The following is a 144,179-nucleotide window of genomic DNA, read 5'->3' as shown; positions in this document are numbered from 1 at the left end:
CAGCTGGTTGCATCACAATGTTGTTTAATTTAATGGAAGTGATCATCATTCTGTATAGCATATGATGTGTTTGAATAGCCTTATATAAAGATATTCCTAAAAACTTATGAGCAATCTGGTTTCACCAGAGTGTGTTCCTCAGTGAAGGAATCTTACAGAGATTCTGTCAGAGCAGTAGTGACATGTTTGGTGTTTTGTATGAAGAAACCCTAAATGGCTTCCTGCAAGATGAGTTCAACACAGTGTTATTTCATTTTAAGAAAATGATAGTCATTCTGTTTGGCATAAACTGAAATATTAGAAAAGCCTTATATCAAGAGGTTCCTAATTAGCTACCAGCAATCTGGCTTCACAATAGTGTTCTTTCATTGAATGGATGTAATAGATACTTTGTAGTGAAATGTATGATAAGTCTCTTATGAAAAGGTTCCTAAACAGCTGCCTGCAATCTGGCTTCAGCACATTATATCATTGTCTCAAAGTGATATTCATTCAGTATGTCTTATATGGAAACGCTTGAAATGGTGAACATGAAGAAGTTTCTAAATATATACAAGCAAGATTGTTTCTCCACAGTTTTCTTTCAGTGACTGAATGTTACGTATAGTCTGTCACGACTATTGTAAAATGTTTGATGAGTCTTATGTAAAAACGTTCCTAGATAGCTATCTGTGAGCTCTATTTAGCACAGTGTTCTTTCATTGTAGGAAAATGATACCCATTCATTATGGCATATACTGAAATGTGAGAAATGTCTCCAATACAAATGTTCCTAATAATAGCTTCAAGATGCTTTCACCACAGAGTTCTTTCAGTGAAACAATATTGCAGATATTCTGTGACACTTGTAGTGAAGTGTTAGTTAAAACTTACTTGCAAGCTGGATTCAGCACAGTGTTTCTTTCATTGTTTGAAACTCATATTCAATCAGAACAGCAAATATTGAAATGGTTATAATGACTAATATGAAGAGGATCCTTAATGGCTGCAAGTAAGATGGTTTCACCACAGTTTTCTCTCAGTGAACAAATGCTATATATATTCTGTCCCGCATGCAATGAAATGTTTGTTAAGTCTTATATGAACATGTTCCTAAACAGCTACCCGCAAACTGGGCTTAGAACAGTGTTCTCACACTGTTAGTAATTGATAGGTCATCTGTAGGGCATATGCTGAAATGTTTGAAATGTCTTATGTGAATATGCCCCTAAACAGCTGTAAGCACATTTGTTTCACCAGAGTTCCTTTAGTGTCTGAATCTTATGGATATTTTTCAAGTCTGTAGTGTAATTTTTTAAGTATTTTATGAAGTTCTTCCTAAACAGATACTAGGAAACAAGGGTTCAGCTCATCCTTCTTTCCTTGAGTGAATATTAAAATCATTCTGTCATGACCATAGCGCAATATTTGTTAAGACTTATAAAAAGATATTTCTAAAAGACAACTTTCCAGCTGGGTTCTTAACATTGTTCTTTCATTTTATGGAAGTGATAACCATTCTGGATGGAATACACTGAAATGTTTGAAAAGACTTGTATGAAGATACTCCTAAATAGCTACAAGCAATCTGGTTACACCACAGTGTTCTTTCATTTAATAAACTTTATATATAGTCTCCTAAGGCTGTAGTGAAATGTTTTATATCATATATGAAAATGTTCCTACAGCTACCTGCAAGCTGGGATCAGCACACTGACTTTTCATTGTAATAAAGTGATAGTTACTTTGTATGGCATACACTGAAATGTCAGAAAAGACTTATATGAGTCTATTTCTAAAGAGATACAAGCAAGCTGGTTTCACAATAGTGATCTTTCATTGAATTAATGTAATAGATATTCTGTCGCACATGTTGTGAAATGTTCAATAAATCTTACATGAAAATGTTACTATAAGTCTACCTGAAAGCTGAGTTAAGTACAATGTTTTTTCATTTTAAGAAAGTATAGCTGTTCTCTATGGCTCATACTGAAATGCTAGAAAAGACTTACATGAAGATGTTCCTTAAAAGCTACAAGGAAGTTGCTTTCACCACAGCATTCTTTCAATGTGTGAATGTTATAGATATTCCATCATGCCCGTAGTGAAATGTTTGATAGGACTTATTTGAAGATTCCCCTAAACAGCTGCAAGCAAGGTGTTTTCACCACAGTGTTCATTCAGAAAATGAATGTTATACGTATTCTGTCATGCCTCAAGAGAACTATTTGATGTCTTATGTGAGAGTGTTCCTGAACAGCTACAAGCAAGCTTTTTCAACATAGTGTGGTTTCCTTGAATGAATGTTATGGATATCATGTTGCGGCTGTAGAGAAACGTTTGATAAGACATAAATGAAATGCTCATAAAGAGCCACTGGTTTCATCAGAACGTTCTTTCTGGATATGGGAGTGATAGCCATTCTGTAGGCATAATGAAGTGTTTGAAGAGCCTTATACGAAGACATTCCCAAGGCGCCAGAAGTAATCTGGCTTCACCACAGTGTTCTTTCAGTGAACGAGTGTTATAGCTAGTCTGTCATGCCTGTAGTGAAATGTTTAATAAGTCTTATATGAAGAGGTTTCAAACAGCCGCCAGCAAGCCGGGTTTAGCACAGTGTCCTTTAACTGTAAGTAAGTGAGAGCCATTCTGTATGGCATATACTTAAATGTTAGAGAGGTCTTATATGAAGATGTTCCTAAATAGAATCCAACAAGATGTGTTCAGGACAGAATAATTTCATCATAAGATAGTGACAGCCGTTTAGTATGGCATATACTGAAATGCTGAAAAGGACTGAAATGAAGATCTTCCTTAACAGTAAAACCAAGCCACTTTCACCATAGTGTTCTTTCATTGAATGGATGTAATAGATATTCTGTCATGCCTGTAGTTAAATGTTCAATAGGTCTTACATAAAAATACTCCTAATAATCTACCTGAAAGCTATGAAACACAACCTTCTTTCCTTGTAAGAAGGGTATGGCCATGCTGTATGCCACATACTGAAATGCTTGAAAAGCTTTATACGAAGATGTTCCTCAACAGTTACAAGAAAACTGCTTTCATCCCTGTGTTCGTTCAATGAGTGAATGTTTAGAGATTCTGTCATTCCTGCAAAGGAATGTTTAATAAGTCTTACATGAAGATGTTTCTAAACAGCTACAAGGAAATTTTTTTAAATATAGTGTTATTACATTGAATAAACATTAAAGACATCCTGTCATGACTGTAGGCAAATGTCTGATGAGACTTGAGCAAGATATTAATAAACAATTACTTGCAAGCTGGGTTCATCACAGTATTCTTTCCTGGCTATGGAGATGATAGCCATTCTGTATGGCATAAAGTGGTATGTTTGAAGAGCCTTTGATTTATATTCTTAAACAGCTAACAAGCAAGATGGTTTCTTCACAGTGTTCTTTCAGTGAATGAATGTTCTAGATATTGTCACATCTGTGGTGAAATATTTGATATATGATGTTCCTAAACAGCTACCTATAAACTGGATTCAGCATGTGTTCTTTCATTTTGTGAAAATGATAGTCGCTCTGTGTGGAATATACTTAAGTATTTGAAGTGTATTATGTGCAGATGTTCCTAAACAGTGAAAAGAAGATGGTTTTTGCATAATTTTCTTTCAGATAACAAATGTTATAGACATTGTCACATCTGTAGTCAAATGTTTGATATGATTTATGTGAAAATATCCCTAAACAGCTACCTGTTGGCTTGATTAAGCACAATGCTCTTTCATTGTAAGAAAGTGATAGCTGTTCCATGTGGCATATACTGAAATGTTTGAAATGTCATCTGTGAAGATGTTCCTTAAGAGCTACTTGCTAGGTGTTTTCAAGACAATGTTCTTTCAGTGAATGAATGTTGTAGATAGTCTATCACACCCGTAGTGAAATGCTGGATAAGTTTTATGAAGATGTCCCTAAGTAGCTACAAGCAAAATGGTTTCACAACAGTGTTCTTACAGACATTGAAGGTTATAGATATTCTGTCATGCCTGTAGTGAAATGTTTGATAAGACTTGCATGAACACTTACATGAAGATGTTTCTAAACAGCCACAAGCAAGCTTTTTCAACACAGTATTTCATTGAATGAATGTAATAATTATCACATTGTGGCTGCAGAGAAACGTTTGATAAGACACACACAAAATGTTCATAAATAGCATGTGCCAGCTGGTTGCATCACAATGTTGTTTAATTTAATGGAAGTGATCATCATTCTGTATAGCATATGATGTGTTTGAATAGCCTTATATAAAGATATTCCTAAACACTTATGAGCAATCTGGTTTCACCAGAGTGTGTTCCTCAGTGAAGGAATCTTACAGAGATTCTGTCAGAGCAGTAGTGACATGTTTGGTGTTTTGTATGAAGAAACCCTAAATGGCTTCCTGCAAGATGAGTTCAACACAGTGTTATTTCATTTTAAGAAAATGATAGTCATTCTGTTTGGCATAAACTGAAATATTAGAAAAGCCTTATATCAAGAGGTTCCTAATTAGCTACCAGCAATCTGGCTTCACAATAGTGTTCTTTCATTGAATGGATGTAATAGATACTTTGTAGTGAAATGTATGATAAGTCTCTTATGAAAAGGTTCCTAAACAGCTGCCTGCAATCTGGCTTCAGCACATTATATCATTGTCTCAAAGTGATATTCATTCAGTATGTCTTATATGGAAACGCTTGAAATGGTGAACATGAAGAAGTTTCTAAATATGTACAAGCAAGATTGTTTCTCCACAGTTTTCTTTCAGTGACTGAATGTTATGTATAGTCTGTCACGACTATTGTAAAATGTTTGATGAGTCTTATGTAAAAACGTTCCTAGATAGCTATCTGTGAGCTCTATTTAGCACAGTGTTCTTTCATTGTAGGAAAATGATACCCATTCATTATGGCATATACTGAAATGTGAGAAATGTCTCCAATACAAATGTTCCTAATAATAGCTTCAAGATGCTTTCACCACAGAGTTCTTTCAGTGAAACAATATTGCAGATATTCTGTGACACTTGTAGTGAAGTGTTAGTTAAAACTTACTTGCAAGCTGGATTCAGCACAGTGTTTCTTTCATTGTTTGAAACTCATATTCAATCAGAACAGCAAATATTGAAATGGTTATAATGACTAATATGAAGAGGATCCTTAATGGCTGCAAGTAAGATGGTTTCACCACAGTTTTCTCTCAGTGAACAAATGCTATATATATTCTGTCCCGCATGCAATGAAATGTTTGTTAAGTCTTATATGAACATGTTCCTAAACAGCTACCCGCAAACTGGGCTTAGAACAGTGTTCTCACACTGTTAGTAATTGATAGGTCATCTGTAGGGCATATGCTGAAATGTTTGAAATGTCTTATGTGAATATGCCCCTAAACAGCTGTAAGCACATTTGTTTCACCAGAGTTCCTTTAGTGTCTGAATCTTATGGATATTTTTCAAGTCTGTAGTGTAATTTTTTAAGTATTTTATGAAGTTCTTCCTAAACAGATACTAGGAAACAAGGGTTCAGCTCATCCTTCTTTCCTTGAGTGAATATTAAAATCATTCTGTCATGACCATAGCGCAATATTTGTTAAGACTTATAAAAAGATATTTCTAAAAGACAACTTTCCAGCTGGGTTCTTAACATTGTTCTTTCATTTTATGGAAGTGATAACCATTCTGGATGGAATACACTGAAATGTTTGAAAAGACTTGTATGAAGATACTCCTAAATAGCTACAAGCAATCTGGTTACACCACAGTGTTCTTTCATTTAATAAACTTTATATATAGTCTCCTAAGGCTGTAGTGAAATGTTTTATATCATATATGAAAATGTTCCTACAGCTACCTGCAAGCTGGGATCAGCACACTGACTTTTCATTGTAATAAAGTGATAGTTACTTTGTATGGCATACACTGAAATGTCAGAAAAGACTTATATGAGTCTATTTCTAAAGAGATACAAGCAAGCTGGTTTCACAATAGTGATCTTTCATTGAATTAATGTAATAGATATTCTGTCGCACATGTTGTGAAATGTTCAATAAATCTTACATGAAAATGTTACTATAAGTCTACCTGAAAGCTGAGTTAAGTACAATGTTTTTTCATTTTAAGAAAGTATAGCTGTTCTCTATGGCTCATACTGAAATGCTAGAAAAGACTTACATGAAGATGTTCCTTAAAAGCTACAAGGAAGTTGGTTTCACCACAGCATTCTTTCAATGTGTGAATGTTATAGATATTCCATCATGCCCGTAGTGAAATGTTTGATAGGACTTATTTGAAGATTCCCCTAAACAGCTGCAAGCAAGGTGTTTTCACCACAGTGTTCATTCAGAAAATGAATGTTATACGTATTCTGTCATGCCTCAAGAGAACTATTTGATGTCTTATGTGAGAGTGTTCCTGAACAGCTACAAGCAAGCTTTTTCAACATAGTGTGGTTTCCTTGAATGAATGTTACGGATATCATGTTGCGGCTGTAGAGAAACGTTTGATAAGACATAAATGAAATGCTCATAAAGAGCCACTGGTTTCATCAGAACGTTCTTTCTGGATATGGAAGTGATAGCCATTCTGTAGGCATAATGAAGTGTTTGAAGAGCCTTATACGAAGACATTCCCAAGGCGCCAGAAGTAATCTGGCTTCACCACAGTGTTCTTTCAGTGAACGAGTGTTATAGCTAGTCTGTCATGCCTGTAGTGAAATGTTTAATAAGTCTTATATGAAGAGGTTTCAAACAGCCGCCAGCAAGCCGGGTTTAGCACAGTGTCCTTTAACTGTAAGTAAGTGAGAGCCATTCTGTATGGCATATACTTAAATGTTAGAGAGGTCTTATATGAAGATGTTCCTAAATAGAATCCAACAAGATGTGTTCAGGACAGAATAATTTCATCATAAGATAGTGACAGCCGTTTAGTATGGCATATACTGAAATGCTGAAAAGGACTGAAATGAAGATCTTCCTTAACAGTAAAACCAAGCCACTTTCACCATAGTGTTCTTTCATTGAATGGATGTAATAGATATTCTGTCATGCCTGTAGTTAAATGTTCAATAGGTCTTACATAAAAATACTCCTAATAATCTACCTGAAAGCTATGAAACACAACCTTCTTTCCTTGTAAGAAGGGTATGGCCATGCTGTATGCCACATACTGAAATGCTTGAAAAGCTTTATACGAAGATGTTCCTCAACAGTTACAAGAAAACTGCTTTCATCCCTGTGTTCGTTCAATGAGTGAATGTTTAGAGATTCTGTCATTCCTGCAAAGGAATGTTTAATAAGTCTTACATGAAGATGTTTCTAAACAGCTACAAGGAAATTTTTTTAAATATAGTGTTATTACATTGAATAAACATTAAAGACATCCTGTCATGACTGTAGGCAAATGTCTGATGAGACTTGAGCAAGATATTAATAAACAATTACTTGCAAGCTGGGTTCATCACAGTATTCTTTCCTGGCTATGGAGATGATAGCCATTCTGTATGGCATAAAGTGGTATGTTTGAAGAGCCTTTGATTTATATTCTTAAACAGCTAACAAGCAAGATGGTTTCTTCACAGTGTTCTTTCAGTGAATGAATGTTCTAGATATTGTCACATCTGTGGTGAAATATTTGATATATGATGTTCCTAAACAGCTACCTATAAACTGGATTCAGCATGTGTTCTTTCATTTTGTGAAAATGATAGTCGCTCTGTGTGGAATATACTTAAGTATTTGAAGTGTATTATGTGCAGATGTTCCTAAACAGTGAAAAGAAGATGGTTTTTGCATAATTTTCTTTCAGATAACAAATGTTATAGACATTGTCACATCTGTAGTCAAATGTTTGATATGATTTATGTGAAAATATCCCTAAACAGCTACCTGTTGGCTTGATTAAGCACAATGCTCTTTCATTGTAAGAAAGTGATAGCTGTTCCATGTGGCATATACTGAAATGTTTGAAATGTCATCTGTGAAGATGTTCCTTAAGAGCTACTTGCTAGGTGTTTTCAAGACAATGTTCTTTCAGTGAATGAATGTTGTAGATAGTCTATCACACCCGTAGTGAAATGCTGGATAAGTTTTATGAAGATGTCCCTAAGTAGCTACAAGCAAAATGGTTTCACAACAGTGTTCTTACAGACATTGAAGGTTATAGATATTCTGTCATGCCTGTAGTGAAATGTTTGATAAGACTTGCATGAACACTTACATGAAGATGTTTCTAAACAGCCACAAGCAAGCTTTTTCAACACAGTATTTCATTGAATGAATGTAATAATTATCACATTGTGGCTGCAGAGAAACGTTTGATAAGACACACACAAAATGTTCATAAATAGCATGTGCCAGCTGGTTGCATCACAATGTTGTTTAATTTAATGGAAGTGATCATCATTCTGTATAGCATATGATGTGTTTGAATAGCCTTATATAAAGATATTCCTAAACACTTATGAGCAATCTGGTTTCACCAGAGTGTGTTCCTCAGTGAAGGAATCTTACAGAGATTCTGTCAGAGCAGTAGTGACATGTTTGGTGTTTTGTATGAAGAAACCCTAAATGGCTTCCTGCAAGATGAGTTCAACACAGTGTTATTTCATTTTAAGAAAATGATAGTCATTCTGTTTGGCATAAACTGAAATATTAGAAAAGCCTTATATCAAGAGGTTCCTAATTAGCTACCAGCAATCTGGCTTCACAATAGTGTTCTTTCATTGAATGGATGTAATAGATACTTTGTAGTGAAATGTATGATAAGTCTCTTATGAAAAGGTTCCTAAACAGCTGCCTGCAATCTGGCTTCAGCACATTATATCATTGTCTCAAAGTGATATTCATTCAGTATGTCTTATATGGAAACGCTTGAAATGGTGAACATGAAGAAGTTTCTAAATATGTACAAGCAAGATTGTTTCTCCACAGTTTTCTTTCAGTGACTGAATGTTATGTATAGTCTGTCACGACTATTGTAAAATGTTTGATGAGTCTTATGTAAAAACGTTCCTAGATAGCTATCTGTGAGCTCTATTTAGCACAGTGTTCTTTCATTGTAGGAAAATGATACCCATTCATTATGGCATATACTGAAATGTGAGAAATGTCTCCAATACAAATGTTCCTAATAATAGCTTCAAGATGCTTTCACCACAGAGTTCTTTCAGTGAAACAATATTGCAGATATTCTGTGACACTTGTAGTGAAGTGTTAGTTAAAACTTACTTGCAAGCTGGATTCAGCACAGTGTTTCTTTCATTGTTTGAAACTCATATTCAATCAGAACAGCAAATATTGAAATGGTTATAATGACTAATATGAAGAGGATCCTTAATGGCTGCAAGTAAGATGGTTTCACCACAGTTTTCTCTCAGTGAACAAATGCTATATATATTCTGTCCCGCATGCAATGAAATGTTTGTTAAGTCTTATATGAACATGTTCCTAAACAGCTACCCGCAAACTGGGCTTAGAACAGTGTTCTCACACTGTTAGTAATTGATAGGTCATCTGTAGGGCATATGCTGAAATGTTTGAAATGTCTTATGTGAATATGCCCCTAAACAGCTGTAAGCACATTTGTTTCACCAGAGTTCCTTTAGTGTCTGAATCTTATGGATATTTTTCAAGTCTGTAGTGTAATTTTTTAAGTATTTTATGAAGTTCTTCCTAAACAGATACTAGGAAACAAGGGTTCAGCTCATCCTTCTTTCCTTGAGTGAATATTAAAATCATTCTGTCATGACCATAGCGCAATATTTGTTAAGACTTATAAAAAGATATTTCTAAAAGACAACTTTCCAGCTGGGTTCTTAACATTGTTCTTTCATTTTATGGAAGTGATAACCATTCTGGATGGAATACACTGAAATGTTTGAAAAGACTTGTATGAAGATACTCCTAAATAGCTACAAGCAATCTGGTTACACCACAGTGTTCTTTCATTTAATAAACTTTATATATAGTCTCCTAAGGCTGTAGTGAAATGTTTTATATCATATATGAAAATGTTCCTACAGCTACCTGCAAGCTGGGATCAGCACACTGACTTTTCATTGTAATAAAGTGATAGTTACTTTGTATGGCATACACTGAAATGTCAGAAAAGACTTATATGAGTCTATTTCTAAAGAGATACAAGCAAGCTGGTTTCACAATAGTGATCTTTCATTGAATTAATGTAATAGATATTCTGTCGCACATGTTGTGAAATGTTCAATAAATCTTACATGAAAATGTTACTATAAGTCTACCTGAAAGCTGAGTTAAGTACAATGTTTTTTCATTTTAAGAAAGTATAGCTGTTCTCTATGGCTCATACTGAAATGCTAGAAAAGACTTACATGAAGATGTTCCTTAAAAGCTACAAGGAAGTTGCTTTCACCACAGCATTCTTTCAATGTGTGAATGTTATAGATATTCCATCATGCCCGTAGTGAAATGTTTGATAGGACTTATTTGAAGATTCCCCTAAAGAGCTGCAAGCAAGGTGTTTTCACCACAGTGTTCATTCAGAAAATGAATGTTATACGTATTCTGTCATGCCTCAAGAGAACTATTTGATGTCTTATGTGAGAGTGTTCCTGAACAGCTACAAGCAAGCTTTTTCAACATAGTGTGGTTTCCTTGAATGAATGTTATGGATATCATGTTGCGGCTGTAGAGAAACGTTTGATAAGACATAAATGAAATGCTCATAAAGAGCCACTGGTTTCATCAGAACGTTCTTTCTGGATATGGGAGTGATAGCCATTCTGTAGGCATAATGAAGTGTTTGAAGAGCCTTATACGAAGACATTCCCAAGGCGCCAGAAGTAATCTGGCTTCACCACAGTGTTCTTTCAGTGAACGAGTGTTATAGCTAGTCTGTCATGCCTGTAGTGAAATGTTTAATAAGTCTTATATGAAGAGGTTTCAAACAGCCGCCAGCAAGCCGGGTTTAGCACAGTGTCCTTTAACTGTAAGTAAGTGAGAGCCATTCTGTATGGCATATACTTAAATGTTAGAGAGGTCTTATATGAAGATGTTCCTAAATAGAATCCAACAAGATGTGTTCAGGACAGAATAATTTCATCATAAGATAGTGACAGCCGTTTAGTATGGCATATACTGAAATGCTGAAAAGGACTGAAATGAAGATCTTCCTTAACAGTAAAACCAAGCCACTTTCACCATAGTGTTCTTTCATTGAATGGATGTAATAGATATTCTGTCATGCCTGTAGTTAAATGTTCAATAGGTCTTACATAAAAATACTCCTAATAATCTACCTGAAAGCTATTAAACACAACCTTCTTTCCTTGTAAGAAGGGTATGGCCATGCTGTATGCCACATACTGAAATGCTTGAAAAGCTTTATACGAAGATGTTCCTCAACAGTTACAAGAAAACTGCTTTCATCCCTGTGTTCGTTCAATGAGTGAATGTTTAGAGATTCTGTCATTCCTGCAAAGGAATGTTTAATAAGTCTTACATGAAGATGTTTCTAAACAGCTACAAGGAAATTTTTTTAAATATAGTGTTATTACATTGAATAAACATTAAAGACATCCTGTCATGACTGTAGGCAAATGTCTGATGAGACTTGAGCAAGATATTAATAAACAATTACTTGCAAGCTGGGTTCATCACAGTATTCTTTCCTGGCTATGGAGATGATAGCCATTCTGTATGGCATAAAGTGGTATGTTTGAAGAGCCTTTGATTTATATTCTTAAACAGCTAACAAGCAAGATGGTTTCTTCACAGTGTTCTTTCAGTGAATGAATGTTCTAGATATTGTCACATCTGTGGTGAAATATTTGATATATGATGTTCCTAAACAGCTACCTATAAACTGGATTCAGCATGTGTTCTTTCATTTTGTGAAAATGATAGTCGCTCTGTGTGGAATATACTTAAGTATTTGAAGTGTATTATGTGCAGATGTTCCTAAACAGTGAAAAGAAGATGGTTTTTGCATAATTTTCTTTCAGATAACAAATGTTATAGACATTGTCACATCTGTAGTCAAATGTTTGATATGATTTATGTGAAAATATCCCTAAACAGCTACCTGTTGGCTTGATTAAGCACAATGCTCTTTCATTGTAAGAAAGTGATAGCTGTTCCATGTGGCATATACTGAAGTGTTTGAAATGTCATCTGTGAAGATGTTCCTTAAGAGCTACTTGCTAGGTGTTTTCAAGACAATGTTCTTTCAGTGAATGAATGTTGTAGATAGTCTATCACACCCGTAGTGAAATGCTGGATAAGTTTTATGAAGATGTCCCTAAGTAGCTACAAGCAAAATGGTTTCACAACAGTGTTCTTACAGACATTGAAGGTTATAGATATTCTGTCATGCCTGTAGTGAAATGTTTGATAAGACTTGCATGAACACTTACATGAAGATGTTTCTAAACAGCCACAAGCAAGCTTTTTCAACACAGTATTTCATTGAATGAATGTAATAATTATCACATTGTGGCTGCAGAGAAACGTTTGATAAGACACACACAAAATGTTCATAAATAGCATGTGCCAGCTGGTTGCATCACAATGTTGTTTAATTTAATGGAAGTGATCATCATTCTGTATAGCATATGATGTGTTTGAATAGCCTTATATAAAGATATTCCTAAAAACTTATGAGCAATCTGGTTTCACCAGAGTGTGTTCCTCAGTGAAGGAATCTTACAGAGATTCTGTCAGAGCAGTAGTGACATGTTTGGTGTTTTGTATGAAGAAACCCTAAATGGCTTCCTGCAAGATGAGTTCAACACAGTGTTATTTCATTTTAAGAAAATGATAGTCATTCTGTTTGGCATAAACTGAAATATTAGAAAAGCCTTATATCAAGAGGTTCCTAATTAGCTACCAGCAATCTGGCTTCACAATAGTGTTCTTTCATTGAATGGATGTAATAGATACTTTGTAGTGAAATGTATGATAAGTCTCTTATGAAAAGGTTCCTAAACAGCTGCCTGCAATCTGGCTTCAGCACATTATATCATTGTCTCAAAGTGATATTCATTCAGTATGTCTTATATGGAAACGCTTGAAATGGTGAACATGAAGAAGTTTCTAAATATGTACAAGCAAGATTGTTTCTCCACAGTTTTCTTTCAGTGACTGAATGTTATGTATAGTCTGTCACGACTATTGTAAAATGTTTGATGAGTCTTATGTAAAAACGTTCCTAGATAGCTATCTGTGAGCTCTATTTAGCACAGTGTTCTTTCATTGTAGGAAAATGATACCCATTCATTATGGCATATACTGAAATGTGAGAAATGTCTCCAATACAAATGTTCCTAATAATAGCTTCAAGATGCTTTCACCACAGAGTTCTTTCAGTGAAACAATATTGCAGATATTCTGTGACACTTGTAGTGAAGTGTTAGTTAAAACTTACTTGCAAGCTGGATTCAGCACAGTGTTTCTTTCATTGTTTGAAACTCATATTCAATCAGAACAGCAAATATTGAAATGGTTATAATGACTAATATGAAGAGGATCCTTAATGGCTGCAAGTAAGATGGTTTCACCACAGTTTTCTCTCAGTGAACAAATGCTATATATATTCTGTCCCGCATGCAATGAAATGTTTGTTAAGTCTTATATGAACATGTTCCTAAACAGCTACCCGCAAACTGGGCTTAGAACAGTGTTCTCACACTGTTAGTAATTGATAGGTCATCTGTAGGGCATATGCTGAAATGTTTGAAATGTCTTATGTGAATATGCCCCTGAACAGCTGTAAGCACATTTGTTTCACCAGAGTTCCTTTAGTGTCTGAATCTTATGGATATTTTTCAAGTCTGTAGTGTAATTTTTTAAGTATTTTATGAAGTTCTTCCTAAACAGATACTAGGAAACAAGGGTTCAGCTCATCCTTCTTTCCTTGAGTGAATATTAAAATCATTCTGTCATGACCATAGCGCAATATTTGTTAAGACTTATAAAAAGATATTTCTAAAAGACAACTTTCCAGCTGGGTTCTTAACATTGTTCTTTCATTTTATGGAAGTGATAACCATTCTGGATGGAATACACTGAAATGTTTGAAAAGACTTGTATGAAGATACTCCTAAATAGCTACAAGCAATCTGGTTACACCACAGTGTTCTTTCATTTAATAAACTTTATATATAGTCTCCTAAGGCTGTAGTGAAATGTTTTATATCATATATGAAAATGTTCCTACAGCTACCTGCAAGCTGGGATCAGCACACTGACTTTTCATTGTAATAAAGTGATAGTTACTTTGTATGGCATACACTGAAATGTCAGAAAAGACTTATATGAGTCTATTTCTAAAGAGATACAAGCAAGCTGGTTTCACAATAGTGATCTTTCATTGAATTAATGTAATAGATATTCTGTCGCACATGTTGTGAAATGTTCAATAAATCTTACATGAAAATGTTACTATAAGTCTACCTGAAAGCTGAGTTAAGTACAATGTTTTTTCATTTTAAGAAAGTATAGCTGTTCTCTATGGCTCATACTGAAATGCTAGAAAAGACTTACATGAAGATGTTCCTTAAAAGCTACAAGGAAGTTGCTTTCACCACAGCATTCTTTCAATGTGTGAATGTTATAGATATTCCATCATGCCCGTAGTGAAATGTTTGATAGGACTTATTTGAAGATTCCCCTAAAGAGCTGCAAGCAAGGTGTTTTCACCACAGTGTTCATTCAGAAAATGAATGTTATACGTATTCTGTCATGCCTCAAGAGAACTATTTGATGTCTTATGTGAGAGTGTTCCTGAACAGCTACAAGCAAGCTTTTTCAACATAGTGTGGTTTCCTTGAATGAATGTTATGGATATCATGTTGCGGCTGTAGAGAAACGTTTGATAAGACATAAATGAAATGCTCATAAAGAGCCACTGGTTTCATCAGAACGTTCTTTCTGGATATGGAAGTGATAGCCATTCTGTAGGCATAATGAAGTGTTTGAAGAGCCTTATACGAAGACATTCCCAAGGCGCCAGAAGTAATCTGGCTTCACCACAGTGTTCTTTCAGTGAACGAGTGTTATAGCTAGTCTGTCATGCCTGTAGTGAAATGTTTAATAAGTCTTATATGAAGAGGTTTCAAACAGCCGCCAGCAAGCCGGGTTTAGCACAGTGTCCTTTAACTGTAAGTAAGTGAGAGCCATTCTGTATGGCATATACTTAAATGTTAGAGAGGTCTTATATGAAGATGTTCCTAAATAGAATCCAACAAGATGTGTTCAGGACAGAATAATTTCATCATAAGATAGTGACAGCCGTTTAGTATGGCATATACTGAAATGCTGAAAAGGACTGAAATGAAGATCTTCCTTAACAGTAAAACCAAGCCACTTTCACCATAGTGTTCTTTCATTGAATGGATGTAATAGATATTCTGTCATGCCTGTAGTTAAATGTTCAATAGGTCTTACATAAAAATACTCCTAATAATCTACCTGAAAGCTATTAAACACAACCTTCTTTCCTTGTAAGAAGGGTATGGCCATGCTGTATGCCACATACTGAAATGCTTGAAAAGCTTTATACGAAGATGTTCCTCAACAGTTACAAGAAAACTGCTTTCATCCCTGTGTTCGTTCAATGAGTGAATGTTTAGAGATTCTGTCATTCCTGCAAAGGAATGTTTAATAAGTCTTACATGAAGATGTTTCTAAACAGCTACAAGGAAATTTTTTTAAATATAGTGTTATTACATTGAATAAACATTAAAGACATCCTGTCATGACTGTAGGCAAATGTCTGATGAGACTTGAGCAAGATATTAATAAACAATTACTTGCAAGCTGGGTTCATCACAGTATTCTTTCCTGGCTATGGAGATGATAGCCATTCTGTATGGCATAAAGTGGTATGTTTGAAGAGCCTTTGATTTATATTCTTAAACAGCTAACAAGCAAGATGGTTTCTTCACAGTGTTCTTTCAGTGAATGAATGTTCTAGATATTGTCACATCTGTGGTGAAATATTTGATATATGATGTTCCTAAACAGCTACCTATAAACTGGATTCAGCATGTGTTCTTTCATTTTGTGAAAATGATAGTCGCTCTGTGTGGAATATACTTAAGTATTTGAAGTGTATTATGTGCAGATGTTCCTAAACAGTGAAAAGAAGATGGTTTTTGCATAATTTTCTTTCAGATAACAAATGTTATAGACATTGTCACATCTGTAGTCAAATGTTTGATATGATTTATGTGAAAATATCCCTAAACAGCTACCTGTTGGCTTGATTAAGCACAATGCTCTTTCATTGTAAGAAAGTGATAGCTGTTCCATGTGGCATATACTGAAATGTTTGAAATGTCATCTGTGAAGATGTTCCTTAAGAGCTACTTGCTAGGTGTTTTCAAGACAATGTTCTTTCAGTGAATGAATGTTGTAGATAGTCTATCACACCCGTAGTGAAATGCTGGATAAGTTTTATGAAGATGTCCCTAAGTAGCTACAAGCAAAATGGTTTCACAACAGTGTTCTTACAGACATTGAAGGTTATAGATATTCTGTCATGCCTGTAGTGAAATGTTTGATAAGACTTGCATGAACACTTACATGAAGATGTTTCTAAACAGCCACAAGCAAGCTTTTTCAACACAGTATTTCATTGAATGAATGTAATAATTATCACATTGTGGCTGCAGAGAAACGTTTGATAAGACACACACAAAATGTTCATAAATAGCATGTGCCAGCTGGTTGCATCACAATGTTGTTTAATTTAATGGAAGTGATCATCATTCTGTATAGCATATGATGTGTTTGAATAGCCTTATATAAAGATATTCCTAAACACTTATGAGCAATCTGGTTTCACCAGAGTGTGTTCCTCAGTGAAGGAATCTTACAGAGATTCTGTCAGAGCAGTAGTGACATGTTTGGTGTTTTGTATGAAGAAACCCTAAATGGCTTCCTGCAAGATGAGTTCAACACAGTGTTATTTCATTTTAAGAAAATGATAGTCATTCTGTTTGGCATAAACTGAAATATTAGAAAAGCCTTATATCAAGAGGTTCCTAATTAGCTACCAGCAATCTGGCTTCACAATAGTGTTCTTTCATTGAATGGATGTAATAGATACTTTGTAGTGAAATGTATGATAAGTCTCTTATGAAAAGGTTCCTAAACAGCTGCCTGCAATCTGGCTTCAGCACATTATATCATTGTCTCAAAGTGATATTCATTCAGTATGTCTTATATGGAAACGCTTGAAATGGTGAACATGAAGAAGTTTCTAAATATGTACAAGCAAGATTGTTTCTCCACAGTTTTCTTTCAGTGACTGAATGTTATGTATAGTCTGTCACGACTATTGTAAAATGTTTGATGAGTCTTATGTAAAAACGTTCCTAGATAGCTATCTGTGAGCTCTATTTAGCACAGTGTTCTTTCATTGTAGGAAAATGATACCCATTCATTATGGCATATACTGAAATGTGAGAAATGTCTCCAATACAAATGTTCCTAATAATAGCTTCAAGATGCTTTCACCACAGAGTTCTTTCAGTGAAACAATATTGCAGATATTCTGTGACACTTGTAGTGAAGTGTTAGTTAAAACTTACTTGCAAGCTGGATTCAGCACAGTGTTTCTTTCATTGTTTGAAACTCATATTCAATCAGAACAGCAAATATTGAAATGGTTATAATGACTAATATGAAGAGGATCCTTAATGGCTGCAAGTAAGATGGTTTCACCACAGTTTTCTCTCAGTGAACAAATGCTATATATATTCTGTCCCGCATGCAATGAAATGTTTGTTAAGTCTTATATGAACATGTTCCTAAACAGCTACCCGCAAACTGGGCTTAGAACAGTGTTCTCACACTGTTAGTAATTGATAGGTCATCTGTAGGGCATATGCTGAAATGTTTGAAATGTCTTATGTGAATATGCCCCTAAACAGCTGTAAGCACATTTGTTTCACCAGAGTTCCTTTAGTGTCTGAATCTTATGGATATTTTTCAAGTCTGTAGTGTAATTTTTTAAGTATTTTATGAAGTTCTTCCTAAACAGATACTAGGAAACAAGGGTTCAGCTCATCCTTCTTTCCTTGAGTGAATATTAAAATCATTCTGTCATGACCATAGCGCAATATTTGTTAAGACTTATAAAAAGATATTTCTAAAAGACAACTTTCCAGCTGGGTTCTTAACATTGTTCTTTCATTTTATGGAAGTGATAACCATTCTGGATGGAATACACTGAAATGTTTGAAAAGACTTGTATGAAGATACTCCTAAATAGCTACAAGCAATCTGGTTACACCACAGTGTTCTTTCATTTAATAAACTTTATATATAGTCTCCTAAGGCTGTAGTGAAATGTTTTATATCATATATGAAAATGTTCCTACAGCTACCTGCAAGCTGGGATCAGCACACTGACTTTTCATTGTAATAAAGTGATAGTTACTTTGTATGGCATACACTGAAATGTCAGAAAAGACTTATATGAGTCTATTTCTAAAGAGATACAAGCAAGCTGGTTTCACAATAGTGATCTTTCATTGAATTAATGTAATAGATATTCTGTCGCACATGTTGTGAAATGTTCAATAAATCTTACATGAAAATGTTACTATAAGTCTACCTGAAAGCTGAGTTAAGTACAATGTTTTTTCATTTTAAGAAAGTATAGCTGTTCTCTATGGCTCATACTGAAATGCTAGAAAAGACTTACATGAAGATGTTCCTTAAAAGCTACAAGGAAGTTGCTTTCACCACAGCATTCTTTCAATGTGTGAATGTTATAGATATTCCATCATGCCCGTAGTGAAATGTTTGATAGGACTTATTTGAAGATTCCCCTAAAGAGCTGCAAGCAAGGTGTTTTCACCACAGTGTTCATTCAGAAAATGAATGTTATACGTATTCTGTCATGCCTCAAGAGAACTATTTGATGTCTTATGTGAGAGTGTTCCTGAACAGCTACAAGCAAGCTTTTTCAACATAGTGTGGTTTCCTTGAATGAATGTTATGGATATCATGTTGCGGCTGTAGAGAAACGTTTGATAAGACATAAATGAAATGCTCATAAAGAGCCACTGGTTTCATCAGAACGTTCTTTCTGGATATGGAAGTGATAGCCATTCTGTAGGCATAATGAAGTGTTTGAAGAGCCTTATACGAAGACATTCCCAAGGCGCCAGAAGTAATCTGGCTTCACCACAGTGTTCTTTCAGTGAACGAGTGTTATAGCTAGTCTGTCATGCCTGTAGTGAAATGTTTAATAAGTCTTATATGAAGAGGTTTCAAACAGCCGCCAGCAAGCCGGGTTTAGCACAGTGTCCTTTAACTGTAAGGAAGTGAGAGCCATTCTGTATGGCATATACTTAAATGTTAGAGAGGTCTTATATGAAGATGTTCCTAAATAGAATCCAACAAGATGTGTTCAGGACAGAATAATTTCATCATAAGATAGTGACAGCCGTTTAGTATGGCATATACTGAAATGCTGAAAAGGACTGAAATGAAGATCTTCCTTAACAGTAAAACCAAGCCACTTTCACCATAGTGTTCTTTCATTGAATGGATGTAATAGATATTCTGTCATGCCTGTAGTTAAATGTTCAATAGGTCTTACATAAAAATACTCCTAATAATCTACCTGAAAGCTATGAAACACAACCTTCTTTCCTTGTAAGAAGGGTATGGCCATGCTGTATGCCACATACTGAAATGCTTGAAAAGCTTTATACGAAGATGTTCCTCAACAGTTACAAGAAAACTGCTTTCATCCCTGTGTTCGTTCAATGAGTGAATGTTTAGAGATTCTGTCATTCCTGCAAAGGAATGTTTAATAAGTCTTACATGAAGATGTTTCTAAACAGCTACAAGGAAATTTTTTTAAATATAGTGTTATTACATTGAATAAACATTAAAGACATCCTGTCATGACTGTAGGCAAATGTCTGATGAGACTTGAGCAAGATATTAATAAACAATTACTTGCAAGCTGGGTTCATCACAGTATTCTTTCCTGGCTATGGAGATGATAGCCATTCTGTATGGCATAAAGTGGTATGTTTGAAGAGCCTTTGATTTATATTCTTAAACAGCTAACAAGCAAGATGGTTTCTTCACAGTGTTCTTTCAGTGAATGAATGTTCTAGATATTGTCACATCTGTGGTGAAATATTTGATATATGATGTTCCTAAACAGCTACCTATAAACTGGATTCAGCATGTGTTCTTTCATTTTGTGAAAATGATAGTCGCTCTGTGTGGAATATACTTAAGTATTTGAAGTGTATTATGTGCAGATGTTCCTAAACAGTGAAAAGAAGATGGTTTTTGCATAATTTTCTTTCAGATAACAAATGTTATAGACATTGTCACATCTGTAGTCAAATGTTTGATATGATTTATGTGAAAATATCCCTAAACAGCTACCTGTTGGCTTGATTAAGCACAATGCTCTTTCATTGTAAGAAAGTGATAGCTGTTCCATGTGGCATATACTGAAATGTTTGAAATGTCATCTGTGAAGATGTTCCTTAAGAGCTACTTGCTAGGTGTTTTCAAGACAATGTTCTTTCAGTGAATGAATGTTGTAGATAGTCTATCACACCCGTAGTGAAATGCTGGATAAGTTTTATGAAGATGTCCCTAAGTAGCTACAAGCAAAATGGTTTCACAACAGTGTTCTTACAGACATTGAAGGTTATAGATATTCTGTCATGCCTGTAGTGAAATGTTTGATAAGACTTGCATGAACACTTACATGAAGATGTTTCTAAACAGCCACAAGCAAGCTTTTTCAACACAGTATTTCATTGAATGAATGTAATAATTATCACATTGTGGCTGCAGAGAAACGTTTGATAAGACACACACAAAATGTTCATAAATAGCATGTGCCAGCTGGTTGCATCACAATGTTGTTTAATTTAATGGAAGTGATCATCATTCTGTATAGCATATGATGTGTTTGAATAGCCTTATATAAAGATATTCCTAAACACTTATGAGCAATCTGGTTTCACCAGAGTGTGTTCCTCAGTGAAGGAATCTTACAGAGATTCTGTCAGAGCAGTAGTGACATGTTTGGTGTTTTGTATGAAGAAACCCTAAATGGCTTCCTGCAAGATGAGTTCAACACAGTGTTATTTCATTTTAAGAAAATGATAGTCATTCTGTTTGGCATAAACTGAAATATTAGAAAAGCCTTATATCAAGAGGTTCCTAATTAGCTACCAGCAATCTGGCTTCACAATAGTGTTCTTTCATTGAATGGATGTAATAGATACTTTGTAGTGAAATGTATGATAAGTCTCTTATGAAAAGGTTCCTAAACAGCTGCCTGCAATCTGGCTTCAGCACATTATATCATTGTCTCAAAGTGATATTCATTCAGTATGTCTTATATGGAAACGCTTGAAATGGTGAACATGAAGAAGTTTCTAAATATGTACAAGCAAGATTGTTTCTCCACAGTTTTCTTTCAGTGACTGAATGTTACGTATAGTCTGTCACGACTATTGTAAAATGTTTGATGAGTCTTATGTAAAAACGTTCCTAGATAGCTATCTGTGAGCTCTATTTAGCACAGTGTTCTTTCATTGTAGGAAAATGATACCCATTCATTATGGCATATACTGAAATGTGAGAAATGTCTCCAATACAAATGTTCCTAATAATAGCTTCAAGATGCTTTCACCACAGAGTTCTTTCAGTGAAACAATATTGCAGATATTCTGTGACACTTGTAGTGAAGTGTTAGTTAAAACTTACTTGCAAGCTGGATTCAGCACAGTGTTTCTTTCATTGTTTGAAACTCATATTCAATCAGAACAGCAAATATTGAAATGGTTATAATGACTAATATGAAGAGGATCCTTAATGGCTGCAAGTAAGATGGTTTCACCACAGTTTTCTCTCAGTGAACAAATGCTATATATATTCTGTCCCGCATGCAATGAAATGTTTGTTAAGTCTTATATGAACATGTTCCTAAACAGCTACCCGCAAACTGGGCTTAGAACAGTGTTCTCACACTGTTAGTAATTGATAGGTCATCTGTAAGGCATATGCTGAAATGTTTGAAATGTCTTATGTGAATATGCCCCTGAACAGCTGTAAGCACATTTGTTTCACCAGAGTTCCTTTAGTGTCTGAATCTTATGGATATTTTTCAAGTCTGTAGTGTAATTTTTTAAGTATTTTATGAAGTTCTTCCTAAACAGATACTAGGAAACAAGGGTTCAGCTCATCCTTCTTTCCTTGAGTGAATATTAAAATCATTCTGTCATGACCATAGCGCAATATTTGTTAAGACTTATAAAAAGATATTTCTAAAAGACAACTTTCCAGCTGGGTTCTTAACATTGTTCTTTCATTTTATGGAAGTGATAACCATTCTGGATGGAATACACTGAAATGTTTGAAAAGACTTGTATGAAGATACTCCTAAATAGCTACAAGCAATCTGGTTACACCACAGTGTTCTTTCATTTAATAAACTTTATATATAGTCTCCTAAGGCTGTAGTGAAATGTTTTATATCATATATGAAAATGTTCCTACAGCTACCTGCAAGCTGGGATCAGCACACTGACTTTTCATTGTAATAAAGTGATAGTTACTTTGTATGGCATACACTGAAATGTCAGAAAAGACTTATATGAGTCTATTTCTAAAGAGATACAAGCAAGCTGGTTTCACAATAGTGATCTTTCATTGAATTAATGTAATAGATATTCTGTCGCACATGTTGTGAAATGTTCAATAAATCTTACATGAAAATGTTACTATAAGTCTACCTGAAAGCTGAGTTAAGTACAATGTTTTTTCATTTTAAGAAAGTATAGCTGTTCTCTATGGCTCATACTGAAATGCTAGAAAAGACTTACATGAAGATGTTCCTTAAAAGCTACAAGGAAGTTGCTTTCACCACAGCATTCTTTCAATGTGTGAATGTTATAGATATTCCATCATGCCCGTAGTGAAATGTTTGATAGGACTTATTTGAAGATTCCCCTAAACAGCTGCAAGCAAGGTGTTTTCACCACAGTGTTCATTCAGAAAATGAATGTTATACGTATTCTGTCATGCCTCAAGAGAACTATTTGATGTCTTATGTGAGAGTGTTCCTGAACAGCTACAAGCAAGCTTTTTCAACATAGTGTGGTTTCCTTGAATGAATGTTATGGATATCATGTTGCGGCTGTAGAGAAACGTTTGATAAGACATAAATGAAATGCTCATAAAGAGCCACTGGTTTCATCAGAACGTTCTTTCTGGATATGGAAGTGATAGCCATTCTGTAGGCATAATGAAGTGTTTGAAGAGCCTTATACGAAGACATTCCCAAGGCGCCAGAAGTAATCTGGCTTCACCACAGTGTTCTTTCAGTGAACGAGTGTTATAGCTAGTCTGTCATGCCTGTAGTGAAATGTTTAATAAGTCTTATATGAAGAGGTTTCAAACAGCCGCCAGCAAGCCGGGTTTAGCACAGTGTCCTTTAACTGTAAGGAAGTGAGAGCCATTCTGTATGGCATATACTTAAATGTTAGAGAGGTCTTATATGAAGATGTTCCTAAATAGAATCCAACAAGATGTGTTCAGGACAGAATAATTTCATCATAAGATAGTGACAGCCGTTTAGTATGGCATATACTGAAATGCTGAAAAGGACTGAAATGAAGATCTTCCTTAACAGTAAAACCAAGCCACTTTCACCATAGTGTTCTTTCATTGAATGGATGTAATAGATATTCTGTCATGCCTGTAGTTAAATGTTCAATAGGTCTTACATAAAAATACTCCTAATAATCTACCTGAAAGCTATGAAACACAACCTTCTTTCCTTGTAAGAAGGGTATGGCCATGCTGTATGCCACATACTGAAATGCTTGAAAAGCTTTATACGAAGATGTTCCTCAACAGTTACAAGAAAACTGCTTTCATCCCTGTGTTCGTTCAATGAGTGAATGTTTAGAGATTCTGTCATTCCTGCAAAGGAATGTTTAATAAGTCTTACATGAAGATGTTTCTAAACAGCTACAAGGAAATTTTTTTAAATATAGTGTTATTACATTGAATAAACATTAAAGACATCCTGTCATGACTGTAGGCAAATGTCTGATGAGACTTGAGCAAGATATTAATAAACAATTACTTGCAAGCTGGGTTCATCACAGTATTCTTTCCTGGCTATGGAGATGATAGCCATTCTGTATGGCATAAAGTGGTATGTTTGAAGAGCCTTTGATTTATATTCTTAAACAGCTAACAAGCAAGATGGTTTCTTCACAGTGTTCTTTCAGTGAATGAATGTTCTAGATATTGTCACATCTGTGGTGAAATATTTGATATATGATGTTCCTAAACAGCTACCTATAAACTGGATTCAGCATGTGTTCTTTCATTTTGTGAAAATGATAGTCGCTCTGTGTGGAATATACTTAAGTATTTGAAGTGTATTATGTGCAGATGTTCCTAAACAGTGAAAAGAAGATGGTTTTTGCATAATTTTCTTTCAGATAACAAATGTTATAGACATTGTCACATCTGTAGTCAAATGTTTGATATGATTTATGTGAAAATATCCCTAAACAGCTACCTGTTGGCTTGATTAAGCACAATGCTCTTTCATTGTAAGAAAGTGATAGCTGTTCCATGTGGCATATACTGAAATGTTTGAAATGTCATCTGTGAAGATGTTCCTTAAGAGCTACTTGCTAGGTGTTTTCAAGACAATGTTCTTTCAGTGAATGAATGTTGTAGATAGTCTATCACACCCGTAGTGAAATGCTGGATAAGTTTTATGAAGATGTCCCTAAGTAGCTACAAGCAAAATGGTTTCACAACAGTGTTCTTACAGACATTGAAGGTTATAGATATTCTGTCATGCCTGTAGTGAAATGTTTGATAAGACTTGCATGAACACTTACATGAAGATGTTTCTAAACAGCCACAAGCAAGCTTTTTCAACACAGTATTTCATTGAATGAATGTAATAATTATCACATTGTGGCTGCAGAGAAACGTTTGATAAGACACACACAAAATGTTCATAAATAGCATGTGCCAGCTGGTTGCATCACAATGTTGTTTAATTTAATGGAAGTGATCATCATTCTGTATAGCATATGATGTGTTTGAATAGCCTTATATAAAGATATTCCTAAACACTTATGAGCAATCTGGTTTCACCAGAGTGTGTTCCTCAGTGAAGGAATCTTACAGAGATTCTGTCAGAGCAGTAGTGACATGTTTGGTGTTTTGTATGAAGAAACCCTAAATGGCTTCCTGCAAGATGAGTTCAACACAGTGTTATTTCATTTTAAGAAAATGATAGTCATTCTGTTTGGCATAAACTGAAATATTAGAAAAGCCTTATATCAAGAGGTTCCTAATTAGCTACCAGCAATCTGGCTTCACAATAGTGTTCTTTCATTGAATGGATGTAATAGATACTTTGTAGTGAAATGTATGATAAGTCTCTTATGAAAAGGTTCCTAAACAGCTGCCTGCAATCTGGCTTCAGCACATTATATCATTGTCTCAAAGTGATATTCATTCAGTATGTCTTATATGGAAACGCTTGAAATGGTGAACATGAAGAAGTTTCTAAATATGTACAAGCAAGATTGTTTCTCCACAGTTTTCTTTCAGTGACTGAATGTTATGTATAGTCTGTCACGACTATTGTAAAATGTTTGATGAGTCTTATGTAAAAACGTTCCTAGATAGCTATCTGTGAGCTCTATTTAGCACAGTGTTCTTTCATTGTAGGAAAATGATACCCATTCATTATGGCATATACTGAAATGTGAGAAATGTCTCCAATACAAATGTTCCTAATAATAGCTTCAAGATGCTTTCACCACAGAGTTCTTTCAGTGAAACAATATTGCAGATATTCTGTGACACTTGTAGTGAAGTGTTAGTTAAAACTTACTTGCAAGCTGGATTCAGCACAGTGTTTCTTTCATTGTTTGAAACTCATATTCAATCAGAACAGCAAATATTGAAATGGTTATAATGACTAATATGAAGAGGATCCTTAATGGCTGCAAGTAAGATGGTTTCACCACAGTTTTCTCTCAGTGAACAAATGCTATATATATTCTGTCCCGCATGCAATGAAATGTTTGTTAAGTCTTATATGAACATGTTCCTAAACAGCTACCCACAAACTGGGCTTAGAACAGTGTTCTCACACTGTTAGTAATTGATAGGTCATCTGTAGGGCATATGCTGAAATGTTTGAAATGTCTTATGTGAATATGCCCCTGAACAGCTGTAAGCACATTTGTTTCACCAGAGTTCCTTTAGTGTCTGAATCTTATGGATATTTTTCAAGTCTGTAGTGTAATTTTTTAAGTATTTTATGAAGTTCTTCCTAAACAGATACTAGGAAACAAGGGTTCAGCTCATCCTTCTTTCCTTGAGTGAATATTAAAATCATTCTGTCATGACCATAGCGCAATATTTGTTAAGACTTATAAAAAGATATTTCTAAAAGACAACTTTCCAGCTGGGTTCTTAACATTGTTCTTTCATTTTATGGAAGTGATAACCATTCTGGATGGAATACACTGAAATGTTTGAAAAGACTTGTATGAAGATACTCCTAAATAGCTACAAGCAATCTGGTTACACCACAGTGTTCTTTCATTTAATAAACTTTATATATAGTCTCCTAAGGCTGTAGTGAAATGTTTTATATCATATATGAAAATGTTCCTACAGCTACCTGCAAGCTGGGATCAGCACACTGACTTTTCATTGTAATAAAGTGATAGTTACTTTGTATGGCATACACTGAAATGTCAGAAAAGACTTATATGAGTCTATTTCTAAAGAGATACAAGCAAGCTGGTTTCACAATAGTGATCTTTCATTGAATTAATGTAATAGATATTCTGTCGCACATGTTGTGAAATGTTCAATAAATCTTACATGAAAATGTTACTATAAGTCTACCTGAAAGCTGAGTTAAGTACAATGTTTTTTCATTTTAAGAAAGTATAGCTGTTCTCTATGGCTCATACTGAAATGCTAGAAAAGACTTACATGAAGATGTTCCTTAAAAGCTACAAGGAAGTTGCTTTCACCACAGCATTCTTTCAATGTGTGAATGTTATAGATATTCCATCATGCCCGTAGTGAAATGTTTGATAGGACTTATTTGAAGATTCCCCTAAAGAGCTGCAAGCAAGGTGTTTTCACCACAGTGTTCATTCAGAAAATGAATGTTATACGTATTCTGTCATGCCTCAAGAGAACTATTTGATGTCTTATGTGAGAGTGTTCCTGAACAGCTACAAGCAAGCTTTTTCAACATAGTGTGGTTTCCTTGAATGAATGTTATGGATATCATGTTGCGGCTGTAGAGAAACGTTTGATAAGACATAAATGAAATGCTCATAAAGAGCCACTGGTTTCATCAGAACGTTCTTTCTGGATATGGAAGTGATAGCCATTCTGTAGGCATAATGAAGTGTTTGAAGAGCCTTATACGAAGACATTCCCAAGGCGCCAGAAGTAATCTGGCTTCACCACAGTGTTCTTTCAGTGAACGAGTGTTATAGCTAGTCTGTCATGCCTGTAGTGAAATGTTTAATAAGTCTTATATGAAGAGGTTTCAAACAGCCGCCAGCAAGCCGGGTTTAGCACAGTGTCCTTTAACTGTAAGGAAGTGAGAGCCATTCTGTATGGCATATACTTAAATGTTAGAGAGGTCTTATATGAAGATGTTCCTAAATAGAATCCAACAAGATGTGTTCAGGACAGAATAATTTCATCATAAGATAGTGACAGCCGTTTAGTATGGCATATACTGAAATGCTGAAAAGGACTGAAATGAAGATCTTCCTTAACAGTAAAACCAAGCCACTTTCACCATAGTGTTCTTTCATTGAATGGATGTAATAGATATTCTGTCATGCCTGTAGTTAAATGTTCAATAGGTCTTACATAAAAATACTCCTAATAATCTACCTGAAAGCTATGAAACACAACCTTCTTTCCTTGTAAGAAGGGTATGGCCATGCTGTATGCCACATACTGAAATGCTTGAAAAGCTTTATACGAAGATGTTCCTCAACAGTTACAAGAAAACTGCTTTCATCCCTGTGTTCGTTCAATGAGTGAATGTTTAGAGATTCTGTCATTCCTGCAAAGGAATGTTTAATAAGTCTTACATGAAGATGTTTCTAAACAGCTACAAGGAAATTTTTTTAAATATAGTGTTATTACATTGAATAAACATTAAAGACATCCTGTCATGACTGTAGGCAAATGTCTGATGAGACTTGAGCAAGATATTAATAAACAATTACTTGCAAGCTGGGTTCATCACAGTATTCTTTCCTGGCTATGGAGATGATAGCCATTCTGTATGGCATAAAGTGGTATGTTTGAAGAGCCTTTGATTTATATTCTTAAACAGCTAACAAGCAAGATGGTTTCTTCACAGTGTTCTTTCAGTGAATGAATGTTCTAGATATTGTCACATCTGTGGTGAAATATTTGATATATGATGTTCCTAAACAGCTACCTATAAACTGGATTCAGCATGTGTTCTTTCATTTTGTGAAAATGATAGTCGCTCTGTGTGGAATATACTTAAGTATTTGAAGTGTATTATGTGCAGATGTTCCTAAACAGTGAAAAGAAGATGGTTTTTGCATAATTTTCTTTCAGATAACAAATGTTATAGACATTGTCACATCTGTAGTCAAATGTTTGATATGATTTATGTGAAAATATCCCTAAACAGCTACCTGTTGGCTTGATTAAGCACAATGCTCTTTCATTGTAAGAAAGTGATAGCTGTTCCATGTGGCATATACTGAAATGTTTGAAATGTCATCTGTGAAGATGTTCCTTAAGAGCTACTTGCTAGGTGTTTTCAAGACAATGTTCTTTCAGTGAATGAATGTTGTAGATAGTCTATCACACCCGTAGTGAAATGCTGGATAAGTTTTATGAAGATGTCCCTAAGTAGCTACAAGCAAAATGGTTTCACAACAGTGTTCTTACAGACATTGAAGGTTATAGATATTCTGTCATGCCTGTAGTGAAATGTTTGATAAGACTTGCATGAACACTTACATGAAGATGTTTCTAAACAGCCACAAGCAAGCTTTTTCAACACAGTATTTCATTGAATGAATGTAATAATTATCACATTGTGGCTGCAGAGAAACGTTTGATAAGACACACACAAAATGTTCATAAATAGCATGTGCCAGCTGGTTGCATCACAATGTTGTTTAATTTAATGGAAGTGATCATCATTCTGTATAGCATATGATGTGTTTGAATAGCCTTATATAAAGATATTCCTAAACACTTATGAGCAATCTGGTTTCACCAGAGTGTGTTCCTCAGTGAAGGAATCTTACAGAGATTCTGTCAGAGCAGTAGTGACATGTTTGGTGTTTTGTATGAAGAAACCCTAAATGGCTTCCTGCAAGATGAGTTCAACACAGTGTTATTTCATTTTAAGAAAATGATAGTCATTCTGTTTGGCATAAACTGAAATATTAGAAAAGCCTTATATCAAGAGGTTCCTAATTAGCTACCAGCAATCTGGCTTCACAATAGTGTTCTTTCATTGAATGGATGTAATAGATACTTTGTAGTGAAATGTATGATAAGTCTCTTATGAAAAGGTTCCTAAACAGCTGCCTGCAATCTGGCTTCAGCACATTATATCATTGTCTCAAAGTGATATTCATTCAGTATGTCTTATATGGAAACGCTTGAAATGGTGAACATGAAGAAGTTTCTAAATATGTACAAGCAAGATTGTTTCTCCACAGTTTTCTTTCAGTGACTGAATGTTACGTATAGTCTGTCACGACTATTGTAAAATGTTTGATGAGTCTTATGTAAAAACGTTCCTAGATAGCTATCTGTGAGCTCTATTTAGCACAGTGTTCTTTCATTGTAGGAAAATGATACCCATTCATTATGGCATATACTGAAATGTGAGAAATGTCTCCAATACAAATGTTCCTAATAATAGCTTCAAGATGCTTTCACCACAGAGTTCTTTCAGTGAAACAATATTGCAGATATTCTGTGACACTTGTAGTGAAGTGTTAGTTAAAACTTACTTGCAAGCTGGATTCAGCACAGTGTTTCTTTCATTGTTTGAAACTCATATTCAATCAGAACAGCAAATATTGAAATGGTTATAATGACTAATATGAAGAGGATCCTTAATGGCTGCAAGTAAGATGGTTTCACCACAGTTTTCTCTCAGTGAACAAATGCTATATATATTCTGTCCCGCATGCAATGAAATGTTTGTTAAGTCTTATATGAACATGTTCCTAAACAGCTACCCGCAAACTGGGCTTAGAACAGTGTTCTCACACTGTTAGTAATTGATAGGTCATCTGTAGGGCATATGCTGAAATGTTTGAAATGTCTTATGTGAATATGCCCCTAAACAGCTGTAAGCACATTTGTTTCACCAGAGTTCCTTTAGTGTCTGAATCTTATGGATATTTTTCAAGTCTGTAGTGTAATTTTTTAAGTATTTTATGAAGTTCTTCCTAAACAGATACTAGGAAACAAGGGTTCAGCTCATCCTTCTTTCCTTGAGTGAATATTAAAATCATTCTGTCATGACCATAGCGCAATATTTGTTAAGACTTATAAAAAGATATTTCTAAAAGACAACTTTCCAGCTGGGTTCTTAACATTGTTCTTTCATTTTATGGAAGTGATAACCATTCTGGATGGAATACACTGAAATGTTTGAAAAGACTTGTATGAAGATACTCCTAAATAGCTACAAGCAATCTGGTTACACCACAGTGTTCTTTCATTTAATAAACTTTATATATAGTCTCCTAAGGCTGTAGTGAAATGTTTTATATCATATATGAAAATGTTCCTACAGCTACCTGCAAGCTGGGATCAGCACACTGACTTTTCATTGTAATAAAGTGATAGTTACTTTGTATGGCATACACTGAAATGTCAGAAAAGACTTATATGAGTCTATTTCTAAAGAGATACAAGCAAGCTGGTTTCACAATAGTGATCTTTCATTGAATTAATGTAATAGATATTCTGTCGCACATGTTGTGAAATGTTCAATAAATCTTACATGAAAATGTTACTATAAGTCTACCTGAAAGCTGAGTTAAGTACAATGTTTTTTCATTTTAAGAAAGTATAGCTGTTCTCTATGGCTCATACTGAAATGCTAGAAAAGACTTACATGAAGATGTTCCTTAAAAGCTACAAGGAAGTTGCTTTCACCACAGCATTCTTTCAATGTGTGAATGTTATAGATATTCCATCATGCCCGTAGTGAAATGTTTGATAGGACTTATTTGAAGATTCCCCTAAACAGCTGCAAGCAAGGTGTTTTCACCACAGTGTTCATTCAGAAAATGAATGTTATACGTATTCTGTCATGCCTCAAGAGAACTATTTGATGTCTTATGTGAGAGTGTTCCTGAACAGCTACAAGCAAGCTTTTTCAACATAGTGTGGTTTCCTTGAATGAATGTTATGGATATCATGTTGCGGCTGTAGAGAAACGTTTGATAAGACATAAATGAAATGCTCATAAAGAGCCACTGGTTTCATCAGAACGTTCTTTCTGGATATGGAAGTGATAGCCATTCTGTAGGCATAATGAAGTGTTTGAAGAGCCTTATACGAAGACATTCCCAAGGCGCCAGAAGTAATCTGGCTTCACCACAGTGTTCTTTCAGTGAACGAGTGTTATAGCTAGTCTGTCATGCCTGTAGTGAAATGTTTAATAAGTCTTATATGAAGAGGTTTCAAACAGCCGCCAGCAAGCCGGGTTTAGCACAGTGTCCTTTAACTGTAAGTAAGTGAGAGCCATTCTGTATGGCATATACTTAAATGTTAGAGAGGTCTTATATGAAGATGTTCCTAAATAGAATCCAACAAGATGTGTTCAGGACAGAATAATTTCATCATAAGATAGTGACAGCCGTTTAGTATGGCATATACTGAAATGCTGAAAAGGACTGAAATGAAGATCTTCCTTAACAGTAAAACCAAGCCACTTTCACCATAGTGTTCTTTCATTGAATGGATGTAATAGATATTCTGTCATGCCTGTAGTTAAATGTTCAATAGGTCTTACATAAAAATACTCCTAATAATCTACCTGAAAGCTATGAAACACAACCTTCTTTCCTTGTAAGAAGGGTATGGCCATGCTGTATGCCACATACTGAAATGCTTGAAAAGCTTTATACGAAGATGTTCCTCAACAGTTACAAGAAAACTGCTTTCATCCCTGTGTTCGTTCAATGAGTGAATGTTTAGAGATTCTGTCATTCCTGCAAAGGAATGTTTAATAAGTCTTACATGAAGATGTTTCTAAACAGCTACAAGGAAATTTTTTTAAATATAGTGTTATTACATTGAATAAACATTAAAGACATCCTGTCATGACTGTAGGCAAATGTCTGATAAGACTTGAGCAAAATATTAATAAACAATTACTTGCAAGCTGGGTTCATCACAGTATTCTTTCCTGGCTATGGAGATGATAGCCATTCTGTATGGCATAAAGTGATATGTTTGAAGAGCCTTTGATTTATATTCTTAAACAGCTAACAAGCAAGATGGTTTCTTCACAGTGTTCTTTCAGTGAATGAATGTTCTAGATATTGTCACATCTGTGGTGAAATATTTGATATATGATGTTCCTAAACAGCTACCTATAAACTGGATTCAGCATGTGTTCTTTCATTTTGTGAAAATGATAGTCGCTCTGTGTGGAATATACTTAAGTATTTGAAGTGTATTATGTGCAGATGTTCCTAAACAGTGAAAAGAAGATGGTTTTTGCATAATTTTCTTTCAGATAACAAATGTTATAGACATTGTCACATCTGTAGTCAAATGTTTGATATGATTTATGTGAAAATATCCCTAAACAGCTACCTGTTGGCTTGATTAAGCACAATGCTGTTTCATTGTAAGAAAGTGATAGCTGTTCCATGTGGCATATACTGAAATGTTTGAAATGTCATCTGTGAAGATGTTCCTTAAGAGCTACTTGCTGGGTGTTTTCAAGACAATGTTCTTTCAGTGAATGGATGTTGTAGATAGTCTATCACACCCGTAGTGAAATGCTGGATAAGTTTTATGAAGATGTCCCTAAGTAGCTACAAGCAAAATGGTTTCACAACAGTGTTCTTACAGACATTGAAGGTTATAGATATTCTGTCATGCCTGTAGTGAAATGTTTGATAAGACTTGCATGAACACTTACATGAAGATGTTTCTAAACAGCCACAAGCAAGCTTTTTCAACACAGTATTTCATTGAATGAATGTAATAATTATCACATTGTGGCTGCAGAGAAACGTTTGATAAGACACACACAAAATGTTCATAAATAGCATGTGCCAGCTGGTTGCATCACAATGTTGTTTAATTTAATGGAAGTGATCATCATTCTGTATAGCATATGATGTGTTTGAATAGCCTTATATAAAGATATTCCTAAAAACTTATGAGCAATCTGGTTTCACCAGAGTGTGTTCCTCAGTGAAGGAATCTTACAGAGATTCTGTCAGAGCAGTAGTGACATGTTTGGTGTTTTGTATGAAGAAACCCTAAATGGCTTCCTGCAAGATGAGTTCAACACAGTGTTATTTCATTTTAAGAAAATGATAGTCATTCTGTTTGGCATAAACTGAAATATTAGAAAAGCCTTATATCAAGAGGTTCCTAATTAGCTACCAGCAATCTGGCTTCACAATAGTGTTCTTTCATTGAATGGATGTAATAGATACTTTGTAGTGAAATGTATGATAAGTCTCTTATGAAAAGGTTCCTAAACAGCTGCCTGCAATCTGGCTTCAGCACATTATATCATTGTCTCAAAGTGATATTCATTCAGTATGTCTTATATGGAAACGCTTGAAATGGTGAACATGAAGAAGTTTCTAAATATATACAAGCAAGATTGTTTCTCCACAGTTTTCTTTCAGTGACTGAATGTTACGTATAGTCTGTCACGACTATTGTAAAATGTTTGATGAGTCTTATGTAAAAACGTTCCTAGATAGCTATCTGTGAGCTCTATTTAGCACAGTGTTCTTTCATTGTAGGAAAATGATACCCATTCATTATGGCATATACTGAAATGTGAGAAATGTCTCCAATACAAATGTTCCTAATAATAGCTTCAAGATGCTTTCACCACAGAGTTCTTTCAGTGAAACAATATTGCAGATATTCTGTGACACTTGTAGTGAAGTGTTAGTTAAAACTTACTTGCAAGCTGGATTCAGCACAGTGTTTCTTTCATTGTTTGAAACTCATATTCAATCAGAACAGCAAATATTGAAATGGTTATAATGACTAATATGAAGAGGATCCTTAATGGCTGCAAGTAAGATGGTTTCACCACAGTTTTCTCTCAGTGAACAAATGCTATATATATTCTGTCCCGCATGCAATGAAATGTTTGTTAAGTCTTATATGAACATGTTCCTAAACAGCTACCCGCAAACTGGGCTTAGAACAGTGTTCTCACACTGTTAGTAATTGATAGGTCATCTGTAGGGCATATGCTGAAATGTTTGAAATGTCTTATGTGAATATGCCCCTAAACAGCTGTAAGCACATTTGTTTCACCAGAGTTCCTTTAGTGTCTGAATCTTATGGATATTTTTCAAGTCTGTAGTGTAATTTTTTAAGTATTTTATGAAGTTCTTCCTAAACAGATACTAGGAAACAAGGGTTCAGCTCATCCTTCTTTCCTTGAGTGAATATTAAAATCATTCTGTCATGACCATAGCGCAATATTTGTTAAGACTTATAAAAAGATATTTCTAAAAGACAACTTTCCAGCTGGGTTCTTAACATTGTTCTTTCATTTTATGGAAGTGATAACCATTCTGGATGGAATACACTGAAATGTTTGAAAAGACTTGTATGAAGATACTCCTAAATAGCTACAAGCAATCTGGTTACACCACAGTGTTCTTTCATTTAATAAACTTTATATATAGTCTCCTATAGCTGTAGTGAAATGTTTTATATCATATATGAAAATGTTCCTACAGCTACCTGCAAGCTGGGATCAGCACACTGACTTTTCATTGTAATAAAGTGATAGTTACTTTGTATGGCATACACTGAAATGTCAGAAAAGACTTATATGAGTGTATTTCTAAAGAGATACAAGCAAGCTGGTTTCACAATAGTGATCTTTCATTGAATTAATGTAATAGATATTCTGTCGCACATGTTGTGAAATGTTCAATAAATCTTACATGAAAATGTTACTATAAGTCTACCTGAAAGCTGAGTTAAGTACAATGTTTTTTCATTTTAAGAAAGTATAGCTGTTCTCTATGGCTCATACTGAAATGCTAGAAAAGACTTACATGAAGATGTTCCTTAAAAGCTACAAGGAAGTTGGTTTCACCACAGCATTCTTTCAAAGAGTGAATGTTATAGATATTCCATCATGCCCGTAGTGAAATGTTTGATAGGACTTATTTGAAGATTCCCCTAAAGAGCTGCAAGCAAGGTGTTTTCACCACAGTGTTCATTCAGAAAATGAATGTTATACGTATTCTGTCATGCCTCAAGAGAACTATTTGATGTCTTATGTGAGAGTGTTCCTGAACAGCTACAAGCAAGCTTTTTCAACATAGTGTGGTTTCCTTGAATGAATGTTATGGATATCATGTTGCGGCTGTAGAGAAACGTTTGATAAGACATAAATGAAATGCTCATAAAGAGCCACTGGTTTCATCAGAACGTTCTTTCTGGATATGGAAGTGATAGCCATTCTGTAGGCATAATGAAGTGTTTGAAGAGCCTTATACGAAGACATTCCCAAGGCGCCAGAAGTAATCTGGCTTCACCACAGTGTTCTTTCAGTGAACGAGTGTTATAGCTAGTCTGTCATGCCTGTAGTGAAATGTTTAATAAGTCTTATATGAAGAGGTTTCAAACAGCCGCCAGCAAGCCGGGTTTAGCACAGTGTCCTTTAACTGTAAGTAAGTGAGAGCCATTCTGTATGGCATATACTTAAATGTTAGAGAGGTCTTATATGAAGATGTTCCTAAATAGAATCCAACAAGATGTGTTCAGGACAGAATAATTTCATCATAAGATAGTGACAGCCGTTTAGTATGGCATATACTGAAATGCTGAAAAGGACTGAAATGAAGATCTTCCTTAACAGTAAAACCAAGCCACTTTCACCATAGTGTTCTTTCATTGAATGGATGTAATAGATATTCTGTCATGCCTGTAGTTAAATGTTCAATAGGTCTTACATAAAAATACTCCTAATAATCTACCTGAAAGCTATTAAACACAACCTTCTTTCCTTGTAAGAAGGGTATGGCCATGCTGTATGCCACATACTGAAATGCTTGAAAAGCTTTATACGAAGATGTTCCTCAACAGTTACAAGAAAACTGCTTTCATCCCTGTGTTCGTTCAATGAGTGAATGTTTAGAGATTCTGTCATTCCTGCAAAGGAATGTTTAATAAGTCTTACATGAAGATGTTTCTAAACAGCTACAAGGAAATTTTTTTAAATATAGTGTTATTACATTGAATAAACATTAAAGACATCCTGTCATGACTGTAGGCAAATGTCTGATAAGACTTGAGCAAAATATTAATAAACAATTACTTGCAAGCTGGGTTCATCACAGTATTCTTTCCTGGCTATGGAGATGATAGCCATTCTGTATGGCATAAAGTGATATGTTTGAAGAGCCTTTGATTTATATTCTTAAACAGCTAACAAGCAAGATGGTTTCTTCACAGTGTTCTTTCAGTGAATGAATGTTCTAGATATTGTCACATCTGTGGTGAAATATTTGATATATGATGTTCCTAAACAGCTACCTATAAACTGGATTCAGCATGTGTTCTTTCATTTTGTGAAAATGATAGTCGCTCTGTGTGGAATATACTTAAGTATTTGAAGTGTATTATGTGCAGATGTTCCTAAACAGTGAAAAGAAGATGGTTTTTGCATAATTTTCTTTCAGATAACAAATGTTATAGACATTGTCACATCTGTAGTCAAATGTTTGATATGATTTATGTGAAAATATCCCTAAACAGCTACCTGTTGGCTTGATTAAGCACAATGCTCTTTCATTGTAAGAAAGTGATAGCTGTTCCATGTGGCATATACTGAAATGTTTGAAATGTCATCTGTGAAGATGTTCCTTAAGAGCTACTTGCTGGGTGTTTTCAAGACAATGTTCTTTCAGTGAATGGATGTTGTAGATAGTCTATCACACCCGTAGTGAAATGCTGGATAAGTTTTATGAAGATGTCCCTAAGTAGCTACAAGCAAAATGGTTTCACAACAGTGTTCTTACAGACATTGAAGGTTATAGATATTCTGTCATGCCTGTAGTGAAATGTTTGATAAGACTTGCATGAACACTTACATGAAGATGTTTCTAAACAGCCACAAGCAAGCTTTTTCAACACAGTATTTCATTGAATGAATGTAATAATTATCACATTGTGGCTGCAGAGAAACGTTTGATAAGACACACACAAAATGTTCATAAATAGCATGTGCCAGCTGGTTGCATCACAATGTTGTTTAATTTAATGGAAGTGATCATCATTCTGTATAGCATATGATGTGTTTGAATAGCCTTATATAAAGATATTCCTAAAAACTTATGAGCAATCTGGTTTCACCAGAGTGTGTTCCTCAGTGAAGGAATCTTACAGAGATTCTGTCAGAGCAGTAGTGACATGTTTGGTGTTTTGTATGAAGAAACCCTAAATGGCTTCCTGCAAGATGAGTTCAACACAGTGTTATTTCATTTTAAGAAAATGATAGTCATTCTGTTTGGCATAAACTGAAATATTAGAAAAGCCTTATATCAAGAGGTTCCTAATTAGCTACCAGCAATCTGGCTTCACAATAGTGTTCTTTCATTGAATGGATGTAATAGATACTTTGTAGTGAAATGTATGATAAGTCTCTTATGAAAAGGTTCCTAAACAGCTGCCTGCAATCTGGCTTCAGCACATTATATCATTGTCTCAAAGTGATATTCATTCAGTATGTCTTATATGGAAACGCTTGAAATGGTGAACATGAAGAAGTTTCTAAATATATACAAGCAAGATTGTTTCTCCACAGTTTTCTTTCAGTGACTGAATGTTACGTATAGTCTGTCACGACTATTGTAAAATGTTTGATGAGTCTTATGTAAAAACGTTCCTAGATAGCTATCTGTGAGCTCTATTTAGCACAGTGTTCTTTCATTGTAGGAAAATGATACCCATTCATTATGGCATATACTGAAATGTGAGAAATGTCTCCAATACAAATGTTCCTAATAATAGCTTCAAGATGCTTTCACCACAGAGTTCTTTCAGTGAAACAATATTGCAGATATTCTGTGACACTTGTAGTGAAGTGTTAGTTAAAACTTACTTGCAAGCTGGATTCAGCACAGTGTTTCTTTCATTGTTTGAAACTCATATTCAATCAGAACAGCAAATATTGAAATGGTTATAATGACTAATATGAAGAGGATCCTTAATGGCTGCAAGTAAGATGGTTTCACCACAGTTTTCTCTCAGTGAACAAATGCTATATATATTCTGTCCCGCATGCAATGAAATGTTTGTTAAGTCTTATATGAACATGTTCCTAAACAGCTACCCGCAAACTGGGCTTAGAACAGTGTTCTCACACTGTTAGTAATTGATAGGTCATCTGTAGGGCATATGCTGAAATGTTTGAAATGTCTTATGTGAATATGCCCCTAAACAGCTGTAAGCACATTTGTTTCACCAGAGTTCCTTTAGTGTCTGAATCTTATGGATATTTTTCAAGTCTGTAGTGTAATTTTTTAAGTATTTTATGAAGTTCTTCCTAAACAGATACTAGGAAACAAGGGTTCAGCTCATCCTTCTTTCCTTGAGTGAATATTAAAATCATTCTGTCATGACCATAGCGCAATATTTGTTAAGACTTATAAAAAGATATTTCTAAAAGACAACTTTCCAGCTGGGTTCTTAACATTGTTCTTTCATTTTATGGAAGTGATAACCATTCTGGATGGAATACACTGAAATGTTTGAAAAGACTTGTATGAAGATACTCCTAAATAGCTACAAGCAATCTGGTTACACCACAGTGTTCTTTCATTTAATAAACTTTATCTATAGTCTCCTAAGGCTGTAGTGAAATGTTTTATATCATATATGAAAATGTTCCTACAGCTACCTGCAAGCTGGGATCAGCACACTGACTTTTCATTGTAATAAAGTGATAGTTACTTTGTATGGCATACACTGAAATGTCAGAAAAGACTTATATGAGTGTATTTCTAAAGAGATACAAGCAAGCTGGTTTCACAATAGTGATCTTTCATTGAATTAATGTAATAGATATTCTGTCGCACATGTTGTGAAATGTTCAATAAATCTTACATGAAAATGTTACTATAAGTCTACCTGAAAGCTGAGTTAAGTACAATGTTTTTTCATTTTAAGAAAGTATAGCTGTTCTCTATGGCTCATACTGAAATGCTAGAAAAGACTTACATGAAGATGTTCCTTAAAAGCTACAAGGAAGTTGGTTTCACCACAGCATTCTTTCAATGAGTGAATGTTATAGATATTCCATCATGCCCGTAGTGAAATGTTTGATAGGACTTATTTGAAGATTCCCCTAAAGAGCTGCAAGCAAGGTGTTTTCACCACAGTGTTCATTCAGAAAATGAATGTTATACGTATTCTGTCATGCCTCAAGAGAACTATTTGATGTCTTATGTGAGAGTGTTCCTGAACAGCTACAAGCAAGCTTTTTCAACATAGTGTGGTTTCCTTGAATGAATGTTATGGATATCATGTTGCGGCTGTAGAGAAACGTTTGATAAGACATAAATGAAATGCTCATAAAGAGCCACTGGTTTCATCAGAACGTTCTTTCTGGATATGGAAGTGATAGCCATTCTGTAGGCATAATGAAGTGTTTGAAGAGCCTTATACGAAGACATTCCCAAGGCGCCAGAAGTAATCTGGCTTCACCACAGTGTTCTTTCAGTGAACGAGTGTTATAGCTAGTCTGTCATGCCTGTAGTGAAATGTTTAATAAGTCTTATATGAAGAGGTTTCAAACAGCCGCCAGCAAGCCGGGTTTAGCACAGTGTCCTTTAACTGTAAGTAAGTGAGAGCCATTCTGTATGGCATATACTTAAATGTTAGAGAGGTCTTATATGAAGATGTTCCTAAATAGAATCCAACAAGATGTGTTCAGGACAGAATAATTTCATCATAAGATAGTGACAGCCGTTTAGTATGGCATATACTGAAATGCTGAAAAGGACTGAAATGAAGATCTTCCTTAACAGTAAAACCAAGCCACTTTCACCATAGTGTTCTTTCATTGAATGGATGTAATAGATATTCTGTCATGCCTGTAGTTAAATGTTCAATAGGTCTTACATAAAAATACTCCTAATAATCTACCTGAAAGCTATTAAACACAAACTTCTTTCCTTGTAAGAAGGGTATGGCCATGCTGTATGCCACATACTGAAATGCTTGAAAAGCTTTATACGAAGATGTTCCTCAACAGTTACAAGAAAACTGCTTTCATCCCTGTGTTCGTTCAATGAGTGAATGTTTAGAGATTCTGTCATTCCTGCAAAGGAATGTTTAATAAGTCTTACATGAAGATGTTTCTAAACAGCTACAAGGAAATTTTTTTAAATATAGTGTTATTACATTGAATAAACATTAAAGACATCCTGTCATGACTGTAGGCAAATGTCTGATAAGACTTGAGCAAAATATTAATAAACAATTACTTGCAAGCTGGGTTCATCACAGTATTCTTTCCTGGCTATGGAGATGATAGCCATTCTGTATGGCATAAAGTGATATGTTTGAAGAGCCTTTGATTTATATTCTTAAACAGCTAACAAGCAAGATGGTTTCTTCACAGTGTTCTTTCAGTGAATGAATGTTCTAGATATTGTCACATCTGTGGTGAAATATTTGATATATGATGTTCCTAAACAGCTACCCATAAACTGGATTCAGCATGTGTTCTTTCATTTTGTGAAAATGATAGTCGCTCTGTGTGGAATATACTTAAGTATTTGAAGTGTATTATGTGCAGATGTTCCTAAACAGTGAAAAGAAGATGGTTTTTGCATAATTTTCTTTCAGATAACAAATGTTATAGACATTGTCACATCTGTAGTCAAATGTTTGATATGATTTATGTGAAAATATCCCTAAACAGCTACCTGTTGGCTTGATTAAGCACAATGCTGTTTCATTGTAAGAAAGTGATAGCTGTTCCATGTGGCATATACTGAAATGTTTGAAATGTCATCTGTGAAGATGTTCCTTAAGAGCTACTTGCTGGGTGTTTTCAAGACAATGTTCTTTCAGTGAATGGATGTTGTAGATAGTCTATCACACCCGTAGTGAAATGCTGGATAAGTTTTATGAAGATGTCCCTAAGTAGCTACAAGCAAAATGGTTTCACAACAGTGTTCTTACAGACATTGAAGGTTATAGATATTCTGTCATGCCTGTAGTGAAATGTTTGATAAGACTTGCATGAACACTTACATGAAGATGTTTCTAAACAGCCACAAGCAAGCTTTTTCAACACAGTATTTCATTGAATGAATGTAATAATTATCACATTGTGGCTGCAGAGAAACGTTTGATAAGACACACACAAAATGTTCATAAATAGCATGTGCCAGCTGGTTGCATCACAATGTTGTTTAATTTAATGGAAGTGATCATCATTCTGTATAGCATATGATGTGTTTGAATAGCCTTATATAAAGATATTCCTAAAAACTTATGAGCAATCTGGTTTCACCAGAGTGTGTTCCTCAGTGAAGGAATCTTACAGAGATTCTGTCAGAGCAGTAGTGACATGTTTGGTGTTTTGTATGAAGAAACCCTAAATGGCTTCCTGCAAGATGAGTTCAACACAGTGTTATTTCATTTTAAGAAAATGATAGTCATTCTGTTTGGCATAAACTGAAATATTAGAAAAGCCTTATATCAAGAGGTTCCTAATTAGCTACCAGCAATCTGGCTTCACAATAGTGTTCTTTCATTGAATGGATGTAATAGATACTTTGTAGTGAAATGTATGATAAGTCTCTTATGAAAAGGTTCCTAAACAGCTGCCTGCAATCTGGCTTCAGCACATTATATCATTGTCTCAAAGTGATATTCATTCAGTATGTCTTATATGGAAACGCTTGAAATGGTGAACATGAAGAAGTTTCTAAATATATACAAGCAAGATTGTTTCTCCACAGTTTTCTTTCAGTGACTGAATGTTACGTATAGTCTGTCACGACTATTGTAAAATGTTTGATGAGTCTTATGTAAAAACGTTCCTAGATAGCTATCTGTGAGCTCTATTTAGCACAGTGTTCTTTCATTGTAGGAAAATGATACCCATTCATTATGGCATATACTGAAATGTGAGAAATGTCTCCAATACAAATGTTCCTAATAATAGCTTCAAGATGCTTTCACCACAGAGTTCTTTCAGTGAAACAATATTGCAGATATTCTGTGACACTTGTAGTGAAGTGTTAGTTAAAACTTACTTGCAAGCTGGATTCAGCACAGTGTTTCTTTCATTGTTTGAAACTCATATTCAATCAGAACAGCAAATATTGAAATGGTTATAATGACTAATATGAAGAGGATCCTTAATGGCTGCAAGTAAGATGGTTTCACCACAGTTTTCTCTCAGTGAACAAATGCTATATATATTCTGTCCCGCATGCAATGAAATGTTTGTTAAGTCTTATATGAACATGTTCCTAAACAGCTACCCGCAAACTGGGCTTAGAACAGTGTTCTCACACTGTTAGTAATTGATAGGTCATCTGTAGGGCATATGCTGAAATGTTTGAAATGTCTTATGTGAATATGCCCCTAAACAGCTGTAAGCACATTTGTTTCACCAGAGTTCCTTTAGTGTCTGAATCTTATGGATATTTTTCAAGTCTGTAGTGTAATTTTTTAAGTATTTTATGAAGTTCTTCCTAAACAGATACTAGGAAACAAGGGTTCAGCTCATCCTTCTTTCCTTGAGTGAATATTAAAATCATTCTGTCATGACCATAGCGCAATATTTGTTAAGACTTATAAAAAGATATTTCTAAAAGACAACTTTCCAGCTGGGTTCTTAACATTGTTCTTTCATTTTATGGAAGTGATAACCATTCTGGATGGAATACACTGAAATGTTTGAAAAGACTTGTATGAAGATACTCCTAAATAGCTACAAGCAATCTGGTTACACCACAGTGTTCTTTCATTTAATAAACTTTATCTATAGTCTCCTAAGGCTGTAGTGAAATGTTTTATATCATATATGAAAATGTTCCTACAGCTACCTGCAAGCTGGGATCAGCACACTGACTTTTCATTGTAATAAAGTGATAGTTACTTTGTATGGCATACACTGAAATGTCAGAAAAGACTTATATGAGTGTATTTCTAAAGAGATACAAGCAAGCTGGTTTCACAATAGTGATCTTTCATTGAATTAATGTAATAGATATTCTGTCGCACATGTTGTGAAATGTTCAATAAATCTTACATGAAAATGTTACTATAAGTCTACCTGAAAGCTGAGTTAAGTACAATGTTTTTTCATTTTAAGAAAGTATAGCTGTTCTCTATGGCTCATACTGAAATGCTAGAAAAGACTTACATGAAGATGTTCCTTAAAAGCTACAAGGAAGTTGGTTTCACCACAGCATTCTTTCAATGAGTGAATGTTATAGATATTCCATCATGCCCGTAGTGAAATGTTTGATAGGACTTATTTGAAGATTCCCCTAAAGAGCTGCAAGCAAGGTGTTTTCACCACAGTGTTCATTCAGAAAATGAATGTTATACGTATTCTGTCATGCCTCAAGAGAACTATTTGATGTCTTATGTGAGAGTGTTCCTGAACAGCTACAAGCAAGCTTTTTCAACATAGTGTGGTTTCCTTGAATGAATGTTATGGATATCATGTTGCGGCTGTAGAGAAACGTTTGATAAGACATAAATGAAATGCTCATAAAGAGCCACTGGTTTCATCAGAACGTTCTTTCTGGATATGGAAGTGATAGCCATTCTGTAGGCATAATGAAGTGTTTGAAGAGCCTTATACGAAGACATTCCCAAGGCGCCAGAAGTAATCTGGCTTCACCACAGTGTTCTTTCAGTGAACGAGTGTTATAGCTAGTCTGTCATGCCTGTAGTGAAATGTTTAATAAGTCTTATATGAAGAGGTTTCAAACAGCCGCCAGCAAGCCGGGTTTAGCACAGTGTCCTTTAACTGTAAGTAAGTGAGAGCCATTCTGTATGGCATATACTTAAATGTTAGAGAGGTCTTATATGAAGATGTTCCTAAATAGAATCCAACAAGATGTGTTCAGGACAGAATAATTTCATCATAAGATAGTGACAGCCGTTTAGTATGGCATATACTGAAATGCTGAAAAGGACTGAAATGAAGATCTTCCTTAACAGTAAAACCAAGCCACTTTCACCATAGTGTTCTTTCATTGAATGGATGTAATAGATATTCTGTCATGCCTGTAGTTAAATGTTCAATAGGTCTTACATAAAAATACTCCTAATAATCTACCTGAAAGCTATTAAACACAAACTTCTTTCCTTGTAAGAAGGGTATGGCCATGCTGTATGCCACATACTGAAATGCTTGAAAAGCTTTATACGAAGATGTTCCTCAACAGTTACAAGAAAACTGCTTTCATCCCTGTGTTCGTTCAATGAGTGAATGTTTAGAGATTCTGTCATTCCTGCAAAGGAATGTTTAATAAGTCTTACATGAAGATGTTTCTAAACAGCTACAAGGAAATTTTTTTAAATATAGTGTTATTACATTGAATAAACATTAAAGACATCCTGTCATGACTGTAGGCAAATGTCTGATAAGACTTGAGCAAAATATTAATAAACAATTACTTGCAAGCTGGGTTCATCACAGTATTCTTTCCTGGCTATGGAGATGATAGCCATTCTGTATGGCATAAAGTGATATGTTTGAAGAGCCTTTGATTTATATTCTTAAACAGCTAACAAGCAAGATGGTTTCTTCACAGTGTTCTTTCAGTGAATGAATGTTCTAGATATTGTCACATCTGTGGTGAAATATTTGATATATGATGTTCCTAAACAGCTACCCATAAACTGGATTCAGCATGTGTTCTTTCATTTTGTGAAAATGATAGTCGCTCTGTGTGGAATATACTTAAGTATTTGAAGTGTATTATGTGCAGATGTTCCTAAACAGTGAAAAGAAGATGGTTTTTGCATAATTTTCTTTCAGATAACAAATGTTATAGACATTGTCACATCTGTAGTCAAATGTTTGATATGATTTATGTGAAAATATCCCTAAACAGCTACCTGTTGGCTTGATTAAGCACAATGCTGTTTCATTGTAAGAAAGTGATAGCTGTTCCATGTGGCATATACTGAAATGTTTGAAATGTCATCTGTGAAGATGTTCCTTAAGAGCTACTTGCTGGGTGTTTTCAAGACAATGTTCTTTCAGTGAATGGATGTTGTAGATAGTCTATCACACCCGTAGTGAAATGCTGGATAAGTTTTATGAAGATGTCCCTAAGTAGCTACAAGCAAAATGGTTTCACAACAGTGTTCTTACAGACATTGAAGGTTATAGATATTCTGTCATGCCTGTAGTGAAATGTTTGATAAGACTTGCATGAACACTTACATGAAGATGTTTCTAAACAGCCACAAGCAAGCTTTTTCAACACAGTATTTCATTGAATGAATGTAATAATTATCACATTGTGGCTGCAGAGAAACGTTTGATAAGACACACACAAAATGTTCATAAATAGCATGTGCCAGCTGGTTGCATCACAATGTTGTTTAATTTAATGGAAGTGATCATCATTCTGTATAGCATATGATGTGTTTGAATAGCCTTATATAAAGATATTCCTAAAAACTTATGAGCAATCTGGTTTCACCAGAGTGTGTTCCTCAGTGAAGGAATCTTACAGAGATTCTGTCAGAGCAGTAGTGACATGTTTGGTGTTTTGTATGAAGAAACCCTAAATGGCTTCCTGCAAGATGAGTTCAACACAGTGTTATTTCATTTTAAGAAAATGATAGTCATTCTGTTTGGCATAAACTGAAATATTAGAAAAGCCTTATATCAAGAGGTTCCTAATTAGCTACCAGCAATCTGGCTTCACAATAGTGTTCTTTCATTGAATGGATGTAATAGATACTTTGTAGTGAAATGTATGATAAGTCTCTTATGAAAAGGTTCCTAAACAGCTGCCTGCAATCTGGCTTCAGCACATTATATCATTGTCTCAAAGTGATATTCATTCAGTATGTCTTATATGGAAACGCTTGAAATGGTGAACATGAAGAAGTTTCTAAATATATACAAGCAAGATTGTTTCTCCACAGTTTTCTTTCAGTGACTGAATGTTACGTATAGTCTGTCACGACTATTGTAAAATGTTTGATGAGTCTTATGTAAAAACGTTCCTAGATAGCTATCTGTGAGCTCTATTTAGCACAGTGTTCTTTCATTGTAGGAAAATGATACCCATTCATTATGGCATATACTGAAATGTGAGAAATGTCTCCAATACAAATGTTCCTAATAATAGCTTCAAGATGCTTTCACCACAGAGTTCTTTCAGTGAAACAATATTGCAGATATTCTGTGACACTTGTAGTGAAGTGTTAGTTAAAACTTACTTGCAAGCTGGATTCAGCACAGTGTTTCTTTCATTGTTTGAAACTCATATTCAATCAGAACAGCAAATATTGAAATGGTTATAATGACTAATATGAAGAGGATCCTTAATGGCTGCAAGTAAGATGGTTTCACCACAGTTTTCTCTCAGTGAACAAATGCTATATATATTCTGTCCCGCATGCAATGAAATGTTTGTTAAGTCTTATATGAACATGTTCCTAAACAGCTACCCGCAAACTGGGCTTAGAACAGTGTTCTCACACTGTTAGTAATTGATAGGTCATCTGTAGGGCATATGCTGAAATGTTTGAAATGTCTTATGTGAATATGCCCCTAAACAGCTGTAAGCACATTTGTTTCACCAGAGTTCCTTTAGTGTCTGAATCTTATGGATATTTTTCAAGTCTGTAGTGTAATTTTTTAAGTATTTTATGAAGTTCTTCCTAAACAGATACTAGGAAACAAGGGTTCAGCTCATCCTTCTTTCCTTGAGTGAATATTAAAATCATTCTGTCATGACCATAGCGCAATATTTGTTAAGACTTATAAAAAGATATTTCTAAAAGACAACTTTCCAGCTGGGTTCTTAACATTGTTCTTTCATTTTATGGAAGTGATAACCATTCTGGATGGAATACACTGAAATGTTTGAAAAGACTTGTATGAAGATACTCCTAAATAGCTACAAGCAATCTGGTTACACCACAGTGTTCTTTCATTTAATAAACTTTATCTATAGTCTCCTAAGGCTGTAGTGAAATGTTTTATATCATATATGAAAATGTTCCTACAGCTACCTGCAAGCTGGGATCAGCACACTGACTTTTCATTGTAATAAAGTGATAGTTACTTTGTATGGCATACACTGAAATGTCAGAAAAGACTTATATGAGTCTATTTCTAAAGAGATACAAGCAAGCTGGTTTCACAATAGTGATCTTTCATTGAATTAATGTAATAGATATTCTGTCGCACATGTTGTGAAATGTTCAATAAATCTTACATGAAAATGTTACTATAAGTCTACCTGAAAGCTGAGTTAAGTACAATGTTTTTTCATTTTAAGAAAGTATAGCTGTTCTCTATGGCTCATACTGAAATGCTAGAAAAGACTTACATGAAGATGTTCCTTAAAAGCTACAAGGAAGTTGGTTTCACCACAGCATTCTTTCAATGAGTGAATGTTATAGATATTCCATCATGCCCGTAGTGAAATGTTTGATAGGACTTATTTGAAGATTCCCCTAAAGAGCTGCAAGCAAGGTGTTTTCACCACAGTGTTCATTCAGAAAATGAATGTTATACGTATTCTGTCATGCCTCAAGAGAACTATTTGATGTCTTATGTGAGAGTGTTCCTGAACAGCTACAAGCAAGCTTTTTCAACATAGTGTGGTTTCCTTGAATGAATGTTATGGATATCATGTTGCGGCTGTAGAGAAACGTTTGATAAGACATAAATGAAATGCTCATAAAGAGCCACTGGTTTCATCAGAACGTTCTTTCTGGATATGGAAGTGATAGCCATTCTGTAGGCATAATGAAGTGTTTGAAGAGCCTTATACGAAGACATTCCCAAGGCGCCAGAAGTAATCTGGCTTCACCACAGTGTTCTTTCAGTGAACGAGTGTTATAGCTAGTCTGTCATGCCTGTAGTGAAATGTTTAATAAGTCTTATATGAAGAGGTTTCAAACAGCCGCCAGCAAGCCGGGTTTAGCACAGTGTCCTTTAACTGTAAGTAAGTGAGAGCCATTCTGTATGGCATATACTTAAATGTTAGAGAGGTCTTATATGAAGATGTTCCTAAATAGAATCCAACAAGATGTGTTCAGGACAGAATAATTTCATCATAAGATAGTGACAGCCGTTTAGTATGGCATATACTGAAATGCTGAAAAGGACTGAAATGAAGATCTTCCTTAACAGTAAAACCAAGCCACTTTCACCATAGTGTTCTTTCATTGAATGGATGTAATAGATATTCTGTCATGCCTGTAGTTAAATGTTCAATAGGTCTTACATAAAAATACTCCTAATAATCTACCTGAAAGCTATTAAACACAAACTTCTTTCCTTGTAAGAAGGGTATGGCCATGCTGTATGCCACATACTGAAATGCTTGAAAAGCTTTATACGAAGATGTTCCTCAACAGTTACAAGAAAACTGCTTTCATCCCTGTGTTCGTTCAATGAGTGAATGTTTAGAGATTCTGTCATTCCTGCAAAGGAATGTTTAATAAGTCTTACATGAAGATGTTTCTAAACAGCTACAAGGAAATTTTTTTAAATATAGTGTTATTACATTGAATAAACATTAAAGACATCCTGTCATGACTGTAGGCAAATGTCTGATAAGACTTGAGCAAGATATTAATAAACAATTACTTGCAAGCTGGGTTCATCACAGTATTCTTTCCTGGCTATGGAGATGATAGCCATTCTGTATGGCATAAAGTGATATGTTTGAAGAGCCTTTGATTTATATTCTTAAACAGCTAACAAGCAAGATGGTTTCTTCACAGTGTTCTTTCAGTGAATGAATGTTCTAGATATTGTCACATCTGTGGTGAAATATTTGATATATGATGTTCCTAAACAGCTACCCATAAACTGGATTCAGCATGTGTTCTTTCATTTTGTGAAAATGATAGTCGCTCTGTGTGGAATATACTTAAGTATTTGAAGTGTATTATGTGCAGATGTTCCTAAACAGTGAAAAGAAGATGGTTTTTGCATAATTTTCTTTCAGATAACAAATGTTATAGACATTGTCACATCTGTAGTCAAATGTTTGATATGATTTATGTGAAAATATCCCTAAACAGCTACCTGTTGGCTTGATTAAGCACAATGCTGTTTCATTGTAAGAAAGTGATAGCTGTTCCATGTGGCATATACTGAAATGTTTGAAATGTCATCTGTGAAGATGTTCCTTAAGAGCTACTTGCTGGGTGTTTTCAAGACAATGTTCTTTCAGTGAATGGATGTTGTAGATAGTCTATCACACCCGTAGTGAAATGCTGGATAAGTTTTATGAAGATGTCCCTAAGTAGCTACAAGCAAAATGGTTTCACAACAGTGTTCTTACAGACATTGAAGGTTATAGATATTCTGTCATGCCTGTAGTGAAATGTTTGATAAGACTTGCATGAACACTTACATGAAGATGTTTCTAAACAGCCACAAGCAAGCTTTTTCAACACAGTATTTCATTGAATGAATGTAATAATTATCACATTGTGGCTGCAGAGAAACGTTTGATAAGACACACACAAAATGTTCATAAATAGCATGTGCCAGCTGGTTGCATCACAATGTTGTTTAATTTAATGGAAGTGATCATCATTCTGTATAGCATATGATGTGTTTGAATAGCCTTATATAAAGATATTCCTAAAAACTTATGAGCAATCTGGTTTCACCAGAGTGTGTTCCTCAGTGAAGGAATCTTACAGAGATTCTGTCAGAGCAGTAGTGACATGTTTGGTGTTTTGTATGAAGAAACCCTAAATGGCTTCCTGCAAGATGAGTTCAACACAGTGTTATTTCATTTTAAGAAAATGATAGTCATTCTGTTTGGCATAAACTGAAATATTAGAAAAGCCTTATATCAAGAGGTTCCTAATTAGCTACCAGCAATCTGGCTTCACAATAGTGTTCTTTCATTGAATGGATGTAATAGATACTTTGTAGTGAAATGTATGATAAGTCTCTTATGAAAAGGTTCCTAAACAGCTGCCTGCAATCTGGCTTCAGCACATTATATCATTGTCTCAAAGTGATATTCATTCAGTATGTCTTATATGGAAACGCTTGAAATGGTGAACATGAAGAAGTTTCTAAATATATACAAGCAAGATTGTTTCTCCACAGTTTTCTTTCAGTGACTGAATGTTACGTATAGTCTGTCACGACTATTGTAAAATGTTTGATGAGTCTTATGTAAAAACGTTCCTAGATAGCTATCTGTGAGCTCTATTTAGCACAGTGTTCTTTCATTGTAGGAAAATGATACCCATTCATTATGGCATATACTGAAATGTGAGAAATGTCTCCAATACAAATGTTCCTAATAATAGCTTCAAGATGCTTTCACCACAGAGTTCTTTCAGTGAAACAATATTGCAGATATTCTGTGACACTTGTAGTGAAGTGTTAGTTAAAACTTACTTGCAAGCTGGATTCAGCACAGTGTTTCTTTCATTGTTTGAAACTCATATTCAATCAGAACAGCAAATATTGAAATGGTTATAATGACTAATATGAAGAGGATCCTTAATGGCTGCAAGTAAGATGGTTTCACCACAGTTTTCTCTCAGTGAACAAATGCTATATATATTCTGTCCCGCATGCAATGAAATGTTTGTTAAGTCTTATATGAACATGTTCCTAAACAGCTACCCGCAAACTGGGCTTAGAACAGTGTTCTCACACTGTTAGTAATTGATAGGTCATCTGTAGGGCATATGCTGAAATGTTTGAAATGTCTTATGTGAATATGCCCCTAAACAGCTGTAAGCACATTTGTTTCACCAGAGTTCCTTTAGTGTCTGAATCTTATGGATATTTTTCAAGTCTGTAGTGTAATTTTTTAAGTATTTTATGAAGTTCTTCCTAAACAGATACTAGGAAACAAGGGTTCAGCTCATCCTTCTTTCCTTGAGTGAATATTAAAATCATTCTGTCATGACCATAGCGCAATATTTGTTAAGACTTATAAAAAGATATTTCTAAAAGACAACTTTCCAGCTGGGTTCTTAACATTGTTCTTTCATTTTATGGAAGTGATAACCATTCTGGATGGAATACACTGAAATGTTTGAAAAGACTTGTATGAAGATACTCCTAAATAGCTACAAGCAATCTGGTTACACCACAGTGTTCTTTCATTTAATAAACTTTATCTATAGTCTCCTAAGGCTGTAGTGAAATGTTTTATATCATATATGAAAATGTTCCTACAGCTACCTGCAAGCTGGGATCAGCACACTGACTTTTCATTGTAATAAAGTGATAGTTACTTTGTATGGCATACACTGAAATGTCAGAAAAGACTTATATGAGTGTATTTCTAAAGAGATACAAGCAAGCTGGTTTCACAATAGTGATCTTTCATTGAATTAATGTAATAGATATTCTGTCGCACATGTTGTGAAATGTTCAATAAATCTTACATGAAAATGTTACTATAAGTCTACCTGAAAGCTGAGTTAAGTACAATGTTTTTTCATTTTAAGAAAGTATAGCTGTTCTCTATGGCTCATACTGAAATGCTAGAAAAGACTTACATGAAGATGTTCCTTAAAAGCTACAAGGAAGTTGGTTTCACCACAGCATTCTTTCAATGAGTGAATGTTATAGATATTCCATCATGCCCGTAGTGAAATGTTTGATAGGACTTATTTGAAGATTCCCCTAAAGAGCTGCAAGCAAGGTGTTTTCACCACAGTGTTCATTCAGAAAATGAATGTTATACGTATTCTGTCATGCCTCAAGAGAACTATTTGATGTCTTATGTGAGAGTGTTCCTGAACAGCTACAAGCAAGCTTTTTCAACATAGTGTGGTTTCCTTGAATGAATGTTATGGATATCATGTTGCGGCTGTAGAGAAACGTTTGATAAGACATAAATGAAATGCTCATAAAGAGCCACTGGTTTCATCAGAACGTTCTTTCTGGATATGGAAGTGATAGCCATTCTGTAGGCATAATGAAGTGTTTGAAGAGCCTTATACGAAGACATTCCCAAGGCGCCAGAAGTAATCTGGCTTCACCACAGTGTTCTTTCAGTGAACGAGTGTTATAGCTAGTCTGTCATGCCTGTAGTGAAATGTTTAATAAGTCTTATATGAAGAGGTTTCAAACAGCCGCCAGCAAGCCGGGTTTAGCACAGTGTCCTTTAACTGTAAGTAAGTGAGAGCCATTCTGTATGGCATATACTTAAATGTTAGAGAGGTCTTATATGAAGATGTTCCTAAATAGAATCCAACAAGATGTGTTCAGGACAGAATAATTTCATCATAAGATAGTGACAGCCGTTTAGTATGGCATATACTGAAATGCTGAAAAGGACTGAAATGAAGATCTTCCTTAACAGTAAAACCAAGCCACTTTCACCATAGTGTTCTTTCATTGAATGGATGTAATAGATATTCTGTCATGCCTGTAGTTAAATGTTCAATAGGTCTTACATAAAAATACTCCTAATAATCTACCTGAAAGCTATTAAACACAAACTTCTTTCCTTGTAAGAAGGGTATGGCCATGCTGTATGCCACATACTGAAATGCTTGAAAAGCTTTATACGAAGATGTTCCTCAACAGTTACAAGAAAACTGCTTTCATCCCTGTGTTCGTTCAATGAGTGAATGTTTAGAGATTCTGTCATTCCTGCAAAGGAATGTTTAATAAGTCTTACATGAAGATGTTTCTAAACAGCTACAAGGAAATTTTTTTAAATATAGTGTTATTACATTGAATAAACATTAAAGACATCCTGTCATGACTGTAGGCAAATGTCTGATAAGACTTGAGCAAGATATTAATAAACAATTACTTGCAAGCTGGGTTCATCACAGTATTCTTTCCTGGCTATGGAGATGATAGCCATTCTGTATGGCATAAAGTGATATGTTTGAAGAGCCTTTGATTTATATTCTTAAACAGCTAACAAGCAAGATGGTTTCTTCACAGTGTTCTTTCAGTGAATGAATGTTCTAGATATTGTCACATCTGTGGTGAAATATTTGATATATGATGTTCCTAAACAGCTACCTATAAACTGGATTCAGCATGTGTTCTTTCATTTTGTGAAAATGATAGTCGCTCTGTGTGGAATATACTTAAGTATTTGAAGTGTATTATGTGCAGATGTTCCTAAACAGTGAAAAGAAGATGGTTTTTGCATAATTTTCTTTCAGATAACAAATGTTATAGACATTGTCACATCTGTAGTCAAATGTTTGATATGATTTATGTGAAAATATCCCTAAACAGCTACCTGTTGGCTTGATTAAGCACAATGCTCTTTCATTGTAAGAAAGTGATAGCTGTTCCATGTGGCATATACTGAAATGTTTGAAATGTCATCTGTGAAGATGTTCCTTAAGAGCTACTTGCTGGGTGTTTTCAAGACAATGTTCTTTCAGTGAATGGATGTTGTAGATAGTCTATCACACCCGTAGTGAAATGCTGGATAAGTTTTATGAAGATGTCCCTAAGTAGCTACAAGCAAAATGGTTTCACAACAGTGTTCTTACAGACATTGAAGGTTATAGATATTCTGTCATGCCTGTAGTGAAATGTTTGATAAGACTTGCATGAACACTTACATGAAGATGTTTCTAAACAGCCACAAGCAAGCTTTTTCAACACAGTATTTCATTGAATGAATGTAATAATTATCACATTGTGGCTGCAGAGAAACGTTTGATAAGACACACACAAAATGTTCATAAATAGCATGTGCCAGCTGGTTGCATCACAATGTTGTTTAATTTAATGGAAGTGATCATCATTCTGTATAGCATATGATGTGTTTGAATAGCCTTATATAAAGATATTCCTAAAAACTTATGAGCAATCTGGTTTCACCAGAGTGTGTTCCTCAGTGAAGGAATCTTACAGAGATTCTGTCAGAGCAGTAGTGACATGTTTGGTGTTTTGTATGAAGAAACCCTAAATGGCTTCCTGCAAGATGAGTTCAACACAGTGTTATTTCATTTTAAGAAAATGATAGTCATTCTGTTTGGCATAAACTGAAATATTAGAAAAGCCTTATATCAAGAGGTTCCTAATTAGCTACCAGCAATCTGGCTTCACAATAGTGTTCTTTCATTGAATGGATGTAATAGATACTTTGTAGTGAAATGTATGATAAGTCTCTTATGAAAAGGTTCCTAAACAGCTGCCTGCAATCTGGCTTCAGCACATTATATCATTGTCTCAAAGTGATATTCATTCAGTATGTCTTATATGGAAACGCTTGAAATGGTGAACATGAAGAAGTTTCTAAATATATACAAGCAAGATTGTTTCTCCACAGTTTTCTTTCAGTGACTGAATGTTACGTATAGTCTGTCACGACTATTGTAAAATGTTTGATGAGTCTTATGTAAAAACGTTCCTAGATAGCTATCTGTGAGCTCTATTTAGCACAGTGTTCTTTCATTGTAGGAAAATGATACCCATTCATTATGGCATATACTGAAATGTGAGAAATGTCTCCAATACAAATGTTCCTAATAATAGCTTCAAGATGCTTTCACCACAGAGTTCTTTCAGTGAAACAATATTGCAGATATTCTGTGACACTTGTAGTGAAGTGTTAGTTAAAACTTACTTGCAAGCTGGATTCAGCACAGTGTTTCTTTCATTGTTTGAAACTCATATTCAATCAGAACAGCAAATATTGAAATGGTTATAATGACTAATATGAAGAGGATCCTTAATGGCTGCAAGTAAGATGGTTTCACCACAGTTTTCTCTCAGTGAACAAATGCTATATATATTCTGTCCCGCATGCAATGAAATGTTTGTTAAGTCTTATATGAACATGTTCCTAAACAGCTACCCGCAAACTGGGCTTAGAACAGTGTTCTCACACTGTTAGTAATTGATAGGTCATCTGTAGGGCATATGCTGAAATGTTTGAAATGTCTTATGTGAATATGCCCCTAAACAGCTGTAAGCACATTTGTTTCACCAGAGTTCCTTTAGTGTCTGAATCTTATGGATATTTTTCAAGTCTGTAGTGTAATTTTTTAAGTATTTTATGAAGTTCTTCCTAAACAGATACTAGGAAACAAGGGTTCAGCTCATCCTTCTTTCCTTGAGTGAATATTAAAATCATTCTGTCATGACCATAGCGCAATATTTGTTAAGACTTATAAAAAGATATTTCTAAAAGACAACTTTCCAGCTGGGTTCTTAACATTGTTCTTTCATTTTATGGAAGTGATAACCATTCTGGATGGAATACACTGAAATGTTTGAAAAGACTTGTATGAAGATACTCCTAAATAGCTACAAGCAATCTGGTTACACCACAGTGTTCTTTCATTTAATAAACTTTATCTATAGTCTCCTAAGGCTGTAGTGAAATGTTTTATATCATATATGAAAATGTTCCTACAGCTACCTGCAAGCTGGGATCAGCACACTGACTTTTCATTGTAATAAAGTGATAGTTACTTTGTATGGCATACACTGAAATGTCAGAAAAGACTTATATGAGTGTATTTCTAAAGAGATACAAGCAAGCTGGTTTCACAATAGTGATCTTTCATTGAATTAATGTAATAGATATTCTGTCGCACATGTTGTGAAATGTTCAATAAATCTTACATGAAAATGTTACTATAAGTCTACCTGAAAGCTGAGTTAAGTACAATGTTTTTTCATTTTAAGAAAGTATAGCTGTTCTCTATGGCTCATACTGAAATGCTAGAAAAGACTTACATGAAGATGTTCCTTAAAAGCTACAAGGAAGTTGGTTTCACCACAGCATTCTTTCAATGAGTGAATGTTATAGATATTCCATCATGCCCGTAGTGAAATGTTTGATAGGACTTATTTGAAGATTCCCCTAAAGAGCTGCAAGCAAGGTGTTTTCACCACAGTGTTCATTCAGAAAATGAATGTTATACGTATTCTGTCATGCCTCAAGAGAACTATTTGATGTCTTATGTGAGAGTGTTCCTGAACAGCTACAAGCAAGCTTTTTCAACATAGTGTGGTTTCCTTGAATGAATGTTATGGATATCATGTTGCGGCTGTAGAGAAACGTTTGATAAGACATAAATGAAATGCTCATAAAGAGCCACTGGTTTCATCAGAACGTTCTTTCTGGATATGGAAGTGATAGCCATTCTGTAGGCATAATGAAGTGTTTGAAGAGCCTTATACGAAGACATTCCCAAGGCGCCAGAAGTAATCTGGCTTCACCACAGTGTTCTTTCAGTGAACGAGTGTTATAGCTAGTCTGTCATGCCTGTAGTGAAATGTTTAATAAGTCTTATATGAAGAGGTTTCAAACAGCCGCCAGCAAGCCGGGTTTAGCACAGTGTCCTTTAACTGTAAGTAAGTGAGAGCCATTCTGTATGGCATATACTTAAATGTTAGAGAGGTCTTATATGAAGATGTTCCTAAATAGAATCCAACAAGATGTGTTCAGGACAGAATAATTTCATCATAAGATAGTGACAGCCGTTTAGTATGGCATATACTGAAATGCTGAAAAGGACTGAAATGAAGATCTTCCTTAACAGTAAAACCAAGCCACTTTCACCATAGTGTTCTTTCATTGAATGGATGTAATAGATATTCTGTCATGCCTGTAGTAAAATGTTCAATAGGTCTTACATAAAAATACTCCTAATAATCTACCTGAAAGCTATTAAACACAAACTTCTTTCCTTGTAAGAAGGGTATGGCCATGCTGTATGCCACATACTGAAATGCTTGAAAAGCTTTATACGAAGATGTTCCTCAACAGTTACAAGAAAACTGCTTTCATCCCTGTGTTCGTTCAATGAGTGAATGTTTAGAGATTCTGTCATTCCTGCAAAGGAATGTTTAATAAGTCTTACATGAAGATGTTTCTAAACAGCTACAAGGAAATTTTTTTAAATATAGTGTTATTACATTGAATAAACATTAAAGACATCCTGTCATGACTGTAGGCAAATGTCTGATAAGACTTGAGCAAGATATTAATAAACAATTACTTGCAAGCTGGGTTCATCACAGTATTCTTTCCTGGCTATGGAGATGATAGCCATTCTGTATGGCATAAAGTGATATGTTTGAAGAGCCTTTGATTTATATTCTTAAACAGCTAACAAGCAAGATGGTTTCTTCACAGTGTTCTTTCAGTGAATGAATGTTCTAGATATTGTCACATCTGTGGTGAAATATTTGATATATGATGTTCCTAAACAGCTACCCATAAACTGGATTCAGCATGTGTTCTTTCATTTTGTGAAAATGATAGTCGCTCTGTGTGGAATATACTTAAGTATTTGAAGTGTATTATGTGCAGATGTTCCTAAACAGTGAAAAGAAGATGGTTTTTGCATAATTTTCTTTCAGATAACAAATGTTATAGACATTGTCACATCTGTAGTCAAATGTTTGATATGATTTATGTGAAAATATCCCTAAACAGCTACCTGTTGGCTTGATTAAGCACAATGCTCTTTCATTGTAAGAAAGTGATAGCTGTTCCATGTGGCATATACTGAAATGTTTGAAATGTCATCTGTGAAGATGTTCCTTAAGAGCTACTTGCTGGGTGTTTTCAAGACAATGTTCTTTCAGTGAATGGATGTTGTAGATAGTCTATCACACCCGTAGTGAAATGCTGGATAAGTTTTATGAAGATGTCCCTAAGTAGCTACAAGCAAAATGGTTTCACAACAGTGTTCTTACAGACATTGAAGGTTATAGATATTCTGTCATGCCTGTAGTGAAATGTTTGATAAGACTTGCATGAACACTTACATGAAGATGTTTCTAAACAGCCACAAGCAAGCTTTTTCAACACAGTATTTCATTGAATGAATGTAATAATTATCACATTGTGGCTGCAGAGAAACGTTTGATAAGACACACACAAAATGTTCATAAATAGCATGTGCCAGCTGGTTGCATCACAATGTTGTTTAATTTAATGGAAGTGATCATCATTCTGTATAGCATATGATGTGTTTGAATAGCCTTATATAAAGATATTCCTAAAAACTTATGAGCAATCTGGTTTCACCAGAGTGTGTTCCTCAGTGAAGGAATCTTACAGAGATTCTGTCAGAGCAGTAGTGACATGTTTGGTGTTTTGTATGAAGAAACCCTAAATGGCTTCCTGCAAGATGAGTTCAACACAGTGTTATTTCATTTTAAGAAAATGATAGTCATTCTGTTTGGCATAAACTGAAATATTAGAAAAGCCTTATATCAAGAGGTTCCTAATTAGCTACCAGCAATCTGGCTTCACAATAGTGTTCTTTCATTGAATGGATGTAATAGATACTTTGTAGTGAAATGTATGATAAGTCTCTTATGAAAAGGTTCCTAAACAGCTGCCTGCAATCTGGCTTCAGCACATTATATCATTGTCTCAAAGTGATATTCATTCAGTATGTCTTATATGGAAACGCTTGAAATGGTGAACATGAAGAAGTTTCTAAATATATACAAGCAAGATTGTTTCTCCACAGTTTTCTTTCAGTGACTGAATGTTACGTATAGTCTGTCACGACTATTGTAAAATGTTTGATGAGTCTTATGTAAAAACGTTCCTAGATAGCTATCTGTGAGCTCTATTTAGCACAGTGTTCTTTCATTGTAGGAAAATGATACCCATTCATTATGGCATATACTGAAATGTGAGAAATGTCTCCAATACAAATGTTCCTAATAATAGCTTCAAGATGCTTTCACCACAGAGTTCTTTCAGTGAAACAATATTGCAGATATTCTGTGACACTTGTAGTGAAGTGTTAGTTAAAACTTACTTGCAAGCTGGATTCAGCACAGTGTTTCTTTCATTGTTTGAAACTCATATTCAATCAGAACAGCAAATATTGAAATGGTTATAATGACTAATATGAAGAGGATCCTTAATGGCTGCAAGTAAGATGGTTTCACCACAGTTTTCTCTCAGTGAACAAATGCTATATATATTCTGTCCCGCATGCAATGAAATGTTTGTTAAGTCTTATATGAACATGTTCCTAAACAGCTACCCGCAAACTGGGCTTAGAACAGTGTTCTCACACTGTTAGTAATTGATAGGTCATCTGTAGGGCATATGCTGAAATGTTTGAAATGTCTTATGTGAATATGCCCCTAAACAGCTGTAAGCACATTTGTTTCACCAGAGTTCCTTTAGTGTCTGAATCTTATGGATATTTTTCAAGTCTGTAGTGTAATTTTTTAAGTATTTTATGAAGTTCTTCCTAAACAGATACTAGGAAACAAGGGTTCAGCTCATCCTTCTTTCCTTGAGTGAATATTAAAATCATTCTGTCATGACCATAGCGCAATATTTGTTAAGACTTATAAAAAGATATTTCTAAAAGACAACTTTCCAGCTGGGTTCTTAACATTGTTCTTTCATTTTATGGAAGTGATAACCATTCTGGATGGAATACACTGAAATGTTTGAAAAGACTTGTATGAAGATACTCCTAAATAGCTACAAGCAATCTGGTTACACCACAGTGTTCTTTCATTTAATAAACTTTATATATAGTCTCCTAAGGCTGTAGTGAAATGTTTTATATCATATATGAAAATGTTCCTACAGCTACCTGCAAGCTGGGATCAGCACACTGACTTTTCATTGTAATAAAGTGATAGTTACTTTGTATGGCATACACTGAAATGTCAGAAAAGACTTATATGAGTGTATTTCTAAAGAGATACAAGCAAGCTGGTTTCACAATAGTGATCTTTCATTGAATTAATGTAATAGATATTCTGTCGCACATGTTGTGAAATGTTCAATAAATCTTACATGAAAATGTTACTATAAGTCTACCTGAAAGCTGAGTTAAGTACAATGTTTTTTCATTTTAAGAAAGTATAGCTGTTCTCTATGGCTCATACTGAAATGCTAGAAAAGACTTACATGAAGATGTTCCTTAAAAGCTACAAGGAAGTTGGTTTCACCACAGCATTCTTTCAATGAGTGAATGTTATAGATATTCCATCATGCCCGTAGTGAAATGTTTGATAGGACTTATTTGAAGATTCCCCTAAAGAGCTGCAAGCAAGGTGTTTTCACCACAGTGTTCATTCAGAAAATGAATGTTATACGTATTCTGTCATGCCTCAAGAGAACTATTTGATGTCTTATGTGAGAGTGTTCCTGAACAGCTACAAGCAAGCTTTTTCAACATAGTGTGGTTTCCTTGAATGAATGTTATGGATATCATGTTGCGGCTGTAGAGAAACGTTTGATAAGACATAAATGAAATGCTCATAAAGAGCCACTGGTTTCATCAGAACGTTCTTTCTGGATATGGAAGTGATAGCCATTCTGTAGGCATAATGAAGTGTTTGAAGAGCCTTATACGAAGACATTCCCAAGGCGCCAGAAGTAATCTGGCTTCACCACAGTGTTCTTTCAGTGAACGAGTGTTATAGCTAGTCTGTCATGCCTGTAGTGAAATGTTTAATAAGTCTTATATGAAGAGGTTTCAAACAGCCGCCAGCAAGCCGGGTTTAGCACAGTGTCCTTTAACTGTAAGTAAGTGAGAGCCATTCTGTATGGCATATACTTAAATGTTAGAGAGGTCTTATATGAAGATGTTCCTAAATAGAATCCAACAAGATGTGTTCAGGACAGAATAATTTCATCATAAGATAGTGACAGCCGTTTAGTATGGCATATACTGAAATGCTGAAAAGGACTGAAATGAAGATCTTCCTTAACAGTAAAACCAAGCCACTTTCACCATAGTGTTCTTTCATTGAATGGATGTAATAGATATTCTGTCATGCCTGTAGTAAAATGTTCAATAGGTCTTACATAAAAATACTCCTAATAATCTACCTGAAAGCTATTAAACACAAACTTCTTTCCTTGTAAGAAGGGTATGGCCATGCTGTATGCCACATACTGAAATGCTTGAAAAGCTTTATACGAAGATGTTCCTCAACAGTTACAAGAAAACTGCTTTCATCCCTGTGTTCGTTCAATGAGTGAATGTTTAGAGATTCTGTCATTCCTGCAAAGGAATGTTTAATAAGTCTTACATGAAGATGTTTCTAAACAGCTACAAGGAAATTTTTTTAAATATAGTGTTATTACATTGAATAAACATTAAAGACATCCTGTCATGACTGTAGGCAAATGTCTGATAAGACTTGAGCAAGATATTAATAAACAATTACTTGCAAGCTGGGTTCATCACAGTATTCTTTCCTGGCTATGGAGATGATAGCCATTCTGTATGGCATAAAGTGATATGTTTGAAGAGCCTTTGATTTATATTCTTAAACAGCTAACAAGCAAGATGGTTTCTTCACAGTGTTCTTTCAGTGAATGAATGTTCTAGATATTGTCACATCTGTGGTGAAATATTTGATATATGATGTTCCTAAACAGCTACCCATAAACTGGATTCAGCATGTGTTCTTTCATTTTGTGAAAATGATAGTCGCTCTGTGTGGAATATACTTAAGTATTTGAAGTGTATTATGTGCAGATGTTCCTAAACAGTGAAAAGAAGATGGTTTTTGCATAATTTTCTTTCAGATAACAAATGTTATAGACATTGTCACATCTGTAGTCAAATGTTTGATATGATTTATGTGAAAATATCCCTAAACAGCTACCTGTTGGCTTGATTAAGCACAATGCTCTTTCATTGTAAGAAAGTGATAGCTGTTCCATGTGGCATATACTGAAATGTTTGAAATGTCATCTGTGAAGATGTTCCTTAAGAGCTACTTGCTGGGTGTTTTCAAGACAATGTTCTTTCAGTGAATGGATGTTGTAGATAGTCTATCACACCCGTAGTGAAATGCTGGATAAGTTTTATGAAGATGTCCCTAAGTAGCTACAAGCAAAATGGTTTCACAACAGTGTTCTTACAGACATTGAAGGTTATAGATATTCTGTCATGCCTGTAGTGAAATGTTTGATAAGACTTGCATGAACACTTACATGAAGATGTTTCTAAACAGCCACAAGCAAGCTTTTTCAACACAGTATTTCATTGAATGAATGTAATAATTATCACATTGTGGCTGCAGAGAAACGTTTGATAAGACACACACAAAATGTTCATAAATAGCATGTGCCAGCTGGTTGCATCACAATGTTGTTTAATTTAATGGAAGTGATCATCATTCTGTATAGCATATGATGTGTTTGAATAGCCTTATATAAAGATATTCCTAAAAACTTATGAGCAATCTGGTTTCACCAGAGTGTGTTCCTCAGTGAAGGAATCTTACAGAGATTCTGTCAGAGCAGTAGTGACATGTTTGGTGTTTTGTATGAAGAAACCCTAAATGGCTTCCTGCAAGATGAGTTCAACACAGTGTTATTTCATTTTAAGAAAATGATAGTCATTCTGTTTGGCATAAACTGAAATATTAGAAAAGCCTTATATCAAGAGGTTCCTAATTAGCTACCAGCAATCTGGCTTCACAATAGTGTTCTTTCATTGAATGGATGTAATAGATACTTTGTAGTGAAATGTATGATAAGTCTCTTATGAAAAGGTTCCTAAACAGCTGCCTGCAATCTGGCTTCAGCACATTATATCATTGTCTCAAAGTGATATTCATTCAGTATGTCTTATATGGAAACGCTTGAAATGGTGAACATGAAGAAGTTTCTAAATATATACAAGCAAGATTGTTTCTCCACAGTTTTCTTTCAGTGACTGAATGTTACGTATAGTCTGTCACGACTATTGTAAAATGTTTGATGAGTCTTATGTAAAAACGTTCCTAGATAGCTATCTGTGAGCTCTATTTAGCACAGTGTTCTTTCATTGTAGGAAAATGATACCCATTCATTATGGCATATACTGAAATGTGAGAAATGTCTCCAATACAAATGTTCCTAATAATAGCTTCAAGATGCTTTCACCACAGAGTTCTTTCAGTGAAACAATATTGCAGATATTCTGTGACACTTGTAGTGAAGTGTTAGTTAAAACTTACTTGCAAGCTGGATTCAGCACAGTGTTTCTTTCATTGTTTGAAACTCATATTCAATCAGAACAGCAAATATTGAAATGGTTATAATGACTAATATGAAGAGGATCCTTAATGGCTGCAAGTAAGATGGTTTCACCACAGTTTTCTCTCAGTGAACAAATGCTATATATATTCTGTCCCGCATGCAATGAAATGTTTGTTAAGTCTTATATGAACATGTTCCTAAACAGCTACCCGCAAACTGGGCTTAGAACAGTGTTCTCACACTGTTAGTAATTGATAGGTCATCTGTAGGGCATATGCTGAAATGTTTGAAATGTCTTATGTGAATATGCCCCTAAACAGCTGTAAGCACATTTGTTTCACCAGAGTTCCTTTAGTGTCTGAATCTTATGGATATTTTTCAAGTCTGTAGTGTAATTTTTTAAGTATTTTATGAAGTTCTTCCTAAACAGATACTAGGAAACAAGGGTTCAGCTCATCCTTCTTTCCTTGAGTGAATATTAAAATCATTCTGTCATGACCATAGCGCAATATTTGTTAAGACTTATAAAAAGATATTTCTAAAAGACAACTTTCCAGCTGGGTTCTTAACATTGTTCTTTCATTTTATGGAAGTGATAACCATTCTGGATGGAATACACTGAAATGTTTGAAAAGACTTGTATGAAGATACTCCTAAATAGCTACAAGCAATCTGGTTACACCACAGTGTTCTTTCATTTAATAAACTTTATATATAGTCTCCTAAGGCTGTAGTGAAATGTTTTATATCATATATGAAAATGTTCCTACAGCTACCTGCAAGCTGGGATCAGCACACTGACTTTTCATTGTAATAAAGTGATAGTTACTTTGTATGGCATACACTGAAATGTCAGAAAAGACTTATATGAGTGTATTTCTAAAGAGATACAAGCAAGCTGGTTTCACAATAGTGATCTTTCATTGAATTAATGTAATAGATATTCTGTCGCACATGTTGTGAAATGTTCAATAAATCTTACATGAAAATGTTACTATAAGTCTACCTGAAAGCTGAGTTAAGTACAATGTTTTTTCATTTTAAGAAAGTATAGCTGTTCTCTATGGCTCATACTGAAATGCTAGAAAAGACTTACATGAAGATGTTCCTTAAAAGCTACAAGGAAGTTGGTTTCACCACAGCATTCTTTCAATGAGTGAATGTTATAGATATTCCATCATGCCCGTAGTGAAATGTTTGATAGGACTTATTTGAAGATTCCCCTAAAGAGCTGCAAGCAAGGTGTTTTCACCACAGTGTTCATTCAGAAAATGAATGTTATACGTATTCTGTCATGCCTCAAGAGAACTATTTGATGTCTTATGTGAGAGTGTTCCTGAACAGCTACAAGCAAGCTTTTTCAACATAGTGTGGTTTCCTTGAATGAATGTTATGGATATCATGTTGCGGCTGTAGAGAAACGTTTGATAAGACATAAATGAAATGCTCATAAAGAGCCACTGGTTTCATCAGAACGTTCTTTCTGGATATGGAAGTGATAGCCATTCTGTAGGCATAATGAAGTGTTTGAAGAGCCTTATACGAAGACATTCCCAAGGCGCCAGAAGTAATCTGGCTTCACCACAGTGTTCTTTCAGTGAACGAGTGTTATAGCTAGTCTGTCATGCCTGTAGTGAAATGTTTAATAAGTCTTATATGAAGAGGTTTCAAACAGCCGCCAGCAAGCCGGGTTTAGCACAGTGTCCTTTAACTGTAAGTAAGTGAGAGCCATTCTGTATGGCATATACTTAAATGTTAGAGAGGTCTTATATGAAGATGTTCCTAAATAGAATCCAACAAGATGTGTTCAGGACAGAATAATTTCATCATAAGATAGTGACAGCCGTTTAGTATGGCATATACTGAAATGCTGAAAAGGACTGAAATGAAGATCTTCCTTAACAGTAAAACCAAGCCACTTTCACCATAGTGTTCTTTCATTGAATGGATGTAATAGATATTCTGTCATGCCTGTAGTAAAATGTTCAATAGGTCTTACATAAAAATACTCCTAATAATCTACCTGAAAGCTATTAAACACAAACTTCTTTCCTTGTAAGAAGGGTATGGCCATGCTGTATGCCACATACTGAAATGCTTGAAAAGCTTTATACGAAGATGTTCCTCAACAGTTACAAGAAAACTGCTTTCATCCCTGTGTTCGTTCAATGAGTGAATGTTTAGAGATTCTGTCATTCCTGCAAAGGAATGTTTAATAAGTCTTACATGAAGATGTTTCTAAACAGCTACAAGGAAATTTTTTTAAATATAGTGTTATTACATTGAATAAACATTAAAGACATCCTGTCATGACTGTAGGCAAATGTCTGATAAGACTTGAGCAAGATATTAATAAACAATTACTTGCAAGCTGGGTTCATCACAGTATTCTTTCCTGGCTATGGAGATGATAGCCATTCTGTATGGCATAAAGTGATATGTTTGAAGAGCCTTTGATTTATATTCTTAAACAGCTAACAAGCAAGATGGTTTCTTCACAGTGTTCTTTCAGTGAATGAATGTTCTAGATATTGTCACATCTGTGGTGAAATATTTGATATATGATGTTCCTAAACAGCTACCCATAAACTGGATTCAGCATGTGTTCTTTCATTTTGTGAAAATGATAGTCGCTCTGTGTGGAATATACTTAAGTATTTGAGGTGTATTATGTGCAGATGTTCCTAAACAGTGAAAAGAAGATGGTTTTTGCATAATTTTCTTTCAGATAACAAATGTTATAGACATTGTCACATCTGTAGTCAAATGTTTGATATGATTTATGTGAAAATATCCCTAAACAGCTACCTGTTGGCTTGATTAAGCACAATGCTCTTTCATTGTAAGAAAGTGATAGCTGTTCCATGTGGCATATACTGAAATGTTTGAAATGTCATCTGTGAAGATGTTCCTTAAGAGCTACTTGCTGGGTGTTTTCAAGACAATGTTCTTTCAGTGAATGGATGTTGTAGATAGTCTATCACACCCGTAGTGAAATGCTGGATAAGTTTTATGAAGATGTCCCTAAGTAGCTACAAGCAAAATGGTTTCACAACAGTGTTCTTACAGACATTGAAGGTTATAGATATTCTGTCATGCCTGTAGTGAAATGTTTGATAAGACTTGCATGAACACTTACATGAAGATGTTTCTAAACAGCCACAAGCAAGCTTTTTCAACACAGTATTTCATTGAATGAATGTAATAATTATCACATTGTGGCTGCAGAGAAACGTTTGATAAGACACACACAAAATGTTCATAAATAGCATGTGCCAGCTGGTTGCATCACAATGTTGTTTAATTTAATGGAAGTGATCATCATTCTGTATAGCATATGATGTGTTTGAATAGCCTTATATAAAGATATTCCTAAAAACTTATGAGCAATCTGGTTTCACCAGAGTGTGTTCCTCAGTGAAGGAATCTTACAGAGATTCTGTCAGAGCAGTAGTGACATGTTTGGTGTTTTGTATGAAGAAACCCTAAATGGCTTCCTGCAAGATGAGTTCAACACAGTGTTATTTCATTTTAAGAAAATGATAGTCATTCTGTTTGGCATAAACTGAAATATTAGAAAAGCCTTATATCAAGAGGTTCCTAATTAGCTACCAGCAATCTGGCTTCACAATAGTGTTCTTTCATTGAATGGATGTAATAGATACTTTGTAGTGAAATGTATGATAAGTCTCTTATGAAAAGGTTCCTAAACAGCTGCCTGCAATCTGGCTTCAGCACATTATATCATTGTCTCAAAGTGATATTCATTCAGTATGTCTTATATGGAAACGCTTGAAATGGTGAACATGAAGAAGTTTCTAAATATATACAAGCAAGATTGTTTCTCCACAGTTTTCTTTCAGTGACTGAATGTTACGTATAGTCTGTCACGACTATTGTAAAATGTTTGATGAGTCTTATGTAAAAACGTTCCTAGATAGCTATCTGTGAGCTCTATTTAGCACAGTGTTCTTTCATTGTAGGAAAATGATACCCATTCATTATGGCATATACTGAAATGTGAGAAATGTCTCCAATACAAATGTTCCTAATAATAGCTTCAAGATGCTTTCACCACAGAGTTCTTTCAGTGAAACAATATTGCAGATATTCTGTGACACTTGTAGTGAAGTGTTAGTTAAAACTTACTTGCAAGCTGGATTCAGCACAGTGTTTCTTTCATTGTTTGAAACTCATATTCAATCAGAACAGCAAATATTGAAATGGTTATAATGACTAATATGAAGAGGATCCTTAATGGCTGCAAGTAAGATGGTTTCACCACAGTTTTCTCTCAGTGAACAAATGCTATATATATTCTGTCCCGCATGCAATGAAATGTTTGTTAAGTCTTATATGAACATGTTCCTAAACAGCTACCCGCAAACTGGGCTTAGAACAGTGTTCTCACACTGTTAGTAATTGATAGGTCATCTGTAGGGCATATGCTGAAATGTTTGAAATGTCTTATGTGAATATGCCCCTAAACAGCTGTAAGCACATTTGTTTCACCAGAGTTCCTTTAGTGTCTGAATCTTATGGATATTTTTCAAGTCTGTAGTGTAATTTTTTAAGTATTTTATGAAGTTCTTCCTAAACAGATACTAGGAAACAAGGGTTCAGCTCATCCTTCTTTCCTTGAGTGAATATTAAAATCATTCTGTCATGACCATAGCGCAATATTTGTTAAGACTTATAAAAAGATATTTCTAAAAGACAACTTTCCAGCTGGGTTCTTAACATTGTTCTTTCATTTTATGGAAGTGATAACCATTCTGGATGGAATACACTGAAATGTTTGAAAAGACTTGTATGAAGATACTCCTAAATAGCTACAAGCAATCTGGTTACACCACAGTGTTCTTTCATTTAATAAACTTTATCTATAGTCTCCTAAGGCTGTAGTGAAATGTTTTATATCATATATGAAAATGTTCCTACAGCTACCTGCAAGCTGGGATCAGCACACTGACTTTTCATTGTAATAAAGTGATAGTTACTTTGTATGGCATACACTGAAATGTCAGAAAAGACTTATATGAGTGTATTTCTAAAGAGATACAAGCAAGCTGGTTTCACAATAGTGATCTTTCATTGAATTAATGTAATAGATATTCTGTCGCACATGTTGTGAAATGTTCAATAAATCTTACATGAAAATGTTACTATAAGTCTACCTGAAAGCTGAGTTAAGTACAATGTTTTTTCATTTTAAGAAAGTATAGCTGTTCTCTATGGCTCATACTGAAATGCTAGAAAAGACTTACATGAAGATGTTCCTTAAAAGCTACAAGGAAGTTGGTTTCACCACAGCATTCTTTCAATGAGTGAATGTTATAGATATTCCATCATGCCCGTAGTGAAATGTTTGATAGGACTTATTTGAAGATTCCCCTAAAGAGCTGCAAGCAAGGTGTTTTCACCACAGTGTTCATTCAGAAAATGAATGTTATACGTATTCTGTCATGCCTCAAGAGAACTATTTGATGTCTTATGTGAGAGTGTTCCTGAACAGCTACAAGCAAGCTTTTTCAACATAGTGTGGTTTCCTTGAATGAATGTTATGGATATCATGTTGCGGCTGTAGAGAAACGTTTGATAAGACATAAATGAAATGCTCATAAAGAGCCACTGGTTTCATCAGAACGTTCTTTCTGGATATGGAAGTGATAGCCATTCTGTAGGCATAATGAAGTGTTTGAAGAGCCTTATACGAAGACATTCCCAAGGCGCCAGAAGTAATCTGGCTTCACCACAGTGTTCTTTCAGTGAACGAGTGTTATAGCTAGTCTGTCATGCCTGTAGTGAAATGTTTAATAAGTCTTATATGAAGAGGTTTCAAACAGCCGCCAGCAAGCCGGGTTTAGCACAGTGTCCTTTAACTGTAAGTAAGTGAGAGCCATTCTGTATGGCATATACTTAAATGTTAGAGAGGTCTTATATGAAGATGTTCCTAAATAGAATCCAACAAGATGTGTTCAGGACAGAATAATTTCATCATAAGATAGTGACAGCCGTTTAGTATGGCATATACTGAAATGCTGAAAAGGACTGAAATGAAGATCTTCCTTAACAGTAAAACCAAGCCACTTTCACCATAGTGTTCTTTCATTGAATGGATGTAATAGATATTCTGTCATGCCTGTAGTAAAATGTTCAATAGGTCTTACATAAAAATACTCCTAATAATCTACCTGAAAGCTATTAAACACAAACTTCTTTCCTTGTAAGAAGGGTATGGCCATGCTGTATGCCACATACTGAAATGCTTGAAAAGCTTTATACGAAGATGTTCCTCAACAGTTACAAGAAAACTGCTTTCATCCCTGTGTTCGTTCAATGAGTGAATGTTTAGAGATTCTGTCATTCCTGCAAAGGAATGTTTAATAAGTCTTACATGAAGATGTTTCTAAACAGCTACAAGGAAATTTTTTTAAATATAGTGTTATTACATTGAATAAACATTAAAGACATCCTGTCATGACTGTAGGCAAATGTCTGATAAGACTTGAGCAAGATATTAATAAACAATTACTTGCAAGCTGGGTTCATCACAGTATTCTTTCCTGGCTATGGAGATGATAGCCATTCTGTATGGCATAAAGTGATATGTTTGAAGAGCCTTTGATTTATATTCTTAAACAGCTAACAAGCAAGATGGTTTCTTCACAGTGTTCTTTCAGTGAATGAATGTTCTAGATATTGTCACATCTGTGGTGAAATATTTGATATATGATGTTCCTAAACAGCTACCCATAAACTGGATTCAGCATGTGTTCTTTCATTTTGTGAAAATGATAGTCGCTCTGTGTGGAATATACTTAAGTATTTGAAGTGTATTATGTGCAGATGTTCCTAAACAGTGAAAAGAAGATGGTTTTTGCATAATTTTCTTTCAGATAACAAATGTTATAGACATTGTCACATCTGTAGTCAAATGTTTGATATGATTTATGTGAAAATATCCCTAAACAGCTACCTGTTGGCTTGATTAAGCACAATGCTCTTTCATTGTAAGAAAGTGATAGCTGTTCCATGTGGCATATACTGAAATGTTTGAAATGTCATCTGTGAAGATGTTCCTTAAGAGCTACTTGCTGGGTGTTTTCAAGACAATGTTCTTTCAGTGAATGGATGTTGTAGATAGTCTATCACACCCGTAGTGAAATGCTGGATAAGTTTTATGAAGATGTCCCTAAGTAGCTACAAGCAAAATGGTTTCACAACAGTGTTCTTACAGACATTGAAGGTTATAGATATTCTGTCATGCCTGTAGTGAAATGTTTGATAAGACTTGCATGAACACTTACATGAAGATGTTTCTAAACAGCCACAAGCAAGCTTTTTCAACACAGTATTTCATTGAATGAATGTAATAATTATCACATTGTGGCTGCAGAGAAACGTTTGATAAGACACACACAAAATGTTCATAAATAGCATGTGCCAGCTGGTTGCATCACAATGTTGTTTAATTTAATGGAAGTGATCATCATTCTGTATAGCATATGATGTGTTTGAATAGCCTTATATAAAGATATTCCTAAAAACTTATGAGCAATCTGGTTTCACCAGAGTGTGTTCCTCAGTGAAGGAATCTTACAGAGATTCTGTCAGAGCAGTAGTGACATGTTTGGTGTTTTGTATGAAGAAACCCTAAATGGCTTCCTGCAAGATGAGTTCAACACAGTGTTATTTCATTTTAAGAAAATGATAGTCATTCTGTTTGGCATAAACTGAAATATTAGAAAAGCCTTATATCAAGAGGTTCCTAATTAGCTACCAGCAATCTGGCTTCACAATAGTGTTCTTTCATTGAATGGATGTAATAGATACTTTGTAGTGAAATGTATGATAAGTCTCTTATGAAAAGGTTCCTAAACAGCTGCCTGCAATCTGGCTTCAGCACATTATATCATTGTCTCAAAGTGATATTCATTCAGTATGTCTTATATGGAAACGCTTGAAATGGTGAACATGAAGAAGTTTCTAAATATATACAAGCAAGATTGTTTCTCCACAGTTTTCTTTCAGTGACTGAATGTTACGTATAGTCTGTCACGACTATTGTAAAATGTTTGATGAGTCTTATGTAAAAACGTTCCTAGATAGCTATCTGTGAGCTCTATTTAGCACAGTGTTCTTTCATTGTAGGAAAATGATACCCATTCATTATGGCATATACTGAAATGTGAGAAATGTCTCCAATACAAATGTTCCTAATAATAGCTTCAAGATGCTTTCACCACAGAGTTCTTTCAGTGAAACAATATTGCAGATATTCTGTGACACTTGTAGTGAAGTGTTAGTTAAAACTTACTTGCAAGCTGGATTCAGCACAGTGTTTCTTTCATTGTTTGAAACTCATATTCAATCAGAACAGCAAATATTGAAATGGTTATAATGACTAATATGAAGAGGATCCTTAATGGCTGCAAGTAAGATGGTTTCACCACAGTTTTCTCTCAGTGAACAAATGCTATATATATTCTGTCCCGCATGCAATGAAATGTTTGTTAAGTCTTATATGAACATGTTCCTAAACAGCTACCCGCAAACTGGGCTTAGAACAGTGTTCTCACACTGTTAGTAATTGATAGGTCATCTGTAGGGCATATGCTGAAATGTTTGAAATGTCTTATGTGAATATGCCCCTAAACAGCTGTAAGCACATTTGTTTCACCAGAGTTCCTTTAGTGTCTGAATCTTATGGATATTTTTCAAGTCTGTAGTGTAATTTTTTAAGTATTTTATGAAGTTCTTCCTAAACAGATACTAGGAAACAAGGGTTCAGCTCATCCTTCTTTCCTTGAGTGAATATTAAAATCATTCTGTCATGACCATAGCGCAATATTTGTTAAGACTTATAAAAAGATATTTCTAAAAGACAACTTTCCAGCTGGGTTCTTAACATTGTTCTTTCATTTTATGGAAGTGATAACCATTCTGGATGGAATACACTGAAATGTTTGAAAAGACTTGTATGAAGATACTCCTAAATAGCTACAAGCAATCTGGTTACACCACAGTGTTCTTTCATTTAATAAACTTTATATATAGTCTCCTATGGCTGTAGTGAAATGTTTTATATCATATATGAAAATGTTCCTACAGCTACCTGCAAGCTGGGATCAGCACACTGACTTTTCATTGTAATAAAGTGATAGTTACTTTGTATGGCATACACTGAAATGTCAGAAAAGACTTATATGAGTGTATTTCTAAAGAGATACAAGCAAGCTGGTTTCACAATAGTGATCTTTCATTGAATTAATGTAATAGATATTCTGTCGCACATGTTGTGAAATGTTCAATAAATCTTACATGAAAATGTTACTATAAGTCTACCTGAAAGCTGAGTTAAGTACAATGTTTTTTCATTTTAAGAAAGTATAGCTGTTCTCTATGGCTCATACTGAAATGCTAGAAAAGACTTACATGAAGATGTTCCTTAAAAGCTACAAGGAAGTTGGTTTCACCACAGCATTCTTTCAATGAGTGAATGTTATAGATATTCCATCATGCCCGTAGTGAAATGTTTGATAGGACTTATTTGAAGATTCCCCTAAAGAGCTGCAAGCAAGGTGTTTTCACCACAGTGTTCATTCAGAAAATGAATGTTATACGTATTCTGTCATGCCTCAAGAGAACTATTTGATGTCTTATGTGAGAGTGTTCCTGAACAGCTACAAGCAAGCTTTTTCAACATAGTGTGGTTTCCTTGAATGAATGTTATGGATATCATGTTGCGGCTGTAGAGAAACGTTTGATAAGACATAAATGAAATGCTCATAAAGAGCCACTGGTTTCATCAGAACGTTCTTTCTGGATATGGAAGTGATAGCCATTCTGTAGGCATAATGAAGTGTTTGAAGAGCCTTATACGAAGACATTCCCAAGGCGCCAGAAGTAATCTGGCTTCACCACAGTGTTCTTTCAGTGAACGAGTGTTATAGCTAGTCTGTCATGCCTGTAGTGAAATGTTTAATAAGTCTTATATGAAGAGGTTTCAAACAGCCGCCAGCAAGCCGGGTTTAGCACAGTGTCCTTTAACTGTAAGTAAGTGAGAGCCATTCTGTATGGCATATACTTAAATGTTAGAGAGGTCTTATATGAAGATGTTCCTAAATAGAATCCAACAAGATGTGTTCAGGACAGAATAATTTCATCATAAGATAGTGACAGCCGTTTAGTATGGCATATACTGAAATGCTGAAAAGGACTGAAATGAAGATCTTCCTTAACAGTAAAACCAAGCCACTTTCACCATAGTGTTCTTTCATTGAATGGATGTAATAGATATTCTGTCATGCCTGTAGTTAAATGTTCAATAGGTCTTACATAAAAATACTCCTAATAATCTACCTGAAAGCTATTAAACACAAACTTCTTTCCTTGTAAGAAGGGTATGGCCATGCTGTATGCCACATACTGAAATGCTTGAAAAGCTTTATACGAAGATGTTCCTCAACAGTTACAAGAAAACTGCTTTCATCCCTGTGTTCGTTCAATGAGTGAATGTTTAGAGATTCTGTCATTCCTGCAAAGGAATGTTTAATAAGTCTTACATGAAGATGTTTCTAAACAGCTACAAGGAAATTTTTTTAAATATAGTGTTATTACATTGAATAAACATTAAAGACATCCTGTCATGACTGTAGGCAAATGTCTGATAAGACTTGAGCAAGATATTAATAAACAATTACTTGCAAGCTGGGTTCATCACAGTATTCTTTCCTGGCTATGGAGATGATAGCCATTCTGTATGGCATAAAGTGATATGTTTGAAGAGCCTTTGATTTATATTCTTAAACAGCTAACAAGCAAGATGGTTTCTTCACAGTGTTCTTTCAGTGAATGAATGTTCTAGATATTGTCACATCTGTGGTGAAATATTTGATATATGATGTTCCTAAACAGCTACCTATAAACTGGATTCAGCATGTGTTCTTTCATTTTGTGAAAATGATAGTTGCTCTGTGTGGAATATACTTAAGTATTTGAAGTGTATTATGTGCAGATGTTCCTAAACAGTGAAAAGAAGATGGTTTTTGCATAATTTTCTTTCAGATAACAAATGTTATAGACATTGTCACATCTGTAGTCAAATGTTTGATATGATTTATGTGAAAATATCCCTAAACAGCTACCTGTTGGCTTGATTAAGCACAATGCTCTTTCATTGTAAGAAAGTGATAGCTGTTCCATGTGGCATATACTGAAATGTTTGAAATGTCATCTGTGAAGATGTTCCTTAAGAGCTACTTGCTGGGTGTTTTCAAGACAATGTTCTTTCAGTGAATGGATGTTGTAGATAGTCTATCACACCCGTAGTGAAATGCTGGATAAGTTTTATGAAGATGTCCCTAAGTAGCTACAAGCAAAATGGTTTCACAACAGTGTTCTTACAGACATTGAAGGTTATAGATATTCTGTCATGCCTGTAGTGAAATGTTTGATAAGACTTGCATGAACACTTACATGAAGATGTTTCTAAACAGCCACAAGCAAGCTTTTTCAACACAGTATTTCATTGAATGAATGTAATAATTATCACATTGTGGCTGCAGAGAAACGTTTGATAAGACACACACAAAATGTTCATAAATAGCATGTGCCAGCTGGTTGCATCACAATGTTGTTTAATTTAATGGAAGTGATCATCATTCTGTATAGCATATGATGTGTTTGAATAGCCTTATATAAAGATATTCCTAAAAACTTATGAGCAATCTGGTTTCACCAGAGTGTGTTCCTCAGTGAAGGAATCTTACAGAGATTCTGTCAGAGCAGTAGTGACATGTTTGGTGTTTTGTATGAAGAAACCCTAAATGGCTTCCTGCAAGATGAGTTCAACACAGTGTTATTTCATTTTAAGAAAATGATAGTCATTCTGTTTGGCATAAACTGAAATATTAGAAAAGCCTTATATCAAGAGGTTCCTAATTAGCTACCAGCAATCTGGCTTCACAATAGTGTTCTTTCATTGAATGGATGTAATAGATACTTTGTAGTGAAATGTATGATAAGTCTCTTATGAAAAGGTTCCTAAACAGCTGCCTGCAATCTGGCTTCAGCACATTATATCATTGTCTCAAAGTGATATTCATTCAGTATGTCTTATATGGAAACGCTTGAAATGGTGAACATGAAGAAGTTTCTAAATATATACAAGCAAGATTGTTTCTCCACAGTTTTCTTTCAGTGACTGAATGTTACGTATAGTCTGTCACGACTATTGTAAAATGTTTGATGAGTCTTATGTAAAAACGTTCCTAGATAGCTATCTGTGAGCTCTATTTAGCACAGTGTTCTTTCATTGTAGGAAAATGATACCCATTCATTATGGCATATACTGAAATGTGAGAAATGTCTCCAATACAAATGTTCCTAATAATAGCTTCAAGATGCTTTCACCACAGAGTTCTTTCAGTGAAACAATATTGCAGATATTCTGTGACACTTGTAGTGAAGTGTTAGTTAAAACTTACTTGCAAGCTGGATTCAGCACAGTGTTTCTTTCATTGTTTGAAACTCATATTCAATCAGAACAGCAAATATTGAAATGGTTATAATGACTAATATGAAGAGGATCCTTAATGGCTGCAAGTAAGATGGTTTCACCACAGTTTTCTCTCAGTGAACAAATGCTATATATATTCTGTCCCGCATGCAATGAAATGTTTGTTAAGTCTTATATGAACATGTTCCTAAACAGCTACCCGCAAACTGGGCTTAGAACAGTGTTCTCACACTGTTAGTAATTGATAGGTCATCTGTAGGGCATATGCTGAAATGTTTGAAATGTCTTATGTGAATATGCCCCTAAACAGCTGTAAGCACATTTGTTTCACCAGAGTTCCTTTAGTGTCTGAATCTTATGGATATTTTTCAAGTCTGTAGTGTAATTTTTTAAGTATTTTATGAAGTTCTTCCTAAACAGATACTAGGAAACAAGGGTTCAGCTCATCCTTCTTTCCTTGAGTGAATATTAAAATCATTCTGTCATGACCATAGCGCAATATTTGTTAAGACTTATAAAAAGATATTTCTAAAAGACAACTTTCCAGCTGGGTTCTTAACATTGTTCTTTCATTTTATGGAAGTGATAACCATTCTGGATGGAATACACTGAAATGTTTGAAAAGACTTGTATGAAGACACTCCTAAATAGCTACAAGCAATCTGGTTACACCACAGTGTTCTTTCATTTAATAAACTTTATATATAGTCTCCTATGGCTGTAGTGAAATGTTTTATATCATATATGAAAATGTTCCTACAGCTACCTGCAAGCTGGGATCAGCACACTGACTTTTCATTGTAATAAAGTGATAGTTACTTTGTATGGCATACACTGAAATGTCAGAAAAGACTTATATGAGTCTATTTCTAAAGAGATACAAGCAAGCTGGTTTCACAATAGTGATCTTTCATTGAATTAATGTAATAGATATTCTGTCGCACATGTTGTGAAATGTTCAATAAATCTTACATGAAAATGTTACTATAAGTCTACCTGAAAGCTGAGTTAAGTACAATGTTTTTTCATTTTAAGAAAGTATAGCTGTTCTCTATGGCTCATACTGAAATGCTAGAAAAGACTTACATGAAGATGTTCCTTAAAAGCTACAAGGAAGTTGGTTTCACCACAGCATTCTTTCAATGAGTGAATGTTATAGATATTCCATCATGCCCGTAGTGAAATGTTTGATAGGACTTATTTGAAGATTCCCCTAAAGAGCTGCAAGCAAGGTGTTTTCACCACAGTGTTCATTCAGAAAATGAATGTTATACGTATTCTGTCATGCCTCAAGAGAACTATTTGATGTCTTATGTGAGAGTGTTCCTGAACAGCTACAAGCAAGCTTTTTCAACATAGTGTGGTTTCCTTGAATGAATGTTATGGATATCATGTTGCGGCTGTAGAGAAACGTTTGATAAGACATAAATGAAATGCTCATAAAGAGCCACTGGTTTCATCAGAACGTTCTTTCTGGATATGGAAGTGATAGCCATTCTGTAGGCATAATGAAGTGTTTGAAGAGCCTTATACGAAGACATTCCCAAGGCGCCAGAAGTAATCTGGCTTCACCACAGTGTTCTTTCAGTGAACGAGTGTTATAGCTAGTCTGTCATGCCTGTAGTGAAATGTTTAATAAGTCTTATATGAAGAGGTTTCAAACAGCCGCCAGCAAGCCGGGTTTAGCACAGTGTCCTTTAACTGTAAGTAAGTGAGAGCCATTCTGTATGGCATATACTTAAATGTTAGAGAGGTCTTATATGAAGATGTTCCTAAATAGAATCCAACAAGATGTGTTCAGGACAGAATAATTTCATCATAAGATAGTGACAGCCGTTTAGTATGGCATATACTGAAATGCTGAAAAGGACTGAAATGAAGATCTTCCTTAACAGTAAAACCAAGCCACTTTCACCATAGTGTTCTTTCATTGAATGGATGTAATAGATATTCTGTCATGCCTGTAGTTAAATGTTCAATAGGTCTTACATAAAAATACTCCTAATAATCTACCTGAAAGCTATTAAACACAAACTTCTTTCCTTGTAAGAAGGGTATGGCCATGCTGTATGCCATATACTGAAATGCTTGAAAAGCTTTATACGAAGATGTTCCTCAACAGTTACAAGAAAACTGCTTTCATCCCTGTGTTCGTTCAATGAGTGAATGTTTAGAGATTCTGTCATTCCTGCAAAGGAATGTTTAATAAGTCTTACATGAAGATGTTTCTAAACAGCTACAAGGAAATTTTTTTAAATATAGTGTTATTACATTGAATAAACATTAAAGACATCCTGTCATGACTGTAGGCAAATGTCTGATAAGACTTGAGCAAGATATTAATAAACAATTACTTGCAAGCTGGGTTCATCACAGTATTCTTTCCTGGCTATGGAGATGATAGCCATTCTGTATGGCATAAAGTGATATGTTTGAAGAGCCTTTGATTTATATTCTTAAACAGCTAACAAGCAAGATGGTTTCTTCACAGTGTTCTTTCAGTGAATGAATGTTCTAGATATTGTCACATCTGTGGTGAAATATTTGATATATGATGTTCCTAAACAGCTACCCATAAACTGGATTCAGCATGTGTTCTTTCATTTTGTGAAAATGATAGTCGCTCTGTGTGGAATATACTTAAGTATTTGAAGTGTATTATGTGCAGATGTTCCTAAACAGTGAAAAGAAGATGGTTTTTGCATAATTTTCTTTCAGATAACAAATGTTATAGACATTGTCACATCTGTAGTCAAATGTTTGATATGATTTATGTGAAAATATCCCTAAACAGCTACCTGTTGGCTTGATTAAGCACAATGCTCTTTCATTGTAAGAAAGTGATAGCTGTTCCATGTGGCATATACTGAAATGTTTGAAATGTCATCTGTGAAGATGTTCCTTAAGAGCTACTTGCTGGGTGTTTTCAAGACAATGTTCTTTCAGTGAATGGATGTTGTAGATAGTCTATCACACCCGTAGTGAAATGCTGGATAAGTTTTATGAAGATGTCCCTAAGTAGCTACAAGCAAAATGGTTTCACAACAGTGTTCTTACAGACATTGAAGGTTATAGATATTCTGTCATGCCTGTAGTGAAATGTTTGATAAGACTTGCATGAACACTTACATGAAGATGTTTCTAAACAGCCACAAGCAAGCTTTTTCAACACAGTATTTCATTGAATGAATGTAATAATTATCACATTGTGGCTGCAGAGAAACGTTTGATAAGACACACACAAAATGTTCATAAATAGCATGTGCCAGCTGGTTGCATCACAATGTTGTTTAATTTAATGGAAGTGATCATCATTCTGTATAGCATATGATGTGTTTGAATAGCCTTATATAAAGATATTCCTAAAAACTTATGAGCAATCTGGTTTCACCAGAGTGTGTTCCTCAGTGAAGGAATCTTACAGAGATTCTGTCAGAGCAGTAGTGACATGTTTGGTGTTTTGTATGAAGAAACCCTAAATGGCTTCCTGCAAGATGAGTTCAACACAGTGTTATTTCATTTTAAGAAAATGATAGTCATTCTGTTTGGCATAAACTGAAATATTAGAAAAGCCTTATATCAAGAGGTTCCTAATTAGCTACCAGCAATCTGGCTTCACAATAGTGTTCTTTCATTGAATGGATGTAATAGATACTTTGTAGTGAAATGTATGATAAGTCTCTTATGAAAAGGTTCCTAAACAGCTGCCTGCAATCTGGCTTCAGCACATTATATCATTGTCTCAAAGTGATATTCATTCAGTATGTCTTATATGGAAACGCTTGAAATGGTGAACATGAAGAAGTTTCTAAATATATACAAGCAAGATTGTTTCTCCACAGTTTTCTTTCAGTGACTGAATGTTACGTATAGTCTGTCACGACTATTGTAAAATGTTTGATGAGTCTTATGTAAAAACGTTCCTAGATAGCTATCTGTGAGCTCTATTTAGCACAGTGTTCTTTCATTGTAGGAAAATGATACCCATTCATTATGGCATATACTGAAATGTGAGAAATGTCTCCAATACAAATGTTCCTAATAATAGCTTCAAGATGCTTTCACCACAGAGTTCTTTCAGTGAAACAATATTGCAGATATTCTGTGACACTTGTAGTGAAGTGTTAGTTAAAACTTACTTGCAAGCTGGATTCAGCACAGTGTTTCTTTCATTGTTTGAAACTCATATTCAATCAGAACAGCAAATATTGAAATGGTTATAATGACTAATATGAAGAGGATCCTTAATGGCTGCAAGTAAGATGGTTTCACCACAGTTTTCTCTCAGTGAACAAATGCTATATATATTCTGTCCCGCATGCAATGAAATGTTTGTTAAGTCTTATATGAACATGTTCCTAAACAGCTACCCGCAAACTGGGCTTAGAACAGTGTTCTCACACTGTTAGTAATTGATAGGTCATCTGTAGGGCATATGCTGAAATGTTTGAAATGTCTTATGTGAATATGCCCCTAAACAGCTGTAAGCACATTTGTTTCACCAGAGTTCCTTTAGTGTCTGAATCTTATGGATATTTTTCAAGTCTGTAGTGTAATTTTTTAAGTATTTTATGAAGTTCTTCCTAAACAGATACTAGGAAACAAGGGTTCAGCTCATCCTTCTTTCCTTGAGTGAATATTAAAATCATTCTGTCATGACCATAGCGCAATATTTGTTAAGACTTATAAAAAGATATTTCTAAAAGACAACTTTCCAGCTGGGTTCTTAACATTGTTCTTTCATTTTATGGAAGTGATAACCATTCTGGATGGAATACACTGAAATGTTTGAAAAGACTTGTATGAAGATACTCCTAAATAGCTACAAGCAATCTGGTTACACCACAGTGTTCTTTCATTTAATAAACTTTATATATAGTCTCCTATGGCTGTAGTGAAATGTTTTATATCATATATGAAAATGTTCCTACAGCTACCTGCAAGCTGGGATCAGCACACTGACTTTTCATTGTAATAAAGTGATAGTTACTTTGTATGGCATACACTGAAATGTCAGAAAAGACTTATATGAGTCTATTTCTAAAGAGATACAAGCAAGCTGGTTTCACAATAGTGATCTTTCATTGAATTAATGTAATAGATATTCTGTCGCACATGTTGTGAAATGTTCAATAAATCTTACATGAAAATGTTACTATAAGTCTACCTGAAAGCTGAGTTAAGTACAATGTTTTTTCATTTTAAGAAAGTATAGCTGTTCTCTATGGCTCATACTGAAATGCTAGAAAAGACTTACATGAAGATGTTCCTTAAAAGCTACAAGGAAGTTGGTTTCACCACAGCATTCTTTCAATGAGTGAATGTTATAGATATTCCATCATGCCCGTAGTGAAATGTTTGATAGGACTTATTTGAAGATTCCCCTAAAGAGCTGCAAGCAAGGTGTTTTCACCACAGCGTTCATTCAGAAAATGAATGTTATACGTATTCTGTCATGCCTCAAGAGAACTATTTGATGTCTTATGTGAGAGTGTTCCTGAACAGCTACAAGCAAGCTTTTTCAACATAGTGTGGTTTCCTTGAATGAATGTTATGGATATCATGTTGCGGCTGTAGAGAAACGTTTGATAAGACATAAATGAAATGCTCATAAAGAGCCACTGGTTTCATCAGAACGTTCTTTCTGGATATGGAAGTGATAGCCATTCTGTAGGCATAATGAAGTGTTTGAAGAGCCTTATACGAAGACATTCCCAAGGCGCCAGAAGTAATCTGGCTTCACCACAGTGTTCTTTCAGTGAACGAGTGTTATAGCTAGTCTGTCATGCCTGTAGTGAAATGTTTAATAAGTCTTATATGAAGAGGTTTCAAACAGCCGCCAGCAAGCCGGGTTTAGCACAGTGTCCTTTAACTGTAAGTAAGTGAGAGCCATTCTGTATGGCATATACTTAAATGTTAGAGAGGTCTTATATGAAGATGTTCCTAAATAGAATCCAACAAGATGTGTTCAGGACAGAATAATTTCATCATAAGATAGTGACAGCCGTTTAGTATGGCATATACTGAAATGCTGAAAAGGACTGAAATGAAGATCTTCCTTAACAGTAAAACCAAGCCACTTTCACCATAGTGTTCTTTCATTGAATGGATGTAATAGATATTCTGTCATGCCTGTAGTTAAATGTTCAATAGGTCTTACATAAAAATACTCCTAATAATCTACCTGAAAGCTATTAAACACAAACTTCTTTCCTTGTAAGAAGGGTATGGCCATGCTGTATGCCACATACTGAAATGCTTGAAAAGCTTTATACGAAGATGTTCCTCAACAGTTACAAGAAAACTGCTTTCATCCCTGTGTTCGTTCAATGAGTGAATGTTTAGAGATTCTGTCATTCCTGCAAAGGAATGTTTAATAAGTCTTACATGAAGATGTTTCTAAACAGCTACAAGGAAATTTTTTTAAATATAGTGTTATTACATTGAATAAACATTAAAGACATCCTGTCATGACTGTAGGCAAATGTCTGATAAGACTTGAGCAAGATATTAATAAACAATTACTTGCAAGCTGGGTTCATCACAGTATTCTTTCCTGGCTATGGAGATGATAGCCATTCTGTATGGCATAAAGTGATATGTTTGAAGAGCCTTTGATTTATATTCTTAAACAGCTAACAAGCAAGATGGTTTCTTCACAGTGTTCTTTCAGTGAATGAATGTTCTAGATATTGTCACATCTGTGGTGAAATATTTGATATATGATGTTCCTAAACAGCTACCCATAAACTGGATTCAGCATGTGTTCTTTCATTTTGTGAAAATGATAGTCGCTCTGTGTGGAATATACTTAAGTATTTGAAGTGTATTATGTGCAGATGTTCCTAAACAGTGAAAAGAAGATGGTTTTTGCATAATTTTCTTTCAGATAACAAATGTTATAGACATTGTCACATCTGTAGTCAAATGTTTGATATGATTTATGTGAAAATATCCCTAAACAGCTACCTGTTGGCTTGATTAAGCACAATGCTCTTTCATTGTAAGAAAGTGATAGCTGTTCCATGTGGCATATACTGAAATGTTTGAAATGTCATCTGTGAAGATGTTCCTTAAGAGCTACTTGCTGGGTGTTTTCAAGACAATGTTCTTTCAGTGAATGGATGTTGTAGATAGTCTATCACACCCGTAGTGAAATGCTGGATAAGTTTTATGAAGATGTCCCTAAGTAGCTACAAGCAAAATGGTTTCACAACAGTGTTCTTACAGACATTGAAGGTTATAGATATTCTGTCATGCCTGTAGTGAAATGTTTGATAAGACTTGCATGAACACTTACATGAAGATGTTTCTAAACAGCCACAAGCAAGCTTTTTCAACACAGTATTTCATTGAATGAATGTAATAATTATCACATTGTGGCTGCAGAGAAACGTTTGATAAGACACACACAAAATGTTCATAAATAGCATGTGCCAGCTGGTTGCATCACAATGTTGTTTAATTTAATGGAAGTGATCATCATTCTGTATAGCATATGATGTGTTTGAATAGCCTTATATAAAGATATTCCTAAAAACTTATGAGCAATCTGGTTTCACCAGAGTGTGTTCCTCAGTGAAGGAATCTTACAGAGATTCTGTCAGAGCAGTAGTGACATGTTTGGTGTTTTGTATGAAGAAACCCTAAATGGCTTCCTGCAAGATGAGTTCAACACAGTGTTATTTCATTTTAAGAAAATGATAGTCATTCTGTTTGGCATAAACTGAAATATTAGAAAAGCCTTATATCAAGAGGTTCCTAATTAGCTACCAGCAATCTGGCTTCACAATAGTGTTCTTTCATTGAATGGATGTAATAGATACTTTGTAGTGAAATGTATGATAAGTCTCTTATGAAAAGGTTCCTAAACAGCTGCCTGCAATCTGGCTTCAGCACATTATATCATTGTCTCAAAGTGATATTCATTCAGTATGTCTTATATGGAAACGCTTGAAATGGTGAACATGAAGAAGTTTCTAAATATGTACAAGCAAGATTGTTTCTCCACAGTTTTCTTTCAGTGACTGAATGTTATGTATAGTCTGTCACGACTATTGTAAAATGTTTGATGAGTCTTATGTAAAAACGTTCCTAGATAGCTATCTGTGAGCTCTATTTAGCACAGTGTTCTTTCATTGTAGGAAAATGATACCCATTCATTATGGCATATACTGAAATGTGAGAAATGTCTCCAATACAAATGTTCCTAATAATAGCTTCAAGATGCTTTCACCACAGAGTTCTTTCAGTGAAACAATATTGCAGATATTCTGTGACACTTGTAGTGAAGTGTTAGTTAAAACTTACTTGCAAGCTGGATTCAGCACAGTGTTTCTTTCATTGTTTGAAACTCATATTCAATCAGAACAGCAAATATTGAAATGGTTATAATGACTAATATGAAGAGGATCCTTAATGGCTGCAAGTAAGATGGTTTCACCACAGTTTTCTCTCAGTGAACAAATGCTATATATATTCTGTCCCGCATGCAATGAAATGTTTGTTAAGTCTTATATGAACATGTTCCTAAACAGCTACCCGCAAACTGGGCTTAGAACAGTGTTCTCACACTGTTAGTAATTGATAGGTCATCTGTAGGGCATATGCTGAAATGTTTGAAATGTCTTATGTGAATATGCCCCTAAACAGCTGTAAGCACATTTGTTTCACCAGAGTTCCTTTAGTGTCTGAATCTTATGGATATTTTTCAAGTCTGTAGTGTAATTTTTTAAGTATTTTATGAAGTTCTTCCTAAACAGATACTAGGAAACAAGGGTTCAGCTCATCCTTCTTTCCTTGAGTGAATATTAAAATCATTCTGTCATGACCATAGCGCAATATTTGTTAAGACTTATAAAAAGATATTTCTAAAAGACAACTTTCCAGCTGGGTTCTTAACATTGTTCTTTCATTTTATGGAAGTGATAACCATTCTGGATGGAATACACTGAAATGTTTGAAAAGACTTGTATGAAGATACTCCTAAATAGCTACAAGCAATCTGGTTACACCACAGTGTTCTTTCATTTAATAAACTTTATATATAGTCTCCTATGGCTGTAGTGAAATGTTTTATATCATATATGAAAATGTTCCTACAGCTACCTGCAAGCTGGGATCAGCACACTGACTTTTCATTGTAATAAAGTGATAGTTACTTTGTATGGCATACACTGAAATGTCAGAAAAGACTTATATGAGTCTATTTCTAAAGAGATACAAGCAAGCTGGTTTCACAATAGTGATCTTTCATTGAATTAATGTAATAGATATTCTGTCGCACATGTTGTGAAATGTTCAATAAATCTTACATGAAAATGTTACTATAAGTCTACCTGAAAGCTGAGTTAAGTACAATGTTTTTTCATTTTAAGAAAGTATAGCTGTTCTCTATGGCTCATACTGAAATGCTAGAAAAGACTTACATGAAGATGTTCCTTAAAAGCTACAAGGAAGTTGGTTTCACCACAGCATTCTTTCAATGAGTGAATGTTATAGATATTCCATCATGCCCGTAGTGAAATGTTTGATAGGACTTATTTGAAGATTCCCCTAAAGAGCTGCAAGCAAGGTGTTTTCACCACAGCGTTCATTCAGAAAATGAATGTTATACGTATTCTGTCATGCCTCAAGAGAACTATTTGATGTCTTATGTGAGAGTGTTCCTGAACAGCTACAAGCAAGCTTTTTCAACATAGTGTGGTTTCCTTGAATGAATGTTATGGATATCATGTTGCGGCTGTAGAGAAACGTTTGATAAGACATAAATGAAATGCTCATAAAGAGCCACTGGTTTCATCAGAACGTTCTTTCTGGATATGGAAGTGATAGCCATTCTGTAGGCATAATGAAGTGTTTGAAGAGCCTTATACGAAGACATTCCCAAGGCGCCAGAAGTAATCTGGCTTCACCACAGTGTTCTTTCAGTGAACGAGTGTTATAGCTAGTCTGTCATGCCTGTAGTGAAATGTTTAATAAGTCTTATATGAAGAGGTTTCAAACAGCCGCCAGCAAGCCGGGTTTAGCACAGTGTCCTTTAACTGTAAGTAAGTGAGAGCCATTCTGTATGGCATATACTTAAATGTTAGAGAGGTCTTATATGAAGATGTTCCTAAATAGAATCCAACAAGATGTGTTCAGGACAGAATAATTTCATCATAAGATAGTGACAGCCGTTTAGTATGGCATATACTGAAATGCTGAAAAGGACTGAAATGAAGATCTTCCTTAACAGTAAAACCAAGCCACTTTCACCATAGTGTTCTTTCATTGAATGGATGTAATAGATATTCTGTCATGCCTGTAGTTAAATGTTCAATAGGTCTTACATAAAAATACTCCTAATAATCTACCTGAAAGCTATTAAACACAAACTTCTTTCCTTGTAAGAAGGGTATGGCCATGCTGTATGCCACATACTGAAATGCTTGAAAAGCTTTATACGAAGATGTTCCTCAACAGTTACAAGAAAACTGCTTTCATCCCTGTGTTCGTTCAATGAGTGAATGTTTAGAGATTCTGTCATTCCTGCAAAGGAATGTTTAATAAGTCTTACATGAAGATGTTTCTAAACAGCTACAAGGAAATTTTTTTAAATATAGTGTTATTACATTGAATAAACATTAAAGACATCCTGTCATGACTGTAGGCAAATGTCTGATAAGACTTGAGCAAGATATTAATAAACAATTACTTGCAAGCTGGGTTCATCACAGTATTCTTTCCTGGCTATGGAGATGATAGCCATTCTGTATGGCATAAAGTGATATGTTTGAAGAGCCTTTGATTTATATTCTTAAACAGCTAACAAGCAAGATGGTTTCTTCACAGTGTTCTTTCAGTGAATGAATGTTCTAGATATTGTCACATCTGTGGTGAAATATTTGATATATGATGTTCCTAAACAGCTACCCATAAACTGGATTCAGCATGTGTTCTTTCATTTTGTGAAAATGATAGTCGCTCTGTGTGGAATATACTTAAGTATTTGAAGTGTATTATGTGCAGATGTTCCTAAACAGTGAAAAGAAGATGGTTTTTGCATAATTTTCTTTCAGATAACAAATGTTATAGACATTGTCACATCTGTAGTCAAATGTTTGATATGATTTATGTGAAAATATCCCTAAACAGCTACCTGTTGGCTTGATTAAGCACAATGCTCTTTCATTGTAAGAAAGTGATAGCTGTTCCATGTGGCATATACTGAAATGTTTGAAATGTCATCTGTGAAGATGTTCCTTAAGAGCTACTTGCTGGGTGTTTTCAAGACAATGTTCTTTCAGTGAATGGATGTTGTAGATAGTCTATCACACCCGTAGTGAAATGCTGGATAAGTTTTATGAAGATGTCCCTAAGTAGCTACAAGCAAAATGGTTTCACAACAGTGTTCTTACAGACATTGAAGGTTATAGATATTCTGTCATGCCTGTAGTGAAATGTTTGATAAGACTTGCATGAACACTTACATGAAGATGTTTCTAAACAGCCACAAGCAAGCTTTTTCAACACAGTATTTCATTGAATGAATGTAATAATTATCACATTGTGGCTGCAGAGAAACGTTTGATAAGACACACACAAAATGTTCATAAATAGCATGTGCCAGCTGGTTGCATCACAATGTTGTTTAATTTAATGGAAGTGATCATCATTCTGTATAGCATATGATGTGTTTGAATAGCCTTATATAAAGATATTCCTAAAAACTTATGAGCAATCTGGTTTCACCAGAGTGTGTTCCTCAGTGAAGGAATCTTACAGAGATTCTGTCAGAGCAGTAGTGACATGTTTGGTGTTTTGTATGAAGAAACCCTAAATGGCTTCCTGCAAGATGAGTTCAACACAGTGTTATTTCATTTTAAGAAAATGATAGTCATTCTGTTTGGCATAAACTGAAATATTAGAAAAGCCTTATATCAAGAGGTTCCTAATTAGCTACCAGCAATCTGGCTTCACAATAGTGTTCTTTCATTGAATGGATGTAATAGATACTTTGTAGTGAAATGTATGATAAGTCTCTTATGAAAAGGTTCCTAAACAGCTGCCTGCAATCTGGCTTCAGCACATTATATCATTGTCTCAAAGTGATATTCATTCAGTATGTCTTATATGGAAACGCTTGAAATGGTGAACATGAAGAAGTTTCTAAATATATACAAGCAAGATTGTTTCTCCACAGTTTTCTTTCAGTGACTGAATGTTACGTATAGTCTGTCACGACTATTGTAAAATGTTTGATGAGTCTTATGTAAAAACGTTCCTAGATAGCTATCTGTGAGCTCTATTTAGCACAGTGTTCTTTCATTGTAGGAAAATGATACCCATTCATTATGGCATATACTGAAATGTGAGAAATGTCTCCAATACAAATGTTCCTAATAATAGCTTCAAGATGCTTTCACCACAGAGTTCTTTCAGTGAAACAATATTGCAGATATTCTGTGACACTTGTAGTGAAGTGTTAGTTAAAACTTACTTGCAAGCTGGATTCAGCACAGTGTTTCTTTCATTGTTTGAAACTCATATTCAATCAGAACAGCAAATATTGAAATGGTTATAATGACTAATATGAAGAGGATCCTTAATGGCTGCAAGTAAGATGGTTTCACCACAGTTTTCTCTCAGTGAACAAATGCTATATATATTCTGTCCCGCATGCAATGAAATGTTTGTTAAGTCTTATATGAACATGTTCCTAAACAGCTACCCGCAAACTGGGCTTAGAACAGTGTTCTCACACTGTTAGTAATTGATAGGTCATCTGTAGGGCATATGCTGAAATGTTTGAAATGTCTTATGTGAATATGCCCCTAAACAGCTGTAAGCACATTTGTTTCACCAGAGTTCCTTTAGTGTCTGAATCTTATGGATATTTTTCAAGTCTGTAGTGTAATTTTTTAAGTATTTTATGAAGTTCTTCCTAAACAGATACTAGGAAACAAGGGTTCAGCTCATCCTTCTTTCCTTGAGTGAATATTAAAATCATTCTGTCATGACCATAGCGCAATATTTGTTAAGACTTATAAAAAGATATTTCTAAAAGACAACTTTCCAGCTGGGTTCTTAACATTGTTCTTTCATTTTATGGAAGTGATAACCATTCTGGATGGAATACACTGAAATGTTTGAAAAGACTTGTATGAAGATACTCCTAAATAGCTACAAGCAATCTGGTTACACCACAGTGTTCTTTCATTTAATAAACTTTATATATAGTCTCCTATGGCTGTAGTGAAATGTTTTATATCATATATGAAAATGTTCCTACAGCTACCTGCAAGCTGGGATCAGCACACTGACTTTTCATTGTAATAAAGTGATAGTTACTTTGTATGGCATACACTGAAATGTCAGAAAAGACTTATATGAGTGTATTTCTAAAGAGATACAAGCAAGCTGGTTTCACAATAGTGATCTTTCATTGAATTAATGTAATAGATATTCTGTCGCACATGTTGTGAAATGTTCAATAAATCTTACATGAAAATGTTACTATAAGTCTACCTGAAAGCTGAGTTAAGTACAATGTTTTTTCATTTTAAGAAAGTATAGCTGTTCTCTATGGCTCATACTGAAATGCTAGAAAAGACTTACATGAAGATGTTCCTTAAAAGCTACAAGGAAGTTGGTTTCACCACAGCATTCTTTCAATGAGTGAATGTTATAGATATTCCATCATGCCCGTAGTGAAATGTTTGATAGGACTTATTTGAAGATTCCCCTAAAGAGCTGCAAGCAAGGTGTTTTCACCACAGTGTTCATTCAGAAAATGAATGTTATACGTATTCTGTCATGCCTCAAGAGAACTATTTGATGTCTTATGTGAGAGTGTTCCTGAACAGCTACAAGCAAGCTTTTTCAACATAGTGTGGTTTCCTTGAATGAATGTTATGGATATCATGTTGCGGCTGTAGAGAAACGTTTGATAAGACATAAATGAAATGCTCATAAAGAGCCACTGGTTTCATCAGAACGTTCTTTCTGGATATGGAAGTGATAGCCATTCTGTAGGCATAATGAAGTGTTTGAAGAGCCTTATACGAAGACATTCCCAAGGCGCCAGAAGTAATCTGGCTTCACCACAGTGTTCTTTCAGTGAACGAGTGTTATAGCTAGTCTGTCATGCCTGTAGTGAAATGTTTAATAAGTCTTATATGAAGAGGTTTCAAACAGCCGCCAGCAAGCCGGGTTTAGCACAGTGTCCTTTAACTGTAAGTAAGTGAGAGCCATTCTGTATGGCATATACTTAAATGTTAGAGAGGTCTTATATGAAGATGTTCCTAAATAGAATCCAACAAGATGTGTTCAGGACAGAATAATTTCATCATAAGATAGTGACAGCCGTTTAGTATGGCATATACTGAAATGCTGAAAAGGACTGAAATGAAGATCTTCCTTAACAGTAAAACCAAGCCACTTTCACCATAGTGTTCTTTCATTGAATGGATGTAATAGATATTCTGTCATGCCTGTAGTTAAATGTTCAATAGGTCTTACATAAAAATACTCCTAATAATCTACCTGAAAGCTATTAAACACAAACTTCTTTCCTTGTAAGAAGGGTATGGCCATGCTGTATGCCACATACTGAAATGCTTGAAAAGCTTTATACGAAGATGTTCCTCAACAGTTACAAGAAAACTGCTTTCATCCCTGTGTTCGTTCAATGAGTGAATGTTTAGAGATTCTGTCATTCCTGCAAAGGAATGTTTAATAAGTCTTACATGAAGATGTTTCTAAACAGCTACAAGGAAATTTTTTTAAATATAGTGTTATTACATTGAATAAACATTAAAGACATCCTGTCATGACTGTAGGCAAATGTCTGATAAGACTTGAGCAAGATATTAATAAACAATTACTTGCAAGCTGGGTTCATCACAGTATTCTTTTCTGGCTATGGAGATGATAGCCATTCTGTATGGCATAAAGTGATATGTTTGAAGAGCCTTTGATTTATATTCTTAAACAGCTAACAAGCAAGATGGTTTCTTCACAGTGTTCTTTCAGTGAATGAATGTTCTAGATATTGTCACATCTGTGGTGAAATATTTGATATATGATGTTCCTAAACAGCTACCCATAAACTGGATTCAGCATGTGTTCTTTCATTTTGTGAAAATGATAGTCGCTCTGTGTGGAATATACTTAAGTATTTGAAGTGTATTATGTGCAGATGTTCCTAAACAGTGAAAAGAAGATGGTTTTTGCATAATTTTCTTTCAGATAACAAATGTTATAGACATTGTCACATCTGTAGTCAAATGTTTGATATGATTTATGTGAAAATATCCCTAAACAGCTACCTGTTGGCTTGATTAAGCACAATGCTCTTTCATTGTAAGAAAGTGATAGCTGTTCCATGTGGCATATACTGAAATGTTTGAAATGTCATCTGTGAAGATGTTCCTTAAGAGCTACTTGCTGGGTGTTTTCAAGACAATGTTCTTTCAGTGAATGGATGTTGTAGATAGTCTATCACACCCGTAGTGAAATGCTGGATAAGTTTTATGAAGATGTCCCTAAGTAGCTACAAGCAAAATGGTTTCACAACAGTGTTCTTACAGACATTGAAGGTTATAGATATTCTGTCATGCCTGTAGTGAAATGTTTGATAAGACTTGCATGAACACTTACATGAAGATGTTTCTAAACAGCCACAAGCAAGCTTTTTCAACACAGTATTTCATTGAATGAATGTAATAATTATCACATTGTGGCTGCAGAGAAACGTTTGATAAGACACACACAAAATGTTCATAAATAGCATGTGCCAGCTGGTTGCATCACAATGTTGTTTAATTTAATGGAAGTGATCATCATTCTGTATAGCATATGATGTGTTTGAATAGCCTTATATAAAGATATTCCTAAAAACTTATGAGCAATCTGGTTTCACCAGAGTGTGTTCCTCAGTGAAGGAATCTTACAGAGATTCTGTCAGAGCAGTAGTGACATGTTTGGTGTTTTGTATGAAGAAACCCTAAATGGCTTCCTGCAAGATGAGTTCAACACAGTGTTATTTCATTTTAAGAAAATGATAGTCATTCTGTTTGGCATAAACTGAAATATTAGAAAAGCCTTATATCAAGAGGTTCCTAATTAGCTACCAGCAATCTGGCTTCACAATAGTGTTCTTTCATTGAATGGATGTAATAGATACTTTGTAGTGAAATGTATGATAAGTCTCTTATGAAAAGGTTCCTAAACAGCTGCCTGCAATCTGGCTTCAGCACATTATATCATTGTCTCAAAGTGATATTCATTCAGTATGTCTTATATGGAAACGCTTGAAATGGTGAACATGAAGAAGTTTCTAAATATATACAAGCAAGATTGTTTCTCCACAGTTTTCTTTCAGTGACTGAATGTTACGTATAGTCTGTCACGACTATTGTAAAATGTTTGATGAGTCTTATGTAAAAACGTTCCTAGATAGCTATCTGTGAGCTCTATTTAGCACAGTGTTCTTTCATTGTAGGAAAATGATACCCATTCATTATGGCATATACTGAAATGTGAGAAATGTCTCCAATACAAATGTTCCTAATAATAGCTTCAAGATGCTTTCACCACAGAGTTCTTTCAGTGAAACAATATTGCAGATATTCTGTGACACTTGTAGTGAAGTGTTAGTTAAAACTTACTTGCAAGCTGGATTCAGCACAGTGTTTCTTTCATTGTTTGAAACTCATATTCAATCAGAACAGCAAATATTGAAATGGTTATAATGACTAATATGAAGAGGATCCTTAATGGCTGCAAGTAAGATGGTTTCACCACAGTTTTCTCTCAGTGAACAAATGCTATATATATTCTGTCCCGCATGCAATGAAATGTTTGTTAAGTCTTATATGAACATGTTCCTAAACAGCTACCCGCAAACTGGGCTTAGAACAGTGTTCTCACACTGTTAGTAATTGATAGGTCATCTGTAGGGCATATGCTGAAATGTTTGAAATGTCTTATGTGAATATGCCCCTAAACAGCTGTAAGCACATTTGTTTCACCAGAGTTCCTTTAGTGTCTGAATCTTATGGATATTTTTCAAGTCTGTAGTGTAATTTTTTAAGTATTTTATGAAGTTCTTCCTAAACAGATACTAGGAAACAAGGGTTCAGCTCATCCTTCTTTCCTTGAGTGAATATTAAAATCATTCTGTCATGACCATAGCGCAATATTTGTTAAGACTTATAAAAAGATATTTCTAAAAGACAACTTTCCAGCTGGGTTCTTAACATTGTTCTTTCATTTTATGGAAGTGATAACCATTCTGGATGGAATACACTGAAATGTTTGAAAAGACTTGTATGAAGATACTCCTAAATAGCTACAAGCAATCTGGTTACACCACAGTGTTCTTTCATTTAATAAACTTTATATATAGTCTCCTATGGCTGTAGTGAAATGTTTTATATCATATATGAAAATGTTCCTACAGCTACCTGCAAGCTGGGATCAGCACACTGACTTTTCATTGTAATAAAGTGATAGTTACTTTGTATGGCATACACTGAAATGTCAGAAAAGACTTATATGAGTGTATTTCTAAAGAGATACAAGCAAGCTGGTTTCACAATAGTGATCTTTCATTGAATTAATGTAATAGATATTCTGTCGCACATGTTGTGAAATGTTCAATAAATCTTACATGAAAATGTTACTATAAGTCTACCTGAAAGCTGAGTTAAGTACAATGTTTTTTCATTTTAAGAAAGTATAGCTGTTCTCTATGGCTCATACTGAAATGCTAGAAAAGACTTACATGAAGATGTTCCTTAAAAGCTACAAGGAAGTTGGTTTCACCACAGCATTCTTTCAATGAGTGAATGTTATAGATATTCCATCATGCCCGTAGTGAAATGTTTGATAGGACTTATTTGAAGATTCCCCTAAAGAGCTGCAAGCAAGGTGTTTTCACCACAGTGTTCATTCAGAAAATGAATGTTATACGTATTCTGTCATGCCTCAAGAGAACTATTTGATGTCTTATGTGAGAGTGTTCCTGAACAGCTACAAGCAAGCTTTTTCAACATAGTGTGGTTTCCTTGAATGAATGTTATGGATATCATGTTGCGGCTGTAGAGAAACGTTTGATAAGACATAAATGAAATGCTCATAAAGAGCCACTGGTTTCATCAGAACGTTCTTTCTGGATATGGAAGTGATAGCCATTCTGTAGGCATAATGAAGTGTTTGAAGAGCCTTATACGAAGACATTCCCAAGGCGCCAGAAGTAATCTGGCTTCACCACAGTGTTCTTTCAGTGAACGAGTGTTATAGCTAGTCTGTCATGCCTGTAGTGAAATGTTTAATAAGTCTTATATGAAGAGGTTTCAAACAGCCGCCAGCAAGCCGGGTTTAGCACAGTGTCCTTTAACTGTAAGTAAGTGAGAGCCATTCTGTATGGCATATACTTAAATGTTAGAGAGGTCTTATATGAAGATGTTCCTAAATAGAATCCAACAAGATGTGTTCAGGACAGAATAATTTCATCATAAGATAGTGACAGCCGTTTAGTATGGCATATACTGAAATGCTGAAAAGGACTGAAATGAAGATCTTCCTTAACAGTAAAACCAAGCCACTTTCACCATAGTGTTCTTTCATTGAATGGATGTAATAGATATTCTGTCATGCCTGTAGTTAAATGTTCAATAGGTCTTACATAAAAATACTCCTAATAATCTACCTGAAAGCTATTAAACACAAACTTCTTTCCTTGTAAGAAGGGTATGGCCATGCTGTATGCCACATACTGAAATGCTTGAAAAGCTTTATACGAAGATGTTCCTCAACAGTTACAAGAAAACTGCTTTCATCCCTGTGTTCGTTCAATGAGTGAATGTTTAGAGATTCTGTCATTCCTGCAAAGGAATGTTTAATAAGTCTTACATGAAGATGTTTCTAAACAGCTACAAGGAAATTTTTTTAAATATAGTGTTATTACATTGAATAAACATTAAAGACATCCTGTCATGACTGTAGGCAAATGTCTGATAAGACTTGAGCAAGATATTAATAAACAATTACTTGCAAGCTGGGTTCATCACAGTATTCTTTCCTGGCTATGGAGATGATAGCCATTCTGTATGGCATAAAGTGATATGTTTGAAGAGCCTTTGATTTATATTCTTAAACAGCTAACAAGCAAGATGGTTTCTTCACAGTGTTCTTTCAGTGAATGAATGTTCTAGATATTGTCACATCTGTGGTGAAATATTTGATATATGATGTTCCTAAACAGCTACCCATAAACTGGATTCAGCATGTGTTCTTTCATTTTGTGAAAATGATAGTCGCTCTGTGTGGAATATACTTAAGTATTTGAAGTGTATTATGTGCAGATGTTCCTAAACAGTGAAAAGAAGATGGTTTTTGCATAATTTTCTTTCAGATAACAAATGTTATAGACATTGTCACATCTGTAGTCAAATGTTTGATATGATTTATGTGAAAATATCCCTAAACAGCTACCTGTTGGCTTGATTAAGCACAATGCTCTTTCATTGTAAGAAAGTGATAGCTGTTCCATGTGGCATATACTGAAATGTTTGAAATGTCATCTGTGAAGATGTTCCTTAAGAGCTACTTGCTGGGTGTTTTCAAGACAATGTTCTTTCAGTGAATGGATGTTGTAGATAGTCTATCACACCCGTAGTGAAATGCTGGATAAGTTTTATGAAGATGTCCCTAAGTAGCTACAAGCAAAATGGTTTCACAACAGTGTTCTTACAGACATTGAAGGTTATAGATATTCTGTCATGCCTGTAGTGAAATGTTTGATAAGACTTGCATGAACACTTACATGAAGATGTTTCTAAACAGCCACAAGCAAGCTTTTTCAACACAGTATTTCATTGAATGAATGTAATAATTATCACATTGTGGCTGCAGAGAAACGTTTGATAAGACACACACAAAATGTTCATAAATAGCATGTGCCAGCTGGTTGCATCACAATGTTGTTTAATTTAATGGAAGTGATCATCATTCTGTATAGCATATGATGTGTTTGAATAGCCTTATATAAAGATATTCCTAAAAACTTATGAGCAATCTGGTTTCACCAGAGTGTGTTCCTCAGTGAAGGAATCTTACAGAGATTCTGTCAGAGCAGTAGTGACATGTTTGGTGTTTTGTATGAAGAAACCCTAAATGGCTTCCTGCAAGATGAGTTCAACACAGTGTTATTTCATTTTAAGAAAATGATAGTCATTCTGTTTGGCATAAACTGAAATATTAGAAAAGCCTTATATCAAGAGGTTCCTAATTAGCTACCAGCAATCTGGCTTCACAATAGTGTTCTTTCATTGAATGGATGTAATAGATACTTTGTAGTGAAATGTATGATAAGTCTCTTATGAAAAGGTTCCTAAACAGCTGCCTGCAATCTGGCTTCAGCACATTATATCATTGTCTCAAAGTGATATTCATTCAGTATGTCTTATATGGAAACGCTTGAAATGGTGAACATGAAGAAGTTTCTAAATATATACAAGCAAGATTGTTTCTCCACAGTTTTCTTTCAGTGACTGAATGTTACGTATAGTCTGTCACGACTATTGTAAAATGTTTGATGAGTCTTATGTAAAAACGTTCCTAGATAGCTATCTGTGAGCTCTATTTAGCACAGTGTTCTTTCATTGTAGGAAAATGATACCCATTCATTATGGCATATACTGAAATGTGAGAAATGTCTCCAATACAAATGTTCCTAATAATAGCTTCAAGATGCTTTCACCACAGAGTTCTTTCAGTGAAACAATATTGCAGATATTCTGTGACACTTGTAGTGAAGTGTTAGTTAAAACTTACTTGCAAGCTGGATTCAGCACAGTGTTTCTTTCATTGTTTGAAACTCATATTCAATCAGAACAGCAAATATTGAAATGGTTATAATGACTAATATGAAGAGGATCCTTAATGGCTGCAAGTAAGATGGTTTCACCACAGTTTTCTCTCAGTGAACAAATGCTATATATATTCTGTCCCGCATGCAATGAAATGTTTGTTAAGTCTTATATGAACATGTTCCTAAACAGCTACCCGCAAACTGGGCTTAGAACAGTGTTCTCACACTGTTAGTAATTGATAGGTCATCTGTAGGGCATATGCTGAAATGTTTGAAATGTCTTATGTGAATATGCCCCTAAACAGCTGTAAGCACATTTGTTTCACCAGAGTTCCTTTAGTGTCTGAATCTTATGGATATTTTTCAAGTCTGTAGTGTAATTTTTTAAGTATTTTATGAAGTTCTTCCTAAACAGATACTAGGAAACAAGGGTTCAGCTCATCCTTCTTTCCTTGAGTGAATATTAAAATCATTCTGTCATGACCATAGCGCAATATTTGTTAAGACTTATAAAAAGATATTTCTAAAAGACAACTTTCCAGCTGGGTTCTTAACATTGTTCTTTCATTTTATGGAAGTGATAACCATTCTGGATGGAATACACTGAAATGTTTGAAAAGACTTGTATGAAGATACTCCTAAATAGCTACAAGCAATCTGGTTACACCACAGTGTTCTTTCATTTAATAAACTTTATCTATAGTCTCCTAAGGCTGTAGTGAAATGTTTTATATCATATATGAAAATGTTCCTACAGCTACCTGCAAGCTGGGATCAGCACACTGACTTTTCATTGTAATAAAGTGATAGTTACTTTGTATGGCATACACTGAAATGTCAGAAAAGACTTATATGAGTGTATTTCTAAAGAGATACAAGCAAGCTGGTTTCACAATAGTGATCTTTCATTGAATTAATGTAATAGATATTCTGTCGCACATGTTGTGAAATGTTCAATAAATCTTACATGAAAATGTTACTATAAGTCTACCTGAAAGCTGAGTTAAGTACAATGTTTTTTCATTTTAAGAAAGTATAGCTGTTCTCTATGGCTCATACTGAAATGCTAGAAAAGACTTACATGAAGATGTTCCTTAAAAGCTACAAGGAAGTTGGTTTCACCACAGCATTCTTTCAATGAGTGAATGTTATAGATATTCCATCATGCCCGTAGTGAAATGTTTGATAGGACTTATTTGAAGATTCCCCTAAAGAGCTGCAAGCAAGGTGTTTTCACCACAGTGTTCATTCAGAAAATGAATGTTATACGTATTCTGTCATGCCTCAAGAGAACTATTTGATGTCTTATGTGAGAGTGTTCCTGAACAGCTACAAGCAAGCTTTTTCAACATAGTGTGGTTTCCTTGAATGAATGTTATGGATATCATGTTGCGGCTGTAGAGAAACGTTTGATAAGACATAAATGAAATGCTCATAAAGAGCCACTGGTTTCATCAGAACGTTCTTTCTGGATATGGAAGTGATAGCCATTCTGTAGGCATAATGAAGTGTTTGAAGAGCCTTATACGAAGACATTCCCAAGGCGCCAGAAGTAATCTGGCTTCACCACAGTGTTCTTTCAGTGAACGAGTGTTATAGCTAGTCTGTCATGCCTGTAGTGAAATGTTTAATAAGTCTTATATGAAGAGGTTTCAAACAGCCGCCAGCAAGCCGGGTTTAGCACAGTGTCCTTTAACTGTAAGTAAGTGAGAGCCATTCTGTATGGCATATACTTAAATGTTAGAGAGGTCTTATATGAAGATGTTCCTAAATAGAATCCAACAAGATGTGTTCAGGACAGAATAATTTCATCATAAGATAGTGACAGCCGTTTAGTATGGCATATACTGAAATGCTGAAAAGGACTGAAATGAAGATCTTCCTTAACAGTAAAACCAAGCCACTTTCACCATAGTGTTCTTTCATTGAATGGATGTAATAGATATTCTGTCATGCCTGTAGTTAAATGTTCAATAGGTCTTACATAAAAATACTCCTAATAATCTACCTGAAAGCTATTAAACACAAACTTCTTTCCTTGTAAGAAGGGTATGGCCATGCTGTATGCCACATACTGAAATGCTTGAAAAGCTTTATACGAAGATGTTCCTCAACAGTTACAAGAAAACTGCTTTCATCCCTGTGTTCGTTCAATGAGTGAATGTTTAGAGATTCTGTCATTCCTGCAAAGGAATGTTTAATAAGTCTTACATGAAGATGTTTCTAAACAGCTACAAGGAAATTTTTTTAAATATAGTGTTATTACATTGAATAAACATTAAAGACATCCTGTCATGACTGTAGGCAAATGTCTGATAAGACTTGAGCAAGATATTAATAAACAATTACTTGCAAGCTGGGTTCATCACAGTATTCTTTCCTGGCTATGGAGATGATAGCCATTCTGTATGGCATAAAGTGATATGTTTGAAGAGCCTTTGATTTATATTCTTAAACAGCTAACAAGCAAGATGGTTTCTTCACAGTGTTCTTTCAGTGAATGAATGTTCTAGATATTGTCACATCTGTGGTGAAATATTTGATATATGATGTTCCTAAACAGCTACCCATAAACTGGATTCAGCATGTGTTCTTTCATTTTGTGAAAATGATAGTCGCTCTGTGTGGAATATACTTAAGTATTTGAAGTGTATTATGTGCAGATGTTCCTAAACAGTGAAAAGAAGATGGTTTTTGCATAATTTTCTTTCAGATAACAAATGTTATAGACATTGTCACATCTGTAGTCAAATGTTTGATATGATTTATGTGAAAATATCCCTAAACAGCTACCTGTTGGCTTGATTAAGCACAATGCTCTTTCATTGTAAGAAAGTGATAGCTGTTCCATGTGGCATATACTGAAATGTTTGAAATGTCATCTGTGAAGATGTTCCTTAAGAGCTACTTGCTGGGTGTTTTCAAGACAATGTTCTTTCAGTGAATGGATGTTGTAGATAGTCTATCACACCCGTAGTGAAATGCTGGATAAGTTTTATGAAGATGTCCCTAAGTAGCTACAAGCAAAATGGTTTCACAACAGTGTTCTTACAGACATTGAAGGTTATAGATATTCTGTCATGCCTGTAGTGAAATGTTTGATAAGACTTGCATGAACACTTACATGAAGATGTTTCTAAACAGCCACAAGCAAGCTTTTTCAACACAGTATTTCATTGAATGAATGTAATAATTATCACATTGTGGCTGCAGAGAAACGTTTGATAAGACACACACAAAATGTTCATAAATAGCATGTGCCAGCTGGTTGCATCACAATGTTGTTTAATTTAATGGAAGTGATCATCATTCTGTATAGCATATGATGTGTTTGAATAGCCTTATATAAAGATATTCCTAAAAACTTATGAGCAATCTGGTTTCACCAGAGTGTGTTCCTCAGTGAAGGAATCTTACAGAGATTCTGTCAGAGCAGTAGTGACATGTTTGGTGTTTTGTATGAAGAAACCCTAAATGGCTTCCTGCAAGATGAGTTCAACACAGTGTTATTTCATTTTAAGAAAATGATAGTCATTCTGTTTGGCATAAACTGAAATATTAGAAAAGCCTTATATCAAGAGGTTCCTAATTAGCTACCAGCAATCTGGCTTCACAATAGTGTTCTTTCATTGAATGGATGTAATAGATACTTTGTAGTGAAATGTATGATAAGTCTCTTATGAAAAGGTTCCTAAACAGCTGCCTGCAATCTGGCTTCAGCACATTATATCATTGTCTCAAAGTGATATTCATTCAGTATGTCTTATATGGAAACGCTTGAAATGGTGAACATGAAGAAGTTTCTAAATATATACAAGCAAGATTGTTTCTCCACAGTTTTCTTTCAGTGACTGAATGTTACGTATAGTCTGTCACGACTATTGTAAAATGTTTGATGAGTCTTATGTAAAAACGTTCCTAGATAGCTATCTGTGAGCTCTATTTAGCACAGTGTTCTTTCATTGTAGGAAAATGATACCCATTCATTATGGCATATACTGAAATGTGAGAAATGTCTCCAATACAAATGTTCCTAATAATAGCTTCAAGATGCTTTCACCACAGAGTTCTTTCAGTGAAACAATATTGCAGATATTCTGTGACACTTGTAGTGAAGTGTTAGTTAAAACTTACTTGCAAGCTGGATTCAGCACAGTGTTTCTTTCATTGTTTGAAACTCATATTCAATCAGAACAGCAAATATTGAAATGGTTATAATGACTAATATGAAGAGGATCCTTAATGGCTGCAAGTAAGATGGTTTCACCACAGTTTTCTCTCAGTGAACAAATGCTATATATATTCTGTCCCGCATGCAATGAAATGCTTGTTAAGTCTTATATGAACATGTTCCTAAACAGCTACCCGCAAACTGGGCTTAGAACAGTGTTCTCACACTGTTAGTAATTGATAGGTCATCTGTAGGGCATATGCTGAAATGTTTGAAATGTCTTATGTGAATATGCCCCTAAACAGCTGTAAGCACATTTGTTTCACCAGAGTTCCTTTAGTGTCTGAATCTTATGGATATTTTTCAAGTCTGTAGTGTAATTTTTTAAGTATTTTATGAAGTTCTTCCTAAACAGATACTAGGAAACAAGGGTTCAGCTCATCCTTCTTTCCTTGAGTGAATATTAAAATCATTCTGTCATGACCATAGCGCAATATTTGTTAAGACTTATAAAAAGATATTTCTAAAAGACAACTTTCCAGCTGGGTTCTTAACATTGTTCTTTCATTTTATGGAAGTGATAACCATTCTGGATGGAATACACTGAAATGTTTGAAAAGACTTGTATGAAGATACTCCTAAATAGCTACAAGCAATCTGGTTACACCACAGTGTTCTTTCATTTAATAAACTTTATCTATAGTCTCCTAAGGCTGTAGTGAAATGTTTTATATCATATATGAAAATGTTCCTACAGCTACCTGCAAGCTGGGATCAGCACACTGACTTTTCATTGTAATAAAGTGATAGTTACTTTGTATGGCATACACTGAAATGTCAGAAAAGACTTATATGAGTGTATTTCTAAAGAGATACAAGCAAGCTGGTTTCACAATAGTGATCTTTCATTGAATTAATGTAATAGATATTCTGTCGCACATGTTGTGAAATGTTCAATAAATCTTACATGAAAATGTTACTATAAGTCTACCTGAAAGCTGAGTTAAGTACAATGTTTTTTCATTTTAAGAAAGTATAGCTGTTCTCTATGGCTCATACTGAAATGCTAGAAAAGACTTACATGAAGATGTTCCTTAAAAGCTACAAGGAAGTTGGTTTCACCACAGCATTCTTTCAATGAGTGAATGTTATAGATATTCCATCATGCCCGTAGTGAAATGTTTGATAGGACTTATTTGAAGATTCCCCTAAAGAGCTGCAAGCAAGGTGTTTTCACCACAGTGTTCATTCAGAAAATGAATGTTATACGTATTCTGTCATGCCTCAAGAGAACTATTTGATGTCTTATGTGAGAGTGTTCCTGAACAGCTACAAGCAAGCTTTTTCAACATAGTGTGGTTTCCTTGAATGAATGTTATGGATATCATGTTGCGGCTGTAGAGAAACGTTTGATAAGACATAAATGAAATGCTCATAAAGAGCCACTGGTTTCATCAGAACGTTCTTTCTGGATATGGAAGTGATAGCCATTCTGTAGGCATAATGAAGTGTTTGAAGAGCCTTATACGAAGACATTCCCAAGGCGCCAGAAGTAATCTGGCTTCACCACAGTGTTCTTTCAGTGAACGAGTGTTATAGCTAGTCTGTCATGCCTGTAGTGAAATGTTTAATAAGTCTTATATGAAGAGGTTTCAAACAGCCGCCAGCAAGCCGGGTTTAGCACAGTGTCCTTTAACTGTAAGTAAGTGAGAGCCATTCTGTATGGCATATACTTAAATGTTAGAGAGGTCTTATATGAAGATGTTCCTAAATAGAATCCAACAAGATGTGTTCAGGACAGAATAATTTCATCATAAGATAGTGACAGCCGTTTAGTATGGCATATACTGAAATGCTGAAAAGGACTGAAATGAAGATCTTCCTTAACAGTAAAACCAAGCCACTTTCACCATAGTGTTCTTTCATTGAATGGATGTAATAGATATTCTGTCATGCCTGTAGTTAAATGTTCAATAGGTCTTACATAAAAATACTCCTAATAATCTACCTGAAAGCTATTAAACACAAACTTCTTTCCTTGTAAGAAGGGTATGGCCATGCTGTATGCCACATACTGAAATGCTTGAAAAGCTTTATACGAAGATGTTCCTCAACAGTTACAAGAAAACTGCTTTCATCCCTGTGTTCGTTCAATGAGTGAATGTTTAGAGATTCTGTCATTCCTGCAAAGGAATGTTTAATAAGTCTTACATGAAGATGTTTCTAAACAGCTACAAGGAAATTTTTTTAAATATAGTGTTATTACATTGAATAAACATTAAAGACATCCTGTCATGACTGTAGGCAAATGTCTGATAAGACTTGAGCAAGATATTAATAAACAATTACTTGCAAGCTGGGTTCATCACAGTATTCTTTCCTGGCTATGGAGATGATAGCCATTCTGTATGGCATAAAGTGATATGTTTGAAGAGCCTTTGATTTATATTCTTAAACAGCTAACAAGCAAGATGGTTTCTTCACAGTGTTCTTTCAGTGAATGAATGTTCTAGATATTGTCACATCTGTGGTGAAATATTTGATATATGATGTTCCTAAACAGCTACCCATAAACTGGATTCAGCATGTGTTCTTTCATTTTGTGAAAATGATAGTCGCTCTGTGTGGAATATACTTAAGTATTTGAAGTGTATTATGTGCAGATGTTCCTAAACAGTGAAAAGAAGATGGTTTTTGCATAATTTTCTTTCAGATAACAAATGTTATAGACATTGTCACATCTGTAGTCAAATGTTTGATATGATTTATGTGAAAATATCCCTAAACAGCTACCTGTTGGCTTGATTAAGCACAATGCTCTTTCATTGTAAGAAAGTGATAGCTGTTCCATGTGGCATATACTGAAATGTTTGAAATGTCATCTGTGAAGATGTTCCTTAAGAGCTACTTGCTGGGTGTTTTCAAGACAATGTTCTTTCAGTGAATGGATGTTGTAGATAGTCTATCACACCCGTAGTGAAATGCTGGATAAGTTTTATGAAGATGTCCCTAAGTAGCTACAAGCAAAATGGTTTCACAACAGTGTTCTTACAGACATTGAAGGTTATAGATATTCTGTCATGCCTGTAGTGAAATGTTTGATAAGACTTGCATGAACACTTACATGAAGATGTTTCTAAACAGCCACAAGCAAGCTTTTTCAACACAGTATTTCATTGAATGAATGTAATAATTATCACATTGTGGCTGCAGAGAAACGTTTGATAAGACACACACAAAATGTTCATAAATAGCATGTGCCAGCTGGTTGCATCACAATGTTGTTTAATTTAATGGAAGTGATCATCATTCTGTATAGCATATGATGTGTTTGAATAGCCTTATATAAAGATATTCCTAAAAACTTATGAGCAATCTGGTTTCACCAGAGTGTGTTCCTCAGTGAAGGAATCTTACAGAGATTCTGTCAGAGCAGTAGTGACATGTTTGGTGTTTTGTATGAAGAAACCCTAAATGGCTTCCTGCAAGATGAGTTCAACACAGTGTTATTTCATTTTAAGAAAATGATAGTCATTCTGTTTGGCATAAACTGAAATATTAGAAAAGCCTTATATCAAGAGGTTCCTAATTAGCTACCAGCAATCTGGCTTCACAATAGTGTTCTTTCATTGAATGGATGTAATAGATACTTTGTAGTGAAATGTATGATAAGTCTCTTATGAAAAGGTTCCTAAACAGCTGCCTGCAATCTGGCTTCAGCACATTATATCATTGTCTCAAAGTGATATTCATTCAGTATGTCTTATATGGAAACGCTTGAAATGGTGAACATGAAGAAGTTTCTAAATATATACAAGCAAGATTGTTTCTCCACAGTTTTCTTTCAGTGACTGAATGTTACGTATAGTCTGTCACGACTATTGTAAAATGTTTGATGAGTCTTATGTAAAAACGTTCCTAGATAGCTATCTGTGAGCTCTATTTAGCACAGTGTTCTTTCATTGTAGGAAAATGATACCCATTCATTATGGCATATACTGAAATGTGAGAAATGTCTCCAATACAAATGTTCCTAATAATAGCTTCAAGATGCTTTCACCACAGAGTTCTTTCAGTGAAACAATATTGCAGATATTCTGTGACACTTGTAGTGAAGTGTTAGTTAAAACTTACTTGCAAGCTGGATTCAGCACAGTGTTTCTTTCATTGTTTGAAACTCATATTCAATCAGAACAGCAAATATTGAAATGGTTATAATGACTAATATGAAGAGGATCCTTAATGGCTGCAAGTAAGATGGTTTCACCACAGTTTTCTCTCAGTGAACAAATGCTATATATATTCTGTCCCGCATGCAATGAAATGCTTGTTAAGTCTTATATGAACATGTTCCTAAACAGCTACCCGCAAACTGGGCTTAGAACAGTGTTCTCACACTGTTAGTAATTGATAGGTCATCTGTAGGGCATATGCTGAAATGTTTGAAATGTCTTATGTGAATATGCCCCTAAACAGCTGTAAGCACATTTGTTTCACCAGAGTTCCTTTAGTGTCTGAATCTTATGGATATTTTTCAAGTCTGTAGTGTAATTTTTTAAGTATTTTATGAAGTTCTTCCTAAACAGATACTAGGAAACAAGGGTTCAGCTCATCCTTCTTTCCTTGAGTGAATATTAAAATCATTCTGTCATGACCATAGCGCAATATTTGTTAAGACTTATAAAAAGATATTTCTAAAAGACAACTTTCCAGCTGGGTTCTTAACATTGTTCTTTCATTTTATGGAAGTGATAACCATTCTGGATGGAATACACTGAAATGTTTGAAAAGACTTGTATGAAGATACTCCTAAATAGCTACAAGCAATCTGGTTACACCACAGTGTTCTTTCATTTAATAAACTTTATCTATAGTCTCCTAAGGCTGTAGTGAAATGTTTTATATCATATATGAAAATGTTCCTACAGCTACCTGCAAGCTGGGATCAGCACACTGACTTTTCATTGTAATAAAGTGATAGTTACTTTGTATGGCATACACTGAAATGTCAGAAAAGACTTATATGAGTGTATTTCTAAAGAGATACAAGCAAGCTGGTTTCACAATAGTGATCTTTCATTGAATTAATGTAATAGATATTCTGTCGCACATGTTGTGAAATGTTCAATAAATCTTACATGAAAATGTTACTATAAGTCTACCTGAAAGCTGAGTTAAGTACAATGTTTTTTCATTTTAAGAAAGTATAGCTGTTCTCTATGGCTCATACTGAAATGCTAGAAAAGACTTACATGAAGATGTTCCTTAAAAGCTACAAGGAAGTTGGTTTCACCACAGCATTCTTTCAATGAGTGAATGTTATAGATATTCCATCATGCCCGTAGTGAAATGTTTGATAGGACTTATTTGAAGATTCCCCTAAAGAGCTGCAAGCAAGGTGTTTTCACCACAGTGTTCATTCAGAAAATGAATGTTATACGTATTCTGTCATGCCTCAAGAGAACTATTTGATGTCTTATGTGAGAGTGTTCCTGAACAGCTACAAGCAAGCTTTTTCAACATAGTGTGGTTTCCTTGAATGAATGTTATGGATATCATGTTGCGGCTGTAGAGAAACGTTTGATAAGACATAAATGAAATGCTCATAAAGAGCCACTGGTTTCATCAGAACGTTCTTTCTGGATATGGAAGTGATAGCCATTCTGTAGGCATAATGAAGTGTTTGAAGAGCCTTATACGAAGACATTCCCAAGGCGCCAGAAGTAATCTGGCTTCACCACAGTGTTCTTTCAGTGAACGAGTGTTATAGCTAGTCTGTCATGCCTGTAGTGAAATGTTTAATAAGTCTTATATGAAGAGGTTTCAAACAGCCGCCAGCAAGCCGGGTTTAGCACAGTGTCCTTTAACTGTAAGTAAGTGAGAGCCATTCTGTATGGCATATACTTAAATGTTAGAGAGGTCTTATATGAAGATGTTCCTAAATAGAATCCAACAAGATGTGTTCAGGACAGAATAATTTCATCATAAGATAGTGACAGCCGTTTAGTATGGCATATACTGAAATGCTGAAAAGGACTGAAATGAAGATCTTCCTTAACAGTAAAACCAAGCCACTTTCACCATAGTGTTCTTTCATTGAATGGATGTAATAGATATTCTGTCATGCCTGTAGTTAAATGTTCAATAGGTCTTACATAAAAATACTCCTAATAATCTACCTGAAAGCTATTAAACACAAACTTCTTTCCTTGTAAGAAGGGTATGGCCATGCTGTATGCCACATACTGAAATGCTTGAAAAGCTTTATACGAAGATGTTCCTCAACAGTTACAAGAAAACTGCTTTCATCCCTGTGTTCGTTCAATGAGTGAATGTTTAGAGATTCTGTCATTCCTGCAAAGGAATGTTTAATAAGTCTTACATGAAGATGTTTCTAAACAGCTACAAGGAAATTTTTTTAAATATAGTGTTATTACATTGAATAAACATTAAAGACATCCTGTCATGACTGTAGGCAAATGTCTGATAAGACTTGAGCAAGATATTAATAAACAATTACTTGCAAGCTGGGTTCATCACAGTATTCTTTCCTGGCTATGGAGATGATAGCCATTCTGTATGGCATAAAGTGATATGTTTGAAGAGCCTTTGATTTATATTCTTAAACAGCTAACAAGCAAGATGGTTTCTTCACAGTGTTCTTTCAGTGAATGAATGTTCTAGATATTGTCACATCTGTGGTGAAATATTTGATATATGATGTTCCTAAACAGCTACCCATAAACTGGATTCAGCATGTGTTCTTTCATTTTGTGAAAATGATAGTCGCTCTGTGTGGAATATACTTAAGTATTTGAAGTGTATTATGTGCAGATGTTCCTAAACAGTGAAAAGAAGATGGTTTTTGCATAATTTTCTTTCAGATAACAAATGTTATAGACATTGTCACATCTGTAGTCAAATGTTTGATATGATTTATGTGAAAATATCCCTAAACAGCTACCTGTTGGCTTGATTAAGCACAATGCTCTTTCATTGTAAGAAAGTGATAGCTGTTCCATGTGGCATATACTGAAATGTTTGAAATGTCATCTGTGAAGATGTTCCTTAAGAGCTACTTGCTGGGTGTTTTCAAGACAATGTTCTTTCAGTGAATGGATGTTGTAGATAGTCTATCACACCCGTAGTGAAATGCTGGATAAGTTTTATGAAGATGTCCCTAAGTAGCTACAAGCAAAATGGTTTCACAACAGTGTTCTTACAGACATTGAAGGTTATAGATATTCTGTCATGCCTGTAGTGAAATGTTTGATAAGACTTGCATGAACACTTACATGAAGATGTTTCTAAACAGCCACAAGCAAGCTTTTTCAACACAGTATTTCATTGAATGAATGTAATAATTATCACATTGTGGCTGCAGAGAAACGTTTGATAAGACACACACAAAATGTTCATAAATAGCATGTGCCAGCTGGTTGCATCACAATGTTGTTTAATTTAATGGAAGTGATCATCATTCTGTATAGCATATGATGTGTTTGAATAGCCTTATATAAAGATATTCCTAAAAACTTATGAGCAATCTGGTTTCACCAGAGTGTGTTCCTCAGTGAAGGAATCTTACAGAGATTCTGTCAGAGCAGTAGTGACATGTTTGGTGTTTTGTATGAAGAAACCCTAAATGGCTTCCTGCAAGATGAGTTCAACACAGTGTTATTTCATTTTAAGAAAATGATAGTCATTCTGTTTGGCATAAACTGAAATATTAGAAAAGCCTTATATCAAGAGGTTCCTAATTAGCTACCAGCAATCTGGCTTCACAATAGTGTTCTTTCATTGAATGGATGTAATAGATACTTTGTAGTGAAATGTATGATAAGTCTCTTATGAAAAGGTTCCTAAACAGCTGCCTGCAATCTGGCTTCAGCACATTATATCATTGTCTCAAAGTGATATTCATTCAGTATGTCTTATATGGAAACGCTTGAAATGGTGAACATGAAGAAGTTTCTAAATATATACAAGCAAGATTGTTTCTCCACAGTTTTCTTTCAGTGACTGAATGTTACGTATAGTCTGTCACGACTATTGTAAAATGTTTGATGAGTCTTATGTAAAAACGTTCCTAGATAGCTATCTGTGAGCTCTATTTAGCACAGTGTTCTTTCATTGTAGGAAAATGATACCCATTCATTATGGCATATACTGAAATGTGAGAAATGTCTCCAATACAAATGTTCCTAATAATAGCTTCAAGATGCTTTCACCACAGAGTTCTTTCAGTGAAACAATATTGCAGATATTCTGTGACACTTGTAGTGAAGTGTTAGTTAAAACTTACTTGCAAGCTGGATTCAGCACAGTGTTTCTTTCATTGTTTGAAACTCATATTCAATCAGAACAGCAAATATTGAAATGGTTATAATGACTAATATGAAGAGGATCCTTAATGGCTGCAAGTAAGATGGTTTCACCACAGTTTTCTCTCAGTGAACAAATGCTATATATATTCTGTCCCGCATGCAATGAAATGCTTGTTAAGTCTTATATGAACATGTTCCTAAACAGCTACCCGCAAACTGGGCTTAGAACAGTGTTCTCACACTGTTAGTAATTGATAGGTCATCTGTAGGGCATATGCTGAAATGTTTGAAATGTCTTATGTGAATATGCCCCTAAACAGCTGTAAGCACATTTGTTTCACCAGAGTTCCTTTAGTGTCTGAATCTTATGGATATTTTTCAAGTCTGTAGTGTAATTTTTTAAGTATTTTATGAAGTTCTTCCTAAACAGATACTAGGAAACAAGGGTTCAGCTCATCCTTCTTTCCTTGAGTGAATATTAAAATCATTCTGTCATGACCATAGCGCAATATTTGTTAAGACTTATAAAAAGATATTTCTAAAAGACAACTTTCCAGCTGGGTTCTTAACATTGTTCTTTCATTTTATGGAAGTGATAACCATTCTGGATGGAATACACTGAAATGTTTGAAAAGACTTGTATGAAGATACTCCTAAATAGCTACAAGCAATCTGGTTACACCACAGTGTTCTTTCATTTAATAAACTTTATATATAGTCTCCTAAGGCTGTAGTGAAATGTTTTATATCATATATGAAAATGTTCCTACAGCTACCTGCAAGCTGGGATCAGCACACTGACTTTTCATTGTAATAAAGTGATAGTTACTTTGTATGGCATACACTGAAATGTCAGAAAAGACTTATATGAGTGTATTTCTAAAGAGATACAAGCAAGCTGGTTTCACAATAGTGATCTTTCATTGAATTAATGTAATAGATATTCTGTCGCACATGTTGTGAAATGTTCAATAAATCTTACATGAAAATGTTACTATAAGTCTACCTGAAAGCTGAGTTAAGTACAATGTTTTTTCATTTTAAGAAAGTATAGCTGTTCTCTATGGCTCATACTGAAATGCTAGAAAAGACTTACATGAAGATGTTCCTTAAAAGCTACAAGGAAGTTGGTTTCACCACAGCATTCTTTCAATGAGTGAATGTTATAGATATTCCATCATGCCCGTAGTGAAATGTTTGATAGGACTTATTTGAAGATTCCCCTAAAGAGCTGCAAGCAAGGTGTTTTCACCACAGTGTTCATTCAGAAAATGAATGTTATACGTATTCTGTCATGCCTCAAGAGAACTATTTGATGTCTTATGTGAGAGTGTTCCTGAACAGCTACAAGCAAGCTTTTTCAACATAGTGTGGTTTCCTTGAATGAATGTTATGGATATCATGTTGCGGCTGTAGAGAAACGTTTGATAAGACATAAATGAAATGCTCATAAAGAGCCACTGGTTTCATCAGAACGTTCTTTCTGGATATGGAAGTGATAGCCATTCTGTAGGCATAATGAAGTGTTTGAAGAGCCTTATACGAAGACATTCCCAAGGCGCCAGAAGTAATCTGGCTTCACCACAGTGTTCTTTCAGTGAACGAGTGTTATAGCTAGTCTGTCATGCCTGTAGTGAAATGTTTAATAAGTCTTATATGAAGAGGTTTCAAACAGCCGCCAGCAAGCCGGGTTTAGCACAGTGTCCTTTAACTGTAAGTAAGTGAGAGCCATTCTGTATGGCATATACTTAAATGTTAGAGAGGTCTTATATGAAGATGTTCCTAAATAGAATCCAACAAGATGTGTTCAGGACAGAATAATTTCATCATAAGATAGTGACAGCCGTTTAGTATGGCATATACTGAAATGCTGAAAAGGACTGAAATGAAGATCTTCCTTAACAGTAAAACCAAGCCACTTTCACCATAGTGTTCTTTCATTGAATGGATGTAATAGATATTCTGTCATGCCTGTAGTTAAATGTTCAATAGGTCTTACATAAAAATACTCCTAATAATCTACCTGAAAGCTATTAAACACAAACTTCTTTCCTTGTAAGAAGGGTATGGCCATGCTGTATGCCACATACTGAAATGCTTGAAAAGCTTTATACGAAGATGTTCCTCAACAGTTACAAGAAAACTGCTTTCATCCCTGTGTTCGTTCAATGAGTGAATGTTTAGAGATTCTGTCATTCCTGCAAAGGAATGTTTAATAAGTCTTACATGAAGATGTTTCTAAACAGCTACAAGGAAATTTTTTTAAATATAGTGTTATTACATTGAATAAACATTAAAGACATCCTGTCATGACTGTAGGCAAATGTCTGATAAGACTTGAGCAAGATATTAATAAACAATTACTTGCAAGCTGGGTTCATCACAGTATTCTTTCCTGGCTATGGAGATGATAGCCATTCTGTATGGCATAAAGTGATATGTTTGAAGAGCCTTTGATTTATATTCTTAAACAGCTAACAAGCAAGATGGTTTCTTCACAGTGTTCTTTCAGTGAATGAATGTTCTAGATATTGTCACATCTGTGGTGAAATATTTGATATATGATGTTCCTAAACAGCTACCCATAAACTGGATTCAGCATGTGTTCTTTCATTTTGTGAAAATGATAGTCGCTCTGTGTGGAATATACTTAAGTATTTGAAGTGTATTATGTGCAGATGTTCCTAAACAGTGAAAAGAAGATGGTTTTTGCATAATTTTCTTTCAGATAACAAATGTTATAGACATTGTCACATCTGTAGTCAAATGTTTGATATGATTTATGTGAAAATATCCCTAAACAGCTACCTGTTGGCTTGATTAAGCACAATGCTCTTTCATTGTAAGAAAGTGATAGCTGTTCCATGTGGCATATACTGAAATGTTTGAAATGTCATCTGTGAAGATGTTCCTTAAGAGCTACTTGCTGGGTGTTTTCAAGACAATGTTCTTTCAGTGAATGGATGTTGTAGATAGTCTATCACACCCGTAGTGAAATGCTGGATAAGTTTTATGAAGATGTCCCTAAGTAGCTACAAGCAAAATGGTTTCACAACAGTGTTCTTACAGACATTGAAGGTTATAGATATTCTGTCATGCCTGTAGTGAAATGTTTGATAAGACTTGCATGAACACTTACATGAAGATGTTTCTAAACAGCCACAAGCAAGCTTTTTCAACACAGTATTTCATTGAATGAATGTAATAATTATCACATTGTGGCTGCAGAGAAACGTTTGATAAGACACACACAAAATGTTCATAAATAGCATGTGCCAGCTGGTTGCATCACAATGTTGTTTAATTTAATGGAAGTGATCATCATTCTGTATAGCATATGATGTGTTTGAATAGCCTTATATAAAGATATTCCTAAAAACTTATGAGCAATCTGGTTTCACCAGAGTGTGTTCCTCAGTGAAGGAATCTTACAGAGATTCTGTCAGAGCAGTAGTGACATGTTTGGTGTTTTGTATGAAGAAACCCTAAATGGCTTCCTGCAAGATGAGTTCAACACAGTGTTATTTCATTTTAAGAAAATGATAGTCATTCTGTTTGGCATAAACTGAAATATTAGAAAAGCCTTATATCAAGAGGTTCCTAATTAGCTACCAGCAATCTGGCTTCACAATAGTGTTCTTTCATTGAATGGATGTAATAGATACTTTGTAGTGAAATGTATGATAAGTCTCTTATGAAAAGGTTCCTAAACAGCTGCCTGCAATCTGGCTTCAGCACATTATATCATTGTCTCAAAGTGATATTCATTCAGTATGTCTTATATGGAAACGCTTGAAATGGTGAACATGAAGAAGTTTCTAAATATATACAAGCAAGATTGTTTCTCCACAGTTTTCTTTCAGTGACTGAATGTTACGTATAGTCTGTCACGACTATTGTAAAATGTTTGATGAGTCTTATGTAAAAACGTTCCTAGATAGCTATCTGTGAGCTCTATTTAGCACAGTGTTCTTTCATTGTAGGAAAATGATACCCATTCATTATGGCATATACTGAAATGTGAGAAATGTCTCCAATACAAATGTTCCTAATAATAGCTTCAAGATGCTTTCACCACAGAGTTCTTTCAGTGAAACAATATTGCAGATATTCTGTGACACTTGTAGTGAAGTGTTAGTTAAAACTTACTTGCAAGCTGGATTCAGCACAGTGTTTCTTTCATTGTTTGAAACTCATATTCAATCAGAACAGCAAATATTGAAATGGTTATAATGACTAATATGAAGAGGATCCTTAATGGCTGCAAGTAAGATGGTTTCACCACAGTTTTCTCTCAGTGAACAAATGCTATATATATTCTGTCCCGCATGCAATGAAATGTTTGTTAAGTCTTATATGAACATGTTCCTAAACAGCTACCCGCAAACTGGGCTTAGAACAGTGTTCTCACACTGTTAGTAATTGATAGGTCATCTGTAGGGCATATGCTGAAATGTTTGAAATGTCTTATGTGAATATGCCCCTAAACAGCTGTAAGCACATTTGTTTCACCAGAGTTCCTTTAGTGTCTGAATCTTATGGATATTTTTCAAGTCTGTAGTGTAATTTTTTAAGTATTTTATGAAGTTCTTCCTAAACAGATACTAGGAAACAAGGGTTCAGCTCATCCTTCTTTCCTTGAGTGAATATTAAAATCATTCTGTCATGACCATAGCGCAATATTTGTTAAGACTTATAAAAAGATATTTCTAAAAGACAACTTTCCAGCTGGGTTCTTAACATTGTTCTTTCATTTTATGGAAGTGATAACCATTCTGGATGGAATACACTGAAATGTTTGAAAAGACTTGTATGAAGACACTCCTAAATAGCTACAAGCAATCTGGTTACACCACAGTGTTCTTTCATTTAATAAACTTTATATATAGTCTCCTATGGCTGTAGTGAAATGTTTTATATCATATATGAAAATGTTCCTACAGCTACCTGCAAGCTGGGATCAGCACACTGACTTTTCATTGTAATAAAGTGATAGTTACTTTGTATGGCATACACTGAAATGTCAGAAAAGACTTATATGAGTCTATTTCTAAAGAGATACAAGCAAGCTGGTTTCACAATAGTGATCTTTCATTGAATTAATGTAATAGATATTCTGTCGCACATGTTGTGAAATGTTCAATAAATCTTACATGAAAATGTTACTATAAGTCTACCTGAAAGCTGAGTTAAGTACAATGTTTTTTCATTTTAAGAAAGTATAGCTGTTCTCTATGGCTCATACTGAAATGCTAGAAAAGACTTACATGAAGATGTTCCTTAAAAGCTACAAGGAAGTTGGTTTCACCACAGCATTCTTTCAATGAGTGAATGTTATAGATATTCCATCATGCCCGTAGTGAAATGTTTGATAGGACTTATTTGAAGATTCCCCTAAAGAGCTGCAAGCAAGGTGTTTTCACCACAGTGTTCATTCAGAAAATGAATGTTATACGTATTCTGTCATGCCTCAAGAGAACTATTTGATGTCTTATGTGAGAGTGTTCCTGAACAGCTACAAGCAAGCTTTTTCAACATAGTGTGGTTTCCTTGAATGAATGTTATGGATATCATGTTGCGGCTGTAGAGAAACGTTTGATAAGACATAAATGAAATGCTCATAAAGAGCCACTGGTTTCATCAGAACGTTCTTTCTGGATATGGAAGTGATAGCCATTCTGTAGGCATAATGAAGTGTTTGAAGAGCCTTATACGAAGACATTCCCAAGGCGCCAGAAGTAATCTGGCTTCACCACAGTGTTCTTTCAGTGAACGAGTGTTATAGCTAGTCTGTCATGCCTGTAGTGAAATGTTTAATAAGTCTTATATGAAGAGGTTTCAAACAGCCGCCAGCAAGCCGGGTTTAGCACAGTGTCCTTTAACTGTAAGTAAGTGAGAGCCATTCTGTATGGCATATACTTAAATGTTAGAGAGGTCTTATATGAAGATGTTCCTAAATAGAATCCAACAAGATGTGTTCAGGACAGAATAATTTCATCATAAGATAGTGACAGCCGTTTAGTATGGCATATACTGAAATGCTGAAAAGGACTGAAATGAAGATCTTCCTTAACAGTAAAACCAAGCCACTTTCACCATAGTGTTCTTTCATTGAATGGATGTAATAGATATTCTGTCATGCCTGTAGTTAAATGTTCAATAGGTCTTACATAAAAATACTCCTAATAATCTACCTGAAAGCTATTAAACACAAACTTCTTTCCTTGTAAGAAGGGTATGGCCATGCTGTATGCCACATACTGAAATGCTTGAAAAGCTTTATACGAAGATGTTCCTCAACAGTTACAAGAAAACTGCTTTCATCCCTGTGTTCGTTCAATGAGTGAATGTTTAGAGATTCTGTCATTCCTGCAAAGGAATGTTTAATAAGTCTTACATGAAGATGTTTCTAAACAGCTACAAGGAAATTTTTTTAAATATAGTGTTATTACATTGAATAAACATTAAAGACATCCTGTCATGACTGTAGGCAAATGTCTGATAAGACTTGAGCAAGATATTAATAAACAATTACTTGCAAGCTGGGTTCATCACAGTATTCTTTCCTGGCTATGGAGATGATAGCCATTCTGTATGGCATAAAGTGATATGTTTGAAGAGCCTTTGATTTATATTCTTAAACAGCTAACAAGCAAGATGGTTTCTTCACAGTGTTCTTTCAGTGAATGAATGTTCTAGATATTGTCACATCTGTGGTGAAATATTTGATATATGATGTTCCTAAACAGCTACCCATAAACTGGATTCAGCATGTGTTCTTTCATTTTGTGAAAATGATAGTCGCTCTGTGTGGAATATACTTAAGTATTTGAAGTGTATTATGTGCAGATGTTCCTAAACAGTGAAAAGAAGATGGTTTTTGCATAATTTTCTTTCAGATAACAAATGTTATAGACATTGTCACATCTGTAGTCAAATGTTTGATATGATTTATGTGAAAATATCCCTAAACAGCTACCTGTTGGCTTGATTAAGCACAATGCTCTTTCATTGTAAGAAAGTGATAGCTGTTCCATGTGGCATATACTGAAATGTTTGAAATGTCATCTGTGAAGATGTTCCTTAAGAGCTACTTGCTGGGTGTTTTCAAGACAATGTTCTTTCAGTGAATGGATGTTGTAGATAGTCTATCACACCCGTAGTGAAATGCTGGATAAGTTTTATGAAGATGTCCCTAAGTAGCTACAAGCAAAATGGTTTCACAACAGTGTTCTTACAGACATTGAAGGTTATAGATATTCTGTCATGCCTGTAGTGAAATGTTTGATAAGACTTGCATGAACACTTACATGAAGATGTTTCTAAACAGCCACAAGCAAGCTTTTTCAACACAGTATTTCATTGAATGAATGTAATAATTATCACATTGTGGCTGCAGAGAAACGTTTGATAAGACACACACAAAATGTTCATAAATAGCATGTGCCAGCTGGTTGCATCACAATGTTGTTTAATTTAATGGAAGTGATCATCATTCTGTATAGCATATGATGTGTTTGAATAGCCTTATATAAAGATATTCCTAAAAACTTATGAGCAATCTGGTTTCACCAGAGTGTGTTCCTCAGTGAAGGAATCTTACAGAGATTCTGTCAGAGCAGTAGTGACATGTTTGGTGTTTTGTATGAAGAAACCCTAAATGGCTTCCTGCAAGATGAGTTCAACACAGTGTTATTTCATTTTAAGAAAATGATAGTCATTCTGTTTGGCATAAACTGAAATATTAGAAAAGCCTTATATCAAGAGGTTCCTAATTAGCTACCAGCAATCTGGCTTCACAATAGTGTTCTTTCATTGAATGGATGTAATAGATACTTTGTAGTGAAATGTATGATAAGTCTCTTATGAAAAGGTTCCTAAACAGCTGCCTGCAATCTGGCTTCAGCACATTATATCATTGTCTCAAAGTGATATTCATTCAGTATGTCTTATATGGAAACGCTTGAAATGGTGAACATGAAGAAGTTTCTAAATATATACAAGCAAGATTGTTTCTCCACAGTTTTCTTTCAGTGACTGAATGTTACGTATAGTCTGTCACGACTATTGTAAAATGTTTGATGAGTCTTATGTAAAAACGTTCCTAGATAGCTATCTGTGAGCTCTATTTAGCACAGTGTTCTTTCATTGTAGGAAAATGATACCCATTCATTATGGCATATACTGAAATGTGAGAAATGTCTCCAATACAAATGTTCCTAATAATAGCTTCAAGATGCTTTCACCACAGAGTTCTTTCAGTGAAACAATATTGCAGATATTCTGTGACACTTGTAGTGAAGTGTTAGTTAAAACTTACTTGCAAGCTGGATTCAGCACAGTGTTTCTTTCATTGTTTGAAACTCATATTCAATCAGAACAGCAAATATTGAAATGGTTATAATGACTAATATGAAGAGGATCCTTAATGGCTGCAAGTAAGATGGTTTCACCACAGTTTTCTCTCAGTGAACAAATGCTATATATATTCTGTCCCGCATGCAATGAAATGTTTGTTAAGTCTTATATGAACATGTTCCTAAACAGCTACCCGCAAACTGGGCTTAGAACAGTGTTCTCACACTGTTAGTAATTGATAGGTCATCTGTAGGGCATATGCTGAAATGTTTGAAATGTCTTATGTGAATATGCCCCTAAACAGCTGTAAGCACATTTGTTTCACCAGAGTTCCTTTAGTGTCTGAATCTTATGGATATTTTTCAAGTCTGTAGTGTAATTTTTTAAGTATTTTATGAAGTTCTTCCTAAACAGATACTAGGAAACAAGGGTTCAGCTCATCCTTCTTTCCTTGAGTGAATATTAAAATCATTCTGTCATGACCATAGCGCAATATTTGTTAAGACTTATAAAAAGATATTTCTAAAAGACAACTTTCCAGCTGGGTTCTTAACATTGTTCTTTCATTTTATGGAAGTGATAACCATTCTGGATGGAATACACTGAAATGTTTGAAAAGACTTGTATGAAGATACTCCTAAATAGCTACAAGCAATCTGGTTACACCACAGTGTTCTTTCATTTAATAAACTTTATCTATAGTCTCCTAAGGCTGTAGTGAAATGTTTTATATCATATATGAAAATGTTCCTACAGCTACCTGCAAGCTGGGATCAGCACACTGACTTTTCATTGTAATAAAGTGATAGTTACTTTGTATGGCATACACTGAAATGTCAGAAAAGACTTATATGAGTGTATTTCTAAAGAGATACAAGCAAGCTGGTTTCACAATAGTGATCTTTCATTGAATTAATGTAATAGATATTCTGTCGCACATGTTGTGAAATGTTCAATAAATCTTACATGAAAATGTTACTATAAGTCTACCTGAAAGCTGAGTTAAGTACAATGTTTTTTCATTTTAAGAAAGTATAGCTGTTCTCTATGGCTCATACTGAAATGCTAGAAAAGACTTACATGAAGATGTTCCTTAAAAGCTACAAGGAAGTTGGTTTCACCACAGCATTCTTTCAATGAGTGAATGTTATAGATATTCCATCATGCCCGTAGTGAAATGTTTGATAGGACTTATTTGAAGATTCCCCTAAAGAGCTGCAAGCAAGGTGTTTTCACCACAGTGTTCATTCAGAAAATGAATGTTATACGTATTCTGTCATGCCTCAAGAGAACTATTTGATGTCTTATGTGAGAGTGTTCCTGAACAGCTACAAGCAAGCTTTTTCAACATAGTGTGGTTTCCTTGAATGAATGTTATGGATATCATGTTGCGGCTGTAGAGAAACGTTTGATAAGACATAAATGAAATGCTCATAAAGAGCCACTGGTTTCATCAGAACGTTCTTTCTGGATATGGAAGTGATAGCCATTCTGTAGGCATAATGAAGTGTTTGAAGAGCCTTATACGAAGACATTCCCAAGGCGCCAGAAGTAATCTGGCTTCACCACAGTGTTCTTTCAGTGAACGAGTGTTATAGCTAGTCTGTCATGCCTGTAGTGAAATGTTTAATAAGTCTTATATGAAGAGGTTTCAAACAGCCGCCAGCAAGCCGGGTTTAGCACAGTGTCCTTTAACTGTAAGTAAGTGAGAGCCATTCTGTATGGCATATACTTAAATGTTAGAGAGGTCTTATATGAAGATGTTCCTAAATAGAATCCAACAAGATGTGTTCAGGACAGAATAATTTCATCATAAGATAGTGACAGCCGTTTAGTATGGCATATACTGAAATGCTGAAAAGGACTGAAATGAAGATCTTCCTTAACAGTAAAACCAAGCCACTTTCACCATAGTGTTCTTTCATTGAATGGATGTAATAGATATTCTGTCATGCCTGTAGTTAAATGTTCAATAGGTCTTACATAAAAATACTCCTAATAATCTACCTGAAAGCTATTAAACACAAACTTCTTTCCTTGTAAGAAGGGTATGGCCATGCTGTATGCCACATACTGAAATGCTTGAAAAGCTTTATACGAAGATGTTCCTCAACAGTTACAAGAAAACTGCTTTCATCCCTGTGTTCGTTCAATGAGTGAATGTTTAGAGATTCTGTCATTCCTGCAAAGGAATGTTTAATAAGTCTTACATGAAGATGTTTCTAAACAGCTACAAGGAAATTTTTTTAAATATAGTGTTATTACATTGAATAAACATTAAAGACATCCTGTCATGACTGTAGGCAAATGTCTGATAAGACTTGAGCAAGATATTAATAAACAATTACTTGCAAGCTGGGTTCATCACAGTATTCTTTCCTGGCTATGGAGATGATAGCCATTCTGTATGGCATAAAGTGATATGTTTGAAGAGCCTTTGATTTATATTCTTAAACAGCTAACAAGCAAGATGGTTTCTTCACAGTGTTCTTTCAGTGAATGAATGTTCTAGATATTGTCACATCTGTGGTGAAATATTTGATATATGATGTTCCTAAACAGCTACCCATAAACTGGATTCAGCATGTGTTCTTTCATTTTGTGAAAATGATAGTCGCTCTGTGTGGAATATACTTAAGTATTTGAAGTGTATTATGTGCAGATGTTCCTAAACAGTGAAAAGAAGATGGTTTTTGCATAATTTTCTTTCAGATAACAAATGTTATAGACATTGTCACATCTGTAGTCAAATGTTTGATATGATTTATGTGAAAATATCCCTAAACAGCTACCTGTTGGCTTGATTAAGCACAATGCTCTTTCATTGTAAGAAAGTGATAGCTGTTCCATGTGGCATATACTGAAATGTTTGAAATGTCATCTGTGAAGATGTTCCTTAAGAGCTACTTGCTGGGTGTTTTCAAGACAATGTTCTTTCAGTGAATGGATGTTGTAGATAGTCTATCACACCCGTAGTGAAATGCTGGATAAGTTTTATGAAGATGTCCCTAAGTAGCTACAAGCAAAATGGTTTCACAACAGTGTTCTTACAGACATTGAAGGTTATAGATATTCTGTCATGCCTGTAGTGAAATGTTTGATAAGACTTGCATGAACACTTACATGAAGATGTTTCTAAACAGCCACAAGCAAGCTTTTTCAACACAGTATTTCATTGAATGAATGTAATAATTATCACATTGTGGCTGCAGAGAAACGTTTGATAAGACACACACAAAATGTTCATAAATAGCATGTGCCAGCTGGTTGCATCACAATGTTGTTTAATTTAATGGAAGTGATCATCATTCTGTATAGCATATGATGTGTTTGAATAGCCTTATATAAAGATATTCCTAAAAACTTATGAGCAATCTGGTTTCACCAGAGTGTGTTCCTCAGTGAAGGAATCTTACAGAGATTCTGTCAGAGCAGTAGTGACATGTTTGGTGTTTTGTATGAAGAAACCCTAAATGGCTTCCTGCAAGATGAGTTCAACACAGTGTTATTTCATTTTAAGAAAATGATAGTCATTCTGTTTGGCATAAACTGAAATATTAGAAAAGCCTTATATCAAGAGGTTCCTAATTAGCTACCAGCAATCTGGCTTCACAATAGTGTTCTTTCATTGAATGGATGTAATAGATACTTTGTAGTGAAATGTATGATAAGTCTCTTATGAAAAGGTTCCTAAACAGCTGCCTGCAATCTGGCTTCAGCACATTATATCATTGTCTCAAAGTGATATTCATTCAGTATGTCTTATATGGAAACGCTTGAAATGGTGAACATGAAGAAGTTTCTAAATATATACAAGCAAGATTGTTTCTCCACAGTTTTCTTTCAGTGACTGAATGTTACGTATAGTCTGTCACGACTATTGTAAAATGTTTGATGAGTCTTATGTAAAAACGTTCCTAGATAGCTATCTGTGAGCTCTATTTAGCACAGTGTTCTTTCATTGTAGGAAAATGATACCCATTCATTATGGCATATACTGAAATGTGAGAAATGTCTCCAATACAAATGTTCCTAATAATAGCTTCAAGATGCTTTCACCACAGAGTTCTTTCAGTGAAACAATATTGCAGATATTCTGTGACACTTGTAGTGAAGTGTTAGTTAAAACTTACTTGCAAGCTGGATTCAGCACAGTGTTTCTTTCATTGTTTGAAACTCATATTCAATCAGAACAGCAAATATTGAAATGGTTATAATGACTAATATGAAGAGGATCCTTAATGGCTGCAAGTAAGATGGTTTCACCACAGTTTTCTCTCAGTGAACAAATGCTATATATATTCTGTCCCGCATGCAATGAAATGTTTGTTAAGTCTTATATGAACATGTTCCTAAACAGCTACCCGCAAACTGGGCTTAGAACAGTGTTCTCACACTGTTAGTAATTGATAGGTCATCTGTAGGGCATATGCTGAAATGTTTGAAATGTCTTATGTGAATATGCCCCTAAACAGCTGTAAGCACATTTGTTTCACCAGAGTTCCTTTAGTGTCTGAATCTTATGGATATTTTTCAAGTCTGTAGTGTAATTTTTTAAGTATTTTATGAAGTTCTTCCTAAACAGATACTAGGAAACAAGGGTTCAGCTCATCCTTCTTTCCTTGAGTGAATATTAAAATCATTCTGTCATGACCATAGCGCAATATTTGTTAAGACTTATAAAAAGATATTTCTAAAAGACAACTTTCCAGCTGGGTTCTTAACATTGTTCTTTCATTTTATGGAAGTGATAACCATTCTGGATGGAATACACTGAAATGTTTGAAAAGACTTGTATGAAGATACTCCTAAATAGCTACAAGCAATCTGGTTACACCACAGTGTTCTTTCATTTAATAAACTTTATATATAGTCTCCTAAGGCTGTAGTGAAATGTTTTATATCATATATGAAAATGTTCCTACAGCTACCTGCAAGCTGGGATCAGCACACTGACTTTTCATTGTAATAAAGTGATAGTTACTTTGTATGGCATACACTGAAATGTCAGAAAAGACTTATATGAGTGTATTTCTAAAGAGATACAAGCAAGCTGGTTTCACAATAGTGATCTTTCATTGAATTAATGTAATAGATATTCTGTCGCACATGTTGTGAAATGTTCAATAAATCTTACATGAAAATGTTACTATAAGTCTACCTGAAAGCTGAGTTAAGTACAATGTTTTTTCATTTTAAGAAAGTATAGCTGTTCTCTATGGCTCATACTGAAATGCTAGAAAAGACTTACATGAAGATGTTCCTTAAAAGCTACAAGGAAGTTGGTTTCACCACAGCATTCTTTCAATGAGTGAATGTTATAGATATTCCATCATGCCCGTAGTGAAATGTTTGATAGGACTTATTTGAAGATTCCCCTAAAGAGCTGCAAGCAAGGTGTTTTCACCACAGTGTTCATTCAGAAAATGAATGTTATACGTATTCTGTCATGCCTCAAGAGAACTATTTGATGTCTTATGTGAGAGTGTTCCTGAACAGCTACAAGCAAGCTTTTTCAACATAGTGTGGTTTCCTTGAATGAATGTTATGGATATCATGTTGCGGCTGTAGAGAAACGTTTGATAAGACATAAATGAAATGCTCATAAAGAGCCACTGGTTTCATCAGAACGTTCTTTCTGGATATGGAAGTGATAGCCATTCTGTAGGCATAATGAAGTGTTTGAAGAGCCTTATACGAAGACATTCCCAAGGCGCCAGAAGTAATCTGGCTTCACCACAGTGTTCTTTCAGTGAACGAGTGTTATAGCTAGTCTGTCATGCCTGTAGTGAAATGTTTAATAAGTCTTATATGAAGAGGTTTCAAACAGCCGCCAGCAAGCCGGGTTTAGCACAGTGTCCTTTAACTGTAAGTAAGTGAGAGCCATTCTGTATGGCATATACTTAAATGTTAGAGAGGTCTTATATGAAGATGTTCCTAAATAGAATCCAACAAGATGTGTTCAGGACAGAATAATTTCATCATAAGATAGTGACAGCCGTTTAGTATGGCATATACTGAAATGCTGAAAAGGACTGAAATGAAGATCTTCCTTAACAGTAAAACCAAGCCACTTTCACCATAGTGTTCTTTCATTGAATGGATGTAATAGATATTCTGTCATGCCTGTAGTTAAATGTTCAATAGGTCTTACATAAAAATACTCCTAATAATCTACCTGAAAGCTATTAAACACAAACTTCTTTCCTTGTAAGAAGGGTATGGCCATGCTGTATGCCACATACTGAAATGCTTGAAAAGCTTTATACGAAGATGTTCCTCAACAGTTACAAGAAAACTGCTTTCATCCCTGTGTTCGTTCAATGAGTGAATGTTTAGAGATTCTGTCATTCCTGCAAAGGAATGTTTAATAAGTCTTACATGAAGATGTTTCTAAACAGCTACAAGGAAATTTTTTTAAATATAGTGTTATTACATTGAATAAACATTAAAGACATCCTGTCATGACTGTAGGCAAATGTCTGATAAGACTTGAGCAAGATATTAATAAACAATTACTTGCAAGCTGGGTTCATCACAGTATTCTTTCCTGGCTATGGAGATGATAGCCATTCTGTATGGCATAAAGTGATATGTTTGAAGAGCCTTTGATTTATATTCTTAAACAGCTAACAAGCAAGATGGTTTCTTCACAGTGTTCTTTCAGTGAATGAATGTTCTAGATATTGTCACATCTGTGGTGAAATATTTGATATATGATGTTCCTAAACAGCTACCCATAAACTGGATTCAGCATGTGTTCTTTCATTTTGTGAAAATGATAGTCGCTCTGTGTGGAATATACTTAAGTATTTGAAGTGTATTATGTGCAGATGTTCCTAAACAGTGAAAAGAAGATGGTTTTTGCATAATTTTCTTTCAGATAACAAATGTTATAGACATTGTCACATCTGTAGTCAAATGTTTGATATGATTTATGTGAAAATATCCCTAAACAGCTACCTGTTGGCTTGATTAAGCACAATGCTCTTTCATTGTAAGAAAGTGATAGCTGTTCCATGTGGCATATACTGAAATGTTTGAAATGTCATCTGTGAAGATGTTCCTTAAGAGCTACTTGCTGGGTGTTTTCAAGACAATGTTCTTTCAGTGAATGGATGTTGTAGATAGTCTATCACACCCGTAGTGAAATGCTGGATAAGTTTTATGAAGATGTCCCTAAGTAGCTACAAGCAAAATGGTTTCACAACAGTGTTCTTACAGACATTGAAGGTTATAGATATTCTGTCATGCCTGTAGTGAAATGTTTGATAAGACTTGCATGAACACTTACATGAAGATGTTTCTAAACAGCCACAAGCAAGCTTTTTCAACACAGTATTTCATTGAATGAATGTAATAATTATCACATTGTGGCTGCAGAGAAACGTTTGATAAGACACACACAAAATGTTCATAAATAGCATGTGCCAGCTGGTTGCATCACAATGTTGTTTAATTTAATGGAAGTGATCATCATTCTGTATAGCATATGATGTGTTTGAATAGCCTTATATAAAGATATTCCTAAAAACTTATGAGCAATCTGGTTTCACCAGAGTGTGTTCCTCAGTGAAGGAATCTTACAGAGATTCTGTCAGAGCAGTAGTGACATGTTTGGTGTTTTGTATGAAGAAACCCTAAATGGCTTCCTGCAAGATGAGTTCAACACAGTGTTATTTCATTTTAAGAAAATGATAGTCATTCTGTTTGGCATAAACTGAAATATTAGAAAAGCCTTATATCAAGAGGTTCCTAATTAGCTACCAGCAATCTGGCTTCACAATAGTGTTCTTTCATTGAATGGATGTAATAGATACTTTGTAGTGAAATGTATGATAAGTCTCTTATGAAAAGGTTCCTAAACAGCTGCCTGCAATCTGGCTTCAGCACATTATATCATTGTCTCAAAGTGATATTCATTCAGTATGTCTTATATGGAAACGCTTGAAATGGTGAACATGAAGAAGTTTCTAAATATATACAAGCAAGATTGTTTCTCCACAGTTTTCTTTCAGTGACTGAATGTTACGTATAGTCTGTCACGACTATTGTAAAATGTTTGATGAGTCTTATGTAAAAACGTTCCTAGATAGCTATCTGTGAGCTCTATTTAGCACAGTGTTCTTTCATTGTAGGAAAATGATACCCATTCATTATGGCATATACTGAAATGTGAGAAATGTCTCCAATACAAATGTTCCTAATAATAGCTTCAAGATGCTTTCACCACAGAGTTCTTTCAGTGAAACAATATTGCAGATATTCTGTGACACTTGTAGTGAAGTGTTAGTTAAAACTTACTTGCAAGCTGGATTCAGCACAGTGTTTCTTTCATTGTTTGAAACTCATATTCAATCAGAACAGCAAATATTGAAATGGTTATAATGACTAATATGAAGAGGATCCTTAATGGCTGCAAGTAAGATGGTTTCACCACAGTTTTCTCTCAGTGAACAAATGCTATATATATTCTGTCCCGCATGCAATGAAATGTTTGTTAAGTCTTATATGAACATGTTCCTAAACAGCTACCCGCAAACTGGGCTTAGAACAGTGTTCTCACACTGTTAGTAATTGATAGGTCATCTGTAGGGCATATGCTGAAATGTTTGAAATGTCTTATGTGAATATGCCCCTAAACAGCTGTAAGCACATTTGTTTCACCAGAGTTCCTTTAGTGTCTGAATCTTATGGATATTTTTCAAGTCTGTAGTGTAATTTTTTAAGTATTTTATGAAGTTCTTCCTAAACAGATACTAGGAAACAAGGGTTCAGCTCATCCTTCTTTCCTTGAGTGAATATTAAAATCATTCTGTCATGACCATAGCGCAATATTTGTTAAGACTTATAAAAAGATATTTCTAAAAGACAACTTTCCAGCTGGGTTCTTAACATTGTTCTTTCATTTTATGGAAGTGATAACCATTCTGGATGGAATACACTGAAATGTTTGAAAAGACTTGTATGAAGATACTCCTAAATAGCTACAAGCAATCTGGTTACACCACAGTGTTCTTTCATTTAATAAACTTTATATATAGTCTCCTAAGGCTGTAGTGAAATGTTTTATATCATATATGAAAATGTTCCTACAGCTACCTGCAAGCTGGGATCAGCACACTGACTTTTCATTGTAATAAAGTGATAGTTACTTTGTATGGCATACACTGAAATGTCAGAAAAGACTTATATGAGTGTATTTCTAAAGAGATACAAGCAAGCTGGTTTCACAATAGTGATCTTTCATTGAATTAATGTAATAGATATTCTGTCGCACATGTTGTGAAATGTTCAATAAATCTTACATGAAAATGTTACTATAAGTCTACCTGAAAGCTGAGTTAAGTACAATGTTTTTTCATTTTAAGAAAGTATAGCTGTTCTCTATGGCTCATACTGAAATGCTAGAAAAGACTTACATGAAGATGTTCCTTAAAAGCTACAAGGAAGTTGGTTTCACCACAGCATTCTTTCAATGAGTGAATGTTATAGATATTCCATCATGCCCGTAGTGAAATGTTTGATAGGACTTATTTGAAGATTCCCCTAAAGAGCTGCAAGCAAGGTGTTTTCACCACAGTGTTCATTCAGAAAATGAATGTTATACGTATTCTGTCATGCCTCAAGAGAACTATTTGATGTCTTATGTGAGAGTGTTCCTGAACAGCTACAAGCAAGCTTTTTCAACATAGTGTGGTTTCCTTGAATGAATGTTATGGATATCATGTTGCGGCTGTAGAGAAACGTTTGATAAGACATAAATGAAATGCTCATAAAGAGCCACTGGTTTCATCAGAACGTTCTTTCTGGATATGGAAGTGATAGCCATTCTGTAGGCATAATGAAGTGTTTGAAGAGCCTTATACGAAGACATTCCCAAGGCGCCAGAAGTAATCTGGCTTCACCACAGTGTTCTTTCAGTGAACGAGTGTTATAGCTAGTCTGTCATGCCTGTAGTGAAATGTTTAATAAGTCTTATATGAAGAGGTTTCAAACAGCCGCCAGCAAGCCGGGTTTAGCACAGTGTCCTTTAACTGTAAGTAAGTGAGAGCCATTCTGTATGGCATATACTTAAATGTTAGAGAGGTCTTATATGAAGATGTTCCTAAATAGAATCCAACAAGATGTGTTCAGGACAGAATAATTTCATCATAAGATAGTGACAGCCGTTTAGTATGGCATATACTGAAATGCTGAAAAGGACTGAAATGAAGATCTTCCTTAACAGTAAAACCAAGCCACTTTCACCATAGTGTTCTTTCATTGAATGGATGTAATAGATATTCTGTCATGCCTGTAGTTAAATGTTCAATAGGTCTTACATAAAAATACTCCTAATAATCTACCTGAAAGCTATTAAACACAAACTTCTTTCCTTGTAAGAAGGGTATGGCCATGCTGTATGCCACATACTGAAATGCTTGAAAAGCTTTATACGAAGATGTTCCTCAACAGTTACAAGAAAACTGCTTTCATCCCTGTGTTCGTTCAATGAGTGAATGTTTAGAGATTCTGTCATTCCTGCAAAGGAATGTTTAATAAGTCTTACATGAAGATGTTTCTAAACAGCTACAAGGAAATTTTTTTAAATATAGTGTTATTACATTGAATAAACATTAAAGACATCCTGTCATGACTGTAGGCAAATGTCTGATAAGACTTGAGCAAGATATTAATAAACAATTACTTGCAAGCTGGGTTCATCACAGTATTCTTTCCTGGCTATGGAGATGATAGCCATTCTGTATGGCATAAAGTGATATGTTTGAAGAGCCTTTGATTTATATTCTTAAACAGCTAACAAGCAAGATGGTTTCTTCACAGTGTTCTTTCAGTGAATGAATGTTCTAGATATTGTCACATCTGTGGTGAAATATTTGATATATGATGTTCCTAAACAGCTACCCATAAACTGGATTCAGCATGTGTTCTTTCATTTTGTGAAAATGATAGTCGCTCTGTGTGGAATATACTTAAGTATTTGAAGTGTATTATGTGCAGATGTTCCTAAACAGTGAAAAGAAGATGGTTTTTGCATAATTTTCTTTCAGATAACAAATGTTATAGACATTGTCACATCTGTAGTCAAATGTTTGATATGATTTATGTGAAAATATCCCTAAACAGCTACCTGTTGGCTTGATTAAGCACAATGCTCTTTCATTGTAAGAAAGTGATAGCTGTTCCATGTGGCATATACTGAAATGTTTGAAATGTCATCTGTGAAGATGTTCCTTAAGAGCTACTTGCTGGGTGTTTTCAAGACAATGTTCTTTCAGTGAATGGATGTTGTAGATAGTCTATCACACCCGTAGTGAAATGCTGGATAAGTTTTATGAAGATGTCCCTAAGTAGCTACAAGCAAAATGGTTTCACAACAGTGTTCTTACAGACATTGAAGGTTATAGATATTCTGTCATGCCTGTAGTGAAATGTTTGATAAGACTTGCATGAACACTTACATGAAGATGTTTCTAAACAGCCACAAGCAAGCTTTTTCAACACAGTATTTCATTGAATGAATGTAATAATTATCACATTGTGGCTGCAGAGAAACGTTTGATAAGACACACACAAAATGTTCATAAATAGCATGTGCCAGCTGGTTGCATCACAATGTTGTTTAATTTAATGGAAGTGATCATCATTCTGTATAGCATATGATGTGTTTGAATAGCCTTATATAAAGATATTCCTAAAAACTTATGAGCAATCTGGTTTCACCAGAGTGTGTTCCTCAGTGAAGGAATCTTACAGAGATTCTGTCAGAGCAGTAGTGACATGTTTGGTGTTTTGTATGAAGAAACCCTAAATGGCTTCCTGCAAGATGAGTTCAACACAGTGTTATTTCATTTTAAGAAAATGATAGTCATTCTGTTTGGCATAAACTGAAATATTAGAAAAGCCTTATATCAAGAGGTTCCTAATTAGCTACCAGCAATCTGGCTTCACAATAGTGTTCTTTCATTGAATGGATGTAATAGATACTTTGTAGTGAAATGTATGATAAGTCTCTTATGAAAAGGTTCCTAAACAGCTGCCTGCAATCTGGCTTCAGCACATTATATCATTGTCTCAAAGTGATATTCATTCAGTATGTCTTATATGGAAACGCTTGAAATGGTGAACATGAAGAAGTTTCTAAATATATACAAGCAAGATTGTTTCTCCACAGTTTTCTTTCAGTGACTGAATGTTACGTATAGTCTGTCACGACTATTGTAAAATGTTTGATGAGTCTTATGTAAAAACGTTCCTAGATAGCTATCTGTGAGCTCTATTTAGCACAGTGTTCTTTCATTGTAGGAAAATGATACCCATTCATTATGGCATATACTGAAATGTGAGAAATGTCTCCAATACAAATGTTCCTAATAATAGCTTCAAGATGCTTTCACCACAGAGTTCTTTCAGTGAAACAATATTGCAGATATTCTGTGACACTTGTAGTGAAGTGTTAGTTAAAACTTACTTGCAAGCTGGATTCAGCACAGTGTTTCTTTCATTGTTTGAAACTCATATTCAATCAGAACAGCAAATATTGAAATGGTTATAATGACTAATATGAAGAGGATCCTTAATGGCTGCAAGTAAGATGGTTTCACCACAGTTTTCTCTCAGTGAACAAATGCTATATATATTCTGTCCCGCATGCAATGAAATGTTTGTTAAGTCTTATATGAACATGTTCCTAAACAGCTACCCGCAAACTGGGCTTAGAACAGTGTTCTCACACTGTTAGTAATTGATAGGTCATCTGTAGGGCATATGCTGAAATGTTTGAAATGTCTTATGTGAATATGCCCCTAAACAGCTGTAAGCACATTTGTTTCACCAGAGTTCCTTTAGTGTCTGAATCTTATGGATATTTTTCAAGTCTGTAGTGTAATTTTTTAAGTATTTTATGAAGTTCTTCCTAAACAGATACTAGGAAACAAGGGTTCAGCTCATCCTTCTTTCCTTGAGTGAATATTAAAATCATTCTGTCATGACCATAGCGCAATATTTGTTAAGACTTATAAAAAGATATTTCTAAAAGACAACTTTCCAGCTGGGTTCTTAACATTGTTCTTTCATTTTATGGAAGTGATAACCATTCTGGATGGAATACACTGAAATGTTTGAAAAGACTTGTATGAAGATACTCCTAAATAGCTACAAGCAATCTGGTTACACCACAGTGTTCTTTCATTTAATAAACTTTATCTATAGTCTCCTAAGGCTGTAGTGAAATGTTTTATATCATATATGAAAATGTTCCTACAGCTACCTGCAAGCTGGGATCAGCACACTGACTTTTCATTGTAATAAAGTGATAGTTACTTTGTATGGCATACACTGAAATGTCAGAAAAGACTTATATGAGTGTATTTCTAAAGAGATACAAGCAAGCTGGTTTCACAATAGTGATCTTTCATTGAATTAATGTAATAGATATTCTGTCGCACATGTTGTGAAATGTTCAATAAATCTTACATGAAAATGTTACTATAAGTCTACCTGAAAGCTGAGTTAAGTACAATGTTTTTTCATTTTAAGAAAGTATAGCTGTTCTCTATGGCTCATACTGAAATGCTAGAAAAGACTTACATGAAGATGTTCCTTAAAAGCTACAAGGAAGTTGGTTTCACCACAGCATTCTTTCAATGAGTGAATGTTATAGATATTCCATCATGCCCGTAGTGAAATGTTTGATAGGACTTATTTGAAGATTCCCCTAAAGAGCTGCAAGCAAGGTGTTTTCACCACAGTGTTCATTCAGAAAATGAATGTTATACGTATTCTGTCATGCCTCAAGAGAACTATTTGATGTCTTATGTGAGAGTGTTCCTGAACAGCTACAAGCAAGCTTTTTCAACATAGTGTGGTTTCCTTGAATGAATGTTATGGATATCATGTTGCGGCTGTAGAGAAACGTTTGATAAGACATAAATGAAATGCTCATAAAGAGCCACTGGTTTCATCAGAACGTTCTTTCTGGATATGGAAGTGATAGCCATTCTGTAGGCATAATGAAGTGTTTGAAGAGCCTTATACGAAGACATTCCCAAGGCGCCAGAAGTAATCTGGCTTCACCACAGTGTTCTTTCAGTGAACGAGTGTTATAGCTAGTCTGTCATGCCTGTAGTGAAATGTTTAATAAGTCTTATATGAAGAGGTTTCAAACAGCCGCCAGCAAGCCGGGTTTAGCACAGTGTCCTTTAACTGTAAGTAAGTGAGAGCCATTCTGTATGGCATATACTTAAATGTTAGAGAGGTCTTATATGAAGATGTTCCTAAATAGAATCCAACAAGATGTGTTCAGGACAGAATAATTTCATCATAAGATAGTGACAGCCGTTTAGTATGGCATATACTGAAATGCTGAAAAGGACTGAAATGAAGATCTTCCTTAACAGTAAAACCAAGCCACTTTCACCATAGTGTTCTTTCATTGAATGGATGTAATAGATATTCTGTCATGCCTGTAGTTAAATGTTCAATAGGTCTTACATAAAAATACTCCTAATAATCTACCTGAAAGCTATTAAACACAAACTTCTTTCCTTGTAAGAAGGGTATGGCCATGCTGTATGCCATATACTGAAATGCTTGAAAAGCTTTATACGAAGATGTTCCTCAACAGTTACAAGAAAACTGCTTTCATCCCTGTGTTCGTTCAATGAGTGAATGTTTAGAGATTCTGTCATTCCTGCAAAGGAATGTTTAATAAGTCTTACATGAAGATGTTTCTAAACAGCTACAAGGAAATTTTTTTAAATATAGTGTTATTACATTGAATAAACATTAAAGACATCCTGTCATGACTGTAGGCAAATGTCTGATAAGACTTGAGCAAGATATTAATAAACAATTACTTGCAAGCTGGGTTCATCACAGTATTCTTTCCTGGCTATGGAGATGATAGCCATTCTGTATGGCATAAAGTGATATGTTTGAAGAGCCTTTGATTTATATTCTTAAACAGCTAACAAGCAAGATGGTTTCTTCACAGTGTTCTTTCAGTGAATGAATGTTCTAGATATTGTCACATCTGTGGTGAAATATTTGATATATGATGTTCCTAAACAGCTACCCATAAACTGGATTCAGCATGTGTTCTTTCATTTTGTGAAAATGATAGTCGCTCTGTGTGGAATATACTTAAGTATTTGAAGTGTATTATGTGCAGATGTTCCTAAACAGTGAAAAGAAGATGGTTTTTGCATAATTTTCTTTCAGATAACAAATGTTATAGACATTGTCACATCTGTAGTCAAATGTTTGATATGATTTATGTGAAAATATCCCTAAACAGCTACCTGTTGGCTTGATTAAGCACAATGCTCTTTCATTGTAAGAAAGTGATAGCTGTTCCATGTGGCATATACTGAAATGTTTGAAATGTCATCTGTGAAGATGTTCCTTAAGAGCTACTTGCTGGGTGTTTTCAAGACAATGTTCTTTCAGTGAATGGATGTTGTAGATAGTCTATCACACCCGTAGTGAAATGCTGGATAAGTTTTATGAAGATGTCCCTAAGTAGCTACAAGCAAAATGGTTTCACAACAGTGTTCTTACAGACATTGAAGGTTATAGATATTCTGTCATGCCTGTAGTGAAATGTTTGATAAGACTTGCATGAACACTTACATGAAGATGTTTCTAAACAGCCACAAGCAAGCTTTTTCAACACAGTATTTCATTGAATGAATGTAATAATTATCACATTGTGGCTGCAGAGAAACGTTTGATAAGACACACACAAAATGTTCATAAATAGCATGTGCCAGCTGGTTGCATCACAATGTTGTTTAATTTAATGGAAGTGATCATCATTCTGTATAGCATATGATGTGTTTGAATAGCCTTATATAAAGATATTCCTAAAAACTTATGAGCAATCTGGTTTCACCAGAGTGTGTTCCTCAGTGAAGGAATCTTACAGAGATTCTGTCAGAGCAGTAGTGACATGTTTGGTGTTTTGTATGAAGAAACCCTAAATGGCTTCCTGCAAGATGAGTTCAACACAGTGTTATTTCATTTTAAGAAAATGATAGTCATTCTGTTTGGCATAAACTGAAATATTAGAAAAGCCTTATATCAAGAGGTTCCTAATTAGCTACCAGCAATCTGGCTTCACAATAGTGTTCTTTCATTGAATGGATGTAATAGATACTTTGTAGTGAAATGTATGATAAGTCTCTTATGAAAAGGTTCCTAAACAGCTGCCTGCAATCTGGCTTCAGCACATTATATCATTGTCTCAAAGTGATATTCATTCAGTATGTCTTATATGGAAACGCTTGAAATGGTGAACATGAAGAAGTTTCTAAATATATACAAGCAAGATTGTTTCTCCACAGTTTTCTTTCAGTGACTGAATGTTACGTATAGTCTGTCACGACTATTGTAAAATGTTTGATGAGTCTTATGTAAAAACGTTCCTAGATAGCTATCTGTGAGCTCTATTTAGCACAGTGTTCTTTCATTGTAGGAAAATGATACCCATTCATTATGGCATATACTGAAATGTGAGAAATGTCTCCAATACAAATGTTCCTAATAATAGCTTCAAGATGCTTTCACCACAGAGTTCTTTCAGTGAAACAATATTGCAGATATTCTGTGACACTTGTAGTGAAGTGTTAGTTAAAACTTACTTGCAAGCTGGATTCAGCACAGTGTTTCTTTCATTGTTTGAAACTCATATTCAATCAGAACAGCAAATATTGAAATGGTTATAATGACTAATATGAAGAGGATCCTTAATGGCTGCAAGTAAGATGGTTTCACCACAGTTTTCTCTCAGTGAACAAATGCTATATATATTCTGTCCCGCATGCAATGAAATGTTTGTTAAGTCTTATATGAACATGTTCCTAAACAGCTACCCGCAAACTGGGCTTAGAACAGTGTTCTCACACTGTTAGTAATTGATAGGTCATCTGTAGGGCATATGCTGAAATGTTTGAAATGTCTTATGTGAATATGCCCCTAAACAGCTGTAAGCACATTTGTTTCACCAGAGTTCCTTTAGTGTCTGAATCTTATGGATATTTTTCAAGTCTGTAGTGTAATTTTTTAAGTATTTTATGAAGTTCTTCCTAAACAGATACTAGGAAACAAGGGTTCAGCTCATCCTTCTTTCCTTGAGTGAATATTAAAATCATTCTGTCATGACCATAGCGCAATATTTGTTAAGACTTATAAAAAGATATTTCTAAAAGACAACTTTCCAGCTGGGTTCTTAACATTGTTCTTTCATTTTATGGAAGTGATAACCATTCTGGATGGAATACACTGAAATGTTTGAAAAGACTTGTATGAAGATACTCCTAAATAGCTACAAGCAATCTGGTTACACCACAGTGTTCTTTCATTTAATAAACTTTATATATAGTCTCCTAAGGCTGTAGTGAAATGTTTTATATCATATATGAAAATGTTCCTACAGCTACCTGCAAGCTGGGATCAGCACACTGACTTTTCATTGTAATAAAGTGATAGTTACTTTGTATGGCATACACTGAAATGTCAGAAAAGACTTATATGAGTGTATTTCTAAAGAGATACAAGCAAGCTGGTTTCACAATAGTGATCTTTCATTGAATTAATGTAATAGATATTCTGTCGCACATGTTGTGAAATGTTCAATAAATCTTACATGAAAATGTTACTATAAGTCTACCTGAAAGCTGAGTTAAGTACAATGTTTTTTCATTTTAAGAAAGTATAGCTGTTCTCTATGGCTCATACTGAAATGCTAGAAAAGACTTACATGAAGATGTTCCTTAAAAGCTACAAGGAAGTTGGTTTCACCACAGCATTCTTTCAATGAGTGAATGTTATAGATATTCCATCATGCCCGTAGTGAAATGTTTGATAGGACTTATTTGAAGATTCCCCTAAAGAGCTGCAAGCAAGGTGTTTTCACCACAGTGTTCATTCAGAAAATGAATGTTATACGTATTCTGTCATGCCTCAAGAGAACTATTTGATGTCTTATGTGAGAGTGTTCCTGAACAGCTACAAGCAAGCTTTTTCAACATAGTGTGGTTTCCTTGAATGAATGTTATGGATATCATGTTGCGGCTGTAGAGAAACGTTTGATAAGACATAAATGAAATGCTCATAAAGAGCCACTGGTTTCATCAGAACGTTCTTTCTGGATATGGAAGTGATAGCCATTCTGTAGGCATAATGAAGTGTTTGAAGAGCCTTATACGAAGACATTCCCAAGGCGCCAGAAGTAATCTGGCTTCACCACAGTGTTCTTTCAGTGAACGAGTGTTATAGCTAGTCTGTCATGCCTGTAGTGAAATGTTTAATAAGTCTTATATGAAGAGGTTTCAAACAGCCGCCAGCAAGCCGGGTTTAGCACAGTGTCCTTTAACTGTAAGTAAGTGAGAGCCATTCTGTATGGCATATACTTAAATGTTAGAGAGGTCTTATATGAAGATGTTCCTAAATAGAATCCAACAAGATGTGTTCAGGACAGAATAATTTCATCATAAGATAGTGACAGCCGTTTAGTATGGCATATACTGAAATGCTGAAAAGGACTGAAATGAAGATCTTCCTTAACAGTAAAACCAAGCCACTTTCACCATAGTGTTCTTTCATTGAATGGATGTAATAGATATTCTGTCATGCCTGTAGTTAAATGTTCAATAGGTCTTACATAAAAATACTCCTAATAATCTACCTGAAAGCTATTAAACACAAACTTCTTTCCTTGTAAGAAGGGTATGGCCATGCTGTATGCCACATACTGAAATGCTTGAAAAGCTTTATACGAAGATGTTCCTCAACAGTTACAAGAAAACTGCTTTCATCCCTGTGTTCGTTCAATGAGTGAATGTTTAGAGATTCTGTCATTCCTGCAAAGGAATGTTTAATAAGTCTTACATGAAGATGTTTCTAAACAGCTACAAGGAAATTTTTTTAAATATAGTGTTATTACATTGAATAAACATTAAAGACATCCTGTCATGACTGTAGGCAAATGTCTGATAAGACTTGAGCAAGATATTAATAAACAATTACTTGCAAGCTGGGTTCATCACAGTATTCTTTCCTGGCTATGGAGATGATAGCCATTCTGTATGGCATAAAGTGATATGTTTGAAGAGCCTTTGATTTATATTCTTAAACAGCTAACAAGCAAGATGGTTTCTTCACAGTGTTCTTTCAGTGAATGAATGTTCTAGATATTGTCACATCTGTGGTGAAATATTTGATATATGATGTTCCTAAACAGCTACCCATAAACTGGATTCAGCATGTGTTCTTTCATTTTGTGAAAATGATAGTCGCTCTGTGTGGAATATACTTAAGTATTTGAAGTGTATTATGTGCAGATGTTCCTAAACAGTGAAAAGAAGATGGTTTTTGCATAATTTTCTTTCAGATAACAAATGTTATAGACATTGTCACATCTGTAGTCAAATGTTTGATATGATTTATGTGAAAATATCCCTAAACAGCTACCTGTTGGCTTGATTAAGCACAATGCTCTTTCATTGTAAGAAAGTGATAGCTGTTCCATGTGGCATATACTGAAATGTTTGAAATGTCATCTGTGAAGATGTTCCTTAAGAGCTACTTGCTGGGTGTTTTCAAGACAATGTTCTTTCAGTGAATGGATGTTGTAGATAGTCTATCACACCCGTAGTGAAATGCTGGATAAGTTTTATGAAGATGTCCCTAAGTAGCTACAAGCAAAATGGTTTCACAACAGTGTTCTTACAGACATTGAAGGTTATAGATATTCTGTCATGCCTGTAGTGAAATGTTTGATAAGACTTGCATGAACACTTACATGAAGATGTTTCTAAACAGCCACAAGCAAGCTTTTTCAACACAGTATTTCATTGAATGAATGTAATAATTATCACATTGTGGCTGCAGAGAAACGTTTGATAAGACACACACAAAATGTTCATAAATAGCATGTGCCAGCTGGTTGCATCACAATGTTGTTTAATTTAATGGAAGTGATCATCATTCTGTATAGCATATGATGTGTTTGAATAGCCTTATATAAAGATATTCCTAAAAACTTATGAGCAATCTGGTTTCACCAGAGTGTGTTCCTCAGTGAAGGAATCTTACAGAGATTCTGTCAGAGCAGTAGTGACATGTTTGGTGTTTTGTATGAAGAAACCCTAAATGGCTTCCTGCAAGATGAGTTCAACACAGTGTTATTTCATTTTAAGAAAATGATAGTCATTCTGTTTGGCATAAACTGAAATATTAGAAAAGCCTTATATCAAGAGGTTCCTAATTAGCTACCAGCAATCTGGCTTCACAATAGTGTTCTTTCATTGAATGGATGTAATAGATACTTTGTAGTGAAATGTATGATAAGTCTCTTATGAAAAGGTTCCTAAACAGCTGCCTGCAATCTGGCTTCAGCACATTATATCATTGTCTCAAAGTGATATTCATTCAGTATGTCTTATATGGAAACGCTTGAAATGGTGAACATGAAGAAGTTTCTAAATATATACAAGCAAGATTGTTTCTCCACAGTTTTCTTTCAGTGACTGAATGTTACGTATAGTCTGTCACGACTATTGTAAAATGTTTGATGAGTCTTATGTAAAAACGTTCCTAGATAGCTATCTGTGAGCTCTATTTAGCACAGTGTTCTTTCATTGTAGGAAAATGATACCCATTCATTATGGCATATACTGAAATGTGAGAAATGTCTCCAATACAAATGTTCCTAATAATAGCTTCAAGATGCTTTCACCACAGAGTTCTTTCAGTGAAACAATATTGCAGATATTCTGTGACACTTGTAGTGAAGTGTTAGTTAAAACTTACTTGCAAGCTGGATTCAGCACAGTGTTTCTTTCATTGTTTGAAACTCATATTCAATCAGAACAGCAAATATTGAAATGGTTATAATGACTAATATGAAGAGGATCCTTAATGGCTGCAAGTAAGATGGTTTCACCACAGTTTTCTCTCAGTGAACAAATGCTATATATATTCTGTCCCGCATGCAATGAAATGTTTGTTAAGTCTTATATGAACATGTTCCTAAACAGCTACCCGCAAACTGGGCTTAGAACAGTGTTCTCACACTGTTAGTAATTGATAGGTCATCTGTAGGGCATATGCTGAAATGTTTGAAATGTCTTATGTGAATATGCCCCTAAACAGCTGTAAGCACATTTGTTTCACCAGAGTTCCTTTAGTGTCTGAATCTTATGGATATTTTTCAAGTCTGTAGTGTAATTTTTTAAGTATTTTATGAAGTTCTTCCTAAACAGATACTAGGAAACAAGGGTTCAGCTCATCCTTCTTTCCTTGAGTGAATATTAAAATCATTCTGTCATGACCATAGCGCAATATTTGTTAAGACTTATAAAAAGATATTTCTAAAAGACAACTTTCCAGCTGGGTTCTTAACATTGTTCTTTCATTTTATGGAAGTGATAACCATTCTGGATGGAATACACTGAAATGTTTGAAAAGACTTGTATGAAGATACTCCTAAATAGCTACAAGCAATCTGGTTACACCACAGTGTTCTTTCATTTAATAAACTTTATCTATAGTCTCCTAAGGCTGTAGTGAAATGTTTTATATCATATATGAAAATGTTCCTACAGCTACCTGCAAGCTGGGATCAGCACACTGACTTTTCATTGTAATAAAGTGATAGTTACTTTGTATGGCATACACTGAAATGTCAGAAAAGACTTATATGAGTGTATTTCTAAAGAGATACAAGCAAGCTGGTTTCACAATAGTGATCTTTCATTGAATTAATGTAATAGATATTCTGTCGCACATGTTGTGAAATGTTCAATAAATCTTACATGAAAATGTTACTATAAGTCTACCTGAAAGCTGAGTTAAGTACAATGTTTTTTCATTTTAAGAAAGTATAGCTGTTCTCTATGGCTCATACTGAAATGCTAGAAAAGACTTACATGAAGATGTTCCTTAAAAGCTACAAGGAAGTTGGTTTCACCACAGCATTCTTTCAATGAGTGAATGTTATAGATATTCCATCATGCCCGTAGTGAAATGTTTGATAGGACTTATTTGAAGATTCCCCTAAAGAGCTGCAAGCAAGGTGTTTTCACCACAGTGTTCATTCAGAAAATGAATGTTATACGTATTCTGTCATGCCTCAAGAGAACTATTTGATGTCTTATGTGAGAGTGTTCCTGAACAGCTACAAGCAAGCTTTTTCAACATAGTGTGGTTTCCTTGAATGAATGTTATGGATATCATGTTGCGGCTGTAGAGAAACGTTTGATAAGACATAAATGAAATGCTCATAAAGAGCCACTGGTTTCATCAGAACGTTCTTTCTGGATATGGAAGTGATAGCCATTCTGTAGGCATAATGAAGTGTTTGAAGAGCCTTATACGAAGACATTCCCAAGGCGCCAGAAGTAATCTGGCTTCACCACAGTGTTCTTTCAGTGAACGAGTGTTATAGCTAGTCTGTCATGCCTGTAGTGAAATGTTTAATAAGTCTTATATGAAGAGGTTTCAAACAGCCGCCAGCAAGCCGGGTTTAGCACAGTGTCCTTTAACTGTAAGTAAGTGAGAGCCATTCTGTATGGCATATACTTAAATGTTAGAGAGGTCTTATATGAAGATGTTCCTAAATAGAATCCAACAAGATGTGTTCAGGACAGAATAATTTCATCATAAGATAGTGACAGCCGTTTAGTATGGCATATACTGAAATGCTGAAAAGGACTGAAATGAAGATCTTCCTTAACAGTAAAACCAAGCCACTTTCACCATAGTGTTCTTTCATTGAATGGATGTAATAGATATTCTGTCATGCCTGTAGTTAAATGTTCAATAGGTCTTACATAAAAATACTCCTAATAATCTACCTGAAAGCTATTAAACACAAACTTCTTTCCTTGTAAGAAGGGTATGGCCATGCTGTATGCCACATACTGAAATGCTTGAAAAGCTTTATACGAAGATGTTCCTCAACAGTTACAAGAAAACTGCTTTCATCCCTGTGTTCGTTCAATGAGTGAATGTTTAGAGATTCTGTCATTCCTGCAAAGGAATGTTTAATAAGTCTTACATGAAGATGTTTCTAAACAGCTACAAGGAAATTTTTTTAAATATAGTGTTATTACATTGAATAAACATTAAAGACATCCTGTCATGACTGTAGGCAAATGTCTGATAAGACTTGAGCAAGATATTAATAAACAATTACTTGCAAGCTGGGTTCATCACAGTATTCTTTCCTGGCTATGGAGATGATAGCCATTCTGTATGGCATAAAGTGATATGTTTGAAGAGCCTTTGATTTATATTCTTAAACAGCTAACAAGCAAGATGGTTTCTTCACAGTGTTCTTTCAGTGAATGAATGTTCTAGATATTGTCACATCTGTGGTGAAATATTTGATATATGATGTTCCTAAACAGCTACCCATAAACTGGATTCAGCATGTGTTCTTTCATTTTGTGAAAATGATAGTCGCTCTGTGTGGAATATACTTAAGTATTTGAAGTGTATTATGTGCAGATGTTCCTAAACAGTGAAAAGAAGATGGTTTTTGCATAATTTTCTTTCAGATAACAAATGTTATAGACATTGTCACATCTGTAGTCAAATGTTTGATATGATTTATGTGAAAATATCCCTAAACAGCTACCTGTTGGCTTGATTAAGCACAATGCTCTTTCATTGTAAGAAAGTGATAGCTGTTCCATGTGGCATATACTGAAATGTTTGAAATGTCATCTGTGAAGATGTTCCTTAAGAGCTACTTGCTGGGTGTTTTCAAGACAATGTTCTTTCAGTGAATGGATGTTGTAGATAGTCTATCACACCCGTAGTGAAATGCTGGATAAGTTTTATGAAGATGTCCCTAAGTAGCTACAAGCAAAATGGTTTCACAACAGTGTTCTTACAGACATTGAAGGTTATAGATATTCTGTCATGCCTGTAGTGAAATGTTTGATAAGACTTGCATGAACACTTACATGAAGATGTTTCTAAACAGCCACAAGCAAGCTTTTTCAACACAGTATTTCATTGAATGAATGTAATAATTATCACATTGTGGCTGCAGAGAAACGTTTGATAAGACACACACAAAATGTTCATAAATAGCATGTGCCAGCTGGTTGCATCACAATGTTGTTTAATTTAATGGAAGTGATCATCATTCTGTATAGCATATGATGTGTTTGAATAGCCTTATATAAAGATATTCCTAAAAACTTATGAGCAATCTGGTTTCACCAGAGTGTGTTCCTCAGTGAAGGAATCTTACAGAGATTCTGTCAGAGCAGTAGTGACATGTTTGGTGTTTTGTATGAAGAAACCCTAAATGGCTTCCTGCAAGATGAGTTCAACACAGTGTTATTTCATTTTAAGAAAATGATAGTCATTCTGTTTGGCATAAACTGAAATATTAGAAAAGCCTTATATCAAGAGGTTCCTAATTAGCTACCAGCAATCTGGCTTCACAATAGTGTTCTTTCATTGAATGGATGTAATAGATACTTTGTAGTGAAATGTATGATAAGTCTCTTATGAAAAGGTTCCTAAACAGCTGCCTGCAATCTGGCTTCAGCACATTATATCATTGTCTCAAAGTGATATTCATTCAGTATGTCTTATATGGAAACGCTTGAAATGGTGAACATGAAGAAGTTTCTAAATATATACAAGCAAGATTGTTTCTCCACAGTTTTCTTTCAGTGACTGAATGTTACGTATAGTCTGTCACGACTATTGTAAAATGTTTGATGAGTCTTATGTAAAAACGTTCCTAGATAGCTATCTGTGAGCTCTATTTAGCACAGTGTTCTTTCATTGTAGGAAAATGATACCCATTCATTATGGCATATACTGAAATGTGAGAAATGTCTCCAATACAAATGTTCCTAATAATAGCTTCAAGATGCTTTCACCACAGAGTTCTTTCAGTGAAACAATATTGCAGATATTCTGTGACACTTGTAGTGAAGTGTTAGTTAAAACTTACTTGCAAGCTGGATTCAGCACAGTGTTTCTTTCATTGTTTGAAACTCATATTCAATCAGAACAGCAAATATTGAAATGGTTATAATGACTAATATGAAGAGGATCCTTAATGGCTGCAAGTAAGATGGTTTCACCACAGTTTTCTCTCAGTGAACAAATGCTATATATATTCTGTCCCGCATGCAATGAAATGTTTGTTAAGTCTTATATGAACATGTTCCTAAACAGCTACCCGCAAACTGGGCTTAGAACAGTGTTCTCACACTGTTAGTAATTGATAGGTCATCTGTAGGGCATATGCTGAAATGTTTGAAATGTCTTATGTGAATATGCCCCTAAACAGCTGTAAGCACATTTGTTTCACCAGAGTTCCTTTAGTGTCTGAATCTTATGGATATTTTTCAAGTCTGTAGTGTAATTTTTTAAGTATTTTATGAAGTTCTTCCTAAACAGATACTAGGAAACAAGGGTTCAGCTCATCCTTCTTTCCTTGAGTGAATATTAAAATCATTCTGTCATGACCATAGCGCAATATTTGTTAAGACTTATAAAAAGATATTTCTAAAAGACAACTTTCCAGCTGGGTTCTTAACATTGTTCTTTCATTTTATGGAAGTGATAACCATTCTGGATGGAATACACTGAAATGTTTGAAAAGACTTGTATGAAGATACTCCTAAATAGCTACAAGCAATCTGGTTACACCACAGTGTTCTTTCATTTAATAAACTTTATCTATAGTCTCCTAAGGCTGTAGTGAAATGTTTTATATCATATATGAAAATGTTCCTACAGCTACCTGCAAGCTGGGATCAGCACACTGACTTTTCATTGTAATAAAGTGATAGTTACTTTGTATGGCATACACTGAAATGTCAGAAAAGACTTATATGAGTGTATTTCTAAAGAGATACAAGCAAGCTGGTTTCACAATAGTGATCTTTCATTGAATTAATGTAATAGATATTCTGTCGCACATGTTGTGAAATGTTCAATAAATCTTACATGAAAATGTTACTATAAGTCTACCTGAAAGCTGAGTTAAGTACAATGTTTTTTCATTTTAAGAAAGTATAGCTGTTCTCTATGGCTCATACTGAAATGCTAGAAAAGACTTACATGAAGATGTTCCTTAAAAGCTACAAGGAAGTTGGTTTCACCACAGCATTCTTTCAATGAGTGAATGTTATAGATATTCCATCATGCCCGTAGTGAAATGTTTGATAGGACTTATTTGAAGATTCCCCTAAAGAGCTGCAAGCAAGGTGTTTTCACCACAGTGTTCATTCAGAAAATGAATGTTATACGTATTCTGTCATGCCTCAAGAGAACTATTTGATGTCTTATGTGAGAGTGTTCCTGAACAGCTACAAGCAAGCTTTTTCAACATAGTGTGGTTTCCTTGAATGAATGTTATGGATATCATGTTGCGGCTGTAGAGAAACGTTTGATAAGACATAAATGAAATGCTCATAAAGAGCCACTGGTTTCAT

Source organism: Equus asinus, chromosome 25 (genome assembly GCF_041296235.1).
Source record: "Equus asinus isolate D_3611 breed Donkey chromosome 25, EquAss-T2T_v2, whole genome shotgun sequence".
NCBI lineage: Eukaryota > Metazoa > Chordata > Mammalia > Perissodactyla > Equidae > Equus > Equus asinus.
This window is presented reverse-complemented; position numbering follows the sequence as displayed.